Raw genomic sequence first — 112,672 nt, 5'->3', positions numbered from 1 at the left:
AGGCATTTAAAGATTCTGCCACTGCAGAAAAACAGAAGCATCAGCAGCTGGCTGCTTCTAGGGTATCACCCTACTAAGACAAGGCTACTGCTGTCTCAGATGACAGACATTTCTTTCTCTTTCCAAATGTAGCAGCAGGGTCTTTCCAGGAATCTTCTCACAAATGCTTCAGGGGATACCCCTCTCAGGGAACTCTAGTGCCTGAGGGAAGGTGACATGGCTTAAGTAGTGGGGACGGAGGAATTTTGACAGTTTCAGATGGTATTATGCTTGACTTACGTGACAAATATTTGAAGAGGGTGAAGGGGAAAGGAGGACTGAAAAGACCAGGAAGAGCAACAACAGAATTCAGAATGATAGTGGTTCGAGAGGAGAGAGACTACAGCATTGGACAAGTATAGCCTCTGTCTGCCAGGGGGTATCCACTAACTGCACTTCCCTCAAATCCATAAGCCATAATTAATGTTTTCACCTAGGATTTAATCTGGAACAGCTGTTTAATCAACTATTGCAACTAGGGGTATCTCAGGCACATAGCATTGTTTCAATGTTTGGGTGAGTACGAGAGTACTCATAGGTGAATTTAACAATTGTTGGGCCCAGCTTCATGCAGTTGCAACTTTGAACATCACTTCCAATGAGCAGTTAGGAAAGAAACAGGTAAGTATTTGAATCCAGGAAAGAACAGAAAAGGAACACAAGCACAACCAGAGCAAATTCACTTACAAATAGTGGTGGAAGTTTATGGACTACTGGTGGGCATGACTACTAACCCAATCTACTAGGGGATAGAGAACCACATTAAAAAGCCAGTTAACATTTTGAAATATTAGCATGGAAAATAAGCTTTTTAAAACAAAAGCTTAAGGCACTGAGTTTGTTCTTCATAGAATATCAGGGTTGGAAGGGATCTCAGGAGGTCATTTAGTCCAACCCCCTGCACAAAGCAGGACCAATCCCCAACTAAATCATCCCAGCCAGGGCTTTGTCAAGCCTGACCTTAAAAGCCTCTAAGGAAGGAGAATCCACCACCTCCCTAGGTAACTCATTCCAGTGCTTCACCACCCTCCTCCCCGACTGCAACTTGAGACCATTACTCCTTGTTCTGTCATCTGGTACCACTGAGAACAGTCTAGATCCATCCTCTTTGGAACCCCCTTTCAGGTAGTTGAAAGCAGCTATCAAATCCCCCCTCATACTCTCTTCTGCAGACTAAATAATCCCAGTTCCCTCAGCCTCTCCTCATAAATCATGTGCTCCAGCCCCCTAATCATTTTTGTTGCCCTCTGCTGGACTCTTTCCAATTTTTCCACATCCTTCTTGTAGTGAGAGGCCCAAAACTGGACACAGTACTCCCGATGAGGCCTCACCAATGCCAAATAGACGGGAATGATCACGTCCCTCGATCTGCTGGCAATGCTCCTACTTATACAGCCCAAAACGCCGTTAGCCTTCTCGGCAACAAGGGCACACTGTTGACTCATATCCAGCTTCTCATCCACTGTAAACCCTAGGTCCTTTTCTGCAGAACTGCTGCCTAGCCGCTCGGTCCCTAGTCTGTAGCAGTGCATGGGATTCTTCTGTCCTAAGTGCAGGACTCTGCACTTGTCCTTGTTGAACCTCATCAGATTTCTTTTGGCTCAATCCTCTAATTTGTCTAAATCTCTCTGTATCCTACCCCTACCCTCCAGCGTATCTACCACTCCTCCCAGTTTAGTGTCATCTGCAAACTTGCTGAGGGTGCAATCTACGCCATCCTCCAGATCATTAATGAAGATATTGAACAAAACCGGCCCCAGGACCAACCCTTGGGGCACTCCACTTGATCCTGGCGGCCAACTAGACATGGAGCCATTGATCACTACCCGTTGAGCCTGACGATCTAGCCAGCTTTCTATCCACCTTATAGTCCATTCATGCAGCCCATACTTCTTTAACTTGGTGGCAAGAATACTGTGGGAGACCGTATCAAAAGCTTTGCTAAAGTCAAGGAATAACACATCCACTGCTTTTCCCTCATCCACAAAGCCAGTTATGTCATCATAGAAGGCAATTAGGTTAGTCAGGCATGACTTGCCCTTGGTGAATCCATGCTGACTGTTCCTGATCACTTTCCTCTCCTCTAAGTGCTTCAAAATCAATTCCTTGAGGACCTGCTCCATGATTTTTCCAGGGACTGAGGTGAGGCTGACTGGCCTGTAGTTCCCTGGATCCTCCTCCTTCCCTTTTTTAAAGATGGGCACTACATTAGCCTTTTTCCAGTCATCCGGGACCTCCCCCGATTGCCATGAGTTTTCAAAGATAATGGTCAATGGCTCTGCAATTACATCTGCCAACTCCTTTAGCACCCTCGGATGCAGCACATCTGACCCCATGAACTTGTGCTCGTCCAGCTTTTCTAAATAGTCCTGAACCACTTCTTTCTCCACAGAGGGCTGGTCACCTCCTCCCCCATACAGTGCTGCCCAGGACAGTAGTCTGGAAGCTGGCCTTGTTTGTGAAGACAGAGGCAAAAAAAGCATTTAGTACATTAGCTTTTTCCACATCCTCTGTCAGTAGGTTGCCTCCCCCATTCAGTAAGGGGCCCACACTTTCCTTGACCTTCTTCTTGTTGCTAACATACCTGTAGAAACCCTTCTTGTTACTCTTAACATCCCTTGCTAGCTGCAACTCCACGTGTGATTTGGCCTTCTTGATTTCACTCCTGCATGCCTGAGCAATATTTTTATATTCCTCCCTGGTCATTTGTCCAATCTTCCACTTCTTGTAAGCTTCTTTTTTGTGTTTAAGATCAGCAAGGATTTCCACTGTTAAGCCAAGCTGGTCGCCTGCAATATTTACTATTCTGTCTACACATCGGGATGGTTTGTTCCTGCAACCTCAATAAGGATTCCTTAAAATACCACCAGCACTCCTTGTACCTTCAAGATTAATCTGGAGGTCAAGAAAAAACACACCAAGTTAGGAATGAGAGTATGTATCTCCCAAATAGGCTTCCTTGCCCACCATCTCAACACTATGCTTTAACAACATTTCATATAAGCTATCTTTGCTGTTTCTAGGACTAGCTATTTTTGTTTGTGGTGCAGTACAAAGAGTTAAAACTTAGACAGGATTATCAACTTTTTATCAATATATTAGAAGCAAGAGGAAGACCAAAGACAGGGTAGGCCCATTGCTCAGTGAAGAGGGAGAAACAGTAACAGGAAACTTGGAAATGGCAGAGATGCTTAATGACTTCTTTGTTTCGGTCTTCACCGAGAAGTCTGAAGGAATGCCTAACCTAGTGAATGCTAATGGGAAGGGGGTAGGTTTAGCAGATAAAATAAAAAAAGAACAAGTTAAAAATCACTTAGAAAAGTTAGATGCCTGCAAGTCACCAGGGCCTGATGAAATGCATCCTAGAATACTCAAGGAGCTAATAGAGGAGGTATCTGAGCCTCTAGCTATTATCTTTGGAAAATCATGGGAGACGGGAGAGATTCCAGAAGACTGGAAAAGGGCAAATATAGTGCCCATCTATAAAAAGGGAAATAAAAACAACCCAGGAAACTACAGACCAGTTAGTTTAACTTCTGTGCCAGGGAAGATAATGGAGCAAGTAATTAAGGAAATCATCTGCAAACACTTGGAAGGTGGTAAGGCGATAGGGAATAGCCAGCATGGATTTGTAAAGAACAAATCGTGTCAAACCAATCTGATAGCTTTCTTTGATAGGATAATGAGCCTTGTGGATAAGGGAGAAGCTGTGGATGTGGTATACCTAGACTTTAGTAAGGCATTTGATACGGTCTTGCATGATATTCTTATCGATAAACTAGGCAAATACAATTTAGATGGGGCTACTATAAGGTGGGTGCATAACTGGCTGGATAACTGTACTCAGAGAGTTATTAATGGTTCCCAATCCTGCTGAAAAGGCATAACAAGTGGGGTTCCGCAGGGGTCTGTTTTGGGACTGGCTCTGTTCAATATCTTCATTAATGACTTAGATATTGGCATAGAAAGTACGCTTATTAAGTTTGCGGATACCACCAAACTGGGAGGGATTGCAACTGCTTTGGAGGACAGGGTCATAATTCAAAATGATCTGGACAAATTGGAGAAATGGTCTGAGGTAAACAGGATGAAATTTAACAAAGACAAATGCAAAGTGCTCCACTTAGGAAGGAACAATCAGTTTCACACATACAGAATGGGAAGAGACTGTCTAGGAAGGAGTACGGCAGAAAGGGATCTAGGGGTTAAAGTGGACCACAAGCTAAATGAGAGTCAACAGTGTGATGCTGTTGCAAAAAAAGCAAACATGATTCTGGGATGTATTAACAGGTGTGTTGTGAGCAAGACACGAGAAGTCATTCTTCCGCTCTACTCTGTGCTGGTTAGGCCTCAACTGGAGTATTGTGTCCAGTTCTGGGCACCGCATTTCAAGAAAGATGTGGAGAAATTGGAGAGGGTCCAGAGAAGAGCAACAAGAATGATTAAAGGTCTAGAGAACATGACCTATGAAGGAAGGCTGAAGGAATTGGGTTTGTTTAGTTGGAAAAGAGAAGCCTGAGAGGGGACACGATAGCAGTTTTCAGGTATCTAAAAGGGTGTCATAAGGAGGAGGGAGAAAACTTGTTCACCTTAGCCTCTAAGGATAGAACAAGAAGCAATGGGCTTAAACTGCAGCAAGGGAGGTTTAGGTTGGACATTAGGAAAAAGTTCCTAACTGTCAGGGTGGTTAAACACTGGAATAAACTGCCTAGGGAGGTTGTAGAATCTCCATCTCTGGAGATATTTAAGAGTAGATTAGATAAATGTCTATCAGGGATGGTCTAGACAGTATTTGGTCCTGCCATGAGGGCAGGGGACTGGACTCGATGACCTCTCGAGGTCCCTTCCAGTCCTAGAATCTATGAATCACTTCCTTTTCTCCTTCATCTTCTCAGAAAGGCACTCAAGCAAATCACCACAAGTTTCACCATGTAGTTCAAAAAAACATGTGAACTGGAAGTTATTTGAAAAATAAAAAGCATTTTATTACTGAAGCCAAAAGAATCAAGCTTAGGCTCATACCGGAAAGCAAAGTTTTAACCTTTGATATGAAAGAGCTACTAGCTATAAGTAAAAGAGGTGCTTAAGGACTAACTAGATTAATATGTGAAAATAAAAACCTATACTGCGAGTATAGGAATGAAAAGTGGTTTATTTTACACATAGACCTTCATTAAAAAGTAAGGCTGGTAGTGGAACTTTTTATTTTGATGCATAAACTTGATAAAAGTTGAATGTTACAGAAACGGTGTACAATGCTGAACAAACGAGTCACATGTATAGGGTTTTTTTTTTAAAAATCAGAACCAGTAATTAGCATAGACATTTGTGATTTCTAGTTACATTGTAAAGTGTCTTGTGTAGTCATATTCTATTGTTGGAATGACCGCTTGTACAAATTTCAAGAAAATAAGAAGGTACCTGAATCTCTAGTTAAGGTAAACAGAGTAAAAGAGTAATTAAATACTTTATATCCAAGAAAACTAGGTGAAATCATGCCTTTTGTAAGTGGCCTGAATCTTATTAGTATTTCATTAGGTAGGAAAAGTACAGTTTAGAAAGTCTAAAGGGGACAAGAAAACAATAAACTAATATAGTGAAGAGTGGCGCTTCTCAAAACTTATGATCTGAATGATCAGGTATTATTTCAAGTTTAATAAATTCACTTATTTTTAAAAAAAACTTTACCCTGCTAACACTAAGCCAGTTTTGCATGAAATACTTTGTGTGTACATTGAATTGCTTTCTACGGTTTACCTTCAAGTTTAACTTGCTTTAGACAAATGTTACACCACATAATCTGTCCCATCCACAGGTAGCTGATATGAAGCAGACTCTACAGTTTGTGTCCATCTCAAACTGTAGTAGAATGACAGAGCCACATGAAGGGTTAAAACCCCACACTATTAGCTTAGTTATCAGCCTACACTAGCTGTAATCTATACTGGTACAACTTTCTTGTTTATTCAAGGTCTAAGACTAGCTGGTATGAAAGCTGCTGGTGGTGGTTCAGAGCTTTCAGCAGAACCACAGCCCCCCTTCCCTTCTTGTTTTAGAACAGGAAAGCCAAATGAAGGATTTAACGGGACACTGGTACCTTGAAAGTGACATTTCTGTCTGAAAGTGTTGTACTAATATACTAATTGTGTAATTATTGTACCTACTGTTATTACAAGTATCACTTAAGATTCCTCATCTCACTAAGAGATCAGAGAAAGTACTATTTGTACAAATGCAACTGACCAACAGAAGAGTGAAAGTGACTAGTTATAATGTGAATTATTTTCACTGTTCTGTTGGTCAATTGCATTTGTTTTAGAACTAGCATGAGATCACTAATGAACTTTGCTGGGGGAGCTCAGTCAGAACATGCATGCTACTTCCCAGTTCCTGCACATAAGAAAAAATGGCAACTTGGAGTGCCTTGGATGTTACTGCTATTGAAGTCCCTTTTAGATTAGCAATAAGCCTCACAAATTACCTGCAAAATAAAGTTTTAGGAATGGACGGAGGATGGATTAGACCTTTATTAGATAACATATTCTTCAGAGGTCTCCTGACATTCCATGGAAAGGATACATATGAACTCCAAGTTCTCCCCCACCTTCTGCAACTGTTTCAATTATTTTCTTCATCACTTCTGCATGCCTGAAAGTAGATTGGGACTCTTAGAGATATCATGCCAAGACAACTCAATCTTCCATAACTCAATAAAATTAGATTATTTGTGCAGATTAATAGCCTTAAGAAGTATGACTGGATGGCTACGGAAAGTGGCATTTGGATAGGAAATTTTTTAACCTTTAGCTTACTGGCGTCAAACCAACTCCAAACCATGATGAAGTTATTACCAACTAACTGTTGTTTGGTTAGGCTTCTGAAAGAATAGGGCATACTTAGTCCACATCAGAAAACACCCTGAAGAACGTTATCCTTATTGGTAAGTTTCATACTTCACCCTGGACATTGTTGCACTGTGTCAGAGAGGAAGTACATTGTTGAGACAGCCTGGAATAAATTGGAATTAACTCACCTGCGGGTAGGTTGCTTCCATCACTAAAACATTGTTTTTAAAAGTTTTGGTGCTGGGCAAGCAGAACAATGCATGAGAGTTTTCACAGACCAGTTTTAAACCACAAGATGCCCTTCATACTGTTAAGTCTCATACTTTATGGTTTAGTATGGCAATCTTCAAGCTAGTTATGGCTGAGATTCTTATTCCAGACAATGCACAACAAGACTTTAAAATCAAATCATACTAAGAGAATACACTTCAAAGTTACAAGCGATTTTCATTTTCAAAACAAGTTTAAAACTCAGATCTTGCTTTTACTTACCTGCCATATCAGAGTTAGAAAGTTCCAGTTTTTTGCAATAGTTGTGTCAACACCTTAAACTGCAGTAAGATGATCTTATTTTATTTTAGGGGGGGTTAAGTTACATTTAACCCTTCCACAAATGCCAGTTTAAATTCACCGTCCGATTAATCAAGTCATTTTACTAGCTGTTAGCATAAATCTGACCATGGAACACTGTGGCCAGAGTGAGATTAAGATCAGGTTCACTAATTATTTATATGTGTATTTTCATCTAGCATCTTTCATACATGGTGCTTTTCAAACTATGAAGAAAGCACTTCATCCACTACTGAAACGGGCTGCAGAGAGACAAGAGCAATTACAATATGTTTAGGGCCCTTCGTTTTCAGTTTTTATTTTATTTAATTTTTCCCAGGAATTTATCAGCATTTATTACTACAACAAAAAACAGGTGAAAAAAAAAATCTATGGAAAAACAATTTTTCTGGGTAAATATTGGGTTTATTTTGGTGGACGGAAGGAAAGGGGAAAAATATTCAGTAGATTAATGCTTTGATGAATGGAATTCAAATGTGGTTTGCTGCAGAACTTAAAACACAATGCCACCTCTGAGTTTAAGGAAACGATATCTCTAATCCCAATAAAACTTTTCATTTGAATAAACAGTTTACTGTTGTAGACTTAGAACTATTAGCCTATAAATATTTACATTTAATAATTGGGCCACGCTGTTTGCAGTGCATATACTCAACTTCATCTTTTCTCCTGTTTTTTGGTTGTTTTTTTTTGTAAATACTTTCAAATACTTCCTTGTGTTCTGAAACGTATTCCGATACGTTTTTATTTTCTTTGCATTTTAGCGTCTCAGATCTTGAAAACGTTATCTGCTAACAGCTTGAAATGTGTACATGGTGGGCGGGAGAGCCATCAGGATGTTCAGATGTGTACACACTTCAGAGCTTGTGGGCATGCTTGTTTATTGTGTGCATCTTCTAGACTAATACATAGCCTTACTTCAACAGACAGCTTTGCATATACACAAACTAATGTATTATCGTAATACATATATCTCTTGCAATGTATTGTATTTTCCTAATAAAACAAGTTATTTTTTATACATTTGAATGACAAAAGTAGGGTGAAAAATCAGAAAAAAACAAATAATGCTTTTTGTAAAAGTTGGGATATTTTCAATCGGTTTCAATTAAAAATGAAGGGGCTTAAATATGTTTCACAATTGTAAGGGAGGAGAAAGTGAACATTTCCACCTAATGACACTGGAGCAAAAAACTACTTTTTAAGAATAGCTATGGGACCTTCAATATGTCCATGCAGACCACAACCCCAATTAAAGATTTTGTCAAAGCTCTATGTAGTTCACTTTGAGTTTATTTGCCCCAGAGAAAGGAAGGGCTTGATCATCCCTTCCTGAATCCAAACTTGTGCTTCCAGATCTGATGCTCAAAATACTAAAATATTTTGGCCACTGGCAATTCTACATTTCACATACACCGTCTGCCATGCAAGCCAAGTTATGTAATTTGATGGTCAGTAACTGTTCTTTGCTTTTGTAAGCTATCACCACTGTTTTTCGTTTATCTCAAATATGAGCCCACATGTACTCACTTATTGGCATTCTAAACACTGGAAATGTTTCTCTTTTAAAGTGTTTGGCACTTTAAGCCACCATGTTTTGACACAATGATCCATTACACATATCTGGAGAAACTACATCAGTAGCTGCACATAGAGATGCTCCTGCCAATGCATCAGAACTTTTCACAACCAGTTACAGTCTCAAAGTAAAGATGGCTGTCTGATATGTTTCCAATATAACATTTGTAGATATGGTAGGGCAGGGAGCAGCAGCGAGAAGGGGTACAGAGTGGGAAGGAGAGAGGACTGAGCAGACAATATTTCTCACACAGGATTGCAGGGGAGAGAAGGAGGCATCAAGAACGACAAAGGAGGTGCTTTACATGAAGATTGCTTTAGCTATGCTTTTATTTTAGGTTTTTGTAGTCAAACCTTAATTTGTGAAAAATCCTCAGGTTATGAAGACAAACCAAGGGAAGACCACAAAGAAATTAACAGATTTTTTTTAAAAATGGTCATCTCAAACTGATTGCTATTTAGGGGAAGCTTACAGAATTTAATGAAAGGGCTCAGATAGCATTATATAAATGCTTAAGTAGATGGCTATTAATTTGCATTCAATCACAACTCTGTTAGCTCAAAGTCTAGCCATCTTGCTCATGTGATTCTGAGAATACAAATAAGTGGTTACCACATTATTAAAACGGATATTGTGAAGTGGAATGAGTCAAAAAGAAGAAGTGGTGTTGGGCAATATCAGAGGACCATATTTCTCACAAGATATACTACTTGTCCTTACATGCACTTGCTGGGAAATCATAGCCCATTAATATTTTATTAGTCCCACTGCAATACTACTGTAGAGTGCATTGACAAAAATTTACACAACAGGTGCTTTTTATATATATTTCAGGAGCAGTCAAGCTGTTAGCCTCTGAATTCTCCCATGTCAGTTCAGCCACGCTAAGGCTGTTTCATTCTAGTTCAGAAAGTAAAGAAGATCATTCCATGGCCATTGAATACTTCATGTCAAGACATCAGAACAATGCTGCAGCTTGGTGGAAGAGTTATTACAATAGCACTGCAATTTTTCATTATACAATCTAGCCATAAAATGCTGCCATTGTGTTCCTTAGAATGCAAGACCTGACAGATTTCAATAATTAGCAGTCCCATAGGAGCCAACATATTAGTGTCACTCTTTCATCCCTACAGTTTTATAAAAATATGCACAAACACTTGTGAAAGCAGAACTAAGACTGGAAAGGTCTGAAGTGTTTTATTTGAGCACTTCATTTTTAGAGGGAAGCAAAGATCTTATAACTTCAATATCAGCCACAAACCTCCTCCCTTCAAAGTAGAGAAGGAAGAGATAGTAGTCCTGCAGTCTGTAATAGACTAAGCCAGACATTCTAGGCTCAACAGTCCCTCACAATTTTAAAGTGAAACATGTACAAAAAGTAATCCTGGGAAATGCTTTTGGATGTGTGATAAAGAATGGTTACCTGGACTCGCAGGAGAGTTTTGAAGAACAGATGGGAAATTGTATCTTTACTAGACATTATCCTGTATCAAACCACACTGTATGGACTTTAAAGAGAATGAAAAGGAACGCGAGGCAGCCATGTGAAAACAGCAATCTGAAGAACTGCAACCTAAAAGGGACTTGAAGGCCTTGTTTAATCTAGAGTTTAGTCCTTTTGTAATTAGAGTTAAATGTTTGCCAGTTAACTTGAGCTAGCTAGATACTCCTCCAATGCTTATTTCACTACAAACATTTGATCCATCCTGTAGCCTAGATTGGACCAAAAACATTTGTGTCCTAGAACAAATGTTAGCAAATGATGATCTACACATGTCACAATCATAGTAGTTGGCTTAAATTAACTAGCAATCAATTAACTAGTTACAATAGGACTAAGAACTTTCATCCAGATAATGTCAAACATTGCTACTCCTGCCAAAGAAGATCTGGTGACAGCCATGCATTGGGCTTCAACAAATGGAACAGCCATCAAAATAAGCTTCCTAACACAAAGGCCTCAGTAAGAAGCTCTCTCACTGAGAATTTGTTCTCCCAATTCCAAGGACCCTCTTCCTACCGGTGTAGGAGACCAAATGAACTCCCAGGAAAATCTTTCAGACTTCCGTGCACCTTGAACATATTGTATTAAGTGACTAACTTAAGCACTCAAGTTTGAAAAAGCTGGCCTGGTGGTTTAGTTACACCTTGTGAATTGTGTAATTCATGTTCATTAAAAAAGGTTAGGTCAAAAGAAAAAAGTTTTCCAGAATGGAATGAAACGGGACAGTCTGGTCCAACAAAAGTGATTTGTCTCTTGGGCTTTCACCATGACAAACTTCAACAGGAAAGGAAGTTTTAATAATGAAGTAGGGAAAATTCAAAGATCCCCCATAATAAAGTGTGTCAGTGTGGAACCTGTTTATGAAAGTGACTTCTGTAGCTGCTCAAACACAGTGAAGTGAATGAGAACTAGTAGCAAAACCAGCATTACCTTTAACTGCAGCTTCCTGGACCTCCAAACTGACCGACACCAAGCCATCTTGGAAAGCACTAAAGTTGGATCACTAGGTGGTCTCCCTCCTCTACTCCCACAACACTCCTTATAATGTAAACTATAGAGTGGAACTCCTAAGCTTTAAGAAGTGCACCATGGACACTGAAGGGCATAGGAGTGAATCCTCCAGTTGACAGTATAATATCAGTATTTTTTTGGTTAATTCTTTAAATCACCAAAAAATGAAGTTTCAGGTCAACAAACTATTTGTGAAATCATCTCAAGTTCACATAATAGTTTTGAGCAAACAAATATCAAAATGTTTCGGAAAAGTCAAAGTCACATTTCATTTTGACCTGACTCAAGGATTTTTTATTTTGATTTTGGGCACTGAAAGTAGGTCTAGATCTACAAAATGGGGTGGATGGATAAGAGGAGAGGCAGGGATGGTGATGCCCCCACTCCTTAAAACTCACTGGGATGTGGGATAACCAGGTTCAATTTCCCACCTCTGCCTGATGCAGAGAAGGAATTTGAACTTGGGTCTCCCACATAGTAGGAGAGAGTGTCTTAGCCCCTGGGGCAAGGGATATTCTGGGTAAGGGGCTCTCTCAATTTCTCATCTTGAAGCTGTTCCACTTTTTGCAAGTAAATAAATAATTATTGGAGCAGAGCCTTGAACTTAGGTCTCCCACATCCTAGATGCATGCCCTAACAAACCCATAGGCTACAGAGTCTCTTTCCCTGACTCAGTCACTGTTCATTGCCCAATTCCTACTTCTACAAACTTGTGGATCAGCATTTATTATTGACAAATTGATTAAACGGCTGCCAATTGATTACTTCTAACAGGAAGTTAGTAAAGACTGCTTTTACTCATCAAGCAATTGCCAAAACACAACTTATGTGACTATGTTGATTGAACAGAACGTTTTAAGTAATGATTTAGCAAGTGGTTAGCGTGCAGCTTGCCATGGTATCTATCCCTTTTTCAGTTCCTCCTTTGAAACAGAATACCATGGCAATACATGCTACAAAAGAAAAACTGCTGAGTGAGCAGGCTGCCATAATGTTGTGAGCCAACAGGTACTTTCCCAGTTGTCAAGCATAGCCCTACGTACACCACATTGCACAATTTATGGGGTGGGCAAGGAAGTGACAGGGATAAGAGAGGAAAGACTGGAACTTCTTTGTGAAGCAAAGATTAAAGCAGCACTTCTAGCTACTGTTTCTACCTGAAATATCTAGAAGCAGCTTGGAATCCAACAGGCCCTTTTAACTTCAAAAGTTAAGTGACTGAGTGGGCAATTCCCACTCAATAGACACCTTTCACCCCCTCCAGCACCCCTCTGCCCCAAACCAAGCAGTTCCACACCATCTAATTCATAGACCTTATGGTCAAAATTGCACCATCATGATCATCTATTCTGACCATGTCCACATTGCAGGCCACAGAACCTCATCCACCCCTAACCTCTGGCTGAGGTTACTGAAATCCTCAAATCACGGTTTATAGACTTCAAGTTACAGAGAATTCACCATTTACAATTCAGCTTGATTTTCTGATGGTTCTGAAGCCCAATCCAGCTGCCTGTCTCCCCTAGGGGTGTCTGACACACAGGCACATGCCAGATGAGATGGCAGAAAACTGCATACTAAACAAGCAACAAGTGCCCAGATCCCACTCTCTGGCTCTTTGAGAGAACAGCTATTTAATTAAAACCTGTATATGCCTCCCAGAGTCTGTAGTTGCATTAGCACTATCAAAGGCAGCTGGTCAATTTACTAGAATCAGCAACAGTTAAATGCCCCATGTCCACAGCCAGAACATATACTAACAAGACCTGTGCTATCTGTACCACACTCTGGCCTGAAGCCAGACTGACAGGACTCAAGGAAGATCAAAATGCCGGTTAATATTGGAGCGGTCTCAGTACAGTCTCAGCTTTCCCTCTCCAACCCACCATCCCCCAAAACAGGAAGAGTAGCAATTGGAGAGACTATCAGCATGAAAAAACTGCTTCTTGAGCACAGGCCTAAGTTCCTTGACAAGAGTGCTGACACTTTGCTCTGCTGGGGAAGGGTGTGGAGGGTGAAAGGTGTGTGACAGTATCTACTGATAAAAAGCAACAGAGGGTCCTGTGGCACCTTTAAGACTAACAGAAGTATTGGGAGCATAAGCTTTCGTGGGTAAGAACCTCACTTCTTCAGATGCAAGTAATGGAAATTTCCAGAGGCAGGTATAAATCAGTATGGAGATAACGAGGTTAGTTCAATCAGGGAGGGTGAGGTGCTCTGCTAGCAGTTGAGGTGTGAACACCAAGGGAGGAGAACACCTCACCCTCCCTGATTGAACTAACCTTGTTATCTCCATACTGATTTCTCCATACTGATTTATACCTGCCTCTGGAAATTTCCATTACTTGCATCTGAAGAAGTGAGGTTCTTACCCACGAAAGCTTATGCTCCCAATACTTCTGTTAGTCTTAAAGGTGCCACAGGACCCTCTGTTGCTTTTTACAGATTCAGACTAACACGGCTACCCCTCTGATACTATCTACTGATAGTATTCCCCCTGAGAGATTATCCCAACCTCCCCCATCCACCATCTCTAGAACCTTGCTGAGTGAGAGAAATTCAGCTGGAGAAGAAGTTATGTTGTTTGCCAGCAGACTCATGCTGGTAGGTGCAGGATGCCCAAACACCTCTCAGCAAGAAATTCAACTGAGCAGACATGCTAGATTCAATACACCAGGGGTGGCCAGCCTGTGGCTCTGGAGCCACATGCGGCTATTCAGAAGTTAATATGCGGCTCCTTGTATTACCGACTTTGGGGCTGGAGCTACAGGCACCAACTTTCCAATGTGCCAGGGGGTGCTCACTGCTCAACCCCTGGCTCTGCCACAGGCCCTGCCCCCACTCCACCCCTTCCCACCCCCTACCCTGAGCCTGTAGTGCTCTCGCTTCCCTCCCCCGAGTCCCCCCGAGCCTCCTGCACGCCACAAAACAGCTGATCGGGAGGTGTGGGGGGGGGAGGTGCTGATCGACGGGGCTGCCAGTGGGTGGGAGGTGCTGGGAACGGGGTGGGAGAACTGATAGGGGGCTGCTGACGTATTACTGTGGCTCTTTGGCAATGTACATTGATAAATTCTGGCTCCTTCTCAGGTTCAGGTTGGCCACCCCTGTAATACACTATCCATGCGCCAGATGGAACTGCTGGTTGGGACTTCAAGTGATACAAGAGGACAACTTTTCATTGCTATCATAGGCACAGCATAAGACTTGACTTTTTTTAATGCAATCACCCCCATGATTTCTCCCCAATACTCTGATTGCCTCCTTTCACATTTAAGGCATGTCTACACTTAATGCTACAGCTGTGCCACTGCAGTTATGCCGCTGTAGCGCTTCAGTGTAGACACTACCTACGCTGACGGGAGGGAGTCGAGAGGTGGTAGCTAGGTCAATGGAAGAATTTTTCCTTCAACCTAGAGCATGTCTACACTACAGCCTTAAGTTGATCTAAGTTAGGTCGATTTACAGCCACAGCAGTAACTACCCTCCTTCCGTCAGTGGTGCGCATCCCCACCAGGAGCGCTTCCACCAACTGACAGGGACAGTGTGGGGGGCAGCCACCCAGATTTCTCGGGCTTCTTACCTCCCTGAGCAGGGAGCCTCCAGGCAGCTGCCCAGCTGGGAGTGGGGATCTGGGGGCAGCCAGGCTGTCTTGTCAATTTCACGGCTCCAGCATGGAAATTGACAAGAAAACCAACAGCTGAAGTAAGTAACACTGTGTTGCCCTAACTACAAAGACATAAATGCCATGCCTCTGGCGGGGGTGGAGTTATCGTATCCATGTAGTACAGCACTTGGGGCAGTCTACACTATAGGGTTAAGTCGACCTAAGTTACGCAACTCCAGCTACGTGAATAACATAGCTGAGTCGACGTAGCTTAGGTGGACTTATTGCAATGTCTACACTGCACTGGGTCGACGGGACTTACTCCACCGGAATCAGAAACATAAGGTATCTAGTCAACAGGAGTGCGATCTGTGGTCGATTTAGTGGGTCTTCACTAGACCCGCTAAATTGCCCCCCAGTGGATCAATCGCCACAGCATTGATCCCTGGTAAGTGTAGACATACCCTTACATCGGCAGGACAAAACTGTAGCATGTACAGACAAAATTAGGTCAATGTAAGGCAACTTACAGCGACCTCACTGTGTCGTGTAGACCAGTTCCTACTGCTATCTACACGGGGACTTAGTTAAACCAACCTAATTTTTTATTGTAGACCAGGCCTTATTCTACTGCAGTCACCTGAGTACCAAGATGACCTGTAAAAGTTGCATACAAGGAGAGGTCAATTTAGCAGCCACTTGACAGTCAATGGTTAGAGCATCCTACTACAATATCAATAAATAGTGGACCGCTGCTTGAATAATACCTTCCCTATAGAGGTCAAACCAAATGGGTCAGTTAATGTCAGAGGGCAGCCCAACAACACAGGGCCTGTGGACCCAATAGCAGTAAAGGTAATGTTACTCCTTGAGGTGTGTAATCCTCACCCTAATCACTACCATAGTGTGGGACCACATGTGTGAGAAGACAGATGGGATGGGCTCCCTTTGTTAACGTAAGTGTCCACATGGATGACTTTTTTTCAGTTTGACTTCAGCGCTCATGACCCTCTCAGCAACTCCAACACCAGGCTGGACAAAAACTCAAACTGTACATCTAAGAACAGTAGCCGTGTCTATTTTAAACCGATTCTGGGTCTTGCATATACGGTTGCTGCACTCCAATTTAATCTTGGAATGAGACCCCCTATATTTAGGGTCAGATGCAACCAAGACACACGCAGGTTGGTAAGCATCAATAATTTCTCATCTACAACAGGGTGAAGAAGCAACACTGACTTCATGGCTATGCCAGTTTTTACAGTTTCATGATGGCTCCAGCAAGGTGAAAGTGTTTATTTTCTATAGAGAAGTTATTCAAATTTCAGACAAGCGGGACTATTTATTAATCAATGTAATGAGCAGAGCAGTATGAACTTCCCTGTGCTACTTCATCAATAGACTATCTTGAATTACATCACTTCTGCTGTTATACTTCTGAGCTTCTCTTGAGGCTGATAGATATGAATACTCAAGACATTCATTAGTGGCTAAGCTGAAAAACCACAGAAAGTGACCTAGTGTAAGATTTGAACTTGAGACTCCAGAAGCAAAAAGGCCAGCAAGCTATCCCACTGCGAAATCAAAACACTCCTAGTTTCTCTGATGTTTGCGGTGCTGTCTAGTGGCAATAGCATTAACAGCACTGTCTGAAAGGAGCAACAGGCTGCAGATCCTATGCCTGCACAGAGGCAGAGATAGTGCTCCTCAACCACACACACACACACACCACATAAGCAGTGAGTGACCAAAAGCTGAGCCATGCTCAGTCTCAGACTAAAGCTTGTTTGCTACCAGGTCACATCAAGAATTTTGATCTGTTCAGTGCAACGAAAGCCACCTCTAATCAGAGAGACATGAGGCAAGAACCACAGGAAGTGGTAGTGATGAGCCAGCATAACAGCTACAGAAGCAATTTAAGCAGGTACTGCTATACTCAGTGGCAAAGGGGTAAAAAGTCAGTCTTGTCAGTGCCAACCCTCCCCTCCCTATATCCCCTAGTTACAAAACTGCAGAGGAGACACCCCCACCCCCAGGGGCGGGGTGGGGGACTAGGGCTCCTGCAGTGTCCCTCCTCACCTCACCCATGTGGGTCTGGGGACACACTGCAAGGAGGAGCCAGCCAGAGACTGAAGCTGGCAGAGCAGCTGCAGAAGCATTGGCTGTTTGCTCCAACTTCTTCCCTCCCCCCCCCAGGCCTGGTCTACACCAGTAGTTTTCAAACTGTGGGTCGGACCCAATTCTGGGTCACGGAATGGAAGGCACCAGGTTGCGGCAGCTCTGGTCAGCACCACCGACCACGCCATTAAAAGTCCTGTCAGTGGTGCTTCCCAGATAAGGTAGGCTAGTCCCTACCTGTTCTGACACCTCGCTGCGCCTCAGAAGTGGCCAGAAGCAGGTCCGGCTCCTAAGTGGGGAGGCCACTGGGCTCTGCATGCTGCTCTGCCCCGAGCACCGGCTCTGCACTCCCAGCTAATGGGAACTGGGGGGGAGGTGCCTGCAGGCAAGAGCCACGCAGAGCCACTTGTGTGCCTCCACCTAGGAGCCGGACCTGCTGTTGGCTGCTTTCAGGGCAGTGTGGTCCGCAGTGCCAGGACAGGCAGGAAGCCTGCCTTAGCACCTCTGCTGCGCTGCTGACTGGGAGCCGCCCGAGGTAAGCCCGCGCCCCAGTCCTCTGCCCCAGCCCTGAGCCCCCTCCCACACCCTGAACCCCTCATTCCTTGCCCCACCCCACAGCCCTCACCCCCAAACCCCAACCCTCTGCCCCAGCCCTGAACCCCTCCCACACCCGAAACCCCTCATCCCCAGCTCCGTTGGGTTGTGGGCATCAATAATTTTCTTCAAGTGGGTCGCCAGAAAAAAGTTTGAAAACCACTGGTCCACAAACTTAGGCCAACGGACGGCACCTTATGTCAACCTAATAATGTATGCGTCTACCCTGCCAGGTCCCTTCCATTGACCTAACTGCCTCTTACGTCGACTTAATTACTCCACCTGTGCGAGACGTGTAGCGCTTAATTCGATGCTGATGGGTCAACAGAGGCAGAGTAGATGCAGCGTTGTATAAGTCAACTCAATTGGCTTTCAGGAGATGTCCCACAATGCTCCGCTGTGACCGCTCTGGTGATAATTTTCAACTCCGCTGCACAGCGGCCAAGTACACAGGAAACATTTCCTGTTTGATCAACATGGAGAGCTCGCCATCCCAGCAGATCGTGGTGACTCAAGGCCCAAAATGGGCTACAGCATGGAGTACACAGGAGGTGGTGGATCTTAATGATCTGTGGGAAGATGAGTCTGTGCAGGCACAGCTCTAATCCAGCCATAGAAATGTAGACATCTATGAAAAGATTGTGCGAGAAATGGGGGAGAAGGACTACACCAGGAACACGCAGCAGAACTTCGGCAGGTGTACCAGAAGACAAGGGAGACGAATAGTCATTCTGGTTCTGCACCTTGGACATGCCGCTTCTACAATGAGCTATGTGCAACTCTCTGCGGCAACCCCACCACTACCCCCAAACACAGTGTGGGTACCTCTCAGGAGTCTGAGTCCAGTGCAGAAGTTGATTAAATGGCCCTGGACACTTGGATCACAACAGCTCCCACGGTGGATTTATAAACTCCAAATTGATTCCCCACTGACCGGTAGCCATTTGGCATTGTAAGCTTCCACAGAGCAATTGCCACTCTTCTCCACTGTCAGAGCAGGTCTCATTTTAGTGTTGCTGTGTTTCAGGGCTGGGTAAAGATCTGCACAAAGTTCCTGGAAAGTGGCCTTCCGCATTTGAAAATTCTGCAGCCACTGCTTCTTATCCCATAACTTAATAATGATACGATCCCACCAGTCAGTGCTTGTTTTCCAAGACCAGAAATGATGCTCCATCTTGTTCAGCTGCTGCGTGACTGCCTTCCTCTCCCAGATGCTTATGCTGTCCCCAAAACAGTGCCACTTCCCCAAAGACCTCTCATCCCTACTACTGCTACACAGAGGCTTTCTCGGGCCACTTCCATTTTGTGGGCTTCCTCCAAGGCACTCTTACTGCTGCCACAAATGGCGAATTCCCAGCTGCTTCTTTCTTGCCAAAGCAGGCTTCTGCAGAAACCTCTAGTTAGTTTCACACCTCTTCTTCCCTTTTGCAGTTTCATGCCTCTTTTTCCCTTCTCTTTACACTTCCTAGTCAGCCCTACCTGTTCTGCCTCCCAGCCACCGGCCATGTACCTCTGCTTCCCCTACTCCACATCCATGTGCCCTAATTTGAGAGTTATATGTATCTTTAGTTGCAATAATGGGGGGCTCAACCAAGTAGGTCCCCGGGGGTAAGGGGGGGGGGTAGAAGAGAGAAGGGGGGTGGCACGTGCAGGATGTGCTTGCACCAAATCTACACAAAGTCGATTCAGAGATGAGTGATTAAATTGGACACTTTCAGGAAGTCACTTGAACTTGTACCTTAACTGACAACCATACAATTCAATAAAAGGCAAGACCTTAATTGAAAGCATGATCCTGCTGGGTAGATGGCTGACAACCTGTCCAAGTAGTTCAACAGCTGGTAGTTAGAAAATTGGGAGACTTAACAGCAGATCATTGTAACCCAAGAGAACCAACAGCACTGGGTTCTGAGGCAGCACCACAGCATGAATACAGGCAAAAATTTAGTTTCTTTACATGTAACAGTCTAAGCCAGAGGTGGGCAAACTACAGCCCGTGGGCCACATCTGGCCTGCGGGACCCTCCTACCCAGCCCCTGAGCTTCTGGTCCGTGAGGCTAGCCCCCGGCCCCTCCCCTGCTGTTCCCCCTCCCCCACAGCCTCAGCTCACTGCGCCACTGGCACAATGCTCTGGCCGGCGGGGCTGCAAGCTCCTGGGGTAGCACAGCTGCAGAGCCTGGCCTGACCCGGTGCTCTGAGCTGCGTGGTGGCGACAGCGTGGCTGGCTCCAGCAGGGCGGCGCGGCTGTAGCGCCGCCAGCCACCAGTGCTCCAGGCAGCGTGGTAAGGGGGCAGGGAGTGGGGGGGTTGGATAGAGGGCAGGAGAGTTTGGGGGTGGTGGTCAGGGTGGTCAGAGGGTGGGGAACAGGGAGGTTGAATGGGGGCAGGAGTCTCGGGGGGCAGTCAGGAAGGAGAGGGGGTTGGATGGGGAGGCGGGGGCAGTCAGGGGACAGGGAGAAGGGATGGTTGGATGGGGCAGGGGTCCTGGTGGGGCAGTCAGGAAGGAGAGGGGGGTTGGATGGGGCGGTGGGGGGCAGTCAGGGGCAGGAGTTTTGGGGGCAGTCAGGGGACAGGGATTGTGGGGGAGGGGGTGGATGGAGGCCATCAAGGAACAGGGGGATTGGATGGGGCAGGGGTCCCAAGATGGGGGCCGATAGGGGGTGGGGGCCAGGCCACACACCCCTCCCCTAACTGGCCCTCCATACAATTTCCGAAAACCAATGCAGCCCTCAGGCCAAAAAGTTTGCCCACCCCTGGTCTAAGCATAGCTGTCTGCCACCTTCTGGAGTTGATGTGAAAGTGCAATTGTGTGACTTTTTTTTTTTTTTTTTTTTTTAATTGGATACACAAAAACAACCTGTAGTAGCTTTCAAAATACAATAGGTTTTTGGTAAACAATTTACCTTCCCAAAAGATCATGCTAGAGTAGAATAAAAACAATTTTTTTGCAGCAAAAGATCAAAACTAGAATAGCCTGATTCTAGACTTTCTAGAAGAGGAGACTCATGGAGAATACAGTTTTGAGACGCTATTACAAAACAGAAGCACAAAGGAAAAACCAAACCAATTCTCTTAATGCACATTTAGCACTGGGATGGCTGCTCCAACAATTGCTGACTTTTCTTCCCTCCGCAAAAGGGAACAGCTCATGCAGACAGACAGCTGTGGACAAGTGTCCAGGAAATGGGAATTTATGATTGTTTGATAGATCACAAAAGGATGGACAAAAGGCAACTTTAATTAGACAGAATGACCTTTTCACAAACATATCCATAAGCTGGGCTCAGTAAAGAAATACTGAAAGACTGAAGATACCTGCATGGATGAACTGAACACATAGGTGGTGGAGGAAGATGGGGATGATTTTCAATTGTTACTGTTTTTTTGACATGATCTTGACTAATATCTTCATACATGTAGTCTACCGTTAAAGGCTGCCGTTGCTGAAAAGAAAAGAAATGTGTAGCAGGAACAGTGTCGCACAAACAATCTTTTCCTCCTACTCAGAAAGTAGGATAGCACTAAAGTAGCATTTTGCAGGTATATATGTTATCGCTGTTTAAAAGGACCCCAGAGTACTTTATAAGCTAAACATAGCACTGAAATCAAAAGTGGCAAGCAACCATAGGGACAACAGGTGAGAAAGGGGATCTTAATGACAAGGCAAACCTCTATTCTTATGAAAAATGCTGCAGGATCCATAGGCTCCACACAGAGCAGATATAATACTGCATAGTACTTTGTTTACAGTACTGTGGGAGAACTGGGAGCTGAACCTGTGGTTCCAAGGAACCTAGATATTTCTAGACTGAGGCTTATATCACTAAGTCATCAAACTTACAAGATTCCATAGTGTAAAATGGAAGAATGCTTCCTTACTCAACTTCCTGCTGCCTGCGTACACTTGGTTCTCACACCTTCTTGCTTTACTGACAACAGATTTACTGGTTTTCATTCTTGTTACCCACGGAAAGCCAACAGCTCAGAGAACTAGAATCTTTTCTTTCCAGGGCACCATCACAACTGGTTATGAAGATCCAATTACAGGGCCATTCAAGGTGTGGTGAGATTGCTTTTACTTATTCTCACAGGCCCAGTAAATCTTGGCTGAAGTCCTGGCTTTACACTGATCTCATCACTTCCCTTTAACATATATTTAATCAAGTTGCAACAAATTGACCGTGCTACCTTAACTGGCGAGTCTTAACACTGGGGAAAAAAATACTGGTAGTACCTCATCATATCCAAATAACCACAGCCTTGGAGTTTGGTAGTATTTGTCGTAAGTGATGTAGAGGTCATAAGTTCTGGTCTGCAGGATGGCATCTTCCCCTCCGACATCAGCTTTAGCTTTGCTAGCTTCTGCTATTTTTCTTGTATCAAGAGTTGCCTGAGGGTAAAGATTTAAGATAAAAGAATAAAGTCAATAACAGTAAAACAAATATTTAAGTAACACTATGCCTTTATTCACCTTTACCCCATACCTAAAAAGGCATCTGAAGACCATGGTATTCTGATCAATGTGTCAGTTATAATATTAATTTATAACAAAAATTGGTGCTTTTAAAAGTTTTAGTAAATGCATTTAAAAAAAGCACATTAGCCATTTGACAGTGTTACCAGTTTGAGCACAAAGTAGAAAGGGTGTTAATGCTGTGGAGGAGGTAGAGAACAGTTCACTCACGTCATCTGTCTCCAATAGCCCACTCTCTTCATATTCTGAAAGGAAAGAAAGAATGTCTACAAGTTCATGCCAAGCTTGTAATTGGTCATCAGAAGCTTAAAAATATGCAACCAAGAGTGCTTCCTTAAAATCTGCAAGTATCTAATATACATGCTTTATCCAAGTAGATTTCCTAATTTTCCAGTACCATTAAACTACACCTAGACTCTCTAATACTGTAAATCTGACAGATTGTCTACCATGTGGCTCCACTAGACACTCATTATGGAAGCCTCTAGGAAGTCAGCATTTTTCACTGGGTGGGTTTCAGAAACTGAAGTTCGTGCACTAAACAGTCACAGAGTTGCCATGCTAGACTTGTCTATTCCGCTGCCTACTGGCCTAATTTTCCAGTCACTGACACTTGTGCATTCCAGTGGAGTTGTGGTGGTGTAAACCCAATGTGAAAGGAGAATCAGGTCCAACATGGGACTGTTAATAGGCATTACATGGAAACAAGCAGTAGTGCTTTCCTAGAGAGTGCTGCCCTGGTTACATGGCTGAAATAAAGTGCATCCTATCCAACTTAAAGGGAAATACCTTCCATGTCAGCTGCTTCCCCTTCATCTTCCTCATCATCTTCACAAGAGGCTGGATGTCCTGATAGTTTTATATTGTCCTTTTAAGTTAAATTGAAAGCAAGTGAGAACAATGCTTTACAGACACTTGGATTCAAGAGATGCAATTCATCTGCCTTGGAAAATCTATTTACAAATGAGTATTTTCCATTTATTCCTATGAGGCCAATCAACATAAATAAGAAAACTGATATTCACATTAGTAGGTACTACATTCTCAGGCATTTAAAGGTTTTTGTACAACATTAAAAATCCACTGAAAGTTATGAGATTCTGTATTCTCTTGCTTCCAGATCAACTCTGCTCAGGCTCAAAGTCAAAGGATGACTTCTGTAACTATCCATGTTGTAAATTCTGCTCTGAAAATACATTTACTCCTATATCACCACCAAGATAGAGACTCTGCCGTCAGAGCATAACTGATAAGCCTGCTGTTTCCCAAGGCATAACAGAATCCAGTTTGCCCAGTGGCACCACACAGACTACACAGCTAGCAGGAAGAAGTTGTCAGCAAAGAGAAGTGTGACTTGAAGACATACAGAGCTGGTACATTGGGCAAGTCAATTTAAAGGAATCAAATACAATTATATTTAAAACTAAGTACCTGGTTTAAAGCCTGTTAGTACCATAGCAAAAGCCAGTTGTCCAATAATTCCACACTTGTTTTAAAACCATGCAAGATTCTCAGCTTGTTTGAGACTTTGAGCCATAGTCTGACAAGTTAGAGATCCAAGATTGGAAAAGAGAGATCCTGGGTGTCAATGGCCAACATTCCTCCCTTTCCATATAAAACAGGTTCTAATGTTAAAGGTTCTATACAAGCTTGCTAAGTGCATAATGAACTGCTTTAGGATACAGTACCTGTGTACAGAAGACACTACATAAAAGCAAATCCTGTTCTAATAATATTACACAGGAACGCAAAGATTTGCCATGTTGGATTGGGCCACTGGCCCATCAAACCAAGTATCCTGCAAAAAGCAGATTTTTTTTTTTTTTTTATCTGATGAAGGCAAAACCCTGGCCACACAATGCATATGTGGAGCCAGTTACACAATGCAATATGTACAGCGCAGATACTTCACATTCTGAAAGAATAGGTGACAAGCATGCCAAGTGCCTTTATTTCTGCTTGAAAAGTGTGTATTTGCCCTGGGCCCCATAAAAATAGTAAAAATATTGTTGTACAAGACAATGTTGTTGGCCAGCAACAATAGGTCTGTAAGCACCACGAGGGACCACTGAATTAAACTGGTCTGTTGCAGTCCTTACCAATTACCAGCCCCCCACCCCCACTTCACACACCAGATTTATACTGCTTTTAGATTCAAAGAAGCCTTCCAAATGCAGCTCAGAGGCACAGCTCCATTTTAGTCAGGTTCCTTTTTAAGAGGCATTTCTACAGATGACTTTCGCCCAATAATGCTTTTTAAACATATACATGTTATTGTTGAGAATGGAAAGGTTCATGCTATCTTAAGTGCCTCTTCAGCCTTAGAGGAAGCTGAGAGCAGCTGGAAGTTTTCCAGATTTCATCTCGGCCCTATGATGATTTGAGAAGTATGGTGGCAGTTAATAAAAACGCACTAAAACAAGAATGAATTTAGCTACATTAGTGCCTCAGCAACTGGAGATAGAAGTTTGGCAGAAATGTGACTTGTCCAAATCAAGATGTACCTTCTCTAGACCTCCTTAAGGGACCAGGATTTTAAAACTATATAAAACTTGTTGAATAAGCCCCATTTTACCATATAATAGGACTTTTTGTTTTTAAATCTAACAATTTGTCAGCATTCGAATAGCTCTGCAAATGCTCACCTCAAAGTTGAGTGAAATCAGTTTCTAGGTGTACGTGGAATATTAGTGAATGTGTATGTTGAATGGAAATACTCCAGATGAACAGTGCCTCATTCCATGATAATGGGAGGGGGATACATGCTTACATTGATATTATAAGGGGGTTACTAATTCAGTTCATAGCTCACCCCACCTTCACATATTTCCTGGCCTCTGTACTGTTCTTTCATGTACAGAATTAGCTCACATGGCTGTTTAGGGACACTATCAGACATCTATTGTAGTTTAACCTTCTAGTACAATAAGTCAATATTCACAAGCTAACAAATACCTTGCTCTCCAGTGTGATCTCCTTAACTGCTTCTGTCCCGCCTGCAAAACCTGTTGATTGAACATCAACATTGAAAATAGTCCAAATTAGAAGAGCCCGTTTCTTTGTTACCAGGATGGTACAAATGGCTCAGAAAGGAGTATGTGATCCTTCCAATTACATTTTTATAAAATAACTTTAGAAACTGGAAGGACACGTTATTCAGAGCTGGACAAAGACTATCTTGCCCCCAAGCAGACTTATGTAGGCTAGTACAGACTAATCACATAGTGCAGACTTATGAGATAAGAGTTTTGATAGAGGAATCTTAAGCAGTTTCTGCACAAGTAATGAGTTGGGGGCAATAATTTAACTGATGACGGATAGCTCTTACCACTACAAAAAAAATCTAGATGGACTTAGTCATACTGTACTACTCATGAACACTACCTTACACATAGTAACCTCAAGCACATGAAAGCAAGGTGCACTCCAAGAATAATAATTTGAGTATGTGGCAAGAGCTACTGTACATTCAAAGCATCCTGTCCATGTAGCAGCCTTGACTGTGGTTGAACATGCTTCCTTCTTAGCCAAATGTTATTTCTATAGTGCCATAAGTGTATAAAATAATTCAAATAAATAAATACTGACATGTCCCTGTTCCCAGGAGCTTATATTTAAAAAGTAGCAGCTTGCCACTATCAATTAATAAGCATTAGGAGAAGAGCCTGATACTGTGGCTACACTAGAGAGCTTTGCGCCATGTAAACACTTTAATGTAGCCGCTCTAAGGAGACAGGAGAGAGCTCTCCCATCGGCTTAATTATGCCAGCCCTGCGAGCAGTGGTAGCTATGTTGGTGGAGAGATGTTCTCCGGCCAACATATGCTGACTTAATTTAGTGCTGTCCACATCGGCATTTATGTCACTCAGGGGGCTGGCTAATTCACACCCCTGATCGACATTACTTATGTCAACTTAAGGGGTAATATAGCCGGAGCCTCTGTCATTCAGAAAAAGGAACCCCTGATGCATTGCCACTTCTCTTCAACCCATCCCACTTATCCTTCTATTACTTCTTGTTTACTGCTGTTTTTCTCCACTGTCCCGTAATATTCCATCACTCTGTTTCAATACAATCTCAGGTCCAGTTAACCAACTGAAGAGGAAGAGGATCTCAGATGACTTCCTCAAAGATACAATGCATTATCTTAGGAGAATACCCATTAGTAGACAGCATATCTTACCACTCAGGAAAGACACAGCCAGCATACTGGCAACACATCAGCAAATGAACACTGTTTGGGAACAATCATTTCAACTGGCTGGTGTAGTCATTCCTACATATTGTTTCTCCTGCCAGAACGGAAGGTACTCTTAGCTCTATAATATCCTAGCACTGTCAGATATTTTTGTTTACAGAACTGGTTCACAATATCAGTGAACCTCCCAAAAATCACTGGAAGTGACCAATCAAAAATACAGAGATTTCTAGTGACAAAAATAAGAGTTAAAACATCAGCAAACACAGGATAAAGAAATTAACTTCTGGGGTATTCCAATCACACTAAGGAGTTGTTTTTCTTAGGGCATGTCTTCACTAACAACATCTGTGTAGTCACGGCACCAGTGCTGGGAGAGAGCTTTCCCAGCGCTACAAAACAAAATGAAACAAACAAACAAGAAAAACACAACAACCCACCTCCACGAGGGAATAGACACCAGCGCTGGGAGAACTGTCTACACTGGCACTTTACAGTGCTGAAACTTGCAGCACTCAGGGGGGTGTTTTTTCACACCCCTGAGCGAGAAAGTTGCAGTGCTATAAAGTGCCAGTGTAGACAAGTCCTTAGAAAGCCTCTGTCAGGCTACAGAGCTACTGAGAGATGTTGCATTATGCAAGGGGTGAAAATGGTTGGAGTACTTTTGATACATAGAAAGGAGAGAAACTTACCTTTAAGGGCTATTCTCAAACACCTTCATCCTGGAATTTAAATGTCAGCCTTCTCAGGCAGTGTTAAAACAATTATCTACTCAAAAGAGATGCTGAAAGGAGTATACTATGGAAGAGATTTTGCTAGGCACTTGGGAGTTAGACTGACTACACAGTAGAATCAAGTGAACAGTTATTTTTAGTTTTTGAGTTTCTCTCTCACGGTGACAAAGGCATCCACTTAGCAGAGAAGCCTGTCTCTATGAGTAAAACTTTCAAATTTATGTAAAGTACTAACTCAATTTTCTGTACTTAACTACAATTTCCTTTTATCAACCCAATTTATCTGAGGGCCCTTAGATACCTTCTAGCAACACTGAGCTGTTGGGACTAGAGATCAAAGGCTCATCTAAGGTGGGGCAATATCACAGTTGTGTCACTGCTTAACTGAGATACAGTCTTAACTGTTGCACATCTCATACTTAAACTCACTGACAAGGGAGGTCAGTATGCCATTATTCTTCAAATAAGGTGAAGAGAATGGTGCTTTTATTTCTCTCAGTATCTCTTTAGTAACAAGTTTGGTCCCCTGCATGTGGGATATTTACCTTACCAAATATAGTAATATGCATTTCTATTGTGCTTCTCAAAGGACTTAAAGCTTTAAGCATCCACACCTCTGAGATATTACCTCATTTCACAGAAACAGACACAGAGAGGTTAAGCAACTTGCTAATGTCACACACACACACAGGTATTTAACTGGGAATATAACTCAGGTCTCTCAAACTAGCGATTAAGACACATCACATATGAGAGTTAATAGACATTTCAAAATTAAGAGTCAAGGTCTTTAATATTAGTTAGCAGTGGAAAGTTAAAATCAAGAGTTTCAATACCTGCATTGTGAAATGTGTCTACCCATCCCCCATCACCATCATCTTCTTCTATAATTGCTTCCAGTTCATCTGAATACTCCATCTGTTTACACCGCTTGTAGCATGGCACTGTAAAGATCAGCAAACTCTTACAAGTAATAGGATAATTGCAATCAGAAACTAGACAGAGCAGAGACAAACTCACTCTGCAAAGCATTCTGCAGTGAATAAGCTTCCCCCAGCCCCTATTTGCTCTCTTTGGTTCAAGTTTTTTTTTTTTTTTTTTTTAAATAGGTTAAAAATACCTTTACATTATAGAATTTCAGTACATTTGGGTTAATCTTTTAGGATTTCCAACCTTAATTATTCACATGAATTTAGTGCAGGGGAAGGCAAGATGATACTTGGACTCTAGTTAAAGAGCTGGTACATTCCAGGCAGTGGTCACACAATCATCTTACATTTTTCTGCCACTTGTCATTGTGCCTCAACCCTGACCTATAAGGGTCAGAAAGGAGTGAGAGTCCCCAGATTTTCTGAGACTGCCAACCATTTGGTGGTATCTGGGAACTACCTATCCATTTGTTTCAGGCATTTCACTGAACAGCTTTTAGTCAGTGCAGATCTTGGCTGAATTTGAACATGCAACTTTTACTGGTTATCTGCTGGGCAGACTTCCACTTAAAGTTCATTAGTCATGTAAGTGACAGATCAGTTTGTCACCTGGAAAACTGCTGTTAACAGTAACATGGTTATTTAACAAGATTAGTTTACTGTCAATCATATGCACATGTTCAAATTGTGCTTTCTAAAATAAGGCTTTATCTACACTAGCATTTTTATTGGCAAACTTTGTCAGTCAGGGGTGTGGGGAAAAAAAACCACCCCCCCCCGACCAACGTACGTTGCACCAACAAAAGCGCTGGTGTGGACAGCTCTATGTCAGCAGGAGAGCATCTCCCGCCCACATAGCTACCGCTGCTCGTTGGGGGTGGTTTAATTATGCCTCTCCTGTTGGCATAGAGCTCTCTCCTGTTGGCATAGAGCTATTCCACAAGAGATCTTAGAGGCACAGTAAAAGTTTGCGTAATAGTACATATCTGATTTAAAGGCAAAACTGACCTTTTCATTAATATAAATAGAAAGATTATGGCTGCAACACTCAAACCCAGCCCTGGAGAAGAGAATTAGTACACAAGAGCTACACTTCATAAGCTGACTGTAGACCTTCTACAAAAAACAGGACATGGGGGCAGGGTCAAAATGAAAACTAGAGAACATCTCCCTGGAAACTGGTTAGTAGGGTGCTCTGTGGCATCTTTTCTGCAAGCATTAACTTAAGTCAGAGGTTACCAGTATACCGTGGTCCCAGACGACTGAGCGCAAGAAACATGGAATCCTGGATTTTCTTCCCCTGAAGAGTGACCAGGAGAGAAAGGGCACCAGAAGACCCCACAGAAATTGCAAGAACATCACTTAGCCATGCTGTCATTGCTATTGCCTGCATAGCAAGTTCATTGCAACTGTAGGCAGCACTGGGGGTGGCGTGGTAAATAATTCAATTACATCCTCTGCAGACCACAGGGCATTCCACTGGCCTACTGAGGATTTCAAGTCTCCAAAATGGGCAAGTCAAGTCAAAGCATGGAATGCCACCTTATGAGGCCATAATTCCTTCTTGCAGGCCTTCAATTACATAGTTTTTGCAAGCCAGAACTGAGGGGGCTACACTGGCATTTTTGCTATAGACAAAGTTTGACACAAAAGACAATGTTTCTTTTGTGAAAAGAAAGCTTCCCCCATAGTTTTGGCTCAGGTGCAAGTTTTCCTCTTTTATAGAAAGTGGGGCAGTCAGCACTACCATTATACAATGCTTTAATTTTGTGACCATCAGTTGAGCTGTTTCACAGCAGAATTCTGCAGTTTCACTAATATGGTGATCTGAGTTACACGGTTTGCATGAGATTAAAAGTATGAGTGTTACCAAGTAAAGCATTTTGGAATACCTTTAGTAAGCCAGGAAGAACCAGAAGATCCAGTATTGGGGAGGGTGAAGGAAGAAGAATTTTAAGTTAAAACCTCACCATTGCTAACCATTGTGTGTGGAAGAGTGGGGGGAGAGATGCGGAGGATTAGAGGAAGCAAGCAAGCAAGGAAAGATAAGGAGGGCTATTTAGTAAGTGTTTCTGGACTTAAAGTTTTCAATTTCACAATGCAAGCTGCAATACTGACCCCAAGCATATATTTATCATCTTTATGCTCGGTGATGACAGATTCTGTGAGAAGAGAGATCTGGATACTCAAGTTCAGACAATCTGCTGCTTGTGTCACCACAAAATTAAAATGCAGAAGATACAAGGGAAGTTTAGTTTCCATTATCAATTTTATGTATAGGGTAAAATTTGGGTGCACAAGCATAGAATCATAGAATATCAGGGTTGGAAGGGACCTCAGGAGGTCATCTAGCCCACCCCCCTGCTCAAAGCGGGACCAACCCCAACTAAATCATCCCAATCAGGGCTTTGTCAAGCCGGGCCTTAAAAACCTCTAATGATGGAGATTCCACCATCTCCCTAGGTAACCCATTCCAGTGCTTCACCACCCTCCTAGTGAAAAAGTTTTTCCTAATATCCAACCTAAACCTCTCCCGGGTTGCGAGCTGTCAGCCTCCACCCCAAACCCCGCTTTGCCTCCAGCATTTACAATGGTGTTAAATATATAAACAAGTGTTTTTAATTTATAGGGGGGGGGGGGGGAAGTCAGAATCAGAGGCTTGCTGTGTGAACGGGGTCACCAGTACAAAAAAGTTTGAGACCCACTGAGCTAGAGGGACCGTTGGTGCCCCATATGCAGCTCCGGGGGTCTGGATTCTCCCCCGATCAGGCACTGGCTTGACCCAGCATCCGTCCGAGGAAGCCTGGGGAAGGAGGTCTCCGGAGAAAAGCACAGGCTGTAGCTGGTGCTTTCAGCGTCACTCCCGGGTCGGGACTGGCCCCATCTCCCCCGGGAGGAGCTGTCCTGGACGGCGCCAGATCCTCCACTGGTGGACGGCGGCCAAGAACCGAGCCGGGGGCAGAAAGGGATGGGGGATGTGGAGGGAGGTTAGGGTGCCTTCGAAGAGCTGGCTGCAACTCCCTGCTGCGCCACACTCCTGCTGCTGCCACTGCGTGCCTCAGTGTTCCCCTCTGTGGTCACAGAGGGGTGCTGACTCCATGGAACTATGGCTCTTGGGGGCCCACTGACGATCTGGCCCCCAAAATCCAGGGTGATTAAAAATCAGGAGGAGCAGGGGAGGGTCAGAGATCTCCACTGAGCTGAGGCTGGGTTTATGCTCCTTTCTATTTCCCTCACCGGGATTTAACTTAAATGTTCTAATAGGCCTACAATTATTTTCCCCTCAAGTCATTCACAAGAGCTGTACTGCATTCAACTCTACTAAGAGTCATTCTTACCATTTTTAGTTACCAAAAACTGTTTGTCTGTTGGCAGATAAGCCTTGACCTTTAATTCTTCTCCTGAAGCCCTTTAAAAAAAGCATACCACAAAAAAGTGAAAACTTCTTTTGTAGACAAGAACACTTCTATTTTCATTCTGTGTGGCCAGAAGACAAAAATACCACCTTCCTGCTTCTGTTTGAGATTAGTAACTACCACACATGTAGTAGCAGAACTTGAGATATACTGCAAAAACAACCTACCTCTTTGCAATTTGAAACGTACCAAGCTGACCAATGAGATGATCCCAAGTGTGAGCAGGAAGGGGCAGGGAAGAAGTATATTTAAGAGCTTTCAGCAGAATCGCCTCACAACCTATTGTGACTCTTGCCATGCTGACAAATCTAAATCTACTAATCGTATATTGCCCACATGCATTGGTTTTTGGCTTGAACAAGAATAATCTAGACACTAATGTTATGTTCTATCCACTAACCATTTCATGATTTATTTTTGTGATGCAAGAAAGATCCTGTTAAAATGTACTGAATGCATTTTTTGTACCTTCTCATTGCATTCCAGAGAGGTAAAAAAAGCCTTCTCAGAGTGATTATGGCATGTATATTCAGAGACAGACCAGCATTTTCTAATCTATAACTCAGCTGGATATGGACTCAAGATCAAATTTAAGTAGTGTAAGCTATTGTTTTTAATATGTAGGTTACATCAAGGCAATGACTTTACAAGTAGCCCCTTGTAATTAGTAATTTCAGTGACTCTCTGCCACCATGACAGAGAACGTGATCTCAAGACTTCAGATTCCCCATAACCAATGGAGCCAAGAAAGGCCCAAGGGAGAATGAGCCTGCTATTACCATTAGAAATTGAAAGTATTCATACCAGAGTGGTCGGTTTTCTATACCACCTCAGAGAAACCATCCTGACTGCAGCTACAAATGGTAGCTAATACAAAAACCTCCTCCCCAAAAGTGACTGTAATTTGGATCATGACAAAGATATCAATGGCATGGGTTCTACTGCCAGAGTTCATATCTAGATTTAGTTCTCATCTACATTAAATTGAGATATACCATATATTTTTGCATCTGATGCAAATGTAATATGACAAAAAAACTTGCTGTTCCTCTAGCTTTCCGCACCTCTAGCTCTTTGTGCTTCATTCTCTTTTACTTACCATTGCCAAGTAGGACAGTGGTGAACTAAATGGTCTCCAGCTGCCACAAACTGTTTGGGCACAAAGAAAAAAGTGAAATATGTATGTAGTATAAGGAAACTCTTAAAAACTTGAGCAATATTAACATTTCAGTTGTACAGAGATCACATTTTTGTAAGTGTGTTCAATGTAATCTTCATAGCGCTTTATGCTTTAGAGATGCAGTGAAACGAAAAAGCATCTGTTTCCTCCAACTGGTGTAGACAGACACTGACTGATTTCTTTCATCTCAAGGAACCATGCAGTAAAGAGAGTCATAACTGCAAAGATGGACAGAACTTCCAAGCGTTTTCTCTATACCTTATGGCAAACCCGAAAAGGTTTATGAACATTTACCAGGCTAGATAAAATATACTTGTTGTCATAAATATAAAGGGAAGGGTAACCACCTTTCTGTATACAGTACTATAAAATCCCTCCTGGCCAGAGGCACACAATCCTTTTACCTGTAAAGGGTTAAGAAGCTCAGGTAACCTAGCTGGCACCTGACCAAAAGGACCAATAAGGGGACAAGATACTTTCAAATCTGGGGAGGGGGAAAAAGGCTTTGTTTTGTCTGTTCTTTGTCTGTTCTGTGTGCTTGCCGAAGACAGATCAAGAAGGCAAGCAATCCAACTCAGTTAGAATTAGTAAGTAATAATAAGGGAATGTGTTAGCTTACTTTTATTTTGGCTTGTCATTTTCCTTGTCTAGAGGGAGGTTTTTGTCTAGAGGGAGATTTATCCCTGGATTTGTAACTTTAAGGTTTTGCCTAGAGGGGAGATCCTCTATGTTCTTGAGTTTTTTGTTATTCTGTAAAGTACTTACCATCCCGATTTTACAGAGGTAATTCTTTTACCTTTTCTTTAATTAAAATTCTTCTTTTAAGAACCTGATTGATTTTTCATCGTTTTAAGATCCAAGGGTTTGGGTCTGTGTTCACCTGTACCAATTTGTGAGGATATTGTTCTCAAGCCTCCCCAGGAAAGGGGGTGTAGGGGCTTGGGGGATTATTCTCAAGCCTGCCCAGGAAAAGGGGTGTAGGGGCTTGGGGGGATATTTGGGGAAGGTAGGGCTCCAAGTGGCCCTCACTAAATGTTTGTTTGTTTAAATCACTTGATAGTGGCAGCGTTACTTAATCCAAGGAATAGGGGAGTTTTAAACCTAAGCTGGTAAAAATAATCTTAGGGGGTCTTCATGCGGGTCCCCACGTCTGTACCCTAAAGTTCAGAGTGGGGAGGAAACCCTGACACTTGTTCACTCCACCATGAAGACAGCAGTGAAAAAAGCTAGTTTTATTTGCCCATGGGGAAAGTTTACTCTCTCCTATATCAGGATTTGACAAGGCTGCTTTATTAAATAAATGCTTGTTATAGTTAGCAGTACAGGCAAGTAGAATTTGGATTGACATTTAATTTTTGTGAAAGCTTTTCTTCTTTAAAAAATACCCAAATAGAAGTATTTCCCCATTCTCAAATTTTAACTAAAAGTTCTTAAAAACATTTCCCCGCAGTGTTCAAAACCAAACACTGCAACATGAAGAAACTGAAAGTGAAACGGACATCACTTATTCACTGTTAAAGTCGAGAGAAATGCAAGAAGTGAATAAGTGGATACAAGTAGTATAGTATGGCAGTGCCCAGAGATGCCAATCATGAATGGATATCAAAGTGTGCTAGGTGCAGTGAAAACATATGAAAATAGGTCCCTGTCCTGAAGAGTTAGATTTTAAAAACTCTCTTTTAATAAACTGTTAATAGTAACGGAGATAAAGCAATTTCTTAATTATGTTTCTAGTATATTTTAAAAAACAACAGCATTTAAGAGCTACATAGAGTGAATATTAATGCAGTCTCATCCAATCATTTGTTTGTCCCTTTATTCTGTTCATAATGGGAAGGAACAGCTGAAGTTTTAAAGCCCATAGTGAATTTGTTTTGCTTGTTCTTTACAATGGTATTAGTTTTGCAAATGACTTACACATCTGTTGTTCCAGCTGCTTCCCCATTTTAAAATACCACTTCACAGTAACATGCTACTCAGCTGACTGAAACCCATTGCAGAATGGTGTCACAGGCTAGAATACACCTCTACCCCGATATAACGCTGTCCTCGGGAGCCAAAAAATCTTACCGCGTTATAGGTGATACCGCGTTATATCGAACTTGCTTTGATCCACCGCAGTGCGCAGCCCCGCCCCCCTGAGCACTGCTTTACCGCGTTATATCCGAATTCGTGTTATATTGGGTCGCGTTATATCGGGGTAGAGGTGTACTTGCACAGATTTTTTGTGGAATCAAATCATGTTGTATGCCTAATGTCCAGGGAACAACCAAAGTTCAGGATAGGGGCATCTGGTCCATTATTTGAAATGTGTCCTACAGGTAAACGTTAATGAAACATTTTTTTTAAATAACTGAGTGAAACAAGTATGATGTGTTTTATTCTATGTAAATCTGTTCCAGCAAAGGATCAGTTTATAACTTTTATGCTTTTATAAATAAGTGAGAATAGCTGTCAGGCAAATTAACTATTTGATTAAGTGCAGATATAAGGGTCTGAATATAATTAAACAATTTTATATTCCTTTTAATCTTTGTAAGCACTTTGGGGGATGAAACACCGTAGAAGGCTGTACAAACAAAGCAACTACTCTAATACCCATACTGAATCAAGATGGTCTAGTTTGCACAATACTTCTTCTGACACAGGGCTAAACTCCCCCCTACCTTGTTAAACCCCATGTTTTGGCCCAGAAACTAAAGTGAATTTTCATTTGAGTAGTTTCCTCCAGTTCATACTACTCGGGGAAAGGCAGGATCCCCCTTCATCCAATGGAATGGGTAGTTACATTTGATACCCTAAACTTGCAGATACACCTCTACCCCAATAGAACGCTGTCCTCGGGAGCCAAAAAAAAATCTTACCGCGTTATATCGAACTTGCTTTGATCCACCGGAGTGCGCAGCCCCGCCCCCCCCCCCCCCCGGAGCGCTGCTTTACCGCGTTATATCGGGTCACGTTATATGGGGGTAGAGGTGTATATAGATTGGCCAACCATTTTCTCTTCATGTGCTCCAAAAACAATGCTAGTCAGCATAACAAAAATATCACAACATTTGTTCAGTATGGATAATAGATTTTTACTCCATGGAAAAATAATTTCCTCTTTCTAGGAAAGTGTCTGGAGACTGACCTCTATTAAAAGAGAAGTTTTACCGTAATGGGGAAAACAGTTAAAAAAAATATATATCAGGGAAGACCTATAAAGCCATTCACTCATACATGAGAACACTCTGTATAATGTAGAAAAACTGCAGCATTCTTTATAATCCTGTACTTGTTTAAAACACTTGAATGGATTGCTTGTAGAAGTGGGGAAAATAGGTACATCCTAACCATTTTAATGACATTGTCAACATAAGATGTCATTTTAAAGTGTTTTCTTACCTGGGTTAACCCTGTAAATTACTAAAATGAACTTTAAATCTCATTTGCTTTTCATCCTTCAGTTTTTACAGTGAAACTAAGCCAGTCAGTTTCACTTTGATTTCCATGCAGTAGTCCCATGAACATAGGTTTGTGTTCACAGTACTGCAGGAAAATGTTTAAGATAAACATCCTTAAATATGTTAATACAAATAGTTTTCAGTAAGTGTACATTTAAAATTTTATAAAATTAAGTCTGGTGGTGTCCTTTTGAAATGTTACTAGCAATGATTTAACAGAATACTCATGTGACATCCAAAAAAAGTGCTAAAATGAATTGAAATATCTGTTGATATACTAGAAACAAGAAGAGGCAGGATAGGAGTTTAGCCAGGTGATGCAGTGGGTAAACTAGCTAGCTAGCCACCTCAAGAGATCTGATTAGACCTAGCTTTAGACCATAGGACCAAGTCACAAAACTGCCATAGTATTAATCACAATTTGCAATCAGCATTTCAGAGACCAAAAAGATTGGAACAAAAAAAAAAAAAAAAAAAAAAAAATGCAAGCCTGGAATTGAAATGCATTAGCAAAGTGGTAAAAGTTTGTGGGCCAGCAAAAACATGAGTTATCTGGCAGTAGGTACCCCATCATTGCTTGTGTGCGTTACAGTTCACTGACACACTCAAAGAGAACACATGAGCTCTACCATTAAAGAGACAGCCTCCTCTTATACACCTGACAGAATTTCTCTTTAAGAGCTACAGCTCCTAGAACAATTAGGGATAGCGGAGGAAGATTTTTCAGAAGCACAAATGGCAGTTAGACCCTTAAAAATCCTACCCTATATTGGTCAAGGCACCCAACCTTGGTGCAATGATTCACTACTTTACTCCTCTGACCATCTGCTTTACTATGGTCTGTTTCCATAGAGAGGAGACACCCTGTTAAAGCAGGTCTCTCACTGGTTCTTTTTGACCCACCTCCACTTTCCCTCTCCACCCCCCTGCAGAAAATAAACTCAGCCATGGAAACCTACCAAATAGCCAAACAAAGAACCAACCAAAAATCAGTTCCTCCATGGAGCTAAAGATTGAGGTTAACTCAATACATTTGAAGATACTTTATATGGGTCTCTTAAGACACAATGTTGCCTAATAAAGAGACACTTTCACAGCGATTAATTTATTTTAGAAGACTCAGAGCTGTTCTGTGTATCTTAATAACATGGGTCATGTTTATGAAGACAGAGTCAGAACCAGGGGCCCAACTGATACAACATACTTGTGGCAGAAAGGCTACCCAGTCATGGAACCCACCAAGGCAGAGTTAGAATAAAAAGCCGTAACTCTTTGAAAGCAAATTGCCAAGATACATGGAGAGCACATGAGCTCTCAACCTCTTGGGAATCACTACTCTTGAGTCTAGGGCAGTGGTCCCCAACCTTTTCAGTGTGGCGGGCGCCTGACGACTAGCCGCCGAAGAGCGCGGCCGCCGGACAAGCAGCTGCCGAAATGCCGCCGTGAAGCGGCGACGCTTCTTGACTTTGCCGCTTCTTGGCAGCAGGGTTCTCCCTTGTCAGTAGGCGGGCGCCATGGTGCCCGCGGGCACAGTGTTGGGGACCACTGGTCTAGAGGACAGGCAGTCTCCTCACACAGCCTGCAAGAAGAATGTATGCCATAATATGTCACACCAATGGTCCATTAAATCTAAGATCCTGCCTCTGGCATGGATTTATATCTGATGCTGCAAACAGCAAAGACTCTCTCCACAGTGCATATAGCCAGCTTACCCAAAAGGGAAACCCCTTCTAATTGGACATCCCCGTGCAGCTTTTCCCCACAGATGATAGGGCTAAGTGTCAGTGGTTCGGAGTTATCTAGAATTTTTTTTTGGGTGGTCACCATGAAGTTAGAAGAAAATATACACAACTACCTCAAAAGATTGTTTAGCACTAAACAAATTGGTTAATTCTATAGTACTCCAGCGGGCTAGCAAAAAGGATCTCCTCTGGCACATACTGTAGCTCAGTAGAAATGTTTCAGATGCCAATATTGGTATAATATTTCTGCCTCATTTATCTTCCTGTTATTTGTCTGCCTTGCCACCACTATCTTCATTTTTGTCTGATTCTGTCTCCTTCCTTCTCTGCATTTGTCTTTACCGTACCTCTCTCCTTCATCCTCCCTACTTTCATTTTACTCTTTTGTAGTCTCTGCGTAGACAGTTTCAGAGACAACAGCTTTCAAACGCTAGCCCTTCCCATCCTTGTGTAAAGAGGAGGAAAACCAAAAAAACACCATTGCATTTGATACAGAGAAGAAACAGGCCAGGAATTTGTAATCCTTGTTTCCTTTTACAACAGACTCCTTTGTAAGCTGCTACTACAGGCACTTACTGGAAACATGGCCAAGCTAGGGGCAGCCTATAGAGGAGTACAGAAAAATGCTTGTGCATAGCAGGTGGCCAACAATACGTTGTGACCCCACCACACACTCAGCAGCAGGGGAACAAAACATATGGTGGAAAGCAGGGGCTGCTTTCAGCAAGCCTGGGCGGTCCCTGGAGTGCTTAAGGGAGGTGGAGTTTTCAATCCAACGAACTCTTTCCTGCTCCAACTTCAATACAGAATGGAGCTGCTGACCCAGGAAAACCAAACCATCTAAACCAGGGGTGAGCAAACTGTGGCCCCTGGGGGAGGGGAGATGGAGGGCTCCATGTGTATTGCCCTTGCTGCGCCTCCCCCGAAGCTCCCATTGACCGCGGTTCCCCATTCCCAGCCAATCGGAGCTGTGGGGGGGGGGGGGGGGCGGTGCCTAGAGGCAACGCACGGAGCCCTCTGCCCAGAGGCCGCTGGGACATGGTGCTGGCGGTGCCGCGGGCCGGATCCAAAGCCCTGAGGGGCCGGATCCAAAGCCCTGAGGGGCGTAGTTTGCCCACCCCTGATCTAAACAATGTTCAGAGAAGGGTGGGTTCTCCCTCAGCCTATATTAGGATGCCTAGGGCTTGCGCCCCAAACTCCATTCCAAGAGAAATTCTGTTGCTGACAGACTCCAACAGCAGAAATACTTTGCACATAATAGTAATCACATCCTCAAATTTTCACTAAGTTAGCAGTTGCAAGAGTCAATTTAAGATTGATTATAATGTTATGGCAACTTTTACCACAAGTTATTACTATTTTAATAGCTTCCTTAAGTACATTTAATAAGTTCTGATCACTCACCTCTTCAGGAGTGATGACTCCAGTTTCTTTAAACTTTGACTCCTAGAATAAAGACAATTCAGAAACATTTACATCTCCGTTGACATTTGAATCCCACTCTCCAAGGCTGAAGAAAGTCTGCTAGGCTCTGATCCTGCAACTGTCTCTCTCTAGGTCAGCAATTCTCAAACTATGGGTTGTGACCCCATTTTAATGGGGTCACCAGAGCTGGCTTAGACTTGCTGGGGTCCAGGGCCGAAGTCCGAGGACTTCAGCCCTGGGGGGCGGGGCTCAGGTTACAGGCCACCTGCCTGGAGCTGAAGACCTTGGGCTTCGGCTTTGGTCCCCCACACCACCCATGGCAGTGGGGCTCAGGCTTTGGCCCCTTCACCCAGTGTGGTGGGGCTCAGGCGTCAGTCCCCACTCCTGGGCTCATGTAGTAATTTCTGTTGTCAGAAGAGGGTCGCGGTGCAATGAAGTTTGAGAACCCCTGCTATAGGTAGCTCTGTGCACCAGCTTGCGGGCAGTTGTGGGGCCAGTACCCTAGTTTGTAGCCAGCCTGCATCCATTTTCTATAGCACAGAACATAAGCAAGAAAGTAGTTCTTTGCAGAATCCAAGAGGTTATCAGAACTGCCACATAACTAAAGCATATTTTTCTGCAATTATAAACAGTTCAGTTGGCTAATAGGAGAGCTCCTGTGATCAATGCTATACTTGCTTAAGAGGCAGAAAGCCAATCAGAACCAGGCACACTCAGCCATGATTTGTGTAGCTGCCCTAAGTACTAAACTAAAAAATATTATCGTAATGCATCAGTCTGAGATTACAAAAAGCAAAGAAGTCCAGAAATGACGAATGATTGTTCCCACTGCCAATGTGCGCCTTGGACCCATTTTGTAGAGATATTTTATTATTTGCTTTTTTGGTGTATATATCCATCCCTTTATTGTGCGCCATGTGGAAACAGTTTTGAGTTTCTTGAATTTTCTCATGCTGTTTTCATTAACTTGTTCTCGGTTTGGACAAGGTACATTGCTATCTATAAGATTTCAGTTTACTTTTGCATTCAGACAGACATCTAGAAAGTTTGTTAAGTGTAAAAAACAGATGTAATTCATGCTCAGGTAAACCCAGAATGCACAGAAAATTTTAGACTCCAGAAGAAATAACATCAGCATTGAAAGACCAGAAGTTTTCCCCCGTAATTTTAAGACTACCCAAGAATGAGAGAACCAGTAGTTATCCATATTTGGGATGTGCCACCCATCACCATAATATTTGAGGTGGATTTCCTTCCTACTGCCCTGAACAGCCCTCAGATTTCATCATCAAGTCTCAGGCCTCTTTTCAACCAGTACTCTGACTCTAGGCTACAATTCCATCCTGTTCAATCCTCCAACATCATTCAGTCTTCAGTTAAGCATACATTCTACTGCCTCCACTGCCAGAGTTAATTGCCATAGATGCACAGCATGGGGCACAAAGTCGGAGGATGTCCAAATTGTCTCCTTCTAACAAGGGAGCTGAAAAAAGCAAAGCCTTCATATAAGCAATCTAGTCTCTCCCCCCCCCCCCTTCAAAGATGAAGGAAAAAATATAATTTAAGTGCATGATTCAGATGAGACAGGCAAAACTCTTGTTGTATCACTGCGAGACAATAGAATATCAACACTGCATGCCAATGAAAATTCTCCTTTTAAGAGTTTGGAATAATAGATAAATCTCAAGACTTTATGGCAGTACATTGTGTTACCATATCAAAGTCTCAGAATGCAATGACCTTAGGACTCGTTCCCAAGGTGCATCATACAGCACATACAAGTCTGGGATCCTGAGAGTGGGTGGGGCCAAAAATAGACTAGCCTGGATCCCCTGTCAACTTAGTGAAGTGTAAAAAGCTTAGCTTCTTTAGAAGGCAAGGCTACATTATGCTGCATTCCTAGTGGGTATTTTTAAAATCCCATCCATCTGTAGTAGAAAGAGAGCCTGAAGCAGAGGCCTGGTCCAAGGCCTGAATCAAAGTCAGCAAAAGTTATGCTTTGAGCAAAAGTCAGGCCCTCTCAAAAGGAGATGCTTGCCTGCAAGTTCACTGTTCGGTACATGAACTCGACGCCAGTATTGCTAGCATTGCTAAAATATACTGATTATGTAAATACATTCCCGCAGGCTAGGACAAGAACACCCCAACCTAGCACACGATAAGATGGTTTGACAGAAGTGATGACTAGTGATGTTTTGTCTGAAACATCAGGAGAAAGGTACAAGGGGTGGTAATAAACATCTTGAAACAGGTAAGGTAATACTGTATGCAAGTTGTTTATCCCAGATGGTTTGTTTCAGTCTATGAATGCTGGAATGCTTCACCTTAACCCTTTGTCCAGCTGCTGGTTCTCTGTCATGGGCAAACATGTATTAAGTTTACCTGTAGCACATATAGGGAACTAATACTGTGCTTTGTTGGCAATAAACCTGGCCTAACGCTTTCACCACTGAACAGAGTCTGTGGTCTTCTTGGGCAGTTCAATCGAAGTCTGCTGTGCGAGCTATCTTGTCAGAGCCTGTGCAGCACACACAGCAAGAACACACACAGAGCCAACAACTCACAGTTGTTGTTTTGTAGCATTCCAGTCTCTCACAACAAGCTATTCAAAGTGCAAGGATAGTGAACAGCATGTGTCTTCCTTTAATACAATGTGTTACAGTGGTTAGAAGGGGAAATTTGGAGTTAGAACTCCTGGGTTCTATTTCTAGCACAGCAAGTGACCCATTCAGTAAACGTAGACAAGTCACTTCAACTCCCTGTGCCTCAGTTTCTGTCTCTATACTCACAGTTACAGTGATGGGCAATGTTACAAAAACTTAGCTAAAACATGGACACCATAATATTTACTTCACAGGGGCAAGAAAATTGGGTTCATGAATGAAGAATGTTATAAAGTGGTCTACAAACAAGGATCTCTGATGTGAAGTACAAAATATGTAAGGAAGTTACATTATAGAAGCCTGAAATGATCAAGAGGAATGCGTTTTTGTTTTTTCCCTTAAAAGGGTCCCAGTAGAAACAACTCTTCTGAAAGCATGCAGTAAAGATCTGAAAGCAAAACTGTCCTCACTGTTTTCATTACCTGGACTGAGGAAAATCCAGAGACTAAACTGACAGCAAGAGAAGAGAATGGGGATTTTTTTTTAAAAATCATCAGTTTTAATACAAGGGATTATTAGTAACAGAGGCAAGAATACTTTGCAGTAGGACAGCTACATGTAACAAAGAACTAAAGTGACAGAAGTACCTGCATGTGTCACAGCTACATGAAGCACAGAAGTAGATAAAAGTATTTGCACATTACAAGGGTTTGGCAAGTATTAGACTAGGTCTAACAGAGCAACTAGACACCCACAGCAGGCACAGACCAGCTGCAGTGGTTTAGCTACTGTGTAGACATAGCCTTATTTAAAGGCCTTGCCAACACACAAAAATTGTACTGCTTAAACTACACTGGTATAATAAGAGTGGTACAATCCTCCCGCCACCCCCCGGAGTGTGGACTCAGTTATACCCAGGTGCTTATACGAGCATAATTTTTCTCTATAAAGGAAGGAGAACAAGCTATAGTGGTATAAGGGCACGTCTTCACTACCCGCCGGATCGGCGGGTAGCAATCGATCTATTGGGGATCGACTTATCGCGTCTCGATCCCTGATCGCTCTGCCGTCGACTCCGGAAACCCACCACGGCAAGAGGCGGAAGCGGAGTCGACGGCAGAGCAGCAGCGGTCGACTCGCCGCCGTCCTCACAGCCAGGTAAGTCGACCTAAAATACGCAACTTCAGCTACACTATTCACGTAGTTGAAGTTGCGTATCTTAGGTCAACCCCCCCCCCGTAGTGTAGACCTAGCCTCAGGCACCTATGGTGACCAGATAGCAAGTGTGAAAAAACAGGACAAATTTTTGGGAGGAGCCAAGGAAGCTATAGTTATGTATAAAGACAAAGCCCTTAGTATCAGGGCGGTGCTGATAATATCAGGACATCTGGTCACCCTAAAGGCACCTTTCCACCCATGAAACTGCACCTAGACTAGTACAACCCCTAGTGTAAACATCTCAGTACAAAGTCACGCCCCTAACCAACACAGCAACACCGGCACCACAACTGTCATCGCCCAGGCCTAGGAGCCGGTACCCGAGGGCAAGTCACCGTTAAAGGCTCCCTGCCCACTTGTAGCCTAGCTCGGGGGACAAGCCGGGCCCCTCCCAGTGTCCGGGGCTGCGCCCGCCGCCACCTCCCGGCCTGGAGCAGAGCGGGCTCCCTCCCCGCGCTGTGACAGCCCCGCACGCCCCGGGGCCCCGCTGGCGGGACGTGCATATGAAGGCGACACGGGGACGGAGCAGGCTGGGGGCCGTTTCGCGGCTCTCGCTGGGACACCAGCCTGCCCCAGACACTAGCGGGCTACGCCGCCGCGGGAACCGCCCCGGGTGTGTGTGTGTGGGGGGGGGGGTCCGACGGGAAGAGGCACCTCCGGGCCCACCCCCTCCGCCCGGGGTCAGGCTGCGGCGGCCCCACCGGGCGGTACCTTGAGCACGGGAGTGAGGTACTCGGCCACCTCCAGCGCCTTCCCCTTCACCGTGTTGATGACGTTCTGCATCCTGCCGGCGCGCGCGGGGGTCCCTAACGCCCACAGCCCCGCTAGCGCCACAAGCCTTCAGCAGCGCTCACCGCCAGCCAGAGTCACATGACCTGTTCTCCCCCACGCACGTGATACAGAAGTCCAGAGAGGGAAAAGCTCCGCTCACAGCTTTATGCTTGCACGGCAGATTGCCGGCTAGAGCCCAGAACGCGCATGCGCACGTGAAGAGCCAGTTCCCTGCGCGCACGCGTAGAATGGGGGGCCGGATAAGGAAGAGGAGAAAGGACGTGCGCAGTGGGCTGCACGGGGAAGGGATCACATGACTGTATGGGGCGCTTCCCAACACGTGACTAAGCGGCAAGGGGCGTGCGCGAGTGGTGATGCTGGATGGGGGAGCCGCTGCCGCCTGGTGAGCTGGGGGGGCGGGGTCTGGGAGCTGTGAGGGCGCGTGTCACTCGCTGCCCCCGCGCCGAGGGGCCCGCGATGCGGCGTCGTGGTGGCGGCGGGGCCGGCGCGGAAGCCCGGGGGAGCGGCGCTCTCTGAGGCGGGGCTGCCTCGGCCTGGGAGCGAGCGCGCGGCCCGCATCAGCCCCGAGCAACGCCGCTGCCCGGAGCGGGACCCGGCGCGGCTGCCCTGGCCCGGGTCTCACACGGGAAGCGTCTTTGGCTTCAGGCAGCGGCGATCCGCGTCGGCGGCATGTCGGGGCATCCGGTAGCTAGGGCGGCCCGTGCCCAGCGCTCCCCTCTCTGGCACCATCCTGGGTAATTACTGCTCCCCGTCAGAGGCGGCCCCGTGCGGGTGGCCGTGCTGCTGGCGGCCCCTCCCGTCTGTACTGCAGCAGGGCGCCCACCGGGAGCAGCTTTCTAGGGTAAACACCGGGCCGGGCAGCTGCACATGCTACGTCTTTGTACCTACGATTTCTGGGCACCTGCAGCCTCTTCTGTACTGACACTTGATTCAGCCCATGGGTCTCCAGGCAGTTTTCCAGCTTGGCTCTCAGACTGGGCGTGTCTACACTACAAAATTAGGTCGATTTTATAGAAGTCAATCTTTAGAAAACGATTTTATACAGTTGATCGTGTATGTACCCATTAAGCACTGTAGGTCGGCAGAGTGCATCTTCAATACTGTGACTAGCATCAACTCATAGAGTGATGCACTGTGGGTAGCTATCCCATAGTCCCCGCTGCCCATTGGAATTCTGGGTTAAGCTCTCAGTGCCTGATGGGGCAAAAACATTGGCATGGGTGGTTTTGGGTACATGTTGTCAGTCTTCCCTCCCTCTCTCCTTGAAAGCAACGGCAAACAATCGTTCCGCACCTTTTTTCCTGGGTTACCCATGCAGATGCCATAGCATAGCAAGCATGGAGCCCACTCAGCTCAGCACTGCTGTTGTGAGCATTGTAAACACCTCCCGCATTATTCTGCAGTATGTGCAGAACTTGGCTAGGAGCCGCCAGCACGAGGATGATTGTGAGGAGGACATGGACACAGACGTTCCTGAAAGCATGGGATGTGGCAGTTGGGATATCGTGACGGCAGTGGGGCTGGTTGATACAGTGGAACGCCGATTCTGGTCCCGGCAAACAAGCACAGACTGGTGGGACCACATAGTGTTGCAGGTATGAGATGATTCCCAGTGGCTGCGAAACTTTTGCATGCATAAGGCCACTTTCATGGAACTTTGTGAGTTGCTTTCCCCTGCCCTGAAGCGCAGGAATACCAAGATGAGACCTGCCCTCACGGTTGAGAAGCGAGTGGCGATAGCCCTGTGGAAGCTTGCAATGCCTGACTGCTACTGGTCAGTTGGGAATCAATTCGGAGTGGGCAAATCTACCATGGGGGCTGCTGTGATCAAGGTAGCCAAGGCAATCACTAACCTTCTGCTAGCAAGGGTAGTGAGTCTGGGAAATATGCAGGTCATACTGGATGGCTTTGCTGCAATGGGGTTCCCTAACTGTGGTGGGGCGATAGATGGAACGCATATCCCTATCTTGGCACCGGACTACCTTGCCAACCAATACATAAACCGCAAGGGGTACTTCTTAATGGTGCTGCAAGCACTGGTGGATCACAAGGAACGTTTCACCAACATCAACGTGGGATGGTCGGGAAAGGTGCATGATGCTTGCATCTTTAGGAACTCCGGGCTATTCGAAAAGCTGCAAGAAGGGACTTACTTCTCAGACCAGAAAATTACCATTGGGGATGTTGAAATGCCAATAGTTATCCTTGGGGACCCAGCCTACCCCTTGCTCCCATGGCTCATGAAGCCGTACACAGGCAGCCTGAACAGTAGTAAGGAGCAGTTCAACTATAGGCTGGGCAAGTGCAGTTAAGTTCTTTGGACATTTAAAAGCTCGCTGGTGCTGTTTGCTGACTAGGTTAGACCTCAGTGCAACCACTATTCCCATTGTTATTGCAGCTTGCTGTGTGCTCCATAATATCTGAGAGAGTAAGGGGTAGATGTTTATGGCGGGGTGGGCGGTTGAGGCAAATCACCTGGCGGCCAATTTTGAACAGTCAGACACCAGGGCGATTAGAAGAGCACAGCTAGGAGCGCTGCGCATCAAGAGAGGCTTTGAAAAACAGTTTCATGACTGGCCAGGCTACGGTGTGACAGATGCAAAACCACCCCCTTTGTTGAATGTACTTCCCTGTAAGCCAATCTCTCTCCCCCCCACACCTCCGACCACAGCTGGCAAAGGAAATAAAGTCCCTATTGTTTTGAATCCATGCATTCTTTATTTATTAAGTGAGATCACTGACAAGGTAGCCCAGGTGGGGTGGAGGAGGTGGGAAGGACGAGGCCACATTGCTTATTGCAGCCACACTACAAATCAAAGCTGTTTGAATGACAGCATTCTGTTGCTTGGGCCGTCCTCTGGAGTGGAGTGGCTGGGTGACTGGAGCCTTCCCCGCCACCCCCCGCGTTCTTGGGCATCTGGGTGAGGAGGATATGGAACTTGGCGAGGAGGGAACGCGGTTATACAATGGATGCAGCGGCTGTCTGTGCTCTTGTTGCCTTTCCTGCAGCTCCACCAGACGCCTGATCGTGTCCGTTTGCTCCCCCATTAGCCTCAGCATCTCCTTCTGCATGTTCTGATCACGCTCACTGAATGCTTTCCTGGCCTCCGCCACTGAATGCTTCCATGCATTCAGCTGTGCCCTATCAGTCCGGGAGGATTGCATGAGCTCAGAAAATATGTCATTGCGAGTGCATTTTTTTCGCCTTCTAATCTGCGATAACCTCAGGGATGGAGATGATATGGGGAGCATAGAAACATTTGCACCTGCAGGGGGGAATAAAAAGGAAGAATAAAATTTAAGAAGATACATTTCTGAGAACAAAAGGGAGACTCTTTCATAGTGAATCAAACAATTCACAGCAGACAGCACGTGTGCTTAAGGTACAAGGTCACATTTTGCCTTTTATATTGAGCGCCTGCTGGTATGGTGACACATCACACACGGCTGGGCAACAGAATTCGGTTTCCAGGCAGCCATGGTAAGCCAAAGGGTACGCGGGGTTGGCTTCTGCCTTCATAACATGTGGGAATGGTTTCAAACTGCAGTGCCCCCCTTTTCCATAGCAAGCAATGCCAATTGGGTTTGTCATTTAAAAGGAGGGGCTGCGGTTTTGGGGTGGATGTGCAGCACACCCCTCCCCCCACTGTGTGGCTATTCTCCAGGATGATCCATTTTAGCCAAGTGCAAACAGCCCAGCATGAATGCGGTCCTTTTACTGTTCACTTACAAAACTTCCCCTATTTCAGCCAGGTGACCATGAATGATATCACTCTCCTGAGGCTGACACAGAAAGATAAAGATTGAATGTTGCATGAATGCGACCAAAACCCAGGACCATGGTTTGTGCTGCAGTGATTCCAGACCACTTTCTACTGGCTTGGCGTGGTAAAGTGTCCTACCGTGGAGGAAGAAATAAGGCAGCCCTCCCCAGAAACCTTCTGCAAAGGCTTTCAGAGTACATCCAGGAGAGCTTCATGGAGATGTCCCTGGAGGATTCCCCTCCATCTCCAGACATGTTAACAGACTTTTCCAGTAGCTGTACTGGCCATGAATGCATCCCAATTCTTCAGGGCAAATCAAACATTAAACACAATTGCTTTTAACCCCTGTAGTTTAGTTACAAATGTGTACTCACTAGAGGTGCTTTCTCCGCCTTCAGGGTCTGGGAACTCGCCTTGGGAGGGTATTGGCTCCAGAGTGATGAAAAGTTCCTGGCTGCCGGGGAGAACGGATTCTCCCCTTGCCTGCTGCGCATTCTCCTCCTCCACAAAATCCTCCTCCGTGTTGCATGAGACTCCCCCCTTGCAGGTGTTCACGGACAGTGGTAGGGTACTGGGGTGTCCCCCTCCCCCCCCCCCCCGAATGGCATGCAGCTGATCACAGAAGCGATATGTATGGGGCTGTGATCTGGAGCGACTGTTTGCCTCCTTTGTCTTGTCGATTTTGACATATATATATTAGCATTTCTTCTTTTTGATTGGAGTTCTGCCTGCACAGATTCTTCTCCCCATAGAGCAATCAGATCCAGTGTCTCCTGTTCGCTCCATGCTGGAGCTCGTTTGCAATTCTGGGGGGACTGCATGGTCACCTGTGCTGCTGAGCTCGCCACGCTGACCAAACAGGAAATGAAATTCAAATTTTCCCAGGGCTTTTCGTGTGTACCTGGTTAGTGCATCGGAGTTGAAAGTGCTATCCAGAGCGGTCACATTGGAGCACTCTGGGATAGCTCCCGGAGGCCAATACTGTCTAATTGCACAACACTGCGTCTGCACTACCCCAAATTCGACCCAAGAAGGTTGATTTTAGCGCTACTCCCCTCGTCGGGGAGGAGTATAGCAGTCGATTCTAAGAGCCCTTTAGGTCAACGGAAGGGGTTGGTTGTGTAGCCGCATTGCTTATAAAATTGACCTAACGTGGCTAAATTCGACCTAATCTCGTAGTGTAGACCAGCCCTTAGTGAAACAAAGTTTGGGGCTTCTCCTGCTCTTTGTCTTAGCAGCACCAATAAGAAACAGGAGCGGGTTTCTGTTTGCATTCTTGTTTCCTAATTTCAGTGCTTCAGGTAACTAAATTATAGTAAACATAAGTCTTGATCATGTTAATATATGCTGTTTAGTAAGACTGAGAGGTTTGTGTAGGGGTTTGGACTACTATCGTTGGACTCTATGGAAATGAATGAGATCCTGTTTCAGCACATGAGACATAGCAAATTGCCAACGGTAGGAACAAAAATTTTTTTTAAAATGTGAGACGTCATAAAAGAATAGATAGATATCAAGACTATGCTATTTGTTTAACCCCAGTAGTTATTCAGCATTGTACAAATACATCCTTCTCCCAGCATTGCTTTTTTGGGTCTTCCACTGGAGCATTCAGTGCATGTTGTGTATCTCTTTTGCTGCTGCTCAGAGATTTTTCCAAAGCAGCAATAGAATGAAACTATGGTAGGGCTCCAGAAAGCAATAAAATCGTGTGTGCTTAGGTATCTGTTATCAGTGTCTGAAAATACGTGTACAAGGTGTTTTCATTTTGTTGTCCAAAGGGCATTGACAGCCAGACAGCAGAATGGAGACCAAGTGCTGCAGCCCGTCTCTATGGTGCTCCAAGTCAGCCTTGTACACATTCCTGCTAGGAGGAGCATTTGTTACCTTGGGTTCAAGTCGTATTCTCCTGATGAAGTATTCCGCCAATGAAGGTAAGGTTGGATGTTTAATATATAATGTATTACCTGCAGAAATTAGAGTTTTCTACTTGGGGTAAGACAATGTAGATGCTGAGATTAAACCACTCTATTGCAAATATATTTACTAGGTTTGATGTCCCATTCGAGCAGTGTGTTTATCCTTGCCTTTCACCTGCAGGTTTGTTAGGAGCATAAATGTTTTAATACAGAATCTGTTTCTGGGGGAGCAGTGTGGTCTAGCGTAGTGTTTCTCAAACGTGGCCACCAGGGGCTTTTCTTGCGGCCACAGCCTCCTGGGCAGTGATTTGGGGGCGGGGGGGCAGGGCAGGCGCAAAGCAGCGGCCCCTCCCCAGGGGCCACCAGGAGTGGTTGGGCCCTGCCTCCCTCCGAAGAGAGACAAGCTGGAGGAACAGGCAGCCAATGAGTTCCCCACCTTCCCAGGAGCAGTGGGATCGGGTGGCAGGCTTTAACCACGGGGCTTTGGGCTCTGTCCCCTGGGCATGTGGCTTTGGGCTCCATTCCCTGGCTGTGTGGTGATGGGCTCTGACTCTAAGCTCATCCTCCCCCCCATCACCACTGGCCCCCGCTGCCTCTGTACCTACCTCCCCATCCAAGGGTTAATTTGTCCCAGGGCTTGCTTGCCGGGGCTGAGTAAGTCTGTTGTGAAAAGTGATATTGTATGTTTGTTAATATCACTTTTCACAGCACACTTAGTAGCTAGCAAGTCTAAAAAAAAAAAAAAGCAACCAAAAAAAGCAACAGAAACAATAAGCAAAATGACAAGAACGTTCAAAACACCTTATTTGTGTTTCTATTCTGTTTAGGCCCAATAAAGAATAGAAACAACTGTACACTATTTTTATTATTGAGTCTGTAAAAAGAAAACACCCTACATAGATAGATTGCAATGATTTGGACATGTACCTTTGCATATTTATTTGTTTTTCCTAAAGTTAATTAAGTATTTTAGGTAAAATTTTCACCAACTCTTGCTGGTGGCCGCACTCTGAGGCCACCAAAAAAATTGTTATGAGAACCCCTGATCTAGTGGATAGAGCACTGGACTCAGGAGACCTGGATTCTATTCCTCATTCTGCCTCTGATCTGCTGGGTAACCTTGGGCAAGTCTGTGCTTCTGTTTCCCCATCTGTAAAATGGGGGTATGGCACCTCTTTCATTTAAAGCTCTTTCAGATCTACTGATGACAAGAGTGATATAAGACTTAGTTGTTATTGTTATTGTGCATTGGAATCTGTCAGCAAAGAGAGTTTTTTCTATGCTGAAAACCTTCTATTTAGCCCTGATGTGCCTGATATTGGAAGGTGCTATGCCTTCAACTCCCACAGAAGTCAGTCTTTCATGATCAGGCCTTTTGTTACTATATAGTATTGTGGCTGCCAACTTTAGTAAAAACTGATAGAGTATGTGTGAAACAGATTTTAAATACTTACAATAATTCTGGCTAACAATGAAAGGGCCTAATCCTTGAAGAAGGGTTAGCCAACTTAACAACCTCAAACTTGTAAAATTGTCAGTTTTATGTGAGCAAAAAAAAAAAAAGCTCAAATTTAATTAAATTGGGAAAGTATGATTTTTCATCTTTCAGTAGCACTCTATAATGGCTGAACTAATTGTACTCAACCTTTCCTGAAGAATTCAAACTTATGAGCTTGAGACTAAGCATGGAAAACTTCAGCCTGGAAAGTGAAATGTTCAAGAAGTTGTGTGCCATTGAAAATATGGAGTATTTATAGTTAAAGTCATGAACATAACCTTAACTTACAAAGTGTGCTTTGTTTATGGAACCTGGTCAAAACTTTTTAATGGATGTGTTTAAGCGATTATCATGGAATTGTTGTGCTCTTTCTGTTGCTCTAAATGTGATTGGAAAAGTTGGATGAGTAAGAATGTTTATTTGCTATAATAATTTTGCTGAATTTCACAGATAACAAATACGATTACCTTCCTGCAACTGTGAATGTGTGCTCAGAGCTAGTTAAACTGGTGCTATGTATGACAGTGGCACTGTGGATAACAACAAAAGGTAAGTTCATATGGCTAAAAATCTGTTAGGAAATGTTCATCTTATACTTTAAATCCCTCTGCTTTTGTATGATGGATTCAAATGTACAGTAATTGTACTATACGTGTGGTGTACCATGTTAGAGCCTATTTGCAGTGGTAACGGGGACAGTATCTTCACTGAGAGTTAACTTGAGTTGCACTCTGCACTCGATTAACTCCTCTTGAGTTAGTGTAGCTTGAGTGACAGAGGCTACACTGTGAAATTGTACAGAGCAATTGTATAAGTGTGGCGACGACACAGGAAAGGAAATAGAACACCAGGTTTCTGGTAGCCAGAGAGCTTCAAAAGCCTCAAGCCAAAAAGCCTCCAGGAAAACTTTTCCTGGGGTTTTTATTTCTCTCCTTACTTTGTTTACAACACTTCTTAGTGGTTACATTCCTGCGCATAGAAAAGCCAGGCAGTATACAGGCACACAAGATAACAGACCCATCTCTTGAGCGCGTGAACACCAGCTGCGAGGGTAGGAATCAAATCAGCCAAAAGTTTCCCAAACACAGACACTGAGGCGAAGGTCACTCCTGCCTTGTGGCCATGGAAATAGTGTGCCGTAACCATGGCTAACAATTTGGGAGCTAGCATTCCTACATCCCCCCCCCTATTTTATTTTATATGCGGTGTTTAGACAAAGCACCTTCGCAGGGTAGCATACACAATATCACTAGATTGGGTATACACTAAGCAAAGCAACAAAGTAAAACGCCAAAGATCAAAACTAAGACCCCATACTATAAGAGGGTCTTTATCCACCCTAAGGGTGGCTATAACTAAATGTAATTCCATCAAGGAAGAAAAACGTCCTGGCGGATAGCTTAAACATAACATTTCAGCATATCAATTTGCTATTACATGCAATTACTATTATCAGTAAGCTTAAAACAGCACATTTCTTTCACTGTCTCACACCCCAGATGTTGCTGGGTGGTTTGCAGACAGGAACAAGGCAAGTACTTAACAGACCTTGCATTTCCGGGGCAACGGCCAGGCAGAAATCAGATTGATTTAATACTTCTGCCAGGTGGACCCAGATGTTAAACTGCAGCCGCTGCTTCATCTGGGGTTCGCCTTGGCAGCCAGGGGCCAACAGGAAACTTCCCAGTACACACAAAATAAGGAGTGAATTAGCATTAAGGCAAGCTAACAATGTCACAAGGTAACTTTCTGCGGTAGGTTCCAGCTGGTGCTGCACTCGCAGCTGCTCGGCCTGCAATGAGAGGGCTTTGACCTGTCCCCAGGTTATGCGCTGCGGGGGCCCCCACGGGGGGCGCTGGCGAGGACGCTCGGGATCCTGCAGATGTAGGTTGAACTGAGGAATGGGGTTCGACAGTCCCTGGTGCCAGTAAATGCATGGTACATTGAATGTTATTTAGCTGGCATCCATTTTCTCTGATGGTCTGAAAGACAAAAGAACAGAGGTCTACCCCATCTGGGCAGTCAGTCAAATTCAAATGATTCAGGGTAAAAGGCACTGCAGCCAGCCATTCCTGGCGGGGAGGAAGGCCTACTGGAATCCCCCCTTTCTGTTTTTGGTGAGCCAGGGCCTGTTTAAGCGCACGGTTGACCCGTTCCACAATGGCCTGGCCTGTGGGATTATACGGGATACCAAATGTGTGGATAACATCCCACGTGGTACAAAAGGAGGCAAAGGCTGAACTGCAGTAGGCGGGGCCGTTGTCGGTCTTAAGATGGGACGGGTGACCCATGATTGCCATAGCGCGAATCATGTGATTAATAACATGACGAGAGGCCTCACCCTTCTGGGGGGTGACCCACACATAATGGGAAACGGTATCTACATACACGTGAAGATACTGCCAGGGGGCAAAAGGCGAAAAGTGTGTAACATCCATTTGCCAAAGCTGATTGGCCGAGGTTCCACGAGGATTAACCCCTACCTCCGGGCTATTGGAGAGAGAAGCGCAAAGGTCACACTGGCGAACGATGGCCTGCGCCTGATGCAATGGGAGAGTGAACTGCTTGGCAAGGGCTTTGGCGGACTTATGAAAAAAGGCGTGGCTTTCAATTGGGGAGGAAAAAATCGAGGCCACCGATTTGACCGCCTGGTCGGCCACCGCGTTACCTTCTGTCAATAGGCCCGGTAGTGTGGTGTGACTACAAATATGTGCCACGAAAAGTGGGCTAGAGCGGGAGGAAAGAAGCTATTGCAGGGTAAGAAAAAGGGCCAACAAATTGTCATCACAGGAGGGCGACACATAGGAACCTGGAAGAGACTTAAGAACATTAGTAACATAAAGACTGACAGTAATAAGATTAAAAGGGTCATCCTGGAAGCATCGGCAGGCCAGGATGACAGCGGCCAATTCTGCGCGCTGGGGGGAACGCTGAGGCAGGGTAAAGCGGACTTGCCAAATGCCTTGCGCCTGCCAGCTGACCGCACCTCGCGTTGGGCCGCCGTCCGTAAAAAGGGTAAGTGCATCCTCAATGGGGACGGTTGACAAAGACGGCCGGAGGTGAAGATAACATTGTTGTAGGAGTGAAAGGCGGGGGTCAGGGGGAATGTGATATTTAATTTCCCCGACATAGTCAGCAAGAGACAATTGGAGGGTGGCACTGCAAGAGACAGCGCGTTCCCAGTCTTTAGCCGGGATGGGGACAATAATGGCAACGGGGTCCCAACCCAAAAGGGTATGGGACCGTTCTCGCACTTTAAAAATCAGCTCGGCGGCCTGTTGAGGGAGTGTCTGAATAGTATGCGGAGGGGAGTGGGTCAAATAAATCCATTCAATTAAACGAAGACGCGCTGCCGCCCCCTCCTGGGCGAGGACAGCTGTCGGTTGTGGAAGTGTGGGAAGCAAAATGGCAAAAAGGGGCTGTTCCCTTTCTCGGCGGTCGACCCACACCTGGGCCAGGGTCCGGTTAATGAGGGTGACCGCTTGGCGCTGTTCCTGGGAAACGGGAATAACATCTCCGGGGATGCGGCCCTGCCGAAGGCCAGAAAAAAGAGGGGACAGCATGGAGGTAGTCAGAGGGCAAAAAGGACGAATCCCAATTGAGGGACCCCAATAACTGTTGGAGCTGCACAAACGTAAGAGGGTTGGGCAATACCAACTCGGGACAAACTGGACGGGCAAATGACTGGAGCATACGGTGACCAAGATACAAAAAGGGTGGCTGATGCTGGATCTTGTCCGGTGCCACGACCAGGCCACACGCCGCAAGCTGGTGGCGCAGTTCGTCCAGCCAGTCATCAGGGAGGACGGGGTGAGCCACCAGGATATCATCCATATAGTGGTAAATTAAAGCATCCGGGCGTGCTGTGCGAAACGGCCGTAAGGCTTGCGCAACAAAATGCTGACACAAGGTGGGGCTGTTTAACATGCCTTGAGGGAGCACATTCCACTGATAGTGTGGAGTGGGCTGGGAGTGGTTCAAAACCGGAACAGTAAAGGCAAAACGCACCCGGTCCTCAGGGTGCAGGGGGATGGTAAAAAAACAATCTTTTAAATCTATTACAAATAACTGGTAATCACAGGGGATAAGGTTGGGATTGGGGGTACCACACTGCAGGGGACCCATAGGCTGTATAATTTTATTAATGGCGCGAAGATCCTGCAGAAGGCGCCACTTACCAGATTTCTTTTTAATTACAAACACGGGGGTATTAAAGGGGCTAGTGGACTCCTCCAAATGTCCTGCCTGCAGCTGGTCATTAACCAAGTGCTGGAGGGCCTCCAGCTTTTCCAGAGGAAGCGGCCACTGCGCAACCCATACGGGCTCGTCAGTGAGCCAACGGAGGGGGAGGGACATACGCCTAGTCATCAATATGGATGGTGGCAGTGAACTGTATTAATAAATCACGGCCCCACAGATTAAGGTGGACGGGGAGAATAATAGGCCGGATATGGGCGCGGCGGGTGCCTTGAGGCGCCCTAACCTCCAACCATTGGGCACTCCGTTGTGAGTCCTGCGCCCCGCCCACACCCCAAACCGCCGGAGCCTGCTCCGTGGGCCAATGGGCGGGCCACTGCGTGGCGGCGATGACGGTGACGTCTGCCCCAGAGTCAATAACACCCTCAAACGGCTGATCGTTGAGGCAGTAAATGCGTTTGGGTTGGGGTGCTCCAATGTCTTTAACGACCGCTGCCACTTGTGGGTGAATAGTGCGCTGGTCGGTGGACCCGAAGCCTCCGGTTCGGGGAACGTTTCTTCCCCCTGCCGGAAGGGAGTAGGGCACAAGTATGAGTTGCGCCCAGGCATCTCCCTGAAACAGCTGTTTCGGGAGATGGCTCCACAGTTGAACATGGATAATTCCACCATAGTCCAAATCCACCACCCCAGGCACCACAAACAGGCCCTGCTTGCTGGCGGACGAGCGGGGCAGGACAAGGCCCACCACGCCCTCCGGCAGCGGGCCCTGGATCTGGGACGGCATGAGGAGGACCTCCCCGGGGAGAGTAATATCCATATTTTCCTGATTAACCAGGTCAATCCCTGCACTGCCCCTTGTGGCGGCGGGGACGTCGTGCACGGAGAGGGGCGCGACCTTGGGTCTCGGGCTGGTCGCAGGCCCGCCTACTAGTTTCCCGGGGGGTTGTCTCGGTTGGCAGCCAAAAACCGGTTGTCACCCCCGGCCAAACGACACTGCGCAGCCCAATGGTAGCCCTTCTTGCATTTTGGACACAGCGTGCGGGGCCTCTGGTCTGTTCGGGGTTTGGGTTTGTTTCCCCCCCCCCCCCCCCCAGGGGCCCGACACTCCCGCCAAAAATGTCCGGGCTTTTGGCAATTAAAGCAGTTCCCCTGAGGCTTCTGCCCCTTGTGCAGGGTAGCTGCCAGCAGGGCCATCTGATGGGTCTGAGTACCCACGTCAGCACACGCCTGCAGCAATTCTGCCAGGGTATACCCGGGGCGCCCGACCACTGCCTGCATGGCACGGCGGCAATCTGCATTGGCATTTTCGTAAGCCAATTTTATCATTAATTCAGTCTGGGCTTGCGGGTTATCAATCTGCCTCTGGACTGCCTCTTGGAGGCGGTCAATAAACTGGTGGAACGGTTCAGTGGCACCCTGCCGAGTAACCACGAAGGACTTAGAGGACTCGCCCGCAGCGGGGACCCTGCGAAACCCTCGACGGACACACTGGCCAATAATGGGAAAGGCTGCCTGGGGCGTGCCCACCGCCTGCTCGGGGATGCTCGAAAACTGCCCTGTGCCATATAACTGCTCAGCGAGATAAGCCCCCCCACCTTGTGCTGCTGCCATAAGCGCCTCTCGCTGGTACTCGCTATTCCACACAACGTATTGCGCAGGAGACAGCACCATGCGACACGTCTTTCCAATCTTGGGGGAGTAAGAAATAACCGTTTGACACACCTTCCAAGATCCCCAGGGTGAAAGTGGATCGCACCCCGGTCTCACGAACCGCCTTGCGGAGCTCGCGCAGAACCGAGTAGGGGAGAGCCTCCCAGTCCACTATCTGCCCCCCATTTCCATTATCCCGCCAAGAGACGGGAAACGCCTCGAACCCACAGCTGGATTCCTCGTCGGTCAAGAGACCGGCCTCGCGCGCTCGCTGCACCGCCGCGGCGACAGCGCCCCCCCGCCCGACCGGTAGGCAGGGGGGCGCCGCCACGGGCGGCGGCGCAGGGAGGGTCAGCTGCGGGCAGGAGGGGGGCGGCCCATCACCTGGGGGCAAAGGGGAAACCGGCTTGAGGCCGTCGGGGCCGAACCCCTCCAGCGCCTCCTTGCAACGCTGCCAGAGCAGCAGGTGCTGAGCTGGGGCACGGGGTTCACTATACAAGGTGATCCCAATCCGTATCCAATCAAAAAGCTGTAAAGACCCGCAGTCAGGATACCAGGGGCACTGGCGATCTATTTCCCTTAGAAGGTCCTCAATATGAGCGACCGGGACAGCGACACATGAACGCTGCCGTATAATCTCTTGTAACTCTCTTGCGTGCTCCTTCTGGGCACTGGAAAGTCCCCCCCCCCATACTCACGAATAAGGGGCGGCAAACAGCCGCGGGACGCGCTCGGCGTATCCAGCCAGTGAGTAGAGGGGTATCACGTCGGGGTCACCAGATGTGGCGACGACACAGGAAAGGAAATAGAACACCAGGTTTCTGGTAGCCAGAGAGCTTCAAAAGCCTCAAGCCAAAAAGCCTCCAGGAAAACTTTTCCTGGGGTTTTTATTTCTCTCCTTACTTTGTTTACAACACTTCTTAGTGGTTACATTCCTGCGCATAGAAAAGCCAGGCAGTATACAGGCACACAAGATAACAGACCCATCTCTTGAGCGCGTGAACACCAGCTGCGAGGGTAGGAATCAAATCAGCCAAAAGTTTCCCAAACACAGACACTGAGGCGAAGGTCACTCCTGCCTTGTGGCCATGGAAACAGTGTGCCGTAACCATGGCTAACAATTTGGGAGCTAGCATTAGTACATATAAGCAGCACAGAATGATTGTGTTAGCAGCTGACAAACTCAAGCTGTAGGCTTGGTCTACACATGGAATTTATATTGGCATAGACCCCACTGTAGACTCAGCTATGTTGACAATGCTTCTATCAGTGTAGCTGACATTATTCATGGAGGTGGTATTCGTATGCTAACAGAAAAACCCCTTCTGTTGGCGTAGACTGTGTCTGCGCTACGGGACTATGCTGGTATACTTATGCTGGTATAGTCTCTGTAGTGTAGACATACCCATAGTCTGTACCAGGGTGGATCTGATTTAAATCAAATCAGGAAGACTCGATTTAATCATGGATTTCTACATAAAAGTGCATTCTTGTTGGTTGTTATAACCTTAATATATATTATTCACAACTCAGATGTAGGTTTCATTTTTAGAAGGTACACACTATACATTTTTAAAGTGATTTATTTTGAAAACTTCTCAGATTAGTTTTACAGTTATATCAGAAAATGAATGATTGTTTGGTTATTTCATTTACCAAAGGTAATTGAAGCAGATATTTATGAAGTCATTGGGAGGTGAACTATTTCCAATTCAACAGGTTAATCATTAATATTTGGAGGATTTTCTTGCCATGCTGTGTTAGGAGGAGAACATCACCAGACAGACATTTAAATTGTTTTATTTAACTAAAATAACATTATGTATTCTGGATTTTTTTCTTCAACAGCAAACATATTTTTACAAAACAAGCATATGAATTTTTGAATTTAGTAAAACATTCAAGTTTTTTAAAATCAGGTTTGTTTTTGTTAAAATTATTTTTAACTAAAATAGTTAAATGAAATATTTAAAAAAAACAAAAAAAAATTAAATCGACTATGTCAGTAAGGTCAACATGAGAAACATAAAATATTGGCTTATGCAGTTAACTCAGTCGTCTTCACCTTAATTTTCCTGTTTGTTCATAATCTGGAAAAGAAAAACAAGCTTTCCTGCTTTTTCAGGTCTCAAACGATTTCTCAATTTGGAATGAATTAGTCCAAAAGAAGAAAATATTCTTTCTACACCAGCAGAAGAAGCTACTGCTGTTAAAAGTGAGATTATCACTTCAACAGTCTCTGAATCCAAGTGCTTAAGTGACTTCCACCAGTTCACTGGTGTGACTTTCTTTAAAACATCATCATCAAACATATATTTATTGAACGGTTCTTATTCCCAAACTGGGTCTCTTTTACGGCCTGCTGCTATTATAGGTTTTCCCTTCTAGTGAGAGAATGGTATGGTAGATCTCAAATCAATGAAGGCTACACTCAGAAAGACCTCAAGACTTTTGGAATATGCTGCTCAAACAATTTCACTTCTACTGCCTGTCCTTCCCTTCTCACATTTATCTCCAGACTTCTCCTTGTCCAGATCTTTTAGAGAGAGGTAAGGGATTGACTCTGTGTACACAAATTTGCAGAGGGACAATAGGTCTGTTATTTCTCACTTCTATATATTATTTATTTATTGAAAAACATTTTTGCTGTTAACAAGCATGTTATCTCTGGAGACACAAATCCACAGTTTGAGAACTGCAAAACTAAGCATCTCTGATGCTATCTTCTAGACTGAGCACTGAGTCCCATTGGGTAGATAGAAAGATTAGCCCCTGAAACCCCATAAGATTGGGTCCCTAATCCATGAACTATTGGAACTCATTTACAAAACTTTTCTTAAACATTACATGAATATATTGTGTCATGCTATAGAATTAGAATTTATAATCCCTATTCCATGATGAGATGGATGAGATATCTTTGAGCTATAATGTGTCTTAATTAAAACTCTTTAGATTGTATTTTTTTTTATTTAAATGCTTTTTGAGGAAAAAAAAACTTTTTTTTTTTTTTTTTAAATCATTGATTTTTATCCACCCTGGTCTGTACACCCCGACAGGCAGTCAACTCAAGTAAAAAGCACCATCATACTGTAGTGAAGGGTTTTTGTGTATGGACAGGACTAGAGCTAGGGGCAACACTCAAGTTATAACTTGAGTTAACTCTGAAGTGAAGACAAGCCCTGGGTCTGTGATCTCTTCAGATCTTATAAACTAAGCCAGGGTCAGGCTTGGTTACCTAATGCTGTAAAAAGTGCTGATGGCGACTGTTATGGTTCTCGGGATACCCAGGACTGTGAGTCATCTTATTACCCTCTGCCTCCAGCGTGAGGGAGTCTTGCCTGTGCCTTGCTGGGCATCAGCTCCCTAACACCAGCCTGTCAGCCACTGAAGCACTCTCTTCTGAGCTATGCCAGTCCTGTCTTTACCTTTCAGATTAACAGTAGGTGCATCCTGGTCCCTGAATCCCTTCAAGAGTTCCCCTGTGATATCCAGCCCGACACTGGCTACTGTCAGAAATCCCAGATCCTCTGCCCCCAAAGGCACAGTGTACTGCAGTTTACTAGTTTTACCTTAAATCCTCTCCTCTATATAATGCACAGCACTTACGAGCACTTAAAAGAAGATTAAGAAAGAATAGATGTTCCACTGGAAATGAGAGAGTGGTGGAAAAAACAAATGGTTAAAATACAAAGCAAAATCCTAAAGGATGAACCTGGGTCTACGTTCATTAATAATTACCTTTCCTATCTAAAAGAGTAGGTTCCCCCCCCCCCCCCCCCCCCGAAAAAAAAAGTACAGTCTGTGGCAGATCTGGCTGGCTTCACAGACCAGGATCCAATTTTTCATGAGAACATTCCTGCGCCTCAAGAGGTTTCCTCCTCAGTGTAAGTATATAGAGTATCTCTCCATGCTCTGTTTTGTACTGAAACAATCTTTTCTCTCTATTCATAGGCAGGGTAATTCTCTGTCTGTTGTAGTGTTTCTTTTTTACCTCCAAGTGGTTTCGATAGTTTGCAGTTGCCTCCGATGGTTTTCCATTGAAAATCTTGAGAGGGAGCAAGGCTAGACAATTGAGCCTTCATCACTGGCTAACCAGGACAGGGGGTGACTTCTCCTTCCTGTTTGAATGAGCCATCACAGAGATACATTATCTCCTGGTGACTTACTTCTGCTCCAAGTCCATAAAGCATACTTTCAGTATAACTACATTGTTCCTTAAATATTGCCCATACATGCATCTTGCAATGGTTATGAAACTTGACAAGTTACAAGCTTTCCATAGATACCTTATATATTACTATTTATGGATAATTATCCTGCAAAACATGTTTGCTGTAGTGAGTTTGTCAGGTCTGAGGTGAGTCGTTTGCAAAGAACAGGGGACCCTTTGCCAAGCAGCCTCTATGTCTCAGCGATTCAGTAGGCTATACTCTTCCTTCTGAGCCGGTGCTGATTCAATGCCCCAGCACAGTGCATGCTGCTTGTGGTACCTTTTTTTTTTTTTTCTTTTCTTTTTTTTTTTTTTTTCAGATGAGACATCAGTTTCTGAACACTTGTGGTCATTAAATATTTTATGGTGATCTGCCTGAATTTCATTTTAGGTAACTATATTCTGTCTAGCAAAATTCTCCCTGTAGTTTGTTAGATACAGTATTCTTCAACCTTAGAAAGAAGGGAGTGGTCCTGAGGTTCAAGTGTAGAATTGGAAACAAGAGTTTCTTGTTCTGCTCCTTGGCTCCATCACTGTATACTTTGAACAAATCCCTTAACTACTCTGTTCTCCGGTTTTTCCAGTGTAAGTTTTGTAAGGCTTGTTTAATGTTTATAGAGCACTTGGAGAGACTCGTAGGAAAGGCACAAGAGAATAGTATATTATTGTTGATTGTAGTTCCATCTTTTCCTCCCAGCCTCTCTGTAGCTTCTTCATAAAGTGAAAAAGATCAGTGGTTAACCTCACCATTTCATAAAGCAAAATAGTAGAAGACTGATACTTTTGTACAGGAGGGAATGACAACCTTGTGGGACTTCAACCATTTTGTAATAGAGACTGAAAAGGAACTTGAGTGAAATACTGGTTTCCACAAATGTTAATGAAAAAGCCAAGTTCAGGTAGATCATAAATACAGTGCACAGCCCGTGTTTCCAAAAACAAACTAAACTGGATTTTTTTTTTCCACGCACGACTGTGGCACCCAACAAGGTATTGTATGAAAGGGGTAGATAAAACTGGCCTGTCTTCCAAAATAGGTTGATTTCCTAACTGTAGTAGGTTGACCTTTTCCCTCGTAATCAACTATGTATCAAAATATATATAACAATCAGTTCCTTTTTTTAACCAGAAGCCACTGTGACATGTCTGCTACATGTATTTACTTGAAGGCTCACACATGAAAGAGTTGGGCTATCAGCCTGGACAGTGTACTTGGTATGTCACTACCAACCAGCGTCAGCTGAGTAGAATTTCCAGCTTCCCAGTCACAGAAGATGAGGATGACACATGCCAGTGCCTTGTGCATGTGTGTCCTTTGCCATGTGCTCAGCAAATAAATGCTGTTTTTTAAAGTTCACATTTAAAGGAGTAAAGTCTTTATGGGCAAGTATCCACGCTGATGATGATCTAGAGGTGGAAAGACATATTAGGTCATCCAATCCATCTCCCTGATGGTGAAGGTTTTCTACCTACTGCATGTTACTATACATACAACATGATGGGGGCTAATTTAGCTACAACCAATCAGGAAAGAGATCTTGGAGTCATCGTGGATAGTTCTCTGAAGACGTCCACGCAGTGTGCAGTGGCAGTCAAAAACGCAAACAGGATGTTAGGAATCATTAAAAAAGGGATAGAGAATAAGACGGAGAATATCTTATTGCCCTTATATAAATCCATGGTATGCCCACATCTTGAATACTGCGTACAGATGTGGTGGTCTCATCTCAAAAAAGATATACTGGCATTAGAAAAGGTTCAGAGAAGGGCAACTAAAATGATCAGGGGTTTGGAACGGGAGAGATTAAAGAGGCTCAGACTTTTCAGCTTGGAAAAGAGGAGACTAAGGGGGAATATGATAGAGATATATAAAATCATGAGTGGTGTGGAGAAAGTGAATGAGGAAAAGTTATTTACTTGTTCCCATAATATAAGAACTAGGGGCCACCAAATGAAATTAATGGGCAGCAGGTTTAAAACAAATAAAAGGAAGTTCTTCACACAGCGCACACTCAACGTGTGGAACTCCATGCCTGAGGAGGTTGTGAAGGCTAGGACTATAACAAGGTTTAAAAGAGAACTAGATAAATTCATGGAGGTTAAGTCCATTAATGGCTATTAGCCAGGATGGGTAAGGAATAGTGTCCCTAGCCCCTGTTTGTCAGAGGGTGGAGATGGATGGCAGGAGAGAGATCACTTGATCATTACCTGTTAGGTTCACTCCCTCTGGGGCACCTGGCATTGGCCACTGTCGGTAGGCAGGATACTGGGCTGGATGGACCTTTGGTCTGACCCAGTATGGCCTTTCTTATGTATGTTCTTATGTTTGATACTGCTGTTTTGCTCCTTCAGTATATTTCCTGGACAGAGCACCTATCATTCCAAAGTGCTTTACAAACTTTTACTAAGCAATTTAATTCTTTGCTTTGGGAATAAAGTGTAGTCAGATTGAGGAGAAGAAATGACGCACACCTGCATTCAAAAGACTATTGATTGAGAATGCTAAGGGTACATTTATCTTCCAGACTTTCTCCCCTCAAATCTAATATAGTTTGAAGGGAAGCTGAAACTAGTCAGCCCATTCCCATCTAAATTTCCCCCTTCACCTTCTTCCCCTTTCCTTATCCTTTTGAGCCTTTAAACACATCTCTTTCTTCCTATTCCTCTCATCTGCACCCTCACTGCTATTCACATTTAAAATTACATTGTTTTAAGACACACATCCCCTGAACATTTAAGCACATGTAATTATTATTCTTTTTTTATTTGTATTACCGTAGCACGTAGGCACCCCGGTCATGGACCAGGATCCCAGCATGCTAGGTTCTATACAAACCTAGAACAAAAAGGTGATCCCTGCCACAAAGAGCTTACAAACCATGTGTATTCTTGCATCTTCTCCCCTTGCTCACATTCTGTTTTGTCTTGTCTTATGTCATATCTTCATTTAGATTGTAAACTCTGTGAGAACAGGGACTGTCTTTTTGTCTGTAAAATGCTACTGTACTTTGGGTGCTACATATGCAGGTCTCTTACATCTAGGCTATTGTTTCAAATCTAGGCATGCTCAGTAGTCAGCAAAAGTCATTTCTAACTGATTGTCATTCTTTAGGCATCAATAATGATGGGTGGTCTCATCCTAGTTCCTAGTGAGTATTGTGCAAAAGGACCACCAACCTTGTTGATGGTCTCTCTGCTGAGGCAGAAGACCAAATGACCGTTGAGATTGAACTCCTCTCTTTAGAGGTTGTTGCATTAGGAGCTCGGTTAAGGCAGATTGACGAGAGTATGGGGAAGCTAGTGCTGCCTCTGCTCGTGTTGTGTATCTCCTGTGGATTAATGGAAGAGTAAGGTCTCCAGGGCTGTCATTCTGACACCATTCATCAAATGCTACATTTGCTTTAAAACAAACCAAAAAAAGCAATTGCTGTCCTGTCAAATGGGGATTAAAACACACCTCCATTAACATGGAAAGTCTTTTACACAGATTTTTATCATTCTAATCAAGTTCATTTTACTGACTGATTTTTTTTTTTCCTTTTCTTTTAGAGGGACGTTCATATAGTGACTTTGGATGCACCTCATGGAGGGAGTTTTGTAACTACATGAAGTGGTCAGTTCCGGCCTTTCTGTACTTTTTGGATAACCTGATTGTTTTCTATATATTGTCCTACCTCCAACCAGTAAGTATACACAGACCAAATAAAATAGCATTGAAATGATGCAAGTCTCTCTCTTGTTGGAGGTTTGCTAGTTGGGGTTTCATGGTCCTGCAGTTGATCTGTCTAAGGCTGCCCTGTACACAAGGACCGTTTCTATTAATCCCTTCCATCCACCTGCCCATCAGATCCTGTTTTGTAGCTTCCAGTTGAGAGAGAATCTTTCTGCATTATCTTCCTGATTTAGAGGTAGCGTTGAATGGCTTCAAAGTGATGCAAGACTTGGTCCTTCCTTCTCCTTTCTTGGGCTCAGCATATCTGTTTGATTTGAAGGGGGGATTTTGAGTCCCATCCCCTATACAGCTCCTACCATTAATGTCTTTATATGAATGACTTCATTCAGTCACTTTTGTATTTTGCTTTCTTCTATTTTGCATCGATACCATTATGATCAAACCCCAAAAGTGAGAGGAAGGGGAGGTGGAAAGAGTGTTGGATGCTGACTTTTTTGCATTTAATTACCTCCCGTACCTGAGCTAGTATCCAGTGTGACAGACATTTGCTGCTTTTATTCATAGAACCTGGAATCAATCTACAAATGTTCAGAAAAATTGTGATCTTCATTTTAAGCCTGGGATGATTTTTTTTTTTTTTTTTTTTGGTTCAAGTTTTATTAGTGTTGACTATAAAATAACAGGGAATTCTCAATATATTTATCATGACACTAGAGAAACTATAGTTAAACTCAATCTAAACCTTTATTTTCACTCTCAGGCTGTCTCAAAAAATTGTCCTTTAAGGCTCAAATTTCTGGCATGGACAGCTGTAGTCAACAGGACTGTTGCTTTTGCCTGGTTTGCAAACATCTCGTTTTAGGGGGGAAAAGGTCTGGGTGATTTAAAATAACATATGCACTGTTTTATTAACTTTTGAAAGGTGAGCACAGGTATAATGCCCTGAATAATTACAGGATCTAATGTTTGAAAGATTACGTCTACATGCAGTCATTTTCTTAAATAAGCAACTTGGCTTTTGGTTGAGGGGATCTTTTATAAAGATCATACAGCAAGCTTGTACACACACTAGTAATTTGTATTTCTTCCCTTAGAGCGAACGCTGTTCAAAACCCTCTATTTCCATTATATAATTCTTTGTCTTTAACTTTCGATCTGGTATATTTCATAGAGGTTTATTAAAATTGTAGTGCTATAATGGTAAAACAAGAATGAATAATAACATTTCCGATATTTAAGTGCATCCTGGGCTGAATAAATTCTGGAAGGCATGGTAAGCTGCAATTGAAGAGACAGTAGCTAGTTGCATGAAAGAAGATGCATGTAAGCCTTTTCTCATGTGATTTTAAAAACTAAGTAGGTATGGGTCTTACTAGTGCTTGAATGAGTGACTGCCTGAAATACCGAGGGTTCTATGCTTGGAGCAGTGGCTGTTCTTAATTATTTAATGTGACTTATAAATAAGATTTTATGTTCTGTTATCTGATGTGTTGCGTAGTGGTCTCTGGTAGATTTGGCTCTGATTCCTGCCCTGTTATCTTGTTCCTTGGGACATCTGTAAATAAATACTGGAAAACAATATCCAGTAGATATTGCACAATAGGCTGTTGGAGACAGGACATAATACAAATTTTGGTTTGTACTTTGATTGATGACCACAAAGCAAAAACAAAAATGTAAATGGTGTGTATGTTTCAATTGTGTATCCGTCCCTGTATCTGCTAGTCCATCTCTTGAAGAACCTCCTCTGTCAGTTCTGGATTTACCTATTTAGTCAAATATTTTTCTTACTTTTAAAAGCAGAACTAAGGAAATTTTATGCTTAATGGTCTAGTAACAGTTTTAAAAATGAGACTTTAATTTCACAAGTCAAGAAAATCAGAGGAAACTTTAACTGACCTCTTGTGTGTATTCATTGCACTTAGTATCTTTTGATTAAATGGGAACACAGTACTGGAAAATGTGACCTGCTACTTGGCAAATAATACACTGGATTATAATGGAAAGGAACTGCCCTTTTTACTGGTTAACGCAATACAACATTAATGCAAAGTTAGGGTTGTGAATTTAAAGACATAAGTCATGAAGGTCAGAATATACGCACAACATGGAAATTATTTATGTAAATATTTGATTAAAATCTATTATGTAATGAAGAGATCTTTCTTCATAAATGTCTACTGCAGGGGGAGACTCAAGGTAAGTTAAACCCAGATTTCTGTGTTTGTCACTCTTCGTTAAACAGGCTGTGAGATAAGGAGAGGCATATGACAGAAAAATATTTTTTAAAAATTCTTTTTAACCTCTGTTTCTGTTCGGGATTCATTAGAGTTGCACCAGAAAAACATTGTTCTGGGACATAAGATATTACAAGTCTCATATGGCAACTGGCTCCTGTGGTGCCAATGATGTACTATAAATGATGCATTCTCAGATGTCTTCAATGATCTCTTGACCTGGTTGATGAGGGCAGTAATTCAGTTTTGAATTTTGCTTGGCAGTTCATATTTAAAGACTAGGGTCATGGCATGTCAGACATATTAATGGGAACCCACTACTTCCTAGCTAAGTCAGCCTGGAATGACTTTGAGGACATGGTTAAGGTTATAGAAAATCCCCGTGGGAACCTGAATTGAGAATCTTCTGACTCTTAAGACTTTTTAAAGTGTGGTTCTGCTCTGAAAAATGCCATTGTTTATGAAGTATCCAAATCAAATTTGTTCCCATTTCCCAAATAAAACAGTGCTGTTGTTTTAATTAATGCTGCTGCAAGCTTGCCCTGGGTTCTTTCCTTCCATTCATTATCACAAATAATGAAGATTTTGCAGACCAAATTCTTCCTTCAGTTACACCTGTGCAGACCCGTTGTCTTCAAATTGTGCTCCGTTACATCTGTGCAACAGCATTAGGCTATATCTACACTACGCAGCTTTTAGCGACAGTAAACATTTGTCTTTTGGGGGAGGTTTTTTTTTTTTTTTTTTTAACACTTCTGAAAGACAAAAGTTTTGCTGTTCAGATGCCAGTGTAGACAAAGCCTTAGTCTTGTAATTGTTACCTAGTTGATAATTCTGTTGATGAGTGAGCCAGAATAGACTCCAGGAGCTGTATTGGTTATGCACAGCTAGCCAGAGTAAAAAATAGCAGGCTCTCCACTTTTTTTTTTTCTTTCAGTAAAATCAGTAGATTTGACCCTGATACTCACAGAAAATAGGATTAGGAAGGAGCCATTTTTACACAGTCACTTTCCAGAGTAGAACTGTGATTTATACATCTGTTTTCATGCGCACTCTTGAGATTGTAATAATGCTCAAACGTCAGAGTACAAACAGCAAAAAAAAATCTGAACGCACGCCACAATTGAAATGACTAAATATTCTATGTATTAAAATTCTAACTCATGGCTGTAAAAGAAATTTATTGGCCCAAAGTGCTTGATCTAGCGCTCACTGAAGTCAATGGAAGTTTTTCCAACTCTGTTTAGCCCAGGGTGAAATCTGCCCCATTGCAGAAAACCCTAGCAAGATTCTGTGCACTACTTAAGCCATTAATGTGGAACTGGCATTTAGGATCTTGTGTGGTTCCTCCTTGCAAGAGTGAATTTCGCCCCGAGTGAAAGGTCTGTCCCAATATGATCACTTTTTGCTGTGGGGTCTTCTGATAGATGAACACCGTGAGTTGATTTTTGTTGGTCAGATTCTGTCTGGATTGTAATTTTCCCCCTGTCCTCTTTTTCTAGGCCATGGCTGTATTATTCTCAAATTTTATCATTATAACAACAGCGCTCCTATTCAGGATAGTGTTAAAGTAAGTAGCTATGAAAGCAAATAAAACATTGGGGAAGTTATGCTGGATTCTTTCTCTCCACATGAGGGCTATAGTATTTTTAATACTCTGTATTTTCTGTAGTCTTTGGCATACAAGCGCGAATAATGGCTTAGTGGTTTAACTGTTACTGTAGGTATGAAATACTTAGCTTAATTGGAACCACAAGTTTAAATTTCAGCAAATTTGTCTCAGTCCTTCATTCTTCTGTAATGGATAAATAGAATCATTACAATACAATAATGTTGTCTCCATTGTGAGTCGTGCAGGGGCTCCTCGTAGGCAGCTGGGGGAGGCACTTGAGCACACTGCCTCTTTGGTGTCTGAGATGAAGCTCTAGGGAAATCCTCACCCCATTGAAGTTAATGGGAATTTTATTTGCTCAATGGAGTTGAGATTTCACACACTCTCTCTGGGTTTGCCTGTGGTGTGGAGGTTTCTCCGTGCCACGTGTCATTTGTTTTCAAAATGCTGAACACCTGTCCCTGTACTCTAAAGGTTTGGGGTTTTTTGTCTCCACACAGACGGCAGCTCTCCTGGGTGCAGTGGGCATCTCTACTGATTTTGTTCCTGTCCATCATAGCCCTGACTGCAGGGACCGGAAGCAATCAGCACAGCTTGGCCACACACGGGTTTCATCATGACATGTTTTTCAGCTCAGCTAATCGCTGCCTTCAGTACACCAAGCCGGAGGAAGAGTGCTGGGGAGGAGACAACTGTACGGAAACAGGGTTCTTTCCCAGCTTCAAGTGGAATGTCACTGCTACCACTGCAGGAGCATTGAAACCTCTCCGCCTTGGCTTGGGCCATCTGCTGATAATAGTGCAGTGTTTCATCTCTGCTTTGGCCAACATCTATAATGAAAAGATCCTGAAGGAAGGGGACCAGCTCAATGAAAGTATATTTGTGCAGAACAGCAAGCTATATGTCTTCGGGGTGCTGTTCAATGGGCTGATGCTGGGCCTGCGCTCTGAGAACCGTTGGCAGATAGAGTACTGTGGCTTCTTTTATGGCCACAATGTGTTCTCTGTAGCTCTCATTTTTGTCACTGCCTTCCTGGGGCTGTCTGTGGCCTTCATTCTGAAGTTCCGAGACAACATGTTCCACGTCCTGACTGCACAGATCACCACCGTGATCATCACCATTGTGTCCATTGTCATCTTTGACTTCAAGCCTTCTCTGGACTTCTTCTTGGAAGCACCTGTGGTGCTTCTTTCCATATTTATCTACAATGCCAGCAAACATCAAGGCCTGGAATATGCCACTCAGCAGGAGAGGAACAAACTCCTCGGTGAGATCTGGGAGCGATCCAGCGGGGTAAGGCTTTGAAATGCTTGTGTCTCTGGTTGACTCCCTTTCTCACAGACTGTTTACCCAGTTGACCATTCAAAGTTCACTACACGTGTGGCTGGACTCATAATTCAACCAAATTGTCACTTTCATTTAAATGACACAAGATCAATCTCGGTCTTGTAAATAAATCTTTGTTTTAGCTCCATACTTCTATGTGTAGCTTCCTCTTGTTTCCTGAGGCCTGGCTGAAGCTTTACCTCTCTGCTCTGACCTCAGATGATCCTTCAGCCATCTCGGCTTGAACATTCTTTTAGCATTTGCAGCCAAATACCCCATCAAACCCAAATATCCCAGCATTATACTGGGGAACTGATTATAAACAAGGAAAATTGACGTGTCTATTTTCACAGCCCAGGTTCAGCTAAATGCAGAAAGTAAACATACAGCATAAATGGAGGAAAATAAATTAGATATTTAAAAATTTTTCAGCTTTAACAGTCTAAGATGTTTTAAGAAATTCAGGTAAGATTTTTTTTTTTTTTTTTTTTTAAAGAAACGCAGGTAAGGATATTTTTAATGTAATATTTTCAACAGGGTAGTTGCCCCTTCCTCATGAATCAGTTCCTCCAGCCTCCTGCTATAATTTCTGCTCTTCTATGAACGAAGATCCAGATGCTTAAAATCTAGGAAAATCTTTGTGGGGAAGGGGCTTGCTCCCAGACCTCACATTCAGGTGAACTGAGAAATAAGTCTTCAGTATTTATAGTATATTTATGGTCTGTGAGCAGCAGAGGGCGCTGTCTGCATTTAGTCCTGGGAAACTTCATTTATCCCAGAAAGAGGAGGGTCAATGTTTCCTTGGAATTCTGCACAGCGCTATTGCAGAGTGATATTTAACAGTAAATAACACATATAGTCTCACATTTGTAAAATCAATCACTGCATGTTTCAGCAGATGTAATTAATTAGTTACAGTACAAGTTACTCAGCACCTATGTATTTGCCAACATAGGAAGGGACACATCTATTAATTGAATACAGTGCAATTGGTAAGATTTCAGGAAGGATACCATGGAAAAATGGTAAATATTGAGCTATAAAAAATATCTAGGGACTGTCCTTCAGGAACAGCTATATATGTTGTATCTTAAACAAGGATCTTAGTGTCCCAGGACAAAAGCTTTTAAGTACAGGCCCTTGATTTTGCAGTTGTCACTGGACTGCTGCAGGGTAAGTATTACTAACAAGAAGAAAATTTGCTAATGCAGTTACTATCTTCTTCCCCTCCATTTTTCGGCTCCTGTAGGATGGAGAGGAACTTGAGAGACTGACCAAAGCAAACAGTGACATTGATACAGATGAAGATGCCTTCTAGCATGAGCTTGTGCAACTGAGTGCTGGGTATTCTCCAAGAGAACAGTGTTGGTATCTTTTTAAACTATGGGATAGTCTTTTTTCTAAGTGCAACAGTTAAAACTGTTTGGATGGTTTTGTGATTCCAGAGGATGTGTATTGTGTTTTTAAGTTGTGCAAATAAAACACAGCTCCAAGTTCAGAATAGGGTGTGTCCAGGTTTGGGGCTGGGATGTCCGATGAGAAAAAATGAGTAAAGCCCATTGGATTTCAGAAGTTGACAAGGAAAACTAGAGAATTATCAGTTCGAGCCTTATATATTAAGGGTTTTTTTTTCTCTTCTCACACTAGTGTAAATCAGCAGTTAATTCCAGTGCAGTCAATGATAAACTGATAATAAAAGTTATATGAGAGAGAAGTTCGGCCCTAGCTTAATGATTTGGGTCACATGAGTGCTGTATTATGTATAGTAATCCAGAACACTCGGTGTCCTCAATTGTACGTGTTTGTCTATCATATACTAGGGTTGTATAGGGATAATAATATTTCTCACTGGTGAAGGGCCTGATCCTGTAAACCTCAGATCCATGATCCTGACTCAGTTGAGAATAGTCCCATTGAATGGGCCCCTAACATTTGTAAAGTGCTTTAAAGATATTAAGTGTTATATAAGTGCTAGGTATTCTTATTTCCAGGGCTACATGTTCATTGGTATCATGCACCCTTCTGCAATTTGATTAAGGGATGATTCCACAGCTGCAGAATGAGTTTCCTCATTTCTGCAGTGATTTGTAAGCACTGCTGCTCCTATGTGTCCTGTGGAACATTACACCCAATTATAAATATGTTCTGTTTGTTTGGTAACGTGATTAGTGTTGCACAGTGGCAGAGAAGCTTTCTTGATATTCAGAATACAAGCTTTTAAATAAACAGAGGGTTCATATACTTTCCTTTGGGGAAGTAATTTCATTCTTACTCTACCTGGAATTGCAGTTTGTCCATCACAAGACATCAGGGATTTTCATTCTAGTTCACTATAAAAGTAGTTACCTTATGTCCAAATTCACTGTAAGTGCATTTCACCATATCTGTAAATACAGTGTTTTAAATCTAAAAAGATAAACTTGACCCAAAATTTAGATTTTTGTAAAAACAAGCTTAAAAAAAAAACAACCCTAAGAAATATTTCTGTAGTCTTAAAAAAAATCAGATTAATAGGTTCTGTTTAGACCAACATTTTTCTGCATTGTTTGCAGCCCAGATGCTACAAAACTGCGCTAGTGTGTGGGGTGGCCTAGATCAGTGGTCTCCAAACTTTTTTGATCGCGCACCCCTATCAGTAAAACAATTTTGAGCACACACCCCCTGCCGTGCTGGCTCTACCATTTTTGGCGAAGCAAAAAAAAAAAAAAAAAAGCCACTCGGACTCCCGCCTGAACTGACGAAGCAAAAAAAAAAAAAGGGGGCTCCTCCTGCCGCGCACCCCCAAGGATCCTCTTGCGGACCCCACTTTGGAGACCACTGGTCTAGATAATACATAGTCATGTATCAGTGTAGGGGCTGGACTAGATGACTTATCGAGTTCCCTTCCAATCCAAAGTCTGTTCAGTTTTGAAAAATGATCTGTTTTATTCCATGCAGCATGATCTGGCAGACTCAGCAACTCCCGAGTCTAATTTCTTCCACTGCTTCAGTTAGCCACCTTGCCTCAGCCATTTCAGCTTCCTGACTGAGTTTCCCCATTTGTAATATAGAGATAATACTGTTACCTACCTCACAGGTGTGTTCTGAGTATTAATTATTGAATGTTTGTGCAGCACTTTGAACAGTAAAAAACTATACAAACACTTCAATGTGTTTCAGTAATCTAAGCTGTTACTAAGAAGATAAGAACACTTGTGTTTTGGTTTTTAAATATAAGGCCAGATTCACTCATATGTTTCAGCTGCTTTTTGACACTGGCCATACAAAGCACCTGTAAACCCAGCTTAATCAGAGAGCCCCTTTGAATTTGGCTCATCATTTTTTTTTTTTAATCTGACCGTGTCCTCTCAAACATACCATTTGGGTTAGGGATGTATTCCCTATTACAGGTGCAGCTCTTGAATGTGTGGTTTGACCGTGGTCCAGATTCTGACTTTACCCCAGTTTTATGCCAGGATAACTATTGGCTTGTGTAGAATTCCTCCTTATGTATGCTGGTATAACTGAGAACAGAATAAGGCCTGTTGATTTCAGCAACTCACCCTTATATTGCATTCTGTGTGAGACGCTGCTGCTTTCATATGTACTGGTGCCTATGGTATATGACCGCTTTGTAAATAGGTGTTGTTTTACATGTAATTTATTATGCCTAATTGTGAAACAAGCCTGAATAAACTAAAGTTCATTATGAAATGATTGCATCATAAGTTATTTCTGGTGTGTGGTGTATTCATGGTTTCATAGAGGGGGCAGCAAACTAGAGATACAATATTCCTTTTCTCTCCGTTGCCACTAGAGCTATTAAATAAAAACAGCAACACAGTGTATTCTCAACGACCCTAGAACATTTGACAGTTGCAGCATATGAGAGAGGGTGCAGTACATAATGACATTTGGTTGTTTCTGTAAGGTAAGCAATTTAAGTATAATCTCTTAGCTATGTAGGGTTTCTCTACACTGGTAGCATTTTATACCCACTCTGCACTGGTGTATATATAATTATGCAAGATGCTGGGTAAAGTGAGTTGAAAGTGGCTGCTGGGTGATGAAATGTTGCTGGAAGAACATCTGGGGATGGGAAATGGGGTCCATATAGTTCAGGTAAACTTGAAAGAAGAGGGGAAAAAATTTGAAGAAATGTAGTCAAATTAGTAGGGAAAAGAAGCTATAATTTTTTCCCTTCTAGGAAGTATCTTTCATAGTGGAAACATCCACTGGATAATTCCTCACAAAACTATTTCTTAAAGGGTTATTTAATGATCCATGCTCCATTGTTAAGCTATGCCAGAGTGTGCAGCAGCAGCTCTTTGCAGAACATGATATTAAAACACTATGTCAGGGATCAGCGACCTTTGGCACGCGGCCCGTCAGGGAAATCCGCTGGCGGGCCAGGACCATTTGTTTACCTGCAGCGTCCGCAGGTTTGACCAATCGCAATTCCCACTGGCTGCGGTTTGCCGTTCCAAGCCAATGGGGGCTGTGGGAAGCGGCGGCCAGCACATCCCTCGGCCCACGCTGCTTCCCACAGCCCCCATTGGCCTGGAACGGTGAACCGCGGCCAGTGGGAGCTACAATCGGCCAAACCTGCAGATGCTGCAGGTAAACAAACAGTCCCAGCCCGCCAGCGGATTTCCCTGACAGGCCGCCTGCCAAAGGTTGCCGATCCCTGCACTATGTGATTTAATTATTAACCAATCGGGATGCTTTCATTATTGACCAATTATGTTATCAACTTGCACTAAGGTATTAACTTATCTACTGTGATAAGTTTTTTTTTTTAATATTTTTATATATAAACAAAAGTCCCTTGTGTTTAAATATGAATAATACTACAGTAAATGGAAACAATGAAGTCACACTACTGTGACTCTTTTGGGTAATGTTGATGGCTAATTTGGCTCCTGAACCACTGAGGTCTGAGTATCACTGATTTATACTATTCTTGGGTGTTGAAGGAACTTAGTTTTCACAGAGACTAAACTCTGGGCCAAATTCGAGTTGACAGCATCCTATAAATACACACCCCTTCTCTTTTCTGAAGTGAGACTGACAGCCCACCCACTTCAACTTTGCTTAACACACCCCAAACTCCTGATGAGACAGCCACCGCAATTCACAGCTGGGGCTGAGCCCAGTACACAAACACACACCTGGGACCCCCAACCCCACACTACTTCACAACTCCAAAACAGGTGCCCAGATGCACCTCTCCATTTTCAAGCTAGAAATTCAGAGCAACGCAAACAGGCTTTACAGGGAAACTGCAGCTCCCAGTGCAGGCAGCTGGCTCTGGGTCCCCACGTGTGCTGCTGCAGAGTTTCTCAGTGAGCTGAAGGAAATCCTGCCTTTGAACTTGTGCTCCAAAATTCACGAGGCAATGTGTTCTACGGCTTATTAATGTACACTCTCTGCCATGCTTGATCAGTTCATTGGTCCATCAAGTGTGATATCCAACCTCCAGTTGTGCCAATACCTGCAAGTTGCACTTGGTGTTTCCCCTCCAACTGCTACAGCAGTCAGCTCCTGAATTGCATGTCTAATTCACCTCAGTGTTAAAATGCTTGATTTTAAACAGCTAAAGCTGGGAGCAATTCAGGGTTAGGGCCCCATTGTGGTGCTTTATTCCAGCCCATACTATATAAAGAGCATTACAACCATGTGGTATGGATAAATGGTTGCAGATTGGTAGATGGGATTCAGTAATGAAGAGCCTTGAAGATGAGGACAAAGGCACTTGAGAGGCCTGCACATCCAATATCAAGTCAAAGGTGGTTTACTTGGACTCACTGATTCTATTTTCTATCCAGGTTCTTTTACGTGACCATAGCACCCTCCCAGACATGAGCCATCTTAGGTAAGTCCGTCTATTTAAACTCTTTGTATGCAAAACAAGAAAGTGCTTGGAGGGATCTGAGGGTGTGAGACGGTGTGGGCTAGGCCCTGAGGCCCCCTGCTGGAGGCCTAGTGTTCCTGCCACACCCCGCCCCAAAAAAGGGCCGTAGAGATGTCCTCCAAGCTGCCTAGAGCGGCTGTGTGGGAAGCAGCCAGTCAGGCCCAGCAGGCTAGTATACAAAGAGGTGCAGGGCCAGAGCGAGTTCGGTTCCTTGCTAGAGCTGGAGGGGAGTGGATGGTGCTCTGGGCTGGCTGCTGGGACTCCACCAGGACAAGGCCCTGAGACAGACTGTGTCTGACTTGGCCGGAGGGCTGAGTCAGCGAAGACCCACCACAAACACATACTCGTTCAGGGGGTGCTCGCTAGAGGTGAGTGCAACACTGTTATAGGACGAATGAGAGATTCAGAGCAGCTTTTTGGAAAGCCAGAGAAGGGGTTACAGTTGTTAAAGGTGTGAATCATCAAACCACAATTTGGGTGAGGAACCTATTACAAATGGCCAAGATCCCCCTAACCACACCCCTAAGCTAATGTCAACGTGCAGGTTTCTGAAGGCTTCAATGGATATCTCTCAGGTTGGTCACCATGTTAGTTTTCTTATTACACTTCTCAGAATAAGGTTTGATTTCCCCCCCCCCCCTTTTGATTTCAGTCGATATGCTTCCTGCCCTCCACAGCTGTGTAGTGCAGCTAATCAGCTACAGTGGTCCACCCCAGCTGTGGATGAGGTGCTCCTTAGCTCTCCCGGGCTTATTGCACTGGGATGTTTTGAGGCTTAATTAGGATTAAATTGGGTCCCTTGGCATGTTGATGAGCCATCCTAGGAAAGGAATTGTGTGTCAAGGAGCCACTGTTCCTTCCCTATTCGCCCCCTCCTGTGGTGGAGAATAATTTGCTGCTAGTGCAAGTTGCTACCCACCAGGCTGTGCTGGCTCAGCTCTTTTGGCCAGTACATTGAGGGTGTAGTCAGACTCCAGATTGCTGCTCTGGGAGGAGGCAGTAAGTAGGTGTGTAGCACGATGCACCCCTTGTCTTGGCATCCTTGGACCCATGGTCTGGATTGCCCATGCAGGGGCATCAGGAGGATGGAGACTTACCTCTTTCTCTTACTTCCATATTATATGGGTGTACAGTCCAGGCTACTGTCTAGGAATCTAGGTCTTAATAGTTGTTAAAGCATTTTGAGACACTTGGATGAAAAGCAGTGTGCATGTAAAAATAGTATTCTAGTTCCTCGCTTTTAAAAATGTTCCTCCTGAGGGGAGCAGTGCCCTTTCGGTAGTGTATTTTAAAGAGTCAGACAAAAACTCACAAATCATGGTTGTGATTTATTTATTAGCCATTACTTTCTAAGTGACACTTAGATGTGAAACTTCACAACCAGACTCATATTTTCTATACTCTTACGGTAGCTCGTTAACAAAGAGAGAATCCTGCCTGCTTTAACCTGTACAGAATGTAACAGGAAAACACATTTAAATGCAGTTTCCAGATGCATATTTTCATTGATGGGCGATGGCCTGTTTTGGGAAGGGAAACCATTAATGCACAAAACACCTTAACTGTTAAAATTTCAGTTGCTTTAAGACACATTTCATTGCTTTCCATTACATGCATCTTCGCAGTATACAGTATGTGCCTGAATTTCCTGTCTTTTGCAAACATGATAGCTGTCAACCTTAGAATGATACTTCCAAGAACAACATATGGAACCATTAGCTTTAGATTATATTTCATTTAAAGGAGAGTGACAGCTTTTACATAAACTTTTCCAGAGAGTTTTCCCACATGCAAAGTCTGAGCATATAAATCAGCCCAACACCTCTAGAGACTGAAGATCAAACCAGTTCAGACGGTCTCCAAAACCACACTTTCGGCCTCCCTGCCTGAGATTTCTGTCTGAAGACAAATGAGATGGAGAAAAGCCATTTCTGAACTTTATAAAGTGTGCTTAGTGTAGTGGTGGCAGTATAGTCTAATGGCTAGAGGATGGAGTGGCACTCAGGAGACCTGGGTTCAATTCCCAGCTCTGCCACTGACCTGTTGGGTGACCTTGCGCAAGTCGTGTCCCCTCCTTATGCCTCAGTTTTGCCATCTGTAAAGTGGAGGTAATGATACTGACCTTTGTAAAGCACTTCGAAATCTGCTGATGAAAAGTGCTATATAAGAGCTAGGTATTATTTTTCCAAGTTTCCCATGTGACAAAGTTAAGCTGGGCAGCTGCAAGAGAGTCATGGAAGGCAGGTCTGTGAGCCTTTTTTCCTATAAACTGCGAAGGAGTTACCTCAGGTCCATTAGGGACACCTGAGTCCAATTAAGGGCTGCCTGAGACCTTGAAAAGCCCCTCTTCTGATTAGAGAGGGGGAGGAGAGACAAGCTGTTGCTGGGCTAATGGCAGCAGGGAGATAGGCTTCTCCAGGGTGAGAGGCTGCTCTCCTCCCTACTGCGGGAAACCCCCAAGGTGGATTGCCTGTTTAGGGGAAGGACTGACACCCCGGGCTCAACAGCAGGACACCCTCCCCCCCCCCCCCCCCCCCCCCAGCAAAGAGGGCATAGGAAAGGTATTCCCCTTTTGCTTTGTGTTTGTAAATTGGTTCCTTTTTGTTTGCTGGAGGAACCGTCCTTGGTCCTGTCTTCAGGCCTACTTTGAAAGGACTGATAAGAGAACACGGAGCAGGAGGACAAACACTGTCTAAAGTGGGGCTGATTTAACCCAGGCCCCGCCACTGCCAGAGGAGGAAGTGCAGAGTCCGGCGAGATGGAGAGGCCTTCCACATCCTAAAATCTTGGCTGAAAAATCTGTAAGAAAATTGAATGATGCTTCCATGCTTGATGTATCTACACCAGGTCTAACCATATGGAGACATCAAGTATGTAACTGTAGAGATACACCAACCCATGTGTCTGCAACTCTCCAAGGAAGGGCAGACTTTGGGATATTAGGGCCAAATCCAACTCTTGAGGAAGTCTTTCCATTAACTTCAAGAGAGCTGGATGGGGCCCTTAGTGAGGTTCTCTTGAATTGGAGAGAGAAGTAGATAACTTACTAATGCGAGGGAGACATATCTTGTCTGTGCAGCAATAGGAACATTGACTCCCACCCAGAAGTGGGCATACATTTTCATTTACACTGCAGTGAGTAAATGTGCAGCATTGTCGAGGATGGTGTGAATACCATCCTTCACAGTGTTTCTCTCACAAATGACAGAGTGCTCTAGGAGAGCAATGGCTGAGCAGAACATTGGCTTCTGCCACATGGCCTCTAACAAATAAATTGGGCAGAGAGCATTATGTCCGAAGACCATTCCAAGCTGTGTTATTTGGGGTACATCTACATGGTCCGTGGCAGTGAGCATCCCAGCCCTGGTCAACAGCCTCAGACTCTCGCTAGTGCTCTAAAAATAGCTGCATAGGCAGCGCTTTGAAGTTGAGAGGTTTTTGTTTCTTTTTCTTTAAAAAAAAACATTTGAAAATAGTGTTTCCTTCGGTAAATTTCATCAGTATTGTGAATCCAAACACAACAGCATTGGTGATAGGAGAGAGCCATAGGAAAAATGACCCAAAATCCTAGGACTCCTGCAAACATTCAGAAACTCCAAAACATCGTTCTCTATCTACCATGAAGGATTGCTTCATCAACAGGCATAGAAATATGAACTTAATATACCTGCATGATGGATAGCTAAGCATGTCTCAGTTTCTGCTTGTTCTCCGAGTGCTGCTACAGAATGGCAGCGTTAAGGTTGTTTGTGAGACTAACAACATACTTTCAAATGTTTGGGGCTATTTTTGTTTTTGGTAAAGTGGAACCTTAATTTGGATGTTTCCAGCTTTCTAATGTTTGTGTGTGTGTGGGGGGGGGAGGATGTTTGAGAAAGGTACAATATTCTCTTAAGGGGTTTTTTGGCTAACTATGGGATAGATTATTTCAACCTTAGCTCCAGGTTAACCAAGTTTTTTGCCCAGGGGACTTGATAAGGTGAGAGGGGCTGCAAAATTCAGACCTGCTCTGGATATGAAACCTCATCCCTCAACATTTCAAGTTGTTCAGAAAGGGAAGTTAGGTTTGGTCTATTAGAAATAGGAGTCAGCACCAAAATTTAGATCCACGTTAAGAAAAATCCTAAATCTTGCAGGTATTCAGATGCAGACTTTGTTTGGACCAATCTCTATACATTGACAGCCACATACCTATCTCGACTTCAGTGCTAAACCCATAGAGTGACAGGATCAGCATCTGGTGCATACACAATTATAAATTCTCAGGATCTTGCATATTTGGTCGAACTTTTCCATTTGTTTTGGCACGTTAAGTACCTTCTCCCCCACCCCAACACTGGACCTTTCTGCTAACTCATGATTTACTGTGCATTCATTTAGAGTCATTGCAAAAATACAAAGACATGGAAATGTTTTAAATGACTGAGAAATCTCCTTAAAATGGCATCATCTTTCATCTAAAGGACGTAAGTGTTAGAGAAACATCTGGTGTATCTTACCCTGTTTCTGCCTTAGGCCAAGACGATTAAGCAGCTGACCATTTTGCACTAAAGCAATCAGTACTTATTTTCTTAAGCTGAGCCATAGGACATCATAGACTTTCCTCTAAGACATGCTTCAGTCTGGCTCATTATTTTTTATCATTCCTTCTTGCCTTTTTAAAAAAAAAATCTCTTCCCCCTCCACTTCAGCTGCTGAATTGCTGCAGGCAACAGCAAACTTGAAAGATAGAAGTTACAAAGTAAACAGTCTTTTCAAGATGGCTCCTTCCAGGACCACCCTTCACCAGCAAGCCCCAATTACCATTCCCTACCTAGACAGTGAGACCCAGATCCTCAAAGATATTTAGGCACCTAACTCCCATTGATTTGAACAGGATTAAGCACCTACAGACCTTTGAGGATCTGGATGTGAGTGTCAAATTAGCCCCATGATGACTAGGCCTCGTGGCACTAAGGAAAGCCTGCTCCAGAAGGTGGCTGGGAATCCTGGTGCTGAGGGAAGCCTGCTTCAGAAGCCAGTTGGGCTTTCTGGCAGTGTTTCACTCTTCCTGTGCTTATCAGGATGACCCAGAACTGGGGTGACCAGATAGCAAGTGTGAAAAATCGGTACAGGGGCTAGGAGGTAATAGGCACCTTTATAAGAAAAAGCCCCGAATATCAGGACTGTTCCTATAAAATTGGGACATCTGGTCACCCTACCCAGAACTAGCATACAAGGCTGGACTTTTTGAGATGGTTGCTAAGGAAAACACCTGGTTTTCAGTGAAGCCCTTGTTTTACCAAATTTTGTTCTCATCTGGGGAGACAAAGGTTTCCAACTACTTGCTTAATGTCACACTGTGGGTTGTACTTTGGCTCCCACTTGTTTCTACCTTGTGGCTCTGACCACTGATAAGAACCCTTTTCCAAATGTGTCCCTAAGGGTGATGGGTGGGATGTGTATCACGATATCAAGTTTCTGTATAATCAGTGAGGTTAAAGGTCACCTAGATGTGCCTTCCATCATGGCAGTGACCGCTGTGCAGCCACTAAATCAGATACATCTTCCATGAGGCCTTCTCATTGGGATATTCCTGAATCTTGCTGTAGGGCCCTTAAGGGTTAAAGGCCTGATTCAACTCTCATTAAAAGAGTAGATAGACTCCTTCCCATTGATTTGAATGGGAGTTGGTTAGAGCTCTCTAGGAATTAATTTTTCCAAGCCCCTATATTCTAACACAGTTTCCTTGACTAGGGTGGAGTTAGGGTGACCAGGCAGCAAGTGTAAAAAATTGGGACGGGGGTGGGGGGGTCATAGGAGCCTATATAAGAAAAAGTCCCCCAAATCAGGACTGTCCCTATAAAATCAGTCACCCTAGGTGGAGTTAATATTTTTAGACTGTATGTTACAAAACAGTAGGATAGAAGATTGGTACCCAGGAGTTATTGCCTATGGCATAGTGTGACTAGTACAGTTCTCAAAAAACAACCAGTGCGCATGCTAGTTACAGAAACCATAGCAGAAGCAGAGCTAGCTGAATAAGCAGGTCCAAATTTTCATAAACATTTTTGTAAAAAATAATTGTCCTTTTTGGGGGGGTTGCGGGAGGGTGGAGAAGGAATTTGAAAGATGAAAATTTTTGTAAAAATATCTAACTGGCTCCGGAGATGGAATTATCACCAAAATGTTATTAGAAATTGCTGGTTGAAAAGCAAGTAAAAATGTTCACAAATATTTTTGAGAAATTTCTTCCTTTTCTGCCAAAATTCAATTTTTTTCAACCACCTAGAATTCGAACGCTGCTAGCTTACAGCTCTGGCTTAAGCAGAGCTGTAGCTAGGATGGATTTAATTGTCTCATGGAGCAAGAACCCCAGCTAAAGAAATAGTGACATGCAGCAAGATTTCTTGTTCAGAGCTTTTTCTGCTGTATTGTATCAAATCCTTTAGCAACCCTTAAGGTTACATTTTGGTAGGTTATGGATGAAACTCAGCTAAGTACGAAGCTGATCTGTTATAAAAGAGATGCAGTCTTTTTAGACAAGGCATTTCAAAAGGGTTTTTAAAAAAATATTATAAAAGCGAACCTGCCCCACACTTCTTTCCTAAAATCTCTTTTCTCGGGAAAGTCCCGTGGTGTGATCCTCTGTGTCTGTTCATCAGCATGACACAAAATTCTCACTTTCCAATAAATATGCTTTGTTTTTCTCCTTGGAAAAAATATATATAAAGTGTTACAATGTCTATTGTACAGTTTGTGTCCTGGCTACAATATGAGGTCCATGGCTGAAAGGGTGGGGGAAAGATTTTGTTTTTTGTTTAATGCAAACAAACTGCAACTGGTGATGCCCTCTGGTTACAGGGGTTAAAAAATATAAAGGAGTCTTTACTGTTTAAAAGCATCAGTGCTACTGGTTTGAAATATTTCACTTAAAGGCTTGTGGATTTTCAAAACGGCAAATACAATGTTTATTTAGGCCCTTGACTGAATACTGAAAGAAAGAGGCATGGGCATTTAGGTGGCTTGAGAAGAATTTCCATGTCTGGCCACTTGCGGCTTGAACAGCTATTAGGATGCAGGCAAGAGACAGCAGTCAAAGGTTAAGTTGCTCTTTTTAGTATGGGTATCCATGGTGGTAACTTTCATGGTGACGGTAGTCATCTTGGTAACCTTCCTGGTATCCCTGGTGATAGCTATGGTAACCATACCCACCATACTCATCTTCTGGGCATCGCATGCCAAGTGATTGCTGAATTGCCATTTCCTGTCGCCGGAGCTGCATGGAATCGATCAAATCATACACGATCACCATGGACCACATTGGGGAAGGGTACCAGGATTTGACGTTTCCATCTTTCCCAACCAGAAGCATGGAGAAATATTCAGGGCTGATTTGGAAATAATTGCGGATGTCTTTCACCAGGTTAGCAGGGACATCTTCTCGCTCCACATTGGAGCTTCCTAGAAAAGGACAGAATCAGGAACAATGCTGGTGTTTTGGTTGCCCAGCTAAATGATCATTTGGAAAGTATGCCCTGTGGCCTTTTCTTCCTATTTTACTGCCCTCTGTAAAAGATCCTGGTCAATGTAAGGATCTCACAACCCTCCTCAGCAGAGATTGACTTCAGGACCTCCTGTTTCCAAAAACACAGGTCACTGTCATGTGAGCAGAAGAAGAATTTATTTGTTTCAGTAGGGTTTTATTTGTTCTGCAGGCTGTAGCCAACAGAGGGTGATATAATCACACACTCACGCACATGTCTGATATTCCATGCAATTTTGGGCAGTGGTTATATACCCCAAAAGAGAGCAAAGGTGGTGAGGTTCCTCCCTGTTTTCACCTCTCCTTTGGTGGATGTACTTAATAGGGTTACGTAGCTGAAAAGCTCCCTGCCTCCAACATGTGCTGTGGTAGTGAGATCTCTAGTGCAAGGCTAAACCCGTGTGGGCCTTGTGGCACTGAAGGAAGCAAGGAATTGATGATGAAAGGAACCTTGAATGAAGCCAGAGGCCTACACATGAGAAGTAGCTGTGACTGTGCTTTATTAGCTTCCCCTTAAACCTTTATAGAAGGTAATGGTATGGACACCCCTTTGGCGTGGGAGGGGGCGAGGAGAAGAGTGCATTTGACCCACTCTATTTTGACTTCAGTGGGAGCTACAGACATGCTGCACCCAGCCCCGTCCCTACCAATTATGGTGCCCTACACAGCCCGAGCGCCCCCCTCCCGGGCAGAGGGTCTGGGCTGCGCTCAAGGCCTGCGGGGCTGCGGAGGCAGGAGGTGTGGGGGCTGCTTTGGGGGCCCCCACAGGCACAGAGCGGCCCGGGAGATTAGTGGGGGGCCTGGCGCCAGCATCAGGAAGCGGAACGACCCATCCCCAGCCTGCTCTGCTCCCCCTGCCCCAGCCGTGTCGCTCGGGGGAAGAGGCTTGGGGGAAGGGGTCCACCCTCCCACCCCCCGTGCACTCACCGGCAGCAGGAAGCGGAGCGACACAGTAGGGAGCCAGCGGAGTGGAGCGGGCTGGGGCGCTCTGCTTCCCGCCACTGCCGGTGAATGCAGGGGTAGGCCTGACCCGTGCTGCCAGGTCCCCCCGCTAATCCCTTGGGCCGCGTCTGTCGCTGGGGGAGGAGGCTTGGGAGAAGGGTTGGGGGAGGGGCGGGGCAGGGGCAGAAGGAGTTGTCCTGGGCCCCGCACCCCCCTAGGAACGCACAGTGGGGCCAGCTTGGGGATGGGGCTGGCGGCCGGCGCTGCCGCATCGAAGCACGCAGCTGCATAGGGCACCATGAAATTTGGGGCAATTTGGTGCCCCAAATTTCATGGTGCCCTACGCAGCTGCATATTCTGCGTATGCCTAAGGATGGCCCTGGCTGCACCTTTCAGGCTCAGGCCCATCATTTTTATCCTGGCAGTATCTCTTAAACAGGAATGTTATGAAAGTTAGAAAATGTGCTTTAATTCTAGTCATATCTGTGCCTCTTACCACCCTTTCAAGCAAAGGTCCCAGTTGCCCCTTAAAAACACACAGTGCTGTGTATGTGCCCTTCATGAGCAGTCATTAAAGACTGGGAAACCATTTCTCACCATTGATGGGATACAGTTCTAAGACACCACCGATCTCTTCCCCGAGTCCTAACAGCTTGAGGATAGTTATGTGGCGCAGACCTGCAAAGGAACGAGAGAGGCTTTGGGTGACACCAGATCTTTCCACTCAGTCATGGACAGATGTTATTTTAACTGTCCAGATCCATGCTTGTTTGTTGGGGTCCAATCCCATCCCTCTGGGCAGGGACTGACACTGATTTCAATAGGAGTGCTGCACGTGAGCTATAGACTGAAGCAACCGTTCTGATAGTCTAGTCTGACCTACTGCGTAACACAGGCCATAGAATTTCCCTGAAATAATTCTGTGGCATGGTGGGCTTAATCAGGGGTTGGAATTTGGGGCTAAACTAATCCATACAGGCAGCGTGAAACTTACGTTGTGAAAGCAGAGACACAGGAGCATCCAATGTGGTTCTGCTGCGTGGTCCCCAACCACAGAGGGGACCGGCACACTGGGGAATTGCATAGGCCAACTCTGTGGGCATAACTTCCTTTTCCCACACAATGGGAGGTGGGTTTGGGGGTGAAGGAAGTGGGGTGGGTGAGGTGCACCAAGAGGGACACATGGCAGGTGGATGCTACTGCAGTAGCGGTCATGGAGTCTCCCGACGTGTGCATGGATGGTTTCTTCAGAGGCTGAACGAAGGAGCCCTCTTGTCCCAGGCCCAGCCTTTTAAGTTGTTCCCTAAATATTCTGCTAATGTTCTTACACTTGCATAAACCAGAGTACAGAATAGCTCCTGCACATCTCTGGTCAGGTATACATAACAATAGCTCTGTACTTGTGTTTATTGTTTGACTCAGAGAGTCTTTTATGAGGTCCAAACAACATGTGAGTTGGTGATCTTGTATTAGTTCCACCACCCAGGAATTGAAATGCCATGGGAAGAGCAGCTCTCATGTTGTTTTGGCCTCCACCATGGCTCTACTCAGTCAAAACTGCCAACAACTAAGATCTGCAGGATTTTGCTCTAAGTCATTAAAAAAAACAACAACCTGTGAACAAAGTAAATATAAACAAAGACAAATATTAGAACCTCAGCTCACCCTGGCATAAAGCCACTAGGGCATTCGTGTTAAGGCAGGTAAGCTGGGCAGATGCAATTTACTGCTCACTTTTATAAATTGCTCATAATTTCCCCAAATTAGGGAGCATACGCTCTGCCCCTTGGCTTTAAATGCATGGATTGTGAGCAGTGTTCCCTCTAATTTTCCCCACACATGTGCAGAATGAATTTTGTATGTGCACCAATATGGAGGTGCACATACAAAATTCATGTGGTGGGGGTGGGGCCGAGGGGTTTGGAGTGTCAGAGGGGGCTCAGGGCTGGGGCAGAGGGTTGATGTGCAGGGGTGTCAGGGCTCTGGCTGGGAGTGTGGGCTCTGGGGTGGGACCAGGGATGACGGGCTCAGGATTGGGGCAGAGGGTAGGGGTTTGAGGGCTCTGGCTTGGGGTGTGGGCTCTGGGGTGGGGCAGAGGGTTGGGGGGCAGGCTCTGGGGTGGGTCCGGAGATGAGGGGCTCAGGGCTGGGGCAGAGGGTTGGGGAGGGGCTCTGGGGTGAGGCTGGGGCAGAGGGCTGGGGTGTGTCGGGGGGTGAGGGCTCTGGCTGGGGGTGCAGGCTCTGGGGTGGGGCCGGGGATGAGGGGTTTGGAGTGCAGGAGGGTGCTCCAGGGCTATGGGGGGGAGAGAGGACTCCCTCCCAGCTCTCTCTCCCCCCCTGCAGCAGCACCTGGGCTGGGGGGGGAGAGGTGCCTCTCCCCACTGCGGCAGCTCCGGGGCTGGGGCCGGGGGATAGGTCTGGGCCAGGGCTGGGCTGGGGCCAGGGTGCCCCGGCCACGCAGGTCCAGGGCTGAGTTGGGGCTGGGGGAGGGGCACTGTGGCTGGTCCCGGATAGGCGGGTTCCCTGAGCGCCTGTGCGGTGCTAAATGTGCTGCTGCGCAGCCGTGCAGTTTACAGGGAACTTAGGTTGTGAGGGGCAGGGTGAATAATCTCAAGTGAAGAAGCTGTAGGGTCTGGTAACTGATCAGGCAGCCTTAGAAGTGTCATGTTGATCTCCTAATACTGGAAGGATGGTCAGAGACCATCACGAGGTGCAAAGCAAAACTATGTTACTGTATCAGACCATGAGTCCAGTATCCCACCCACCCCCACACCCCCGCCATACCAGATCAACCCAGTGGTCCATCTAATCTCATAGCCCTCTAGGGGAGTGTCCTGCCATGCTGGATCAGACCATTGGTCCATCTTAGTCTGGTATCCTGCCTTTGGCAATAGAAGTATCAAAGAAGGGAAAATCACCCCCTTCTAATTACTCCTGACCAGTTGTGCAACCCTGCTCATGGGGATGAAAACTCCTTCCTGACCCATGGAGCAGTTGTTGGGGTGAGATTCACAAAGGTATTTCAGGTACCTATCTTCCATTGAAATCAAGGGGAGTTAGGTCCCTAAATATATTTGTGAATCCCACTCTTCGTGCCTTGATGCATGAGATTTTGTTACCTTCGTTTGCAAAAAATCTCAGGAGATCCAAAGAGTAGTGAGAGCTTTATTTTAAATCAGTTGAAAGAAATGAAGAGAGAACCCCACCAAATGCATGAAAAAGTCAGCATGCAGAGAATAATGTGCTTATTCATAAGATGTACAGTGGCAAACTGTTTGGAGGTAACATAACCTGTAGCCCTCAAGTGGGAAATTACTACGTGGATCAGATTAAATCAGGCGTCCATTTTTTCTTTTTTAGACAGAGGATTGGAATGTTGTCTTTGAGAAAAAATCATGGAGACGCACCAGGGTCCCAGTTAGTGAGGCACCTCTTTCTATACTGGGAAGAGTCCTGGAAGCTACTATTTTAGTGACCCAGAGGCAGGATGCTTGGAAATGCACAACTTGATTTAGGATATTCAACCATGGCATGAGGAAAAAAGGAGGGTCATGCCTTATTAACATTCTGGAATTCCTTAAGGATATCCCCAACAAAGGGAAGAGAGTTAAGTGAATAGTGGCTGTATGCAGATCTTCAGAAAGTATGTGACAGGGTTCCACATCACACACTAATTTGGTATCAAGGGAAATGGAAGTGGCTGAGGGTGTGTATTACAGTGAGACTGCAATTAAGAGAGTGACTCTGTAAGGCCTGGTCTACACTGTGGGGGGATCGATTTAAGTTATGCAACTTCAGTTACGTGAAAAACGTAGCTGAAGTCGACATACTTAGATTGACTTACTGTGGTGTCTTCATTACGGTGAGTCGACTGCTGCCGCTCCCCCATCGACTCCGCCTGCGCCTCTCACTGAGCTGGAGTGCAGGAGTCGACGGGAGAGCGCTCGGGGATCGATTTATTGCATCTAGACTAGACACGATAAATCAATCCCCGCTGGATCGATCGCTGCCCGCCGATCCGGCCGGTAGTGAAGACATTGACATTGTGTGGATCCCTGTTTATTCAGGCACCAGTGACATTCAGTGAAACAGTTGGAGACTTCTGCTACAGTAGGCATTCCACTACATCGCCATTCAACAGGGAAAAAATCTAGCCCTTGTCACTACAGCTGCACAGAAGACTCCAGACAGTGTGGAGCTATGATGCATGGAGGAGGCTACGCACCAGAAAGCTGGGCAGTGGTGTACTTGCTCCATTTACATGGCTGGTAGGGGTAGGACAGGGAATAGGCAGAGCTGAGGGAGCCCCCACTGCATGGATCCTCTAGCTCTTCCTTTCCAGTAAGGGCTATAGGCGCCCTGAGGGCTCTTCGTGCTAAGGGGCTGAAGTGGCCTCCATGAAGATGCTTTACATAGTTGGGATGAGGAAGGAAAGAAGAACATAGCTCTCGCCATCTTTCCATGCAGCTCCTTGCTGCCCATCCTGGCTCTGTACTGGGCTGATGAGTGGTTCCTATAAGCACAACTTGCTTATACCACTAATTTGCTGAGCTGTGACAAGAAGATGGACAAGCCCAGGGCTGTTCTATTGCTAAAATGCCCATCAGAGAGAGAGTCTGAAGGGGCGTAACTCTTCCCTAACCTAAATGAGGGATTTCAGAGGAGGGATCAGCATCCCCAACGGTATGCTTGGGTGGCAGCGGTTACTACGGTTCATGTCAGAGGTTTGTCTTCTTCCATTCCTAGCTGGGTGGATTCGGTTAAGTTTTCAGTGGGACAGACCTCCTCAGACTGTCTGGGTTTAGATCTGAGTGAAGGAATCCATCCCCAAATGGCACTCCGGAAGGATGTGGTATGGGGAGCAAGAGCGTAATACAGTCTGACTTACCAAAATTACAGGCCTGTCCACTGAGGGCAGAAAGCTGCTGGGAATAGGCCCAGTCCTCGTCGTTGGGAGCAGAGATCACCAGCAGCCTCCTCCTCCATCGGAACCTGGAAAGAGATGAGAACACAACAGAGAAGCATTGTTCTGTGCTGCCTCAAGCACCCTGTGCATTGTTTTTAATTGAGGGGTCAGAGTAGATATGGTATTTCACAGCCTTCAAAGTGCTTTATGGAGCAGCCAAGGGGGCCCATTGGACGCTACTGTGACTCACATGATGCACAATGCATCTTGCTCCTAAGGGAACCACAATGCATCATGGAAGATGTAGTCTGACCCAGGAGCCTGGCCCTTGAAGCTTCCAAACGGCAACTCCGATGAGGCACTACAGCACCGTAAGTAGTTCCTATTCAGTTCCACAAAATGAACTGACCTTACCTGAAACAATGTTTCATTTCTTTTTTTTTTCCTGATGGAAAATTGAAAAATTTTAGCAAATTCAAAACTTTCTGAAGGATTTTGATTTTTGCAGAAATTGCTTTTTTTTTTTTTTTGGGGTCAAAACATCATTTTGAAGGAAAATTCCCACCCATCTCTAGTGGGGAAGCATTTTTAAAAGGTTTGTTAGTGTTAACTTAGGTGCTGAATGTGCTCCCCTAACTTGCTTAGGGGGGTTATAGAACTATAGAAAAACAGCTTAACTCAGCTTTCATTATTGCTCCATAGTTCATATTTGGGGGTATGTCTATACTGCAGCTGGAGGTAGGTTTGGTAAGCTAGTGTGCTTAAAAATAGCAGTGGCACTGGCAGCAGCATGGGCTAGTTGCCCCGACTACAGTCCTATCTGAGACCCTAGGTACATACTTGGGTGGCTAGCCCATCACACTGCCACAGCTGCATGTCTATTTTTAGTGCACTAACTTGATCAAAACTAGCATGTGTATGTCTACCCAAGTTGGAAATTACACCACCAGCTGCAAAGCAGATGTCGACTTTGAGAGCTTAGAGGAGATGTGCTACAGCACTGATACTCAGACTGCGGCTTTTAACCACAAGTGGCTCTTTAATGTGTCTCCTGCAACTCTTTGCAGCATATAATATTAAAACACTGTGTGATTTAATTATTAACCAGTCTATGTTATTAACCAATCAGGATATTTTTACTATGTTATTAAGCTATCAACTTGCACTAAGTGATTAACTTATTTGTTGTGAGAATAATATATAAAAAACTAAATATTTCCCCCATCATTCGCACTACTGTGGCTGGTTTGGGTAATGTTCATTGCTAATTTGACTCCTGAACACTGAGGTCTGCGTATCGCTGTGCTACAGGAAGCAGGGAAAGAAGGCAAGAGATGAAGAATGAGAAACAGGGGATGGGCAAAGCAGCTTAAAAATAAACCCAAGCTCTCCCCCCACACTCCCTTCTCCAATTTAGATTTGAATCTAGAACCAAATTCAAGCCATATGTTTATGAAGGTTCGCAAATGTTTGGTCAATGTTTTCATTCATTATTTGTATTCAAATTAGAGATGGAGCCTGAGCTGCAAAGTTTGTATCCAGACCTGAGTTGTCTCAAAGTTCAGGTAGTGTTCAGATCTAGGACTTTGGTTCATCCCATTTACAGCTGGGATTCTCCATTAATTTCATAGTGTGGCCCACATCTTAATAAAGGGCTTATCTCCTCCGCTCCTGTTTGCCATGATCACCTCCCCCCAACATTCATGAATGTACAAACCACCTCCCCCTCCCATTTATGAGTACAATGTCCCCGTGGCAACTAGAGCAATTTCTTCCTTGGAAAAGGAGGATGAGAGGAACGATGGTCTAGTGATTTAACGTGCTGACTTAGGAGACATGGGTTCAGGTCCCTGCTCCACCCTGGCTTTCCTGTGTAACCTTGGGGTAAGTTATTTTAGTCTCTCTCTCTCTCTGCCTCAGTTCTTCATCCTGTATAATGTGGGTAATAGCACTGCTCTACCTCAGAGGGGTGTTGGGACAGTAAATGTGATAAAGACTGTGAGATGCTCAGATAGTGGGGTAATGGGAGCCATATATATAGCTACGAGAGAAAAGTATTGAGTGTACTCTTGGCTTCATTTTAGCAGTTGGAACAAGGAGGAGCCAGCACCATGTGACTAGCCAGCTCCCTGTGGACCAGAATCAGGTGTTCCACAGACCAGCGTTTGGGAACCTCTGCAGTAGAGGAATATAGGCTAGATGTAACTTGAGGGTCCAGGTCTGAACACACTCAATATTTGGGGGTGCTGGATTTAGGAGTTCAGTTTCATCTCTAATTCTCATACCTATGTTCTTCCCAGTTCTATCCAGGAGTGGAAGAGGATAAAGCCTGATTTCAATTTTGCATATCCAAACATCTTGACTAAGCATCTGAATTTTGCATGCTCAGCCAACTTGACCCTCCAAATCTCAAGATCTTTACCCATTGCCATCTCTAGTTAATATAATGGCACTGGGAATTGTATTGCAGACTGGGACAGAAAAATCACCATAGAATTTCTCACAATACACGTTAGCTTTCAAGCTGTTCTATGCTGCTAGAAGAGCTCCAACAGGTTGCAGTCATACAGTTTGTATATGGATTAGAGCTGCTCCTTCTAACGGAACATTTCACTGTGAGGACATTTCACGGGGGGAGGGATAGCTCAGTGGTTTGAGCATTGGCCTGCTAAACCCAGGGTTGTGAGTTCAATCCTTGAGGGGGCCACTTAGGGATCGGGGGCAAAATCAAAATTGGTCCTGCTAGTGAAGGCAGGGGGCTGGACTCGATGACCTTTCAAGGTCCCTTCCAGTTCTAGGAGATGGGATATCTCCATTAATTGTTTTTTTTTTTTTTTTTTTTTGACCACCTGGCATTGTCCTATCCAAGAAGGGTGGTGACGGGGAAAGATTTGTAACCAGTCTCAAAAACCTAAATGAAAGGTTACTTAGTATTCTAAAACAACACTTTTCTCCGTAAAGGTGCCTCCCCATCCAAAACTAATTAGGTTTAAAAGAATTCACAAAACTGTAGGGATATTTTTGTGCCAGGAAATGCTCTTTTAAATGGAGGCAGATGTTGCTATAATACATAATAATAACAACGGTATTTACTTTGAGCAGTATGATACAAGCCTGTAAGACATCCCAAAGCTTCAAAACCTGTCAGTGTCGCCATTCACAGGTAACTCTGAATTAGTTGATTGTCTTTTTGAAATTTTTGAGCTGAGTCCAAAAAGAAAGGTCTACGCGCATGGTAATTTTCTGGGGAGGTTCTAAGTAGGCCAGTGCTTGTGTCACAGCATGGCCTTCTGGGACAAAAGCCAGGATTTTTGTTGGGGCAGGGAGTTGCTGTTGTGACTTTTTTATTTTAAGTAAAAAAACAAGTTACATTGTTTTTTAGGCTATTGATGCCAGCTGATGAAGCAATGGCTGAGTTCCTCAGCCATATTGCATAGCAAAGAGATGCAAGCCAGCTCCTGACTAGCTGGTCTGCTGATGAGGTAATGGCCCTGCTTCCCCACCCAGGGCCATTACCTCATCAGCAGACCAGCTAGTCAGGTAGCTGTAGTCTTCCCACTGCCTTTAATGGGCTTTGGATCCGTTTCCCCATGGAGCACGGTGAAGAAATCGAGGGCAGCTCCTAACCAGCTGGTCTGGTGGTTTGGCAATCAATGGCCTGACTTCTTCATTCCAGTAAGACTGAAGAGAGAGATTCCTGGGAGGGAGCCTTAAGCCCTGAAGAGTGCCCTGCTGGCAGGAGGAAGCCTATGTGGGAGTGCGTTTGCGGAGTGAAAGAAAGGGAAAAATCATGTCACCCTTTTAAAAAAAAAATCCAAAAATCTCCTTTGTGATATTTTCAAAACTTAACATGGGAAAAGCCCCATCCTAGCTATAAGTAGGGGCTTAGGATGGAAATTTTGGATTAGATTCTGCTATGGCACCTACCCATGCAGTCACATGGACCAAGGTGTAAATCAGGCTGGAATTTGGCTCATAAATGATGAGAGCCTCCTGCAGGAGTTGTTTATTTAAGAAAAACATTCACAACGTTAATTCATAAAAAACAGTGGGGGCAGAATTGGAGCAAGGCCGGAGGGAGAAGTTCTACAGGAGACGGAAGAGTAGCCGCAGTTCTGATGCACAAACATGTCTGATACACTGAGTCCCCTGTTCCCTTGGTCTTCCATCCAAGTACCGGCCTGACTCAGCCCAACCCTCTGGCTCTGCTGGAATGAATCACTCACTCAGCCTATGCTGTCATCGCCAGTGTAGATGTTTGGGGATGGACTTTACCAAGGAACCGGTACCATGAGCCTTCAGCTGTGCAAGGATGAAGATAATTGACAATACAGTGCTTCCCACAGTTAGTAAGGGACTGGCACCCACATACCCCTTCACCAGGGCCTTATTTCTGATAAGCAGCAGGCCTGGCATTTGGAATCTGAGAAGCCTCCAGGCAGCTTTGTATCCAGACCTTCAACCTCTTTTCCCTACAACCACCCTCCATTCTCTACATTAGTCTGCAAGGGAGGTCAATGGTCTCAGTCCGGTCAGTGAGCTCAGACAGCATAGTCAAATATCCTGTGTTAAACTGGGACTGCCCCCCCTCCAAATGGACACTCCCCACGAACATCTGTGGGTTTCAAGGGTTCCCAAAGACAGCTCTGACTAGTGGTTTCCTTCCATGCCATTGACGCAAATTAAGAATGATATTTACAGTTTAACTGACTTCCCTGATGAGCGACAGCAGGGGGTGATTCAGTTCTGGCAGTTTCATTCACAGGGAGAGGTAGTTTATGGACAAAACAAAATGAGCCCTGCTGAGGGCCAGGCCAGATTCAGTGACTGGCATGATCTATTCACCCTTTAAAGACCCATTGATTCCCACTTCCTAGAAAACAAAAACATCTTTGGAGACAGTTGTGTTTATAGATCCTCTATTTCTGCCTTTCTCTTCCCCTGTTGTTTTTTTATTACTAGGACTATTTTTAGGGAAACACAATTTTGTGGCTTCCTTCTCTGCTAGTATACAGGCTCTTTATTGCCTAGGACAGCTGTTCCCAAAGTGCGGTTCTTCTTGGTGGTGTAGAATGAGTCAAGCAGGAGGGGAATGGGGGAGTTTGGAGATGTGGTGGATCTGATAAAGGCTCTCACTCGCTCTCTCTGAGGAAGTGGCCCTCAGAAAAAAGAACCAATGACTTATGCATTCAACTCTCCCGGCTGCTTATTCCCCCTTGGAGTCACAATCCTCAATGTCCTCTCAGTCATTTTCATAGCAATCAGGCATAAGAGCACAAACTGAGGATTTTGATGGTAGGGGAGGAATATGCAGCAGCAGCAGATGAAATCCTGAACAACAGGAGATCTCATTTTTGTGCAGATCACCCAGTAATGGAGATGGGCCAGAGCTGCAACATTTAACTTCAGATCTGAATTTCTCCAAAGTCCAGGCACATTTTACATCCAGGGGTTTTGCCTTGTGGGGAGAAGAGTAATACAGAATATACAGACTACATGAGCAAAGCCGTCTCTCTAGGCAGGTTTTTTCAGATGTTTTCCAGGAGGCATTAGCAGCTCTTTTATACTGGCTGGTGACTAACACTGGGCAAAGAAAGGCAGAATTATTTCAGACATGATAAGAAGGACGTTAGGGAAAATGGAGTCCGTGATCTGAACTGCACAGAAGGAGTTGCAACTGAAATAATGAGATTGTCGTGTGTGGCGTCCAACGACTGAAGTACAGAAACATCTAGAGCTTAACAGGTTCAAAGCGTTGCACAAACATGAGCTAATTAATCCTCCCTTGCCCCTGTGAAGCAGATTAACTTTATCTGTGGAAACAGACACAGAAAAGTGAAGTGTCTTGGCTAAGACTGTGCAGTGAGCCTGTGGAAACAGAACCCAGGAGACCCCATTTCCAGGGCTCTACTCTCCACAAGAGTATGCTGCAGCTGCATCAGAGTTAACTGTGGTTAAATCTCATTACTTTGCTGGAAATGATAAATATTGTGAAGTCTATTAAAAAAACCTCTTTCCTTAAAAATAAAGTGTGCCAGATATTTTAAATATGATTAATTATCACTAGCAGCTAGAAACAGGTCAGTGCTGAAAGTAATACCTGGATAAGAAGTTTTCCAGGGACTGTTTCTTGTCATCTTTGCAGACAATACCTTCCCTCTTCTGCTTTTCCATATCTTTGATTCGTGACTGGAAGGTGTCAACAAAATCAAATATCGACTTCATTGCAATGGGCACTTCATAATATTGCTGTAAAATAAAAGGTAAAGAATAGGTCAAATTACAAGCAAAGCCCTTAAGCACATAACATGCCACTGCCAGAAGAAAGAGAGAGGGTGGAAACTTCCCTGATTTCACAGAGTCTGATTGTGAGGAACTGGACTATTCCTAGGATTCCAGCTTTAAATGTTTGCCTTGTAGGACAAACTTGTGTGTCAAGACACTGCACACAACTCACTAGAATCAGGTTATCTTGCAGTATTGTGCTGTATCCTAGAACATCATTCATATACGATGCAGCATCAGCATGTTGTGTCATGATATCCCATGGCAGAACCAGGCTGCATTTCAGGACATCACGTGCTGCATTCAGCTCCTCTGATAGAGGTAGTTTTATGCTTGTGGTGAGTTGCCAGAGCACCATCCCAGCACACACACAGACCTCCCACTGGAGTTCCCCCATCTTGAAAAGATGGACTGTGCCCTCCACCCTTCCCGTTTGCTGTCAATCTCCCATGCTGTCCACCTTCTAGCTGATGAAACCCTTATGACCCTCCAAGTAATGGCAAGGCCCCGAACCAGCCTCTCTCGTGCATCTCATAACAGTCCACAGCATATTTCTGCTTTCCAATGCCTTTATGTTCAAAGAGCTCAACTCCCCACCTTGACCCTCATGTCAATATCCGTCAGCACCATGAAGAAGTCATTGTAGGTCATCCCGTATTCTTTCCTCAGCTCATTGATGAGATGCTGGTCCACTAGGTCATCATCCTCTACCACCTTCATGGGCTTCTCATTATCTTAAAAGCAAATAAACTGCTGATAAACATGGAATCACAGAGCAAACTCATCAGTTTCATCATGTAAGTCACACAAAAGGGACCCAAACATCACCCGCTCTCTCTCTCGCTAGTCATAACGAGCCATAGCTTTCAAAAGGGAAGTGATTTTGGCTGCCCAATTTGTGGCACCGTAAAGGGGACTGATTTTCAGTCCCCACCTTCTGAAAATCAGGCCCCTTAAAGGTATCTTGAGCTGGACATCCAAAATTGCTAGTCACTTTTGAAAATCTAGGCCATGTGTAGTTTATCCTGAAGGAACTCAAAAATATTCACAGATATTTCACAACTACGGAAATGCAGTCACTTCTGGAATGGTATGTAGTGATTATTTAACAGTGCACCGCAACATTCTATGAAAAACAACATATCCAAATAAAACAGCACAGAGAATTTAAAACTGTAAAATACAGTTAACACAGTTGGATTTTGGTTAGGATTCCTGAGTTAACATCCCTGTTCTTGCAAAAATTGACATGGGATCTTTAATGACCACAAGTGACCAGGACTGCTGTTTTGTTTCATCCGAAAGGCAGCAGGTCCAGCCCTTTAGTGCCAGGTTGGGGTACTGATTTACTACTGAGTGCCACCTACTGATCATACATACACACACTTCCCCATGCCAGCACTCAACAATTGAAAAAGAAAGGTCTGCAGGTCAAGCCTGATTATGTAAATACACCCATCTCTACTGCGATCACAGAAGACATTCAAAAAGGCTTGCTAAAACACAGAGACAGTATTTTCATTTTGAAAAGAAAGCATCTTTGAGTTATCCACATACAGCCCCCCCCAAAGTAAAACTAAACTAACCAAAATCTCAAACAGCTGAAAAGATTTTTAACAAGTGAAAACATTATTTTTGTTTTCCTACATCCGAATAACCAAAGTGACCAAACTGATCCTGCAGACACTTTCACATACGCACCAGAAAAATAAAAAAAATCGCTTCTAAGAAGTGACCATAAGAAACCATAAGAAATTTCAGTCCATTATAAAGGTATAGCCAGGTGACTGCTATTTCAAACCTTTTTTAAATGTCATCATCATCTCAATCTCAGCCACAGTGTCAATAGTGCTGTTCTATAGTACTGCAGCAACGATCTAAAACACTCCACTACACAATAGCATTCCTGCAGTGTTTTGTATAGTTTCTGTTTGTTTCTGTAAAGGAGACCACAATCGCACGTGAAGCACCTGTTAAATGGGATTAACTCTGGCTCAGGTGTCATCTTTAAAGTGGCTATTTACCACAACACAGCACCGAAAGAAAAAGGTGCATAATCCAAAGTGTTTGTAATATCCAAAAGAAATATTAAAAGGGACATGCAACAGAGGGTGAGATCAGACTGTACCCCCACTATCTTTTATTGCAATTCCCTAAGAATGCAGGTGGAAACAGGAACACTAAGATATATTAAATCTCACAGCACAGGAATCATATTAACATCTAACAATAGAGAAATAAATACATGAAAAATGACATTAAAGGAAATGTGGGGCACAACAAACTGAAAGAGTACAGTAATAACGATGCTATGCTCTTCTATAGCACTTGCCACCTGAGGATCTCAAAGCACTCTGCAATCATTAATTAAGCCCCCCCTCCCCAACAGCCCAAGATGTATATATTGCTATCCCCAATTGCAGATGGAGAAACTGAGACATAGGTATTAAGTGACTTGCCTAAGTCAGAAAAAAGCAGTGGCAGAGCTGCAATAGGACCCAGGAGTCCCACTCCCCTGCTCTAACCATTAGACAATAGTGAATAGAGACGAGGCAAACTAAGTTGGATAAACTAAATAAATACTGACCAGAATATTTGATCTCTGCAAACAGTTTGGTTCACTATTCATTACTTTTCTTTTTCATGCATTTCTGAACATCTCCATGCTATGGGGGATATGGGTGTGGATTCAAAGCTCGCTGCAGGCCCATTGTCTCTATAACTGGATGCACAAAAACCCTGGATCCAGTTCAGATATGGATCTGAACTTTTTGTAGCTCGGGCCTGTTTCTAATAGAAACAGTCAACAGTCTGAATATTCCAGTGGTCACAATTTCTATTATGGATATATTTACAAATAGTTTATGAAGGGTTAGTACATGATTAACAGCATGTTATGGACATGATTCATATGTGCTAAACATGGTCACAGGCACAGCGGTAGAAGATGATGTCATTGATTACAAGCCTTGGTTATAAGCAACCTATTGAGTCCCTGGACTCTGACAATCACTTAACCATTTATTAAAACAGCTGTAAATCATATGAAATATTTATACATGTATTCTTAAACTGTAAAACTGGCCAGGAGTAAACTTAGGCTGGGAACTAGAAGAAAGTTTCTAGACATCTGATGAGTGAGTTTCTGGAACAGCCTTCCAAAAGGAACAGCAGGAGCAAGAAACCTAATGTTGTAAAATGGAGCTTGATAAATTTTTGAATGGGATTATATGATGGGATTACCTGTGATAGCAGGGAACTGGATACAATGACCCAGGAGGTCCCTTCCAGTCCTATGTTCTTATAAAATGTGACTTCTAAAACATATAATAATTATTACTAATACTAATTATTAATAAATGCAAACAACCCTGCAAAGCAAAAACAAACCATCTCAATAGAGTAGGGCAAGAAAGAACACCGAGAAATGTGATTGCAGCCTGCTCGGTGGTAGGTTACTTGACACCAGATAAATGTAAAATAAACATTAACCATGTGTCTATAACCATGGCACTATTTGTTTTGTTAAGATTGCAGATGTCAGTACTGAGGTGACATTTTAGGGCTTCTCTGTTAGGGGAGACCAGAGAAGACAAACTATTTGACAACGCTCCTCTTCACAACTGATAGCTTAAGGCAGAGAGTAAGACTAGGAGTTAAAGGCAGGAGCAGGAGACAGAACTAGACATTTTTGCAAACCGGGAAGAGATTACTAGCCAGGGAACCCAGGGGTCCATTTCAAGACCACTCTGTTATTCACCACCTGCCCTCAACCTCCACGGCCAGAGATGGTCTCTAGCAGCAGGACCAGCATCATTCTGCTGTGCAAAGATAGGGCAGGAATTGAGAGGGACCACACGATCTACTGCCACATGGAAGCTGCTCTCTTTCCACCCTTTCTGGAGGGGTCACAGCAGGAATGTGGGAACCCTGGTACCCTCACGGCTTCAGTAGCAGCCCCAGAGCAGTTCTGCCACTGGGGGGAAGAATTATTTTCCTCCCTCCCTCACATACATCTCCACAGTGCCCAGCCCAGCTACTTAGGGGCTTGGGGAGAGGATTTAGATGAGGTTACAGCGAGGTTGGGTTGCTTGGCTGAGCAGTACAGTGGCCCAGTGCATTAAGCATTGGCTATGGACCTAAGCAGTGTGGGTTGTAGTCTTGGGTCCAATGCTTAGTTTGCTAATGTGGTCCTAGCATTTGGAGTGAAGGTGGGCTGTGCAGCCCATGCACATGTGGCTAATTTGGCTACTTGGAGTGGGATTTTCAAAAGCACTTAGCACTGGCCTAACTCTGGTCTAGGGAAGTCAGTTGAGAGACTCTCATGGGATACAATAGGAGCAGAGCTAGCCAGTGCTTTTGAAACCACCCTGCCACTGAATGTGCGTATCTTTTCAGATGTGCATTGAATGAGGCCAGCTCTGAAGGAGACTTTATGAGCTCGGTCAGTAGTGCTCAATAGTGTCTGGTGACAGATTTAAACCTATGCTTCCCTTTAGATCTGTAGATTTTAAGGCCAGAAGAGCCTATTATAATCATCTAATCCAACCTTCTGCACAACACAGGCCAGAGATCCTCACCCATTGATTCCTGCTTCAAGTCCATATCTTGTGGTTGAGCTAGAGCATGTCCTTAGGCTGGAAGTTTCAGGAGAAGAGATTCTTGCATGAGATTATTATATTATTATCATTTAGTATTTGTATTACAGTACTGCAGGAAGGCCCCATCCAAGATAGGGACACCATTGTGCTGGACACTAGTGCATCTGGTCAGGCCATAAATATTGAAAGTACAGCTCTCCTTGGGAGATATTGCTGCTTCTGGTCCTGACAAGAAGCCAGACAGGACCAAATAAAAAATGAAACGGGAAAAAGGAAAATAAATTCCTATTTTCTGAACACATAAAAGGTTCAGGGTTTGGCACAAGTTCAGGTGGGCTCTTATTTTAACCAAGTTGTTTTTCTCGTGTCACTAGTTGAGATGAATCCCTGTAAGCCTTCTGTGTTTCATCTCCTAGTTTCTTTCTTCTATCTGAGGATTCCACTCTCGTACACTTGCATGGTTTCTGGAACTTTGCTGGGTTTGGGTTAAACCTGGAACAGGCTGAAGGAGTATGGCGTATGTCAAACAAAGGGCATTTCTGTTTTATTATCCAGATTGCAACTACATATAATCCTTATCAGGGCACTGATATGTGTATGGGCCTAACTATGCATGGGGTGATCTTGAGTAAACTTAGACTTACTTAGAAAGAGCTTTCCCTGCTCCAGGTGTGCTATAGAGACACAGAAATGCTCTCTAGACTCTGCTCTCAGGGCCCCACTCTGAGTGGCTGGTGATTCCTGTTGTGTTTGATGATGGAATAAATGGGCCCAGGGCGTCACAACCCTCACAGACACAGGGACCTAGATCCTCCGCTGAGGCAGCAGGGTGGTAGCAGGCATTCCGTCACAACTTCCCGAACCTCAGACCAGCTGTCTGCCAGCCCTGAAATGCCACGAAAGAGCTGAGCTCATGAGATTTCCAGCCAGTCTCCCTTACCCAAGAAGTTTGGAGAAGCAGCTAAACTCCCAGAGGAAACTGGGTTTGATGTGGCAGAGCTATGAGAAAGAGCAATAGTTTCTATACAAGCTCTTCAAAAGCTGCAATCCAGCAAAGCACATACACCTATGTGTAACTTGAAGCATAGAGCAGCCCTGTGATGTGGGATTGCGCCGGAATGGCATACCGGCACTTTTGCTGCATGGAGGATGCCATTTTGTTCTCAAAATGGCATCCTACACACAGCATAACCTCGCATGCACTATGCGTCCGAGGTCATGGCCTATAGAGGATATCATTTTGTAGAGCAAAATGGCATCCTCTGCACAGCGTGACCTTGCATACTCTGTGCGTCCGAGGCCATGCTGGCAGGGGTGTTCCCATGCTTGGGGCATTCTGATATTACCAGTACTTGCCCATTCAGGACTACACCCCGGGAGTAGCCCTACTTGACATCAATGGGACTATTCACATATTTAAAGTTACACACAAGCTTAAGTACTTTGCTGGAGTGGGAACTAAGGACCTGCTCCAAAACCCACTGAAGTCAACAGAAAGACTCCCACTGAGTTCAGTAGGCTTTGCATCAGGACCTGAACTTGTACACTCAGATTTTCAAAGCTGCCTAAGGGAATTGGAGACCCAGCTCTCATTTGGCGCTTTGAAGATGCCCCCCTTAAAGAAGGCAGCAGAGGGTGTGTGTAGCTGGTTTAGATGCTTAGTGGAATATGCATGGGCTGAACAAAGTATCTAGAAGAACCCTGGGTTCATTCACTGACAGTTGGGGTGGTGCATAGTACCATGAGCTGAACAACTTTACACCAGCCACCCAAAGTAGCCAGGCTGGTTGTACATTGCTTTATGAGTAAAGAAAGCACATTTGCTTGAGCCCCTTCTAAGAGAATGAAAAGGCTCCAGATATCCAAAAGAATATCCATACCACAATAAGTAAACTAAAGCTGCGCTCAGCACCAGATTCAAACTTCCTTCCCCACATTTTTGCATTGTTTGGTTGGGGTCCATCTCTAGGCAAAACATGTTTAACAGAGAGGGGAAAATACTGAAAAGCACACCCTTACAATGACCATGCCTGAGAACACTCATTCTGGGGGCATGCTAAAATCAGACATTTGCTAGAGAGGAGAGAGCTGATTCAGAGAAGGGAAGGAATTCTGACACAATAGCTGTCTAGTAAGATTTCCTGTCTGTCCTGCTTTTAGCCCATGTGTGTGAGGAAAGCCTTTTGCATTTTGGAAGGGTGCTTCCAAATCTGTTCCAACCAAACCAAGTGCAAAGGGAGGAGAAAATGTAACATTCAGCAACAGGAAGGGAACCATTTGGAACTTCAGAATGGGAGTTGGGTTGGTCTGAGTTGTGAGTAACTTTTTATTTAATCGAAACCAATTTCCCCCTCCGTTGTGAAATGACTCCTGTGTGTGACACTGGCCAATTTATTGTAGCAGTTCCTAAAGCATAACAGGCTGTAGCCAGCCACTTGCTGCTGATGGTCTGCAAAACAAATCCAGTGATATCACGGAAATGTAACTATTCAGGTACCCAAAGAGATGGATACATGAGACGTCTACAGGCTTGAACCAAATAATCGTCCTGCCCTCCCCCGGTCACACTTTTCTGCTTTCTACTCTTTCACTGGCATTAGAAACTACCACACATTTCACCTTACAGTGCTGGAAACCTAAACATGGGAAATACCAGAGACAGCTATGTAAATACAAAGTGCGGGCAGTAGGCGGGGGGAAGTTGCCACAACAAAGGATCTCTCTTAGACTTTAACCCCAGTTGGGTTTCTCCCTTCCCTCCCCCATGTTCGGCCCACCTTAAAAAAAGAGACCGGAAAGAAATAAATATGTAAAAAAATGAACCTAGTTGAAAGTGGTCAATCTTCATGCTGCTGTTGTTCATGGTGCCGAAAATTGTGATGACTGAGATTTTCCTTGTGGCCATCTTGCAGAAACTCTCCAGGTATTCGTCTCGCTGTTGCACGTACATGGTGGTGTCGGCCTTGGGGGTCGTGATCAGCTAGGGGATGGCAGAGACAAAGAGTTTGATTAGTTTCGGAACAAAGCCATAGCGAGCCCCTATGTCAGAGGAGCAGCTCTCCAAAGAAGAACAGCATCTTAGTGCTTGCCCCCTGAGGTTTCTTTTCCACACAACAGCCAGCAGCTCAGGAACTTACATTTATTTGTTTAGGGATAGATTGTGTCTTTAGGCCCAGCCCCGAGCAAAAGGTGATAGGTCAGCTAGAGGAATAGCCCCAGAGACACCCCTCCAAGACACAGTCACTCTGGTGCTCCCCTGTTGTGCTGGTAGGAGAGGAGTACGTTGCTACAGACTTTACAAGGAACAACATACTCCCCTCTTACATCTTTGCCTTTCTGAATCCAGTCAGTTCTCCAGCCCAACCCATCGAGGCGGGAGTAGGTAGGCCGACCCACCCTCACATCCATTTGTTTATAGAGGCGGGAACACTGGGTACATAGCCTCAGATCATCAAAGGTATTTTGATTTCCCACTGATTTCAATGGGAGTTATGTGCCTAAATACCTTTGAGGATCTAAGCCGGGGTCGGCAACCTTTGGCACATGGCCTGTCAGGGTAATCCACTGATGGGCAGCGAGACATTTTGTTTACATTGACCATCTGCAGGCATGGCCCCCCGCAGCTCCTAGTGGCCGCGGTTCGCCATTCCCAGCCAAAGGGAGCTGTGGGAAGCAGCGTGGGCTCCAGGGACGTGCTGGTTGCTGCTTCGCACAGCTCCTATTGGCCTGGAACCATGGCCACTGGGAGCTGCGGGGGGCTGTGCCTGTGGACAATCAATGTAAACAAAATGTCTTGCAGCCCGCCAATGGATTACCCTGATGGGCCGCATGCCAAAGGTTGCTGACCCCCGATCTAAGCCACAGCCCTTTCTTTCTCCCCTGTGCCCATGATCCAGGCATATCTAATGTGGTCCCTCTAGTCACCTGCATGGTTGCATTAGATCCGGGCACCATCTACCTCATAGTTAGCCAAAAACACTTGGAAATTCCCACTTGTAGGCCTTATTTAATTTGTTGAGCAAGGAGGGAGGGGAAAGATATGTAAAGTGGTGTGGGGCGGGGCAGGAGGAAATGATTACAGTAGAATAAAAAAATCTTTTAGGTTCACACCAATGCCTCCTCAAGTGTTTTCCAAAAGATACAGGTGTGGGAGGTGAGATGGCAGCTATTTAACTACACAGCAACACCACACAACAGTTTAGGATGGGAAGTGGAGGAGAATCCTGCATCCACTTGAAACAGAATAGTTCTAACTAGAGCTAGACTCTGTCCAAAATCCCCAGATCCCAACTCCGCTGAACACTGGGGGAGTTGAAATCTGGAGCCAAATTTTGTGGCTTAGGCTTATCACAAGACATAATATTGTCTTAACTGTGTAAGGCTTTCTGGGATACTTTTTATGAAACATGCTTTATAAATACAGTTTATCAGTACATTCAGTTACAAGGACGAGCTATAGGCCTATAGGGCCTGAGTCTCATTTATATTGAGGCCCCTTTACATCACCCTGGTGATGAAAAAGTGCTTTAGTGTAAATGAGAATCAGGCCCATAGAGGTTATATGAACACAAGACGATTTGATTACTGATCTATAGCACAAGTCATGTTACTTTAAAGTTGCAGTAAAATGCTTATAAAGAAGTATTTTAAATATTGTTTGAGAACTCAAATAAGTACCAGAAAACGAGTCAGGTTCGGCTCCCAGTTTCATAGCCAGTGTGTGGATATGAATGCAGAATTTGGCCCAGTGTAACTGTATGGGTATAAGTGAGCAACGAATTTGTCTCACTCTGGCAAATCTTGTCAGATAAAGTGGGAAGCATTTCAGAGGCAAAGCAAACCTCAAATCATAGCTTTAAAATAGCCTGGCATTCTCTGCAAAACAAACTGGCTGTATTTTAAAGAATCCTTATTGCGGTTGCAGGAAAAAAACATCCCAATGTGTAGAAAGAACAGTAAATATGGCAGGCGACCAGCTTGGCTTAACAAGTGAAATCCTTGCTGACCTTAAACGCAAAAAAGAAGCTTACAAGAAGTGGAAGATTGGACAAATGACCAGGGAGGAGTATAAAAATATTGCTCAGGCATGCAGGAGTGAAATCAAGAAGGCCAAATCACACGTGGAGTTGCAGCTAGCAAGAGATGTTAAGAGTAACAAGAAGGGTTTCTTCAGGTATGTTAGCAACAAGAAGAAAGTCAAGGAAAGTGTGGGCCCCTTACTGAATGAGGGAGGCAACCTAGTAACAGAGGATGTGGAAAAAGCTAATGTACTCAATGATTTTTTTGCCTCTGTCTTCACGAACAAGGTCAGCTCCCAGACTGCTGCACTGGGCAGCACAGTATGGGGAGAAGGTGACCAGCCCTCTGTGGAGAAAGAAGTGGTTTGGGACTATTTAGAAAAACTGGACGAGCACAAGTCCATGGGGCCGGATGCGCTGCATCCGAGGGTGCTAAAGGAGTTGGCGGATGTGATTGCAGAGCCATTGGCCATTATCTTTGAAAACTCCTGGTGATCGGGGGAGGTCCCGGATGACTGGAAAAAGGCTAATGTAGTGCCCATCTTTAAAAAAGGGAAGAAGGAGGATCCGGGGAACTACAGGCCAGTCAGCCTCACCTCAGTCCCTGGAAAAATCATGGAGCAGGTCCTCAAGGAATCAATTCTGAAGCACTTAGAGGAGAGGAAAGTGATCAGGAACAGTCAGCATGGATTCACCAAGGGCAAGTCATGCCTGACTAACCTAATTGCCTTCTATGAGGAGATAACTGACTCTGTGGATGAGGGGAAAGCAGTGGATGTGTTATTCCTTGACTTTAGCAAAGCTTTTGATACGGTCTCCCACAGTATTCTTGCCAGCAAGTTAAAGAAGTATGGGCTGGATGAATGGACTATAAGGTGGATAGAAAGCTGGCTAGATCGTCGGGCTCAACGGGTAGTGATCAATGGCTCCATGTCTAGGTGGCAGCTGGTTTCAAGTGGAGTGCCCCAGGGGTCGGTCCTGGGGCCGGTTTTGTTCAATATCTTCATTAATAATCTGGAGGATGGCGTGGACTGAACTCTCAGCAAGTTTGCAGATGACACTAAACTGGGAGGAGTGGTAGATACGCTGGAGGGTAGGGATAGGATACAGAGGGACCTAGACAAATTAGAGGATTGGGCCAAAAGAAATCTGATGAGGTTCAACAAGGACAAGTGCAGAGTCCTGCACTTAAGACGGAAGAATCCCATGCACTGTTACAGACTAGGGACCGAATGGCTAGGAAGCAGTTCTGCAGAAAAGGACCTAGGGGTTACAGTGGATGAGAAGCTGGATATGAGTCAACAGTGTGCCCTTGTTGCCAAGAAGGCTAACGGCATTTTGGGCTGTATAAGTAGGGGCATTGCCAGCAGATCGAGGGACGTGATCATTCCCCTCTATTCGACATTGGTGAGGCCCCATCTGGAGTACTGTGTCCAGTTTTGGGCCCCACACTACAAGAAGGATGTGGAAAAATTGGAAAGAGTCCAGCAGAGGGCAACAAAAATGATTAGGGGACTGGAACACATGACTTAAGAGGAGAGGCTGAGAGAACTGGGATTGTTTAGTCTGCAGAAGAGAAGAATGAGGGGGGATTTGATAGCTGCTTTCAACTACCTGAAAGGGGGTTCCAAAGAGGATGGATCTAGACCGCTCTCAGTGGTACCTGATGACAGAACAAGGAGTAATGGTCTCAAGTTGCAGTTGGGGATGTTTAGGTTGGATATTAGGAAAAACCTTGTAACCCATTCCAGTGGTGAAGCACTGGAATGGGTTACCTAGGGAGGTGGTGGAATCTCCTTCCTTAGAGGTTTTTAAGGTCAGGCTTGGCAAAGCCCTGGCTGGGATGATTTAGTTGGGAATTGGTCCTGCTTTGAGCAGGGGGTTGGACTAGATGATCTCCTGAGGTCCCTTCTAACCCTGATATTCTATGATTCTATGAAACAGGGATTTACTTATTGGTTTAATTTTAGGTTGCATTATAACTGCTACTTGCCTATGTCCTCTGTGTGTGTGTGTGTGTGTGTGTGTGAATGAAATGCTACATACAAACCCTCAGTCTCCACTTCATCACAACAGAATAACACACAAAAACCAAACTCCCTCAGGCAAAACTTTCTGATCACAGATCTGAACCAGGGTGGGGTTTCAAAATCCAGATCAAGATGTGGATACAGATTTTACAGCAGTACCCTATATCTATTAAGGGATGAACCAAAGCCCTTGCTCTGAACACCCTACAAACTTTTGGACATTTGAAATTCAGATCAGAATCTGCAATTTGGGCCCAGCTCTCTGTTTAGCCAGTTATAGCACTTAACCCGCCCCTATGAAGTGGCTGGTTGAACCACCATAAGCAGCGATTCTCTCTCTAACTTCACGTTCGGGGGGAGGATTGAGACAGGATCTTTTGGAGCCAGGCCCCGTCATCCGAGTGGCCCAAAGGGAACAGTGTAGCAGAGCAGTGGGAAACAGCACAGGCAGAGCTGATACTAGAGAGGCCTGGGCTGATTCTTTTGGGAGGAAGATCAAGGACTCGGGAATGTAAGAGAACTGTACATCTGGGGCAACTGACTGGGAGAATTGGACCCGAGAGGAAGAGATAGCAGAGCTGGATAGAAAAGTCTGCTTGGGGAAAAGGGTGCAAGAGAAAGAGTGCAAAGAAAGGTGGTTTTTATTTTAAGGGGCCTGAAATGTCAGTAGATCCAGATTTCAGTTACCTTTAATCTACCTTGTGCATGTGTCACATAAAACAAAGGCAGAGCCATGTGCTGTATCTCCAATATCACCTCCATTAATGACTACTGCATAATGAATTTAGCTTCCAGGAGGAGGAGACTATTGGTAGTACCGGACTGTGACAAATTCTAATGCAGCTTGGTAGCAGTGTTTGCCTGCAGCCTGTTCCGGCCCAACTACCCGAGACTGGATGACTCATTTCATATCTGAGCTCCAGCTGAGAAGTGATCTGAGATCGGGAGATTCAAATTCCAGACTGAGTGATGAGTCACCATGGTCCTTCAGGGAGGAAAGCAGTGGCTGTCCGGCTTCTGTGATTTCTATTCTGTACTTGTCTCTTTTTTTGGCCTGATGTGACACTAATTTTTGGAAGCCACAACGTTCAGAACTAAAGCCAGGTTTCAAAGACCCTAAACTTCAGGGCAGTTCTGATCTGCGGTCTTCGTTTGGCCAAGTATTAAGACCAGGGTCATTTGCAAAATTCAGATTCCCTAGGGTCAGGTTTTTTCAAACACATGGCCCCCTCCCTGTTTCCAAAATTCAGTGCTGTTCAAATCTGCTGTTTTGGTTTGGATCTCTCTCTCTTTCTAGAGCAGTGAGTCCCAAACTAGGGCCACCGCTTGTTCAGGGAAAGCCCCTGGCGGGCCGGGCCGGTTTGTTTACCTGCCGCGTCCGCAGGTTCGGCCGATCGCGGCTCCCACTGGCCGTGGTTCGCCGCTCCAGGCCAATGGGGACTGCAGGAAGTGGCGCGGGCCGAGGGACGTGCTGGCCGCCCTTCCTGCAGCCCCCATTGGCCTGGAGCAGTGAACCGCGGCCAGTGGGAGCCGCGATCGGCCGAACCTGCGGATGCGGCAGGTAAACAAACCGGCTCGGCCCACCAGGGGCTTTCCCTGAACAAGCGGCGGCCCTAGTTTGAGAACCACTGCTCTAGCACATTTATTCCTGTTAGCCCTGCAGAGCTAATACAACTAGGGGAGAGAAAGTTGGATTCTGTGCTGTCTCATGCATCATCAGCGGAACTGTCAACTGAACTCCCATGGAAGATGGCAGAATCTTTGTTACAGGCGATGGTATAAGGGGCAGAAGAGCCTGGCTGGATTTTTGGAGCCCTGGTGCTGTTGGTGATACTGGCCACTGGAAAATCCTTGTAAACTGAGCTAACCTGTGAGACTGAATGAGGACTCCCACAATGCTATTTTTCAAAGAGCTACTTTTCAAAATGAACCTTTAAAGCGAATGCTGCCTACCAAAGAAATCATTTGAACTGGGGCTAAATTGTTCCCTTTCACAGGTGAAATGTTTTTAGATACATACAATGGAAAAACATACAATATTATTAAACCCTGGGAGAAGCAGCTCCAAGCTGTGCTCAGTTTCTAAGCCTTGGAACCTCACCCGAAGAGCCTGTTGTAATTAAACTAGCATAGGGTGGGCTCGCCAGAGAAACCTGAATGCCCAATTCCCATCAGAAATTAATGGCAGCTTTGAAAATTCTACCTTCAGCATGTATATGCACAGGCATGTGTGCATATATACATGCTCACACATGCCCATAAGCCGTGCCCAACCACTTGGCCTGTTTCCAGAGTTTGGATACTAGCATCGCTATGAAACAGATGTCAGCTGGCAGAGCATGCTGGGAACTGGAATATAGAGGGTAGTGGTAACACCAGCAAGCATCCCAATTTGGTTGATGGACAAAACCCACATTGCAACCTCATTTCATTAATCATCCCAGATATAGAGCCCATCACCCTACAGAGCCAAAACAATAATGGCTGTTTGGTAGCCCCATGCAAAGCGAATGAGAAGGCTCCAGTCCAATTCCTCGCAGACTGCTGTCCACCATATCAAGTATCAGAGGGGTAGCCGTGTTAGTCTGGATCTGTAAAAAGCAACAGAGAGTCCTGTGGCACCTTTAAGACTAACAGATGTATTGGAACATAAGCTTTCGTGGGTGCTCCATGCGTCTGACAAAGTGGGTATTCACCCACGAAAGCTTATGCTCCAATACATCTGTTAGTCTTAAAGGTGCCACAGGACTCTCAGTCACCATATCAAAGATGCCAACATGATTGGTGCCCTTTATTGGTTGTTGCAGCAGAAGGTCAAGGACTGAATGGGCCATGGATGATGAACTCCCCTTTCGCCCGAGAGAGAGTCCCACCAATGCAAGGTTAAGAACAGGCACAGTGCAGAGGGCAGTGATGCAAGCTTCCCCACTGGAGGCCTTCGTCTCCAAAACTGTCAGGCTGGTACCTTTCACCGCCATTGTAAAAAACAATGTTAAAAAAAATAACTCCGCCCCAGATTTCCCATTCACTACAGTCTCACTATGGGGGAGAATTATTTTAATGGGTGAGGTGATAATGCTCAGGAACATGCTACTTACAATGAGTCGCCGTTTGCCTTCAAAAAAATCCAGGAGGTTTGTCACCGATTTCCTGGAGGGCTGAACGAAAGGCTTTGTGTTTGGCTTCAGGTGGCCCTCGTTCTCAGTCCTGCTCCCCTTCTTGTTCTTCTTGCTGCGATCTTTGTCCTGCTTGGTCTTCTTCTCAGCTTTGTCCTTCTTGGCCTGCTTCTCGCTCTTCTGCAGCTTATCGGGTCTCTCCTTCTTCTTCTTCTTCTCAGGCTTGTCTGGTCGGTCGTGCTTCTTTGGCTCTTTCCCTTTCTTCGGCGGGACATTCCCTGCTGCGATCTCTTGCTCCAAGTGGGGAACAGCAGGCCTGCTCGGGTCATATTTATCCTCGTATTCATTGCTCAGGATCTTTTCCTGGGTTCTCTTTTTAGGTGGCTTGGCTTTGGCTAGTTTGTGTTGGCCTGGTGTGACACTGGGATCCCGGTGTATATAGTCCTTCCGGTCTGTACGGTTGTCTCTAAATCTACCTGCGTTTGCCCTCGTGTAGTGCTCTGAGGTGGCCGGGGGAGCCTCTGTGTAGCTGTCGTAGCTGGCAACTTTGCCAGGTCTCCGGGTGGCTACTGGGTGTCTCTCCGGGTGACCATGCTGCCTGTCTCGGCGGTTCTCATTCCACACAGGGGAGTAGAAATCATCAGTGGCTGTTCCCCGCGGGGCAGTTGCTTCGGGCGCTGTGGGCAGCCTATCATAGTCGGAAGTGGTGTGTGACTTTGTGGTCCAAGTTCTCTGAGTGGTTGGAAGGGGTGTGGCTGTGGTGATAGGTCTGCTCTGCATCATCACTGTGCGGGTGGTTGCCTGGGTAGTGGTGGTTGTGGGAGGGAGGGTGCTGCCCCTCGTTGTAGGGGGAGGAGGAGCCACTGTGGTCGTGATTAGTTTCCTCACTGTTTTGCTCCTTGTTGGCTGAGCATTGCTTCTCCTTGGCTCCTCCTTCCTTACCGACAGCTGGACTTGTCCACCACTTGATGTAGGTCTGGTGCTGCCACCATTGTTACTTTCCTCCACCACTTGCCCCTCCACCCCGACAGCTTTGCATTTCTGGATGAAACCCTTTTGCCTCATCTTCTCGATTTTCCTGATGGGGCTCTGGTCGATGACTTCGTACATGGCCTCTAGCCTTACAGGGTAAGGGTACCTTTCCTCCACCTGTAGGGTCTTCTTCAGCAGCACCATGCCAAATTTCCCCTTCTCCAGTTTCAGAAAGCTCATGAGTTTAGGGATGAGGCTGGGATCTAGAGGCTGCTCCAGGATTTTCCCTTCGCTGGTTATCCTCCTGACTTTCCCTCCTTCCTCCCCTTCCTCATGGAACAACACAATCTGCTGGATGTGCCTCTCGGCCAGTTCGCAGTAGACATCGCTCTTAAGCAGGCTCATCATGAGCCGGTAGTAGCCTTCAGAGGCATGAGGGGCAGAGATGACCCAGACTCTGTTCTTGCCGGCAAAGCTGGCCAGGACATTGGGAGAACTGGACCCTGAAGGGAAACGTACAATCCGTGACCGAGACACAGCAGACTTCCCCTCGTCCTTGATCATCTCAGGCTGGGGATGTTTGGCCGCGGTGGTGTGTCTCTGCGTCTGCCTTACTCTGGCCCTGACTCTCCTGGCCTGGGCCGGCACTTCATCTCGCAGCAGGTCAGGTTGTACATTTTTTGATGCTGGAGTATCCCTCTTGGCAACAGGACGTTGGAGATTCCCCACTGAAGGCGTCCAACTCCCCTGGGATGCCTCCGACCTTCTCAGGAAGGACAGCGATCCATTGCTAGCCCTGTGAGAGAGAGGCAAGTAACTAATTCCATGGCTCCCTCTGTCTGCTAGCCTCACGGTCTTCTCAGAGTCACACGCTAGCCATGTTGCCCACAGCATGGCTAAACTCAGAATGAGTGTCCGGTTCATTGTGCGATCCACTTCAAAAGAAATGAGGAGAAAAGTTAAATGTTAATAGTAGAATTTTAGATATAGACATAGACAGATAGATCTTGCACTTTCTTAGTGACCAGAGAGCAACACATACACTGTGAAGTTTCAGTTACATAAAGTACTAAATACAACTTAGTCCTGTCATGGTATTTCTATAAAAACCTTGGAGGCTATTTCTAGAAAAGCACAGAGTCGATTAATTTAGGCCAAAAATGAGATAATCAGTCTATAACATGAATCTATTTATCTATCTATCCAAATAAGTCAAAAAATACAATAATTATGTTTACATCTCTCTCTCACACACACACACACACACACGCAC

The 112,672-nt window shown here is 44.6% G+C and overlaps 3 protein-coding genes across 3 annotated transcripts; 1 reads left to right on the top strand and 2 right to left on the bottom strand.

Moving 5' to 3' along the window:
- Positions 1–5,223: 5,223 nt before the first annotated feature.
- ATG3 (autophagy related 3) lies at positions 5,224–44,095 on the bottom strand. The gene is made up of 12 exons (XM_065400628.1): positions 43,943–44,095; positions 39,390–39,431; positions 32,717–32,766; positions 31,540–31,610; positions 28,109–28,216; positions 25,296–25,345; positions 23,130–23,208; positions 22,551–22,585; positions 22,101–22,256; positions 21,182–21,309; positions 6,619–6,687; positions 5,224–5,460 (listed from the first exon to the last, which is right to left on the bottom strand). Exons 1-12 carry the CDS (start codon positions 44,012–44,014, stop codon positions 5,379–5,381), a joined length of 942 nt encoding a protein of 313 aa, XP_065256700.1. The 5' UTR covers positions 44,015–44,095; the 3' UTR covers positions 5,224–5,378.
- Positions 44,096–44,352: 257 nt separating this feature from the next.
- SLC35A5 (solute carrier family 35 member A5) lies at positions 44,353–72,800 on the top strand. The gene is made up of 7 exons (XM_065400641.1): positions 44,353–44,405; positions 49,569–49,721; positions 51,655–51,753; positions 64,814–64,947; positions 68,677–68,744; positions 69,287–70,079; positions 71,362–72,800. Exons 2-7 carry the CDS (start codon positions 49,592–49,594, stop codon positions 71,428–71,430), a joined length of 1,293 nt encoding a protein of 430 aa, XP_065256713.1. The 5' UTR covers positions 44,353–44,405; positions 49,569–49,591; the 3' UTR covers positions 71,431–72,800.
- Positions 72,801–83,101: 10,301 nt separating this feature from the next.
- On the bottom strand, positions 83,102–112,323 carry CCDC80 (coiled-coil domain containing 80). Its single transcript, XM_065423464.1, has 7 exons — positions 110,410–112,323; positions 103,087–103,243; positions 96,260–96,396; positions 95,478–95,626; positions 89,360–89,463; positions 85,070–85,150; positions 83,102–83,448 (listed from the first exon to the last, which is right to left on the bottom strand). The coding sequence occupies exons 1-7, from the start codon at positions 112,321–112,323 to the stop codon at positions 83,102–83,104; spliced, it is 2,889 nt and encodes a 962-aa protein (XP_065279536.1).
- Between the last annotated feature and the right edge of the window lie 349 nt (positions 112,324–112,672).

The sequence above is a fragment of the Emys orbicularis genome, chromosome 1 (assembly GCF_028017835.1).
Source record: "Emys orbicularis isolate rEmyOrb1 chromosome 1, rEmyOrb1.hap1, whole genome shotgun sequence".
Classification (NCBI taxonomy): domain Eukaryota; kingdom Metazoa; phylum Chordata; order Testudines; family Emydidae; genus Emys; species Emys orbicularis.
This window is presented reverse-complemented; position numbering and strand designations above follow the sequence as displayed.

Bases quoted from the DNA above. Each gene is read 5' to 3' on its own strand.
- ATG3 (XM_065400628.1), bottom strand. From the start codon at position 44,014: ATGCAGAACGTCATCAACACGGTGAAGGGGAAGGCGCTGGAGGTGGCC. The intron at 39,432-43,942 runs GTACCGCCCGGT...TCTTTATTCTAG, and splicing joins ACCTCACTCCCGTGCTCAAG to GAGTCAAAGTTTAAAGAAAC. The intron at 23,209-25,295 runs GTATTTGTTAGC...TTAACTTAAAAG, and splicing joins AGATCACACTGGAGAGCAAG to GACAATATAAAACTATCAGG.
- SLC35A5 (XM_065400641.1), top strand. From the start codon at position 49,592: ATGGAGACCAAGTGCTGCAGCCCGTCTCTATGGTGCTCCAAGTCAGCC. The intron at 49,722-51,654 runs GTAAGGTTGGAT...TGAATTTCACAG, and splicing joins GAAGTATTCCGCCAATGAAG to ATAACAAATACGATTACCTT. The intron at 68,745-69,286 runs GTAAGTAGCTAT...GTCTCCACACAG, and splicing joins CTATTCAGGATAGTGTTAAA to ACGGCAGCTCTCCTGGGTGC.
- CCDC80 (XM_065423464.1), bottom strand. From the start codon at position 112,323: ATGAACCGGACACTCATTCTGAGTTTAGCCATGCTGTGGGCAACATGG. The intron at 96,397-103,086 runs GTTCATTTTTTT...TTTGCTTTTAAG, and splicing joins GATTGACCACTTTCAACTAG to ATAATGAGAAGCCCATGAAG. The intron at 85,151-89,359 runs GTAAGTCAGACT...GTTCCTTTGCAG, and splicing joins TGGACAGGCCTGTAATTTTG to GTCTGCGCCACATAACTATC.